At 43.4% G+C, this 130,121-nt stretch overlaps 1 protein-coding gene across 2 annotated transcripts; it reads right to left on the reverse strand.

Annotated features, from left to right (window-relative positions):
- Positions 1-462: 462 nt before the first annotated feature.
- On the reverse strand, positions 463-88,131 carry LOC138266549 (cytochrome P450 2J2-like). Of its 2 annotated transcripts, XM_069215402.1 has the most exons (9): positions 87,826-88,131; positions 65,854-66,016; positions 42,847-42,996; positions 27,698-27,858; positions 17,591-17,764; positions 17,295-17,436; positions 10,301-10,488; positions 7,733-7,874; positions 463-946 (listed from the first exon to the last, which is right to left on the reverse strand). In XM_069215402.1, the coding sequence occupies exons 1-9, from the start codon at positions 87,994-87,996 to the stop codon at positions 738-740; spliced, it is 1,500 nt and encodes a 499-aa protein (XP_069071503.1). In that variant the 5' UTR covers positions 87,997-88,131; the 3' UTR covers positions 463-737. The 2 variants fall into 2 exon arrangements, with proteins under 2 accessions (XP_069071503.1, XP_069071504.1); XM_069215403.1 differs by lacking the exon at positions 42,847-42,996.
- Between the last annotated feature and the right edge of the window lie 41,990 nt (positions 88,132-130,121).

The following is a 130,121-nucleotide window of genomic DNA, read 5'->3' on the forward strand; positions in this document are numbered from 1 at the left end:
GCCAAACTTTCAAACCGTTACTAAATTGACAGGAACCGCTGTGACTGCGGTTCCTGCGAATGTAAGAGGTGTTCACTGGGGTGTCAGAAATCCCTAAATGTGGAGTGCTGTTACTCCACCAGGGCAAGGGAGTATTGTACTCCGTCGTACTGACAGAATAACAACCATACTCTGAAGTCTTAATCAACCCCATTGTTTCTGGAAGTATTAATCTGGCATGCAAATTTCCATAATGACTTTAAATACCAATGACATATTTAATTAATAGCAAGAGGGTGGATTTCAATTCCATTTGTTGAATGATCCTGGAAAAAGTAGTACCGTGTATTTGACAGGGTAAACAAATATATATATTCACATCCCCCCCCTGCTCTAAGCGCAGTTAGTCGACTAATTAGGCATGGACAGTTGCTATACACATTGAGTCAATAAAAGAGAGAAGGATTTTTTTATTTTTGTCTTGATACACATGTCTTCTCAAACATTGCATTGATCTGTTACAAAGGAAAAATGTCCTCTCACTCCATGTGCGTTTGTGAATAAGCATGTTTGGCTGGCTTTGTTCATTTCCAGTACAGCTTTTTAGGGGTACAAAAACATGGGATTATCCAAAAACTAGAATTTTTTCGATGAAATGTGTGTTGAGTTACTCATGGGAATGTTATGTTGTCTGGTTGGAAGAGTCTGTTAGGAGTGATGAAAACTACATTGTTTTCTAAATTCTTTGTGTGCCTAATTTACCACATTACATTTGGTGATCTCTTCATCTTGCGTGGAATGGCACAGATCTTATATGGATGAGGCTGCAACGTGGCCAGCAAAATAAAGTCACACCTCGCTTCCTTCACCCCCTCAGGAAGCCGGAAGGTGAAGGCATGGAGGAGGCTGGTGAAGATGATGAAAAACTCGATTTTGGCCATCTGCTCCCCCAAACACATGCGTTGTCCTGTCAAAGTGAGAAGAGGGACAGGGGTATGAATTTTACTAAACTTTACAGGGATGGCAAAGATATAATTGATTAAGTACATAGGATAGCTGGCATATTGCGGGTGTGGCCAACAGGAAGGGAAAAACAGTTTACAGATATGAGTGAATTTTACAAAAGCAATAGTGATCAATTCATCATTCATGAAAAGAGCCTGATGGCAACATCCATGACAAATGATCAGTTTAATGTTTGTGTCTTACACAAGGGGAAATCTCTATCACCATTCTACTCCTTTTCCTCCAATCTGTACTCTTCTTTGGCATGCAGTGCCATGTCAGTGCCAGAGCCACTGCTCTCCTGTCACCCTTGACCAGTTCACCCACAGCCTTCACTGCTGGGCTTTTTTCTTGGAAACCCAATTTCAATTTTTGCTCTCTTTAACAGAAATGGGCTAGTGTCTCACTCTCATACTTCAGAGGGTAACATATCCGTATTGGCATTAAGCGACAAAGGGCCAAATGTACGAAATTCCATTTTTGCATTTCCTAAATAGTGAATCGCAAATTAAGAAATGCAAAGCAAGGGTGCCTACGGGTCTACGGCCCCATCAATGTAGCCCCCCAAAAAGTGGTTCACATGTAAAGCGTACAAATGCCCTAGGGGCTTGTGCGTGCCACATGGCACTTTAAAAAATGCATTTTATGTGCATTTTTAAAAACTGCACATTGTTACCATCGACTTGGAGTCGATGGTAATAGTATTCCCTAAATGCCAATATTGCATTTAGGAAATGCTTTGTACATGTGCTTAGGAAATCCCTACTTGGGATTTCCTATTCAGGGAATCACAAAATGCGATTTCTACTGGGAAGAAATTGCATTTTGCGATTCCCTATCTGCCTTTGTATATAAGGAAAGCCAGTATTGCATTTCTTGCCGGCCCGAAATTGCGATTCGGTTAGTTGAGAAATGCATTTTCCTTTTGTACATCTGGTCCAAAATGCTCTTTTGTGTTGGAATCTTTTTACTTTTCCACTCAGCACCTGCATCCCATTAATCTGCCATTGGTGCTGCTATTTTTTGTGTATGTGAAATGATATTGCAAATTTAGTAAATCTGTGTAAACACTTTTCTTGGGAGTCCGTGGGAGTCAGTGGTTCTGGCCATTATTCTGTGAGGACAGCGTCACCTACTACTCAAGTGCCAGGATCACCAACACTATGGGCCACAAATGGATAGCCAAATTACTCCCATATTGCTCCTTTAACTCCATGAGTAGCAAATACTCCTTATTTACTACTTCTGGTGATTTGAGTGCAATAATGGAATGAACAGGAATGAACATTATATTCGATTGTGTCCGGACTGGGGTAGATGCAGACTTTGTGAAGTGCAGAGAAGGTGGTGGACATTGTAGACTCGCTGTAGTCCTCATCATGGAAATATTAGGTGCAGTTCTTCAACCTCAGATAAAAAACGTTTATATTGGCCGTAGCACCAGGCCTGCTGCGCTGCAGCAATCTAGGTTCTTCTTGGCAAATCAGACCAATGAGGCAACCCTTATGTCAATTCTAAGTCAATTTGGCATTGTACAGCCAGGTATGGACTCCATTCCATGCCAGGTAGTGAAGCTCGACTTTTCCTACGACGGTCATTACAGTAAGGATTGTAACGACAGGATGTATCCTCAGTACTCAAGAAAGACAACAACCAGGAAGGCAGTAAACATTTTGATGAGATTCTTGTGAATTCAGGGTGCAGTATTAGCCTTAGGATTCCTACATTTGCTTCTAAAAGAGGACAGTCTCTGATGAGCTCAATAGGTCCAAGTACCTAAATAGGGTGATAAGGACCTTCACTTCAGAACTCCACACCGAACACACACACACACACACACACACTGAGGTAAACTTAGACCAAACGTCTAACTTTACTATTAGTAAAGTTAGACTTTAGGTCTAAACGTAGACATCTAGTATAAGTTTGCCTTTGTGGATCAGGCCCTTAGTTGATAGAACGTGTGCTGGACCACATTCCGCTCTTTCCCCTCTATTTTTGACTTATCTTCCTAGACAACAATAAGAAACAAAAAAGTGGAGGCAACTAAGTTTCATTGAGCAAAGTTGACCTCTGTACTTACAATGGAAGTTCGTCCCAGGAGCCACAATCGGAATTGGGTGCCAAAAACAAAGGACGTCAAAGCTGTCACATCCACCATGTACAACGGACAACCTCTATAGAATAATACTATCTGGTTAAGCCATGCATATATTGTGTCCCAAATGAGAACCAACACTCTTACACTTGGTCGAGCTCAAGCGTAGTACACATCTACACACACCATGTACAAAGAGAAAGGCAAGGACCCAGTTATGTGGCATTGGAAGGAAACACTCACGGGACAACTTCCACATCAGTGGTGGGCATTCCAAGGTCTCCTTACTGAGCTACTAAAGTTATTTTGATAATAATTACATTAAAATGTTTTTACAAGTCCCAGCTTATGAAGTTCCACAACTCACATTTGATAAGCTGATGAGGATTGTTCAGTGCTTGTCTATGAGGGGCTGATTCATGGCAGATTTTCAGGATATTCAGATGAGATAGGTTTACATACATTGAACTTAAATAAAATCATTAACATACTCTGGCGAGATCCTGAAAATCTGTCATGGAAAGGCTTCCTCGTCAACCACTGTTGGTTAACCATGCTGTAGACAAACTCTCCTGTGACCTTAACTACCATATTGCATCAAACTGTAATGTACCATTGCCCAGGAATACCAAAAAAAAACAGATCTATAGGTAAAAAGAAACATTTGCATGCCCAGTGCATGGTTGTATAAGCAGCTGCTGTTCGTGTCTCAAGGTGGTGTCTCAAGGTGGAGCACCTTTTATTAGACTAAAACATTCACTCCAGCCCCCTCCAAAACCATCTCAAGACCAGTGTAAAAAGGGAGACCTGCCTGTTTGCTAGAAACCCGTGGTAAGAGCGTGATCCATTTACATCTTGACAAAGATCAGATGCTGGAAGACCTGCATCCAAGTGCCTCGACAGACTGGGGATGCTCCAGAGACAACAGCATACCCCTGCTAGCTTTCCAGAAGAAACAATACTGAGCATTATGTTATATGGGTCAATGAAAGGCTCCATTTCCTTCATTTACAGAGAAAGTTTAGCCCATTCTATTCCTGATGACCCCCATGCCACTGGAGTGACTGACGTCATTTCTCTTCTTGTCCTCTTAAGTCTTGAGGAATCTTGACTCCGATCCCTGGATTTGGGACAAGTTCCATCATCTAAAGGATATCTAATACCTTCTTAGCCTTATGGTTCGAGGGTTTTTCCTGGTTACGGTTAGGTATCCCAGTCACTAGTCAAAATCCTTAGGGCCCCCGCTATTGGAAAATATCTACCATGGCAGATAGATCCTGAGGCACACGTGCCCAATTATATCAACACCTAAAGGGTATATAAAATGCCCCTGCCAAGTATCCCTAGCAGCCACTAGGCTTGGCCTCAAGTTACCATGAGCACGAGTTGCCTAACGGCCCGCAAACCCCACTTAAAGCTAGACTGGAATACCTAAGAAAAATTGTACTTACCTGGAATGTTTGGCATGTCTGTTCCTTGCATAGTGGGGACATTTGGCACCTTTGGGTATCGTTTTTAGTTTGGTAGCAAGCCACCAGGTTCATTCCTAAGAACATTACTTAGTATCAAAGCAACAGTGTCATAAAATTTGGTCTTTCATCTGCCTCTAAAAAGGACTTTTGCTAACAAGGGAGAGTTTGGTCAAAAGTAGTTTGACTCCAGGGTAAATGACATTGTGTGTTACAATTAATTCCCAGTCACCTCTGACAGCCCAGGGATCCTCGGAAAAGGCATCTCAAGTACAAAATGTAATTAGGAATTGATGAAGTATGTTGAACCTGTTCATACAGAACCTTGGTACCCTTCTATAGACTGAATCCTGTACAGAGAGGCTGAAAGAAAATGTGGATCGAATTTGTATTTCATGGTAGCATCACAAAACCGTGAATGATGCCCGTCCTGGATCTTTGAATCTGCTATATTGTAAGGAGCATACCACTACTTACTCCAGGGTAGCAGGCCACCATATTTATCTGTTTAGCTTCAAAACTAGTACCTCCTTGCAGAAGCCCATTGAATGTTGCTGTCATTAATGGGTGGAGTGCAAATTGATCACCTTTTTCAATTGAACGACCAAGCCTTTCCTAAATATGTGCTGTTCCATGTGTGGTTCAGAAGTAAGTACACCTCCTAGACACTGGAGCAGCGAACACGGATTTAAATGTTTCCATATAGTAATTGTTAGACGTTTGAGTTTATGCAGGGTAATCCCCAATCTTTTTGCCTCCTGCTTCCTATTTTATCTGACCTGTTGCTGTTGGCATTTCAACTCTGAGCACTTTACCACTGCTAACCAGTGCTAAAGTGCATATGCTCTCTGTGTATATTGTATGGCTGATTGGTCTATCCATGATTGGCATATTTGATTTACTAGTAAGTCCCTAGTAAAGTTCACTAGAGGTGCCCAGGGTCTGTAAATCAAATGCTACTAGTGGGCCTGCAGCACTAGTTGTGCCATCCACATTAGTAGCTCTGTAATCATGTCTCAGACCTGCCACTGCAGTGTCTGTGTGTGCAGTTTTAAACTGTAAATTCGACTTGGCAAGTGTACCCACTTGCCAGGCCTAAACCTTCCATTTTCTTACATTCAAGACACCCCTTAAGCAGGCCCTAGGTAGCCCCAAGGGCAGGGTGCAGTGTATGGTTAAGGTAGGACATATAGTAATGTGTTTTATATGTCCTAACAGTGAAATATTACTAAATTTGTTTTTCACTGTTGCATGGCCTGTCCCTCTCATAGGTTAACATGGGGGCTACCTTTAAATCTGATTAAAGTATAGATTCCCTTTGGGAGCGGATGAACATGTGGAGTTTGGGGTCACTGAGCTCACAATTTAAAAATCTATCTTTTAGTAAAGTTGATTTTAAGATTGTGTGTTTGAAAATTCCACTTTTAGAAAGTGAGCATTTTCTTGCTTATACCATTTCTGTGACTCTGCCTGTTTGTGGATTCCCTGTCTGGGTCAGTTTGACAGTTGGGCTGGTTGCACCTCACACTATACAGTATAGTATAGTACAGTAAAGGGAGCTGGGGTGTAGCCTGCATATCCTGATGAGCCATCTGTGCTAGGAGGGAGGGGTGGAGTGGTCACTCACACCTGAAAGGGCTGTGCCTGCCCTCACACAATGCAGTTTTCAACCCCCTGGTGAGTGTCTGGGGCCTGGGCAAGGCAGGAATTCACATTCAAGAGAGACTTTGCTTTGAAGTAGGCCTACTTCAAAGGATAAATTGGGTATAAGAAGGGCACCCAAAACCGCAGACTTCAGAACACTTCCGGAAACCAAGAGGAACCTCTGTCTGGAGAAGAGCTGAAGAGCTGAGGAAGAAGAGCTGCCCTGCCTGTGACTGTGCTTTGTGGAGCTATCCAGCAGTTGCTGCTTCTGCCAGAGTAAGAGGGCAAAGACAGGAATTTGTGTGCCTTCCATCTTGTGAAGATCTCCAAGGGCTTGATTTAGAGCGTGCCTCCTGTTGTTTGAATTCTCAGGGACAGCAAAGACTTGTCTCTGCCACCACCCGGAGTCTCTGGAGAGACTGCTACTCTGCCCTGTGGTGCCTATCCAGTTCCTGTGATCCTGAAAGGAGAAGCTGGCAGCCTAAGAGGAAGAAATCCATGCACAGAACGCCATTCGGGGAAAAGATTTAGGCGACTCAGATCCATGGCTGGAAAATCGACACACCACCGGCTTCGCAGATGAAAATCAACACTCACCTGTAACGCAACCGAAGAATTGACGCACAGAGCTGGAGAAACGACGCACAGTATCGCTGACGGAGGCTGGAGAGATCGCAACCCGCACTGCGTGGTTTTTGGATCATTGTGCAGCTGGATTTCTAACGCAAACACCGCTGGGCATGTAAAAACAACGCAAGGCCTGCCCGGACCCGAGAGTGCGGACTGGATCGATGCATCGCTCTCCTGCAGAGAGAAGAAATGACACGCCTGACCCGACGAAAGGGGAAACGACGTAAGGTCTCTCTTGTGAGTGAAATCGACACATCGCAAGCTTTTTTTGATGCACACTCACCCGTGCAGGGTTATCTTGGACGCACCCAAGGTACATTTTCACGCTAACAGTGTTAGTGTGTGTTTAAAACTACATGAAGACTCTTTTTGCTTTTAATTGATAACTTGACTTGTGTATTGTGGATTTTTGTCATTTTGGTCTCGTTTTGTTTAGATAAATATTCTCTATTTTTCCAAACCTGTGTTGTGTCATTTTGTAGTGTTTTCATTAAGTTACTGTGTGTGTTGGTACAAATACTTTACACCTAGCACTCTGAAGTTAAACCTACTGCTTGTGCCAAGCTACCAAGGGGGTAAGCAGGGGTTAGCTGAGGGTGAGTCTCTTTTACCCTGACTAGAGTGAGGGTCCTTTCTTGGACATGGGGTAACCTGACTGCCAACCAAGGACCCCATTTCTAACAGTAATACTGAAGATATAAAGTTTTTTACCATTAAATGAGATGAAAGACTTCATAGGTATCTAGCCACCCTAGTGTAAAATACCTTAATGAAAAGAAATGCATGGTAGGCGCAAGACATGACAACGTGAAAATGCCTACAGTGCTACACAAAACGTGTCTTTAATTGTATGAGCTTTTGGTTCTACAAAGTTATAATCCCATAGAAATGAAAGAAGATATATTACCTGCAGAGAAGGGTAAGAACGCTTCCCTGTTGATGAAATTTCCTTCATGGTCCAGGAAGTGGCACGGGTTAAACTCCTGGGGTGTCTCCCAGCATTCAGGGTCATACAGGACTGAGGAAAGATTTGGTAAAATGATGGTACCCTGCAATGAATTATGGTGATCAGTCAGGTGGAACAGGAGTGACAGAGCCCAGAATTTAGATCTGCATCTCATTCATCCACACTCGGATGGAAAGAACATGTCACATCTAGGTTGAAGAACATACCAAAATGCTTCACTGTGGTCCCAGGTAGCAAGAACCTCTTCAGACAAGAGTGAGACAAAAGGAATGCAGACTATGAGGATATTATGAGGTGTGTATGATTTTCAGAACAAGAAGGTGGGGGGGCTCCAGTTTTAGGCTAACACAAAAACAAACAGTTCACCATACGTGAAGCCACGCATAAAGGTCTCTACAATAATAACCAAAGTAAAATGACTTCATCAACTTGTGTTCATAAACTAAGCAACTGTGGTTAGTGCTGGCCAAATCTGGTTCATAGCATGATGCCCAAGATCAGCTATTATAGTCTGAAGGTGTAGAGCAGTGGAGATACTGGCAGTAGAGGCCCTGTGAGGTTTCAATGAACCCCTTGTAGGACTTGATTGGTATAGCTTAAAAATTACCATTGCAGTCTTGTGTGAATCACAATACCCCAAAAATAACATCATAAACATGTTGGTTTAGTATCACTGCTGTGAGGGTCAATAGAGTGAGGGTAATCATGGCCTCATTAAAAATATCGTAGAAGCAGATAGATTGTGTGTGTTTTAATTATTAATGGGAACATCCCTTACTAAATTAAAGCATAACACGCTTTAGCAAAGGAACCAGGTATCTCCTTCAAATGGCGACTACTCAGCTATTAGCTTTCCCAATGACTGTTTAGCTTGACAAAAACGCCCCCAAAACCCCTAACATGGTTTCCAAAGTATTACTGTGCAAGCACATGAATGTGCACACATTGAGGACCACTTTGGAATGTTTTTCTTGTACAAACATTCCAAGATGGCGATCTTTCTGCAAACACGTGAAAGGCCTGATTGGAATAGGTTTTCTAATACAGTAAAAACATTCCAAGATGGCCACTAATGTGCGTGACACACCGATAGCTACTTTTCAGTTTTCTTCAAAGTTTAATATACAGTTTTAGGATGACTGACAGCCATTTTAGAGGGGTACAAAAGTGTGTATGAGTTACTGTGTAAAGCAGTTGCAGCAAGAAGGCTGGTAGCAGTGTGCAGCTGTCGGCCCTCACAGAAAAAGAAATATATACATAATGTACCATCAAAGAGTAAAGGAGGAGAGGGGAACCAACAAATAAAAAACTTAAACAGTACATTTAACAAGCAGAGGAACATGGGAATGCATGAATAGGTGAGAGAGAAAGAGAGAGAGACCCCATGTGCTCTGGTAGTGTGGTAAAAGAAAAACATGAAAAAGTAGTTCCTAAATGTCAGGGTTGCATGGATACAACTCAACCTATCACAAGTATGAGAAAGAAACAGAACCATAATTTATTAAAATTAATGTATCATAATATTAATAAACTGTCATGAAGGGTTCAGCCTGGTGTCTTGAAATTACTGTAATCCTCATTCTGTCATTACTGTACTGTAATCCTCATTCTCTGGCATTCCCTAAAATGTTTAACATCTCCACATGAGAGATAGGATCCTGATTCTCTTCAGGACTAGTGACTAAAAGACTTGGGGGAACTTAGAGATGAAGCTTGGAGATGGGAAAGACTCTCTAAGTCAGATTACACAGGAAGCAGAGACATTGAATTACAATTCATTATCCCCTGAAAGTGAGTTATATCATTGTTGTGAGGCTCCATTTCAAATGCATGCCTGAATTTCGGTTACTTTAACAATTAAAGTTTGTGCTACAAAGCGGGATTAGAGAAGAATAAATCTTACCTCTCTACCCTTTTTGATGGCTCTGAGGTAAACTCCCTATCTATATCTCAGCCTCCAGAAACAATGAGATTAAAACAACAGCTCAACAGAAAAAACAGGTAAAGGGTGGAAACATCAAGCACCAAAAATGACAAAACATTCCCATTCCAGAGAGTAAGTGAGCTAAAGTCTCAGGAAAACTTTCCCCAGTTGTACATTTTGAGTGTAGAATCCTACTTCTTTCTTTTAAAAATATAAGAAAAGTGTTTTTCAGTCAAATATTCTATTCTGTGTAAATTGTGGCTGACTGTTTGGCAAATAAAAAATGATGAGAAATATTGCTTCTTATAGGCATGTTTTGCTAAAATTGTGTTTCAATAAAAAAAAACATGTATTTTAAAAAATGAGTTTCCAGACCACTGACATGCACAGTGATGTTCAACCTTTTACGACTATCAGCTAGAATTCAACAATGGAGAAATATAATCAGGCCATCTTCATTTGAACAGATGACAAACAATATTTACAAAGAAAAACAAATACTGCAGCAGATGTTGTCTAAGTGTATGTGGGGCAGGGTAAACCATGATTTGGAAAAAAAGAGACATGAGTGAAATTGGTTTTACCTTTTTGATAGGAAAACCCTGAAGCACTGTGTCCTTCAAACATAAACGAGGAAGTCCCACAGAGACAATGTTACCGTAACGAAGGATTTCGTGAATCACTGCATTGGTGTATGGCAGTTTCTTTCGGTCTTCATACTTGATCTCCTGAGAGGGGCCAATAATAGTATCTAGTTCCTGCTGGACCTTACCTAGGAGGGAGAAGATGCATGTGTATTTGGAAATGATGATGGGTCATAACTTACTACCGTGCCTAGTATTTCATATACCACGCTCCTTCGACATGGAGTCTGCTTCATTCTTCCAATCCTCATGGAAGTGGGACACCCCAAGGCCATGAGTATTAAAACGATTATTTGATTCCTTAATAATTTCTGTTACATTACCTGTTTCCTACCCGATTAGTCTATTTACATATCCTCCATATTTCCCTTTAATCTCTTAATGATCCTCTGTCTTCATCACTTTGAACTAGTCTAATTTCTAATGTCTTCTAGTTCTCAGACTATCAATTCATTTTTCATTCTGTTTTCACTCTGCACAATCTCAGACACTTGTATTTTTCCCGATCAAGCATACTCTCTTACACTTTTCCTTCTGTATTTCTGTATAGTCTTATCAAGAGTGTATTGTCAAAACTGCCTTGTCCCTATTGAAATTCATCTGTGCTTCCATTTTCCTAACTTTTTTCCCCCACTAAAGCTGTCATTATGAATTCCATGTCAAAAGTGATGCAGTAGCCCAACATCCAATTACCAATATTGCAGGTAGGTAAGTATTAGGTGCATTATTTCCGTAACATTAGAGGTTTTCCTCTCAAGTAATAATAACTCTATGTATCAGTATTAGTGCACCAATTTTCTCATGATTTCCTCTCATTCCACTGCCTTTTCATAGGCAAACTGAGGTCTAGTCATAAAAGGAAATTTATATGTAAGTAAATCTACATGTGTAAAATGACTCTTTGTAGTGACTTTACTATTCACCATTCACCATTCACCATTTGAGAGTGTAATATTACTACAGAGTATATTTACTACAAAGTAAATACATATATGTCTGCGTATACGTAGGCGGAAAGAGCTCACCCTATTGCTAAAGTATGGGGGAAATGTAAAAAGTGAATTAAGCATAAGACAATTAGTAAACCTATTTGTATATTTAAATGTTTTAATGTAAATTAGTGTGTATATTTATTTTAAATGTGGAACAAAATGTAAAAACTGCAACAGCACTATAACTCAATTAAAAACATGTATTACTTTAAATATATATAAAATTAAATAGTTTTTTTAAGTTTCATTGAACAAAATCTCACATAAAGTCAAATGCTTATATTTATTATGTATTGAAATGAAAAAGTTATGTATGGAATTAATTTAAAGTAATACATTATTTAAAAAAATAAAGATATATATGTGTGTTTATATATATATTTATATATATATATACATAATATATAATATTTATTTAAAAATATACACACACATATATCTTTATGTTTTTAAATAATGTATCACTTTAACTCATATATATATGTTAAATATGCATGTTAAAAAGTCAAAAGGTTAATTTATTTGAACAATTTTTCCCACCGGATTACATTTTGAGTCTCTGCCTCCATTATTTTCTAAGGGAAGGTGTTGCAGTACTATTGGTTGGCCACTTGTGGTGCTGGACTCACTTCAGGCCCCTGCTGAAGCATTTACTACAGTTTTGGGTCCTTTCTGGCTGATGTAACTTTGAAAGTGCAGTTTGTGAATAGCAGTGGGCTTACTCTTTTGTGGTAGGTGTCTGTCCCTCCCCCCTAATCCCTTCTTTGCTCTCCCTAAATCTCTCTTACTCCTCCCTTAGCGCTTCCTATTTAATATAAGTATTCCCCATTTTCCAGCTCCTCCCCCGGTCACTCCTACATTTACTACTAAGTACACTACATGTGTGTGGATCTCCCTGTAGAAAATAATGGAGAGATGGAGTTTTACCTTTAGTTTTCTAAATTGCATTTTATTGTTAATAAGTAATACTGATGTAGAACTATTTTACATATTTACAAAATGTAGTTGGTGAATAAGTCCCATTGTGTCTAGCCATAAACCAACACTCATAATCACAATTTATAGGCCTCATTCTCCCTAAACCTTTGTTTAATCTAGCCATTTGTATCCTTTTTTACATTTTATTTCTACCTTCTCTCTTTGTGTGTGACTTCTTACCACTCACTGACACGCAGTGACACAATTTTCTATGCTTTTGTCAGTCCTATTCCTTCCCAAATATTAATTCTTCTGTTTTATGTCTCCCTCCATTTGTCTATCTCCACTTTAATTCTATTTGTTAATTTTACTTTCATTCCATCTTTTCGGGTTACTTTGACATTTATAAACCACTTGGTCTTCACCTCATGGTATGTGATGGAACCAAAAGTCTTTGAAGGCACTTTTACACCATATTACTCATGGTTTACGATGTTATCAGTACCTCCCAATGGCAATATTGCACCACATCACACAGTTACCTTTGATGTATCCTCTGTGCATTGGTATAAAGAACCTTATATATACCAGGGAACCTTGCATTGCATAGTCTCCGTGAAAAATAAATATCATCATAAGGAACTGCCCCACACCTCTCTGAAGAGCTTTAACATCTCCATGGCTAATAGGACTAGGTAGCAAAGAGGTCATAATTATGCAGCAAGCCTATATTAATTATGTGCTGAAAAGGTAAGTAATTCAGCACATTTTCTAGCAGTTTTATTATTTACATCTGTTGAAAGTAGAAAGAATATTTATGTGATCTCTGCAAATTATGAGATAAATTGTGTGGCAAATGCAGTAAGTCTAAAATTATGTGATAAGAGCTACAGGCACAGAATCGTTGTTCTTTGTTCACCAATTTATTGATGAAAGGAAAACAAAACTTGAACATTTTAACTGCAATCAGTGCCCATTGATAGTTGCATTTCGAAGAAAATAGTGGGTAATGTGTAATAAGGGCTTATCTTGCTAACTCTGGTTTCTAGTGATGTTTAAAACTACTCTGCTTTGAGCTTTGGAATTAAGAAAGTCATCAGAACCACCATATGCAGTATTGGACCATGTTGTATAGATTACACAGTTGGTTATAAAGGCTGTGCAGTTATGATTAGGTCAGATTTCCATTTCTAAACAGATTTTCTGTTTTCTTAATAGCTTTGGTGCCATTCGATGGATCTGCACAAAATGTCTGGGAAAAAAGGTTCATCCATTAGGTTTGGCACAGCAAGTTTTATACAGATCTTCAAGCAGCAGGCTAAACATACAAGGGTGGGTCAAAAAATTACATTTCCTATTGTAATTCTCCTATGAAACTTTGCTCTCCAAAACATAAAAAAACACTGAACGGGATTACACCAAGCTTGATCTGTAGGTTTCAAGAAATTTGTATTTTAAAAAATGGTGGGCTAGAAAAGGTTAAATTATAGCGACCTCCGCAGACCGAAAACAAAAGAAATATTCAAATCTGAGTGGACGAGGAAGCTTTTACTCCCATAATCCATTTCAACCTCTGATTAACTGTTTATCGGTACAGGAAAAGTTTGAGAACACTTTTACAAGATGCACAGACTCAGCCCATGCATCCTAAAAAACAAAACATGAAATGAGCCATGAGGTGTCAGGAGATGTCTCCTATTTTCCTAATTTTTTAAAATAAATTTTGGGAGGGGAGACAATTTTACCAGAGGTTTCTTAGTACATGGGGCTGTATTTTTTGCCCCTAGCAGAGTCCCCCATGATCTGTAAACCCAAAATGAACACAAACCTCATGAATGGTCCCCGTCAATTAAGCACAAGCATCATGAATCGTGACCATAAACCCATGGCAAGCTTCATGGGCCTATCCTGGTCTTCTTTGTGAATTCTGTGATTTGGAAATCAGTTCCACTGAGTTCACAGAAGGTCCAATACAGGTCCCCGAGCCAGTAAAGGTTTATCAATCCTAATGTAGAATCTGATAAGTTATGTTCAGAATCAATTGAAAGTAATACATCATTTTGAAAACTAATAACATTGCAATTACTTGTAAATAGGGTTATTAAAATATTTAAACTATTTAAATCATTAAATTAAAAAAGGCATATGCATCAGGGATTAGTCAACTCTCCTGTGCACCGCATTTGGCTTAGATCGTATGCAGCGGATCTTAGCTGCCTACTGCAATTTGGGCTTATGTCCCTGGGGTTAGCGTTGGTTGTAAGATTTTTACAAATGTTTAATAAAGCCTCAGAAATGTAATCTAAAAAAACAGAGTAGGTGCTACTATGGTTTCAAAATCTGAAACCACTGAAACGTACCAGTATTGCTAGGTAAATTAGCCATAACTCACACTCATCATTGATGACATCACACATGATACTGTTATTACCATTAGTCCTAACACCCTAAAAACTAAAAGAAAGAACTAAATACCTGCATACCTCAGGTGGTATACAGTCGGAGCAGACTGTCTGTGGAGGGGTGGGTGTAGCGCCTGAGCTCTGGTCAGGCCTTGTGATCAACAACTGATGTGCACAGTTGAAGTCTCTGTGCAGCAATGTTTGGCTGTTGCAAAAGATTGATTGCTGGCATAGCCATTGGGCTTAAGGCCTGGCGTGGCAGAGGTTGACCTCTTACAAGCATTTCAGTGTAGTCAAGATTTAAATGCTGTGAGGATTCTACCATCCTGCCAGCAAAAGGTGCTCAGAAAAGCTCTTTGTAGCTCTGCCTTTAGACCTTTTTATATCAGAACATTATGCTGACATTACACACTTAGCTCCACATATCATTGCAGTCCTGGTTTCCACACAATCATACTGATGCTGTATGGTTCGCATAGTTCCTCCTGTCATCAGACCTTGCCTAGATCATGTCCTGGAGCTCTGTTCGCTATCATGGTTCTTGATTACTACCAAAACACTGACCCTTACACACATGTTTTCTGGACTTACCTCTCCCTCAGCTTCGATCCACACTCCATCCCTGATTTCCTCGTCTCCAGTTTTGGACGTTCTGGCTTTTTGAGCCTTCCCCGCTCCAAGTTCCAGTGCAGCTTTCCTTCCATTGGTGGAGCCAGAACTTCATAGACTCTTTTCTAATTACTTTTGGCTGGCTCTCTTTCTGCACCTGTGCTCCTCCCCTGAACTTCAAGCTTTTTCTTTCCTTTGCATTCAGTGCTCTATTTTCTTGTATCTGCCTTTACTGCTGAGTATTCTAGTAAGACTTGCTGATGTGTTTGACAGTCTGTTCATAGTTTTTGTGTGCTTTTCAATTTCACTGTTTCTTAATTTCCTAATCCTGTTTTTGTTTGCATGCAGGATCCTTGTATTGTATTCCTATGTTTCTGGTTTTCTCTGCATGCTTCCAGTCATGCCCTTTTTTACCATTTCTATGGTTCTACTTTTGTGTGCATGCTTCTAGCCCTGTCCCTATTTCTGTGAAGATCCCTTGTCTTGTAATCTAGTAATCCTTGTTCTGTCTGCAAACTTTCAATCCAGACTTTATTTGTGTCCAGATTCATTGTCCTCTATTTCAGTGTTGCTTGATCTGCATACTTCCAGTCTGCTTTTCGGAACCCTTTTTCGGTATCGTTCATTTTACCATTCCATCTAGGAACCCATCTGCCTTTACTTATCCCTGTTTCTAAATTTGTGGTTCTGTTGCTCCGTTGCCATGTTCATCTCTTTATGTTTAAACCTTAGCTATTGTTACCAGAGGGTGCCAATGTGTTTTAAGGCTTCTTCAAGGCTCATTCAGTACTCTTTTGAGACTCTGTGAGAACAACGGCTCCTTGACTTAGGGCCAAAATACTAGTTTGGCCAAACTCACAGGGAGTACGCCATCACCACTGCAGTGGCGTTCCCCCCGAGCGTATTAGAATGATCCCACCAGGCTGCTCAGCAGGAACAGTGCTACGATATTGGTTGCAAATTCCATAAGGGAGCCGAGGCCAATACCGTAGCACAAAGCACCCTCGGAATGTGCACTGCCTGCAAAGCAGAGAGTGCGCATTCTGACCGTGCTGTGAAGGGGGGCCCCCGGCACTGGCTTTCTGCCAGCACTCTCAAGACAGGGACCCCGTCATGAGAAGGCTACCTGAAAGCTGAGTTGTAATCAGCCAGGCTGTGCTGAATTCTGCACTGCCCTGTCTGAGTACCACTCAGTCCACCGTTTGCCCATCAGGAACCACATGCCTAACAGAGACAGCAGTCTCCTGATGAGTCCATCCACCAGGGTTGTAATTTGGCTGTCGGACCGCCTGGAGTGTGATGGTCTGACAGTCACCACAAGTGTGACAGACCTCGGACCGCCACACTCATAATCGGGCACTAAGTATGTGATCTTTTCCATTCCACACTGATCATTTTCCACAGAACATACAAACTTTCAAGTACTGCCTATTGTTCATTTTTCATGTATTTTCCTATTGCCTTCCAGTTGCTTATTATATTGTATTTTTGTTGTCTTTCTAGTTTTGTCCTTTGCAGAAATTACCAAGTTCATGTCCAGTGTTTCAATCGAAGTCCTTTCCAACCTGCACCAGTATTCGGCTTAAGGCCTGTTCTTCTCCTTCCAAGTTTCCAGATAGTCCCTTGTGGGTGCTTGGGCTCAGGGCCCAGCTGTGGGCAGTGAGTTGAGTAAATGGTATGACTTACTGCTTAGCCCCGTTGGTTACGGGTGCTGTCAGAGTATTGGTATCATTTCATGATACCATAAGTGATGTCATCAATGATGGCATTTGAAATATCTCAAGAAATTTTATATGCAAGGTCATAAGCAGTAAATGACAGACTGGCAATGTATGCAGACAAATGTATACCCATACTTGCATCCTTCTCTCATTTTTTCTCTCTGTCAGTCTTGCATTCTCATTCATTTTTTTCTCTGTCAGTCTTCCTCCTCACTCATCTCTTATCTCTCTAAATTTCTGCCTTAGTCTTAGTTCCATGCCTTTCATTTGTTAGCCTCTTGGACATTCTTACCCTGGATGATTGGATGAACCACCATGTATAGCAATGCCCATCGCAGGGCAGTGGTGGTGGTTTCGGTCCCAGTAATGAAAAGGTCAGCCACCATCTGTACCATGTTGTCTTCTGTATAAGTAGAACTGGGGTCATCTCTGGTCTAAGGGTCATTCATTCAAAGATACGGTTAATATATTGATGTTTTATTATTCAATAGGAGCAAAATTGACTGCAGTAGTAAGAAACAAGAATAAATGCATCAATCGGCAGAGGCAGACAACATTGTAGAGAAAGACTTATTTAGTGCAACATACCTTTGATATTTGATCCAGATAGAAAGCAATAAAATCTTGGAGACTTTCTTCTGGGCTTTGTCTGTGAGTCTTGACCTCCCTCATGATGAAACTAAGAAGCATGTCATAGTGCTGGAAGACCTTGTTGAGGGGTCCTGGGAGAAGTCTCATCAGTTGTGGAAAAAGGTCATACATCTGAGGGGAAAACCCATGTTTTATAAGAAGATGAGGGGAACTAGGGAAAAATCAAACTACTCACTAAATCAGTGAGGAATCTTCTGAACATCCGATATGAGGAGCTTCAATAGCAGCTAAGAAACTTCACTCTCAAACGCTCCAGATCAAAGTCTTTTAGGGACAAGCAGGAATGCATTGGCATTGTCCATCACATAAACCTAAGATGTATCAAGTGGAACTGCTGCAGTCATATTGGGCACCAGGCAATGAAGGGACAGCCTTTAAAACAATGTTCAAGTGCAGCACCACTTATCTTGCACTCCTCAGCGCACCCCTACCTCCATCATGTGTGCGAGTATCTAAGATTCGGCACACCATGGCAATTGTTATGGAACTAGCGTCAACATTTTTTATGCTACTTCATAGCTTTGCAGGATAAGCGTCATAAATGTTGATGCTAATCCTGCAAAGCCCATTGAGGCCCATTGTAAACAATGGTGTGCCTCATTTGAACGCCTGCTCTGAGCAGGAATTAAAAGTGTTGAAAAAAATGACGCAAAGAAATCTTTTAGATTTCTATGTTCCATTTTTTCACCCCTCCCCTTTGCATACATTATGCCTGGCGCATTCATAAATTTGTAAATTTCACGCAGCGATTTTGGCCTTGGTGGGCCACATTTGCATAGAAAATTAAGCTAATGTGGCGCAAGGAGGCGCTAGGGGCTCTTAAATCTGCCCCAGTGTGCTTGTCTGATACTGTACTAGCTAACTTATCTGCGGGCGTATCCTGCCCAATGCCACTACTGCTGACCAAACATATTTAAACCCTACACCTCAATCTGAAGTCCACCTAAGAACAGTAAGAGATTAAGAGGAACCGGTGTTAGGTTTTAAGTGCAATAGTACGTGTGCCATTCATGGAGAATCCGTAGAAAGAGAAAGGGGTTTTGGGTCTGCAACATTCAGCAATTGACGTTTTTGTTCCCTGAACCTTTAACATTTTTGTTAACCGCATCTTGGATCAGCCTACAAGAGTATTTTTGTCTCACAGTTTTCAATTCGCTAATTGTATTTGTCCTTCTACCTCTACTAGACTAGTTGAGGGATTATCTGAAAATGAGACCTTGTTTTTGTCACTTCATTTCATCAGGGCACACATGCATTCACTAAACAAAACAATCCCCTACAATTATAACTTTTATGCACTGCAGCAGGCATTTTATTTGCTTTCTCCAATTAGTCCACGTTATTGTCAGCTATCATTGAAAGAAGGCTTCCTCCTACTGAGAACAACATATTCGGCTATTCCCTGCAAGAAAGTGAAACACTCTTACAAAGTGCCACATAGTGTGTGTTTTCATTCTATAAATAACAATAATTTTTAATGATATGCCTAACAGTGTTTGCCATAATCGTTTACTTTATTTAGCGTTTTATTAAAATATAAGGTTACTAATAACAGTCGTATATATAGTTTCTACCCGCTATAGATTTGATAAAAATCTACTATACAGTCTGTCCTGATATTCATATGGTGCCCAGTCATTCTTCATTTACAGAAAAACTGGATAAGACAAAAACCATTCATGTGCACACAAAAACCATCAAGCAAAGCCAATTGGTCTTGGTTTAATGTGCTAATGAATGCAGCAGACACACAATAAAGCCTGGAGGGAACAGAGAGGGCTATAGCTGTAAAGTAGGCCCTCATGTAGTTCAATGTAAGCACAGAGTGGATACACCTAAATAGCCAGTAGCATTAGGTTACAGATGAATATTGCACTGGGCTGAGTCAACAGTGACTGACAGTCCAAGTCAATGGCTGAGAAAGGCTGGCCAAAGAAAGCCAAGAATTAAAAGAGGCAGACACAAGGCCCATCCAATATTATTGTCAGTAATAAAATTGTTTGACAGCTGCACTGACAAAAACAAATAATGTAAACTCACATGCAGCCATCTTAAAAAAAATTATGTTTGAAATAATTTAATTGAATGTTATGATATACTGAGTGATAATACAAAAAAGACCCCCAAAAAGGTGCAGATTGAAATTGCATAACATTAATAATATGACGGAAGTACCTGTATTTGTAAACACTGCTATGTGCTGCAATACATCAAATTTCAAAAAGAAATATATACATATATATATATATGACTAAAGAAGAGCTACTAAGTTACCATTTTGAATCTCTTAAATCGAGATCTAGTTTTAAAACAGCTTATGAAAACTATTTATAAATGCAATGCTATGTAATCATCAATCAGTTTCCGAAAGGAGTGATAATTAGATAAATTAGGAATAACACCACGTCTAGTAAAAATGATCCATGTCCGCCATGAGTGAACTGATAATGTTGAAGCATCTTTCCAACTATTAGTAATTAATTTTAAAATAGCAGATATAAGAAAGTCTAGCAATTTATTTAAATCAGACTTTTTTGTTGAAAGTGAGATAGATTTACAAATCAACATTTCATAAGGAAGATTATCTGACATTTTAAATATTTTAGTAATGATATACCAAACTTCTTTCCAAAACTTAAACATGGCCTTGCATTCATAAGAGAACCAGAAGTAAGATTGCAATGCCAGCAATTAGGGGAAGTTGAAAGATTTGCATTAAACACCTGTAAACAGTTAAATAGTATAAAAGAGTTAGGGGCTCATTCCAAATTTGATGGTCTTTTGCTTAGACCGCCGAAGTCGCGGGTGCCAGAGGACCACCATATTCCTAGTACTGAAGGATTTCTGCCACAATTTGGGCAGAAATCCTCCAGTAGTTGTGCTAGCGGTCACTGGTGCAGAGCAGTTCCACCGCCGGCCCTGCCCCACCAAAAGGACTCCGCCAGCCGTATTTCGACCTGTAATAAGGCCTGGTGGTGTCCTGATGATAAGGCGAGGCTGGTGGTGGGAGAGCCGGGTCCCATCCCCTCAGGGAGGAGCACGTCGTCGGACGAGGTAAGTGTCCTCCCTAAGGTCAGGGGTGTGGGGTGTGTGAATGGCTGTGTGGGGTTATGTGTATGCATGTCATGAATGTGGCGGTGGGAGGGGAGTGTTTGTGCGTGCGTGTGTGATGGTGATGCGTGTGTGTCCGGGTGAATGTGAGGGTTTTGTGAGTGTGTGTGTCAGGGTGTGCGTTTCTGTGGGTGCGTGTGTGTATGTGGGGGGCGGAGTTAAGTACAGGGATCAGGGGCAGGGGAGTCACTACTGGGAGTGGGGGGGTGGGGGAGTCATCTACCAGCAACAGAAATTCAAATTCCTGTTGCCGGTACCTTTCTGCCAGCAATTTTGTGGCAGTGCTAGTGCCACGGAATCCCTTGCGGAAAGGGGACTCGGAAAACCAGTGGCAGTATTGGGTGGCCCGCTGGGTCAGAGATGCTTGTCTCCAGCCAGGTGGTTCCAACTGCCCTGGCGGCAGGAATGGGGCAATGGCAGTTTGGCACAGTCCAAACCGCCACACTTGTTATATGGTAGTGTGCACCGCCACCCTGGTGGCGGTCAAAAGACCGTTGCCGGCATGGCGGTTCAGTTCCGGCCATCGTCGGAATGACCCCCTTATTTTAATCCAAAGAAACAGGAAGTCATCACAAGATATTACTTAACCATATTTTTTTCCATATATCTTGAGAATGAGAAAAGTTAAGCTCACTATTTCAAAATGTTGAAAGAAAGTTAATATTATCTCATGTAACATTGTTCCATTTTCAATATTATTTAGAACCAGCATGTGGAGATGCAGCTACTGTTTGAATATAAATTTGTAGATCAAAGATGTCATTTAGCGGTAAGTTATTAGAAAATGAATCAAGAATAGTATTACATAAAAGTTCATATTTGAAACTTTCTGAAGCAGGAAGTTGAAATTGTTGTTGTAATTCATTAAAGGATAAACAGAAATGATTATGACATATGTCTTTTAAGTATATAATACCAGCCATCATCCAAGATTTCCCAAATATTTCTGTGCGAACAAGTTTGATTAAAGGGTTATACAATAGTGACATACTGGAGGTGAGTGAAATCGTGGACTGAAAAAGAGAATTTAAGGGCCAGATGTATCAACCCATTATGCATTTGCAAATGGTGTGAATCGGTAAATGTGACCATTTGTGAATGCAAAATAGCCTTTCCAGATGTATGAAAGGCATAAGAAGTCCAATTTTTGAGAATCACAATTGTTTGCGATTTCCTAAAATTGTGACTCCAAATAGAGAATCACAATCTGTTATTCCCTCAATAGGAAATCACAAATAGGTAATTCCTTTCAGCGATTCCCTAAGTACATGTAGCAAGCATTTCCTTAATGCAAAATGAGCAATTAGGAAATGCTACTACCATCAACTCTAAGTCAATGGTAACCATGTGCAATCTTTAAAAATGCACCAAAAAAGCATTTTTTAAAGAGCCATGTAGCGCACACATGTCCCCAGGGCATGTGTGAGCTTTACATGTTTACATCCTTTGTTTTGGGGAGTATAAAGGGAGGCTTTAGGCCCCTAGGTACCCTTGGTTTTTCATTATCTAATTTGCAGTTTCCTATCAGGAAATCACAAATCAGGAAATGCAAAACCATTCGCACCTACGGACGCCATAGGAACAAGTGGAGTCCCATTTCCTAATAGCGATATTCTAATTGCTATTGTGACTCTGTAGGAATCGCTATTAGGGAATCACCATTTTCTTACATACCATTTTGCATTTCCCAAAAAGAGATTTCTTGAAATTCACTATTTAGAAATTGCAAAGTGGAACTTTGATACATCTGGCCATAAGTCTTGCAACATTAGTTTAGTGAACTTGAGAATGGTAGATGATTTGAGAAAGATGTTGGAGTTGTATATGGTTAGCAGCCCTGTTAAAAGGGAAGGGTGATACCAATTTTTTTCCTATAAGAAGCCATTACGGTGATTCATTAGAGTCTGTAAGACTAAACCAAACAGACCCTTCTTTTAAAATGAACGCTTTATGGTATTTCATAAAATCAGGTAAATCAAAACCACCATTAATGTTCAGAACTTTACATTTTTTTAAACTAATACAAGGGATTTTGTTCTTCCAAATAAAATTAGAAATGAATTCATCTATAGATTTATAGAACTTAAAAGAAAGCCAAGTCGCAATCATTGAAAGAAGGTAAAAGATTTTAGGAGCAAGAACCATTTTTATAGCATCAGTTTTGCCCAGTAAGATAAATGTAATGAGGACTACTGAAGAAGTGTATCTTTAATATGTTTAATGGTGTCATCACAATTGAATGTGATTGATTGTTTAATAGAGTTAGAAAAAAGAATACCAAGATATTTAAATTTGGATTTTTGCATATCATATTTTTGTTAGGAAGCATATCTGTGGTACTTTGAATATTTAGAGGGAAAAAATATGTTTGATAGTGTTTAAAGTCTAGCCTGAAACCTGAGAGTATGTTTGAATTAGATTTAACAGAGGAGGAATAGAAGATTACGGTTTGCTAATATAGAGCAACACATCATCAGGAAATGCTGAAGTTTTAATAGCAAAATCTTTGATACACAGCCCTTCAATTTCATTGTAATTTCTAATAGCAGAGAGGAGGGGTTCAATAGCCAGGATAAAAAGTAATGGGGAATAGGGACATCCCGGTCTGGTGCCTCTCTAAAGATCAAATTTCAAGAAATTTGGCCATTAATAAAGAGTCGGGCATAAGGACCTGAATATAATGCTGAAACCATGTGAATAACTGAACAGCCAAAATTAAATACCAGTAAAGTACGAAATAAATACAACCAATGGACCTCATCAAAAGCTTTTTCAGCATCTAGTGTGAGGACTCCAGAAGGATAAGAAAATGATGGACTAGCTTGATTTATATGGAATAATAACCTAGTATTGTTCACACAGTATCTACGTTTCATAAATCTAGCTTGATGAACATGAATAATATTGTCCGAAATAGAAGATAGTTTAGTTTCTAACATTTTTGCATAAATCTTACAAACCTGATTGATTAAAGATATTGGACAATAGTTTGTTTCTTTAGTAGGAACTTTATTGGGTATTGGGAAAACAATAACTAATTCTTTAGTGAAAGATCCAGAGGTTGCTCCAGTCTTCCGAAACTGAGTAATTATTTTAAATAGATGCAGCAGAAGAAATATTCTAAAATTCAGCTGGGATACCATTGGGTCTGGGGGATTTATATAATTTAAGTGATTTAATGACTGAAACAATCTCTTCAAGGGAAATCAGTAAATCCAGTACTTTTAAATCATGAAGAAATTTTAGGTAAACCATCAAAACGGTATCAATGCTAAGAAGATCCATGGAAGGAGGGTTGCTGTATAATGTTGAACAATCCAAAAACTCATTAACAATTTATTTGTGTGTGACAGCAATTTTCCAATTAGAGCCGTGAATTACATTAATTTGATTTTTAATTATTGTGTATGAAGATCATTTTCTAAAAGCCTACCTCATCTATTAGCATTGAAACAGAATTTAACTTTGTTATTAGGAATCTGAATTCCAGCCCTATATTTAAGTGGGAACTTAATTCATAACAAGATATAGAGGTGTTCATACTTAGCAATTTTCTGGTCTAGTTCTTTAAGTTTAGAATTAAGTACTGATTATCATGAGCCATAGTAGATATGAATGTCACCTCTGATATATGCTTTGAATGCATACCAATGATTTATAACTGAGGTAGAATCTTCTTTATTAAAAGTAAAATAGTCATGTATAACAGATAATAGTTTTGGTTTATCTTTTTTCATTCAAGGCAATATTAACATTCATACACCATCTATGTTGTGATTGCTCAGTAGAGTCAAGTTGTAAAACAAAAGAAATAAGCGCAAGATCCAAAATATCAATATTATGAATAAAAGGGTCAGAGGCAAAATTAAATAATTGATGGAATATTATAAAATAATCTAGTTGGGAGTACCAATAATGAGGATTCAAGAAAAAGGTCAGATTCTTACCTGTATCGTGTTACAGGTGCCAAATATCAACTAGTTTAATAGACTTAAAAAATATTTAAGAGGTTAAAAATCTTTAGGAGGGTGATTTTTAGTTAAAGATGTTTAGTCCAACAAAGGATCACAAATTAGATGAAAATCTCCTCCAATAATGAGTGGAACATTGCCTAATTTGAGTACTTCTGATGTAAAGAAGGATCAACATTGTGGATCATCTTTTGTCAGGCCATAAACATTAATTAAAAGTAAAACATTATTATCAGCTTTAATTTTGACTATAAGATAACAACCTTCTGCATCAGAATATTTATTTAGTATTTGAATATGAAGTTTTTGGGCAACCAAAATAGCAACTCCATTTTTTATTAAACTCAGGTGAAGAATTAATATTACCTGACCATTTCCTATTCATATATTGTAAAATTGTAACATCTATATGAGTCTCTTGGAGTAAAGAAATATCTGATTTATGTCTAGCCAAAAAAACAGTTCACTTGTTTTACAGGGTGTCTTAAACCTATTAGATTAAAAGAAACAATTTTAATTGTATTAGCGTTAGCCATATTGATAAAAGAGAGATATCAGTATAAAATGGAAGAGGAAAGTCTAAAAAGTAGGTCAAATAATGTATAAAACAAAGATAAAAAGGAAATACATACACAAAAATAGATAAGACAACACAAATTGACAGAGTCACAAACATGCTTGCACATTATGGCCAGCAGAGACAATGCCCTAATGATGAAAATCATAAAATAGGCAAGCTAAGTGAAGATATTACAAAAACGTAACATTCAAGCATCATTCTCATTAACATCCATGAACAGAAATGCATGTAGATCTTCAGGACGCTGACATGACTTGGAAAAACTATCTTGCCCAATTCTTATAGTGGATGGATTGAAGAGGATATATGTATATCCAGAGATCTCCTATCAAAGTGCTGTAAATTCTTTGTGAATATTAATAGTTTCCTTTGCAAAGTCTTGATGTATAAAAATGTTATTGCCATTAACAAATAAAGGTGGAATCTCTCTTGCCGCCTTCCTTATCATTACCAAATGATACTAACACAATATTTTAAAAATCCTTTATGGCCTCATTACGACATTAGTGGTCGGACCATCCGACTGCCAATGCTGTGATGAGGTCGCCACTGTCATACTGGTGATACCCCCGCACCCCAATTACAATGTTTCCGCTGGGCTGAAAGGCAGGAATATTGTAATAGAGCATTCCCGCCAGTCAGTCCGGTGGGAACAGTGCTACGATATAGGGCTTGGCTCTCTTAAGGAAGCCAAGCCCTGTACTATACTACAGAGAGGGCTGACCAGCACCCTCGTAATGCACACTGTCTACAAATCAGACATTGTGCATTTTGATGGTGCTGGGCAGGGGGGGCCCAGCCATGCCATGGGCATGGGCAGTGCAGGGGCCTCCCTGTGGCCCCCATCACACCCTTACTGCCAAACTTTCCATAGCAATCAGACCGCCATAGAAAGGCTGGCGGTGAGGGGAGTTGTAATCAGCCAGGCGGCGCTGAGTACAACTCAGACTGCAGTCATGCTGTCAAGAACCACGTTCCCGGCAGAGATAATGGTCCCTGCCGGTCTCACCACCAAGGTTGTAATGTAGTGTTCGGACCACCAGAGTTGCAACTGCCTGACCATCACTGGAGTGTGGCAATGAGCACTTAACATGGTTTGGTGTGGCTTGGATTACAGTGGGTAGGAATTCTTTGTGCCTTATCAATTTCAAAAATTTCTGTGAATTTTAAGTGAAGAAGACCAGGTAGTAAGTTTTGCAGTTAAAGTCTACAGTTATTGCTTCAACATCCTTTGGCGAGTTAAAAGTGTGGAAATTATACTGCCTGTTGCAGTAATAGATTTAGGGCCTGATTCTAACTTTGGAGGACGGTGTTAAACCGTCCCAAAAGTGGCGGATATACCACCTACCGTATTACGAGTTCCATAGGATATAATGGACTCGTAATACGGTAGGTGGTATATCCGCCACTTTTGGGACGGTTTAACACCGTCCTCCAAAGTTAGAATCAGGCCCTTAGTCTTGGAATAACCTTTGCAGTGATGAGTACAATACTATCAATTTTTTATTTATTATCTTGAATTTTTATTGAGTTATCAAAATCTTTCATTGAAAGACTTGCATATCCTTACAAATATTGTTAATTTCTGTTGCAATGTTATCTGTGCGTTGCACGTATAGCTTGCAATTGTTCCAATAAAGTTAATAATGATGGCTCATTAGTATCCACCATTTTTTACTTGACCGGGGGAGGAGAGGTAGTTTGTTTGCGTTTGTTGGTCATAACATGTATATTCTTTCCTTCCATAGTAATAAAGTATTGAATGTTAGGCAAGAAATTAAGGCAACATTTTAAACTCTATTTTCGTCTGTTGAAATTGGAGTAGATTTCCTTAGAAAACGTCTTTAGATCTAGCAGTGTGTTACACATTTGATGCTGTGTTTCTTGTGATGCTTTAAAGACCCACCTCTTTTCTCCATCACAGTAAGAGCCAGGAGTCCTTCCATTCGGCATTCAGACTAGCAAAAGGGTGCCGTGTATGGGTTACAGCTGGGCTCTACAAATGGTTTAGTATAGTATGTTCCATGTGTTTTGCAGAGGAATTGGTGTTGACAGAGTGTTGAAGTTCGTCCAGAAGGGGCGTTATGTTGAGTAGATAATTCCTATCCTTGGACATTCTTTAATAAACGCACTCCATGTTATATTTTCTTGTTGAACAATCTTTATTTAATACTTGCCTTGTGCCAAGTATGACCATAATGGGCAGCCGGTCTTCAGACCTATATGAGAACTGTCACATAAACTGTACTTCTTTTGTGTCATTTTGAGAAAACAATGTGTTTGGTTCGCTCTAGATAAATAGTCTGGGTTGAATTATATGAGCAAGAAGAATGGATCACAGGGGCAAAAGAATAGAATTTTTGGAAAGAATGAGGTTCTTACCCTTCCAGAGAAGGTGCCTGGAGCACCGATGGTGAGATCAATGGCTTTCAACAGCTGCTGGAAGATGGGGTCCTCGACATGGAATCGACGGCCAAAAACTACACAAGAAATCACATTGCAGACAGTGTGGACGAGGCACCGTGAGGGGTCAATGGGATTTCCTGATTAGGAAAGAGAAATGAGTCATATTAAAAAGAGAAGTGGGTAATGCAAACCTGAACCATGGCCCAAACTGCAGGTCAGATATTAAAAGGCAAAGTGAATAGGCATCTTGAATTCAATGGGAGAGAACAAATTCACTGATTACCATCTATAATGAACTGATATGCAGTGCTCAGCACCTTGGCTTACATACTTATTTATGATATTAGCTTAGACAAGAGGACTTAAATGAGTATGCCTGCCACATGAGCGCTCAACACCAACACAAGGTAAAGGGCTTTTCATAAAAAATGCAAGTAAAGGGTTTGCATATTTAATTGACTACATCAATAAGAAGGGAATCATATCTTCCTGAAATCACTAATACTATCCAATAATGCTCCACCTAAATCTGTCTCCAAAACTTGAGCTGTCTGCTATTCTCTATGACATAAGAGAATTTATTTTAATGTCTTCACCTCTTTATTTATTCTTCGTGCTTTGCCTCTGTTTTGTGTTGAGTTTAACCCTTTGCCTGCCAAGGACGTAATGGTTACGTCCGGTGTAACCATTACGTCCTAGTAGAGGCCCGGAGGGGGCAGAAGCACTACACACCAGGGATTTTTGTATTTTTTTATTTAAATTGATAAGGGGAGCGACCCTTTAGGCAAGGGTTGCTCCTCAGGGAGCAATTTGTTTATTAGGCCTTTTCTGCCCTCCCGGGGGCAAAATGGCCTATATCAATTAGGCCGATCTGCCCCCGCAGAAGCCACTAGACACCAGGGATTTTTTTTTGTTTACATTGACCAGGGGGGCAATCCCTTAGGCAAGGGTCGCTCCCCTGGGGGGAATTGTTTTTAGGCTATTTCTGCCCACTTGACACCAGGGATTTTTTGTGACAATTTAAAAAAGGGGAGCAACCCCTTAGGCAAGGGTCGCTCCCCTAGGGGCCAAATTTATTTTAGCCCATTTCTGCTATTTTAATTAGGCCGATCTGCCCCCAAGGTAGGCAGAAAGCAGTAGGCACCAGGGATTTTAAAAAAAAGTGTTTTACAGATTGGGAGCGACCCCTTAGGCGAGTGTTGCTCCCCTGGCGGTACAAATTTATTTTAGACCATTTCTGCCCCCTTGGGGGGCAGATCGGCCTATTTTTAGAAGGCTCATCTGCCCCACGGGGGCAGAAATTCCACCAGACACCAGGGAATATTTTTTTTCAAAAAAAGATGGTGGGGGTATGGCCATACCCCCACCCCCAATAAATGGGGTTAAAGTTGTTCTGCCCATTGGTGGGCAGATGGGGCAATTACCCCCGATCCACCCCCCAGGGGGGCAGAAAGCCTACTTGATGCCAGGGAATTAAAAAAAATAGTGGGGTTGTGACTACCAACCAGTATGGGCATGGTTATGTTCCCAAACTAAAGGGGGTAACAGTCTTTCAGCTCTCCCCCCACACACTAAAAGATCTTATCCCAACACCAAGCAAGAGGACATTTGATTATTTTGGTTTTACATCTGGGCCATGAGAACTTGTCTAACTCTCAAAGTCGTCCCACTTGGAATGATGAGGGCTGCACTTTTTGGACTTTGGGACGCTGCCATGTCACACATTTTCCCCATATTTTTGTGATGGAGCCTTCCGAAATCTGCAGGAATCCACAAAATTCCTACCACCTAGCATTGTCGCATCTATACTGATAAAAATTCTGCCCCACTTGCCTAAAAACATTTTTTTTCTAAACTGCCCTTTTGGTCCCGCCTTGGTTCCCCCTCATTTTTTAAGTGTTTTTGGCTCTTCCCTGTCACAGGCACTTGGCCCACCTACACAAGTGAGATATCCTTTTTATCAGAAGACTGAGGGGAACGTTGGGTGGTAGGAATTTTATGCTGCTGCAGTGATCCTACACAGAAATGTGGGAAAAATGAGATTTTTTTTAGCTAAATTTGAGGTTTGCTGAGGTAAGAAAACACTGGAGGATCCACGCCAGTCACACCTCCCTGGACTCCCTCGGGTGTCTAGTTTTCAGAAATGTCTGGGTTTGGTAGGTTTCCCTAGATGGCTGCTGAGCCCAGGACCAAAAATGCAGGTGTCCGTCCCCCCTGCCCCATCACCCCCACAAAAACAGGTAGTTTTGTATTTGATAATTTTGATGTGTCCATGTAGTGTTTTGGGGGCATTTCCTGTCGTGGGAGAGTACCACAAGTTAACCCATCCTGGGTTCTCCTAGGTGTCTAGTTTTCAGAAATGTCCAGGTTTGCTAAGTTTTTCTAGGTGCCGGATGAGCTAGAGGCCAAAATCCACAGCTAGGCACTTTGCAAAAAAATAGGTCTATTTTCTTTGGAAAAATGTGATGTGTCCATGCTGTGTTTTGGGGAATTTCCTGTCACGGGGACTTGGCCTACCCTCACAAGTGAGGTAACATTTTTATCGGGAGACTTAGGGGAATGCTGGGTGGAAGGAAATTTGTGGCTCCTCTCAGATTCAAGAACTTTCTATCACCGAAATGTGAGGAAAAAGTGTTTTTTTGCCAAGTGTTAAGGTTTGCAAAGGATACTGGGTAAGAGAACCTGGTGAGAGCCCAACAAGTCACCCCATCCTGGATTCCCTTAGGTGTCTAGTTTTCACAAATGCACAGGTTTGGTAGGTTTACCTAGGTGCCGGCTTAGCTAGAGACCAAAATCCACAGCTAGGCACTTTCCAAAAAACACGTCAGATTTCAATGTAAAAATGTGATGTGTCCATGTTGTGTTTCCTGTTGCGGGCATTAGGGCTACTGTTATAATGTGTTGTGCCTTTATGAATAGAACCTTTGAGTGTTGTGATGGGAACAGGGACATTCTACCTCAGATGGTTGTAAGGAGCTGGCTGAGGTAGAGGTCAAATCTATTTCCTGAGCTTAATAAACCTTATATGTACTAATATCAGCGTCAGTACGTCCTTCACAACATAATTTTGGCGACGAGGATGGGGCCAGCTTCTATCGTGAAGGAGCGGTGTGACCTTTACCACGAGGAAATTCGTGTTGGGCAACTGGCAAGCGGTGAAGACTGTGTAAACGCAATAAGGCCAGGGAGTTCACAGGATCTGATGCTGCTGACTGACAAAGATCAAGAGGGATGTGCTGCCGACTGAAGGTGAATGCTGCTAAACTGCAGTCATGGTAACAGCGACAGAGACAGTGACATAGTGGTTCTTAGCATACTATGCACTGGATGCTGTTTTGGATTGCGGCTCAAAGTGGATATTTCACGGTAATTCAAAGTTTATCACAGCGCGAGCCTTTGAATTTGAATTGCTTTCAGTTACAGGCGCGTGTAGCGCAAACGTAAACACGGGTAGAATTCGATCGCAGGGTCAACGCGCGTAGCACAAAGTAAGCAGCTCATTACCTTTCAACTCTGTTGAGGGATCTGTTCTGCTATTGGAGCTTTGTGCTAGAATAAGGAACAGTTTCCGGGTACACCGTCATTGATTAGAGGAAAAGGCCTAAAGCAAACTGGGACTGGCTGTCATCAGACATACCGGAACTAATATTCAGAAGAGGAAACGCTTTTGTGTCCACGCTTGTTGTTTGTTTCTTTTCAGTGCACTACAGGAGCGGGCAGGATACAGTGGCCATCATCAGACATACAGGAACTGATGCTGAGACGATAAAAATGATGAAAAAGCTTTTGTGTGCACGCTGAAGTCTGAGAAGTAAATTGTTTTGTTTTTGTGTACTGCAGGAGAGAACAGGATACAGTGGTTTGGTGGGACAGTGAGCTGTTTTTCATCTAGGAAACATTGTGTTGTATTCACATAGTAGGGTTGCAGTTGGGGGGGAACATATTTGTGTTTTTTTTGTTGTTGTTTCTCTTTTCAGGATTCTAATATTTTATTGCACAAACCGTTGACACCATGGATTTACATGCCATTGCACCACCACCTCCATTCTTATCTCAACCAGGTGAGCCGTCAACGGAGTGGGAGGAATGGATGGACATATTTGATAATTATCTGGAGGCGGTTGATGGTCATAATTGTTCTCATGGTCGGAAAAAAGCAATTTTACTGAATGCTTTGGGAAAGGAAGGGCAACATATTTTTAAGTACCTACCTGCATTACCCATTCAGGAAGGCCAACCTGATGTAGATGTTTATACCGAAGCTCGGAAGAAATTGGAAATTTGATTTGCAAAGGGTCGGAATATAGTAATAAGGCATCATAAATTCTGTACCCAGCCACAATGGTCAGGAGAGTCAATTGATGATTTTGTTACTAGACTGAGAGAATTATCGTTAAAATGTCAGTTTGGTTCTATGACTGAGGAGATGATACATGACCAGCTAATTGTACAGTGCAGCAGTCGCAAAATTCAAGAGAGATTGTGGGCTGTGAAGAATCCTACTCTAAGAGATGCCATTGAGATTGCTAAAATAATAGAGGAATCTGAATACTGTATGAGGGAGATGGATAAGAGGGAAGAAAAAAATAGTGTGACGGTTGTTGATTGGCATGCAGATAGAGAGAGTGTTATTAGTAAATGTGGGACAAGTGTGAACAAAGGGAGCAAAAGTGATCAGTATGTGAGGGTAACCAATAGGATGTGTAACAACTGTGGCAGCTATAATCATAGTACGGAAGCGAGAAACTGCTTCGCAAGAGGAAAAGACTGTAGAAAGTGTGGTCAGAAAGGACATTTTGCAAGGATTTGTCGGGGTATAGCAAAAACAAAAGTGGCAGTGTTGGCAGAAGAATCAAATTATTTTTTATGTGCAGGTAGAGTGTTGATGGTAGGGCATCAGGTGAACAGAAGACAAAGACCAACAGCTGAATTTATCATAAGGGGGAAAGGGATTGATCTTATGGTTGATTCCGGGTCTTTGTATACTATCATACCAAAAGAATTGTTTACGACCAACTGGCCAGATGTCAGGTTATTGCCAAAAGATATCAACCCGGGTGGCTGCAAGGGTGAGGAAATTGAAATAATAGGTTACATGGTTGCTGACATCAATTTTGGAAAAAGGAAGGTAAAGGGAAAAGTATATGTTGCAGAGGCAGGTCCACCGATTCTGGGGTGGGTCCATCAATATGATCTACATATTGTAATAAATCCATGTGCTCAAAATCCTGTTATGGTAGTACAGGAAGTGACGACAGAGGATATTATTAGAAGTGCAGATAAGGTGTTTCATGATGAGATGGGAGAGCTCAAGGGTTCCTCGCACAAAATCAAGTTTAAACAAGGGACGATAACAATTCACCACAGAGTTAGAAGGATACCAATTATGGTTAGAGAGGAGGTCAACAAATTGTTGTAAGAGATGTTGAAGAGTGGTGTAATCGAACCGATAGAGACCTCATATTGGATATCTCCAGTAGTTATTACTCATAAGGCTGATAACAAGTTGAGATTTTGTGTGGACTTAAAAAGTCTTAATCAATGTGTTGTCGCGGACAGATTTCCACTCCCCAACATAAATGAGCTCTTGACTTTGCTGAGGGGTGGGAAATGTTTTACGAAGTTGGATTTGAAACCTGCATATCACCAAATCAAGTTACATGAGGATTCCAAACCTCTAACAGCGTTTATAATCATGGAGGGTATGTTTCAATTTACCAGAATGCCTTTTGGGGTAGGTTCTGCTGCCGATGTTTTCCAGAGAGTAATGACAGATGTCTTACGGGACTTAAAAATGTAATTTATTTCCAGGATGATATTTTGCTTTTTGGAGACACAGTGGAGAACCAAAATTTAATTTTGAAACAGGTGTTGGACAGGATTTCAAACGCTGGGTTGACATTGAGGAAAGAGAAATGTGTGTTTTTAGCCAGAGAGATTGAATATCTTGGTCATACTCTGTCAGCGGAAGGTATCAAACCTAAGAAGAACTTGTTAGATGCCATTAAGCTGGCTCAACCACCTCAGGACAAGGATCAACTGAGATCCTTTTTAGGACTAATTGAATATTATTCAAAATTCTTGAAGAACTTTGCCTCTAAAACGGAGAATCCCAGAGCATTGTTGAAGAAAGGGGTAAGATTCTTGTGGCCCAGTATACAACAAAGGTGTTTTGAGGATATTAAGGAGGAAGTGTGTGATGCTGGCATATTAACCTCTTTTGATACAGGAAGGAGATCTGTGATTACTGTGGATGCGAGTGCAAGTGGCATAGGAGCAGTGCTCGCGCAAATTCATTCAACTGGGGAGAAAACAGTTGCATTTGCTTTGCTTTCCTTGACAAATACTGAGCGCAATTATTCAGTCATTGAGAGAGAAGCTTTGGCTGCTCCATGGGGTATGGAGTACTTTAGAGTTTACATATGGGGTACTCAGGTGACGTTGCGTTCTGACCACAAACCTTTGATGAAGATATTGTCTTCCGGTGGGGCTGACAAGGGTTCAGCAAGACTAGCTCGGTTAGCGGCAAAGTTGCAAGAATATAATTATGTTTTGGAATACATACCGGGTTGGAAGAATGTTCAGGCAGACTGCCTATCACGCCTACCTTTAGATTGGAAGTCAGTTGACAAAGAGGCTGTATTAAGGTATGAGAGTGAAGGAGCAGTTGCAAGTGTTGGTGATGTGGTTCACTGGACGTTGGGGGCTGTGAGTAAAGAAGAGTGGGAAGATGCCATGTCACATGACGAAGTGTTGAAAGGGGTATAAAAGATGATCTTGGAAGGAGGAAGGAGAGAGAGTATGTTACCTGTAACTCTTAGGACATTTGGGAAGGTTTTGGATGAATTGTCTATTTTGGGTGATAAGGTTTTGGTACAGGGAGAGGTTGATACCACGGTGAGTATCAGGAAAAAGTTATTTGAAATTGCTCATGAAGGCCATCTAGGACAGACTATGGGGGTCATTCTGACCCTGGCGGCCGGTGGCCGCCAGGGCCACCGACCACCGGAGCACCGCCAACAGGCTGGCGGTGCTCCCGAGGGCATTCTGACCGCGGCGGTTCAGCCGCGGTCAGAAAGGGTAAACCGGCGGTCTCCCGCCGGTTTACCACTGCCCTTCAGAATCCTCCATGGCTGCGGAGCGCGCTCCGCAGCCATGGGGATTCTGACACCCCCTACCGCCATCCTGTTCCTGGCGGGAGACAGGATGGCGGTAGGGGGTGCCGCGGGGCCCCTGGGGGCCCCTGCAGTGCCCATGCCCATGGCATGGGCACTGCAGGGGCCCCCGTAAGAGGGCCCCGCAAAGTATTTCAGTGTCTGCTAAGCAGACACTGAAATACGCGACGGGTGCAACTGCACCCGTCGCACCCCTGCAACTACGCCGGCTCAATTCTGAGCCGGCGTCCTCGTTGCAGGGGCATTTCCTCTGGGCCGGCGGGCGCTCTTTTGGAGAGCGCCCGCCGGCCCAGAGGAAATGTCTGAATGGCCGCCGCGGTCTTTTGACCGCGGTGCGGTCATTCAGCGGCGGTACCTTGGCGGACGGCCTCCGCCGTCCGCCAAGGTCAAAATGACCCCCTATGTCTAAGAAACATCTTAGAGCTGAGTTTTGGTGGCCAGGAATGGACGATGGCGTAGTAAACTGGGTGGAAAGGTGTTCCGAGTGCATTGAAAGTGAGAAAAGGTTGAAGGTGGGAAAGCAAACGTTGTGTGGGACTATACGGGATCCAGGTAGAGCATGGCACACAGTCTGTGGTGACTTTATTGGTCCAATTGCAGGTGTGAATTACAATCAGAGATTTGCTTTTGTCTTCGTTGATGTCAATACCAAGTGGTTGGTTGTGAAGTTTATGGCGGAAGCGACGACTGCATCCACAATAAAGATCCTGTCTGAAATCTTTTGTGAGGAGGGATATCCAGTCTGTCTCGTCACTGACAATGGTACTCAACTTACGTCGCATCGGATGAGACAATGTTTAAGCGAGTGTGGAGTGAAACATTCATGCACTTCTCTTTACAATCCCCAGGGGGATGGTGCTGTCGAGAGAGCTAACAGAATGATTAAGGGAGCCATTCAACTGGCTTTGGCAAATAGGCTATGTGTGAGAAAAGTTGTGAGTGATTTAGTGTGGGCGTGTCGGACTACGGAGAACAACACACTGTTGGCTTCACCTTTTGAGTTGATGCGTGGTTGAAAGCCTAGTACTAAGTTGACACCGTTTTGGGTGAAAGCTTTGGTGGAAGGAAATGGGAGGGAACAGGAATGTCAAGTGGAGATAGGGAAACACAATAATAAGATTGTGCCTGGTGATTGGGTAAAAGTAAAGTCTGGACGAAATACTGGAGGGTTACATAAGTTTAGAGTAAGAAGTTGGTAAATGGCACGTTGTATTAAAAAATGGCAAAAGATGGAACTTTAGAAGGATAGCCAGATTTGGTACACAGGGCTCTAAGTCAGGTTTACAGAAGGATGGATATAATGAGTTTGTGATGATTGAGGATGAAGGGGTGGTCTCAGACTTTCAGAGTTCTGACAAAGATGTAGTGCCAGCTTCTCAAACATCTGAGGTTGAGCTCGCTCAACCCATTCCTGGTGTTACTCAAAGTTAGGATGAAGGTGTGGTTTCAGCCTCTCAGAGTCCTAGAAAGGAGGTAGTGTCAGCCTCTCATACGTCTGAGGTTGAGACCGCTCGACCCATTTCAGCCTCTCATATGTCTGAGGTTGAGACCACTTGACCCATTTCAAGGGCTACTCAAGGTCTGGATGATGGTTGCTTTTCAGCAAGGGGGCAGAGACAAAGATTTCCTCCCTTGTATCTATGTGATTACAAGGGATAGTTATGTTTAAAAAAAAACCTATGTGAAATTCTAATCTAACTTTGGTTATATTTATTGTAATGTGTTGTGCCTGTATGATTAGAACCTTTGAGTGCCCGTATATTATAGTATAAGAGCAGGAGGATATGTTATAATGTGTTGTGCCTTTATGAATAGAACCTTTGAGTATTGTTATGGGAACAGGGCCGTTCTAACTCAGATGGTTGTAAGGAGCTGGCTGAGGTAGAGGTCACATCTATTTCCTGAGCTTAATAAACCTCATATGTACTAATATCAGCGTCAGTAAGTCCCTCACAACAGCTACCAACACAAGTGAGGTACCATTTTTATTGGGAGACTTGGGGGGACGACACAGAATAGCAGAACAACTGTTATTGCCCCTTGTCTTTCTCTACATTTCCTTCCAAATGTAAGACGCTGTATACAAAATAATCAAATGTCCTCGTGTTGCTGTGTTGGGATAAGATCTTTTAGTGTGTGAGGGGAGAGCTGAAAGACTGTTGGTAGCCACCACCCCACTATTTTTTTTAATTCCCTGGCATCAAGTAGGCTTTATGCCCCCCTGCTCCCCCCCCCCCCCCAGGGAGTGGATCGGGGGTAATTGCCCCATCTGCCCACCAGTGGGCAGAACAACTTTGTATAAAAAAGACATCCATTTGAGGAATGCCCTGTAATTCACATGCTGGTATGGAGACCCCGGAATTCAGAGATGTGCAAATAACCATTGCTTCTCAACACCTTATCTTGTGCCCATTTTGGAATATACAAAGGTTTTCTTGATACCTATTTTTCACTCTTTATATTTCACCAAATGAATTGCTGTATACCCAGTACACAATGAAAACCCATTGCTTCTGTATTAGCTCTGGGTACCTAGAGTTCTTGATGAACCTACAAGTCCTATATATTCAGACAATCAGAAGAGTTCAGCAGATGTAAGAGCATATTGCTTTAAAAAATCTGACATCGCAGGAAACAGTTACAGAGTAAAACGTGGAGAAAAATAGCTGGGTTTTTTCACCTCAATTTCAATATTTTTTTATTTCAGCTGTTATTTTCTGTTGGAAAACCTTGGAGGATCTACACAAATGACCCCTTGCTGAATTCAGAATTGTGTCTACTTTTTAAAAATGTTTAGCTGTCCGGGATCCAGCATTGGTTTCACACCCATTTCTGTCACTAACTGGAGGGAGGCTAAAATCACAAATTTTTTTAAAAATGGGGTATGTCCCAGTAAAATGCCAAAATTGTGTTGAAAAATGTGGTTTTCTGATTCAAGTCTGCCTGTTCCTGAAAGCTGGAGAGACAGTGATTTTAGCACAGCAAACCCTTTGTAAATGCCTTTTTTCAAGAACAAAACAGAAGCCTTCTTCTGCAGCCCTTTTTCCCATTTTTGTTGTATCTTGGCAAATTTCTTGGGTCTCCTCCATGGGAACCCACAAACTCTTGGTACTGCTAGAATCCCTAGGATGTTGGAAAAAAGGACTCAAATTTGGCGTGGGTAGCTTATGTGGACAAAAAGCTATGAGGGCCTAAGTGCGAACTGCCCCAAATAGCCAAAAAAAGGCCTGCCACCTGACGGGGAAAAGGCCTGGCAGCGAAGGGGTTAATTAATGGCAAGCATGACGAGTTCAGCTTTCACAAGTTTCCTGAAGTGCATATAGATGGGTTCAGATCTCAGATTCAGGCTCAAAACATCCCAGAGTTTAGGTCCTTGTGTGTCCAATGACTTTCCACCTTGTTTTAACCTCTTTAATGGCCGTTTGTTGATCTGAAGAGTGGACATGGGGTAAAGGGTTCCTGTAGGATTTTGGTGAAGTGCCAATTTCTATAGTTATATTGGGCATTTGCATTAGACAGGACATTAGACCCTGTGTTTTATTTTAGCATCAATGGAGAATTGTTTCAGTGCTCAGGGCAGGTATGATGTTGTTCTACTTAAGAAATGTGAGGCCTGGTTGTGAAGCCTTGCAATGAGATTTTTGAAAGGCCAGAGTTGGCAATGCTACATTAGTCTAGATGTACTAGGTTTAATGAGGGCTCGTGTGCTCAGACTAATAATGCTTTCAACTGCTAGACTATGTGGTGGATATGGAGGAGTGAGGGATTTTCTAATAGGAAGAGAGTTGCATATTTACAACCTTTGCCACATAGTTGATCAGTGAAGCAAAAGAGTGGTGATAGACTCTGCATTTCTGGTGACTGAGTTCTCTAGATTTGAATAAGTATGTGTAGACTATGCTCACCTTACGTATGGATATAGAACGTGGTTACGCCTCTTGCAGGTCTTGCTTTTTGCACATAATCTGCACTTTACAATCAAGCATGAGATTTTGCATGAGCGTGGGGTGAGTTCTTATGTCAGCGGGGGTCTTTCATTGATTTTAGTTGTTCATTTGCACTGTCGCCACTTCTTGGGCTGCTGTCTCTCGGTCCCCTTGTGCCAATACACCGTTTTCCCAGAAGCCATTTTCCACCCTCTCTGCCATAATAGAGCCGCCATTTTTGGTGACTGCACTCCAGTGTTGTCAAACAAGTATGTGCAGACTGTCCCATCCTATTGAGGGATGGCTGAGGCGCATTTGCACCTGCTGCAAGACTTGCTTTTGCACATTATTTGCACTTTACTACCAAGCATGAGTAATTAAAAGATTGGAGGGTGACTTCTTACAATAGCACAGATTTTTTATTTGATTTTAGTTGTTCGTCTGCTTGTGCAGAGACACCGTTTTCCTGGCAGCCATTTTCCACTCTATGTGCCATAATAGAGCCACCACTTTTGGGGAGTTTACACTCTAACGTTGTCAAACAATTAAGTGCAGACAGTCCCTGCCTTAGACAAGCCCTTCTGCACCAGCCCACACTGTGAATGTAGGCTGGACCCAGCCTAGCATGCTGGCCTTTCCGATCCCCAGGACCATGATGTGTGTAGTTGTGATCTTACTTTTTCCTTAAGGAACTCCTCAGTGAGTTTTATCATACCTTTCGGCCCTAATGACTCATGCCTCCGAATTCATCCTCCCCTAAAATTACATCGAGACCACCTCTTCCAGTCTGACACAATCACACACAATTCATCAGTGTACTAATCAGTCATTTGGTTATACAGGTAGATATTAGTTAATTGCATTTATCTCCACTTGCTTTCTTATGATGAGGGTCTTATGGAGAGCCATACAGTTCATCCCTAAAGCCATCATGCTGTTACTGATTCAGTCCCAGATTATTAGCAAACTCGACTATGGACTATTTCAATGCACTATGGGGGTCATTCTGACCCCGGCGGGCGGCGGGAGCCGTCCGCCTCGAGGGAACCGCCGAATGACCGCACCGCGGTCAAAAGTCCGCGGCGGCCATTCTGGCTTTCCCGCTGGGCCGGCGGGCCGGCGGGCAACCACCAGAAGGCCGCCCGCCGGCCCAGCAGGAAACCCCCTTCAACAATGAAGCCGGCTCCGAATGGAGCCGGCGGAGTTGTAGGGGTGCGACGGGTGCAGGGGCACCCGTCGCAATTTTCAGTGTCTGCTTTTCAGACACTGAAAATCTTTATGGGGCCCTGTTAGGGGGCCCCTGCACTGCCCATGCCAGTGGCATGGGCAGTGCAGGGGCCCCCAGGGGCCCCACGACACCCGTTCCCGCCATCCTGTTCCTGGCGGTAAAAACCGCCAGGAACAGGATGGCGGGAAGGGGGTCGGAATCCCCATGGCGGCGCTGCAAGCAGCGGCGCCATGGAGGATTCCTTGGGCCAGGGGTAAACCGGCGGGAAACCGCCGGTTCCCCTTTTCTGACCGCGGCTTTACCGCCGCGGTCAGAATGGCCCAGGAAGCACCGCCAGCCTGTTGGCAGTGCTTCCGCGGTCCCCGGCCCTGGCGGTCATGGACCGCCAGGGTCGGAATGACCCCCTATATGTTGATCTCCCCTCCTTTTTGTTTCACAAGCTTCAGTTTATCCAAAATGCTGCAGTCAGGTTGGTACTTGACATCCCTAAACATGCCAGAATTTCAGCAGTTTTTCAGTCTTAGCTGCCTTTTGATTCACATCAGATGTAGTTTTAAAGCACTCTGGGCATGATTTAGGAAACGTTAGCGCCGCCTTGGTGTCATTTTTTGATGCAAAATCAACGTAAACTTACTAAATATAATTATATTTTGTAAGTTTGCGCTGAATTTGCGTCAAAAAAGGTGGCGCTAACTTTTCATAAACTAAGCCCCTTGTTTCTGTCATACGGCTATCTATTCACCTTCAAAATATTAGTTAAATGTGTCAGATGTTCACCACACACTTGCCCCCAGATTGTTTTATTCTTCAAACTCTCATCTGGTCAATCCCAGGTTCGAAAGATCACAACTAGGAAGAGGTTCCTTCTCAATGATCACCGCTCATGAATGGTATTCCCTCCCTTATGCTATTCTTGCTGAGCCAAATCTCTGATTTTGTAAACTCCTAAAATCTAATCTCTTCCATCAAAAACTTCAGATTCACCACACTCGTATTCTCCACCTACTTTAATTTTTACTTATTCTTCCTTTCTTACACAGCACCATGAAACCTACAGGTATTTGCGTGATTCAGAAAATCAAATCAAATCAGAGTTAAAATAAATTCTAAGGTTCCTTACTTTAGATGAGGTGGTTGTCATTCCTTCAAGGCTTCAAGGCCTGTTAAACAAGTAGGTAATTGGATTCAGTGACTCTGGTTACTAGGATCTCGGTCTGGGTGCCATTCTTACAAGTAGCTTTCATTAATCCAATGGAACGCAGGTCCAAGTAATAGAATTATCTGATTAGATGTGGATTTTGTGTCATCAGTGTGCATTTGGAAGATTACAGTAATGCTCAAGGAGTTGAGCCAGGGGAGTATGTATGTGCTAAAGATAAGTTATGAGAGGAATGGTGATTGGAGAATGCCAAAAGGCACAGGGTATATGAATGATTCAAGTGATCTGATCATCTTTCTTTGGCTGTAAGTGGTGAGCTGCTCAAATAAGATTGTATGGTCTGCAGGTATGTAGGCAACAGACTGGAAAAGGGTTTTAGATGACACAGATATATTTTAAGCTCACTATGGGCCTGATTACAACTTTGGAGGAGGTGTTAATCCGTCCCAAATGTGACAGATATACCACCAGCCGTATTACGAGTTCCATAGGATATAATGGACTCGTAATACGGCTGGTGGTATATCCGTCACTTTACCGTCACTTTTGGGACGGATTAACACCTCCTCCAAAGTTGTAATCAGGCCCTATGTGTCAGAAGCGGGTTGGAGGGTGAACGAGCATAAAGGGGCTTCAGGTCCCCAAAGATGGTGTTAGAAGTTAATTGCCACTGGGGTCCTTTCTACTATGGCTCTGCAAACTGGGTCAAGTACACTCCTTTTCTCATTTACCCTCAAAATAGCAAGGATGAGCAGTCTAAGGCATCTCAGGGAGATAGAGTCAGGGTAGAGACTCAGCAGCCATTAATCACACATTAGATACAATAATTTAATGCACAGTTCACTGCCTACTTTCCTAGAAAAATTTAAGTCTTTTAATCACAACAGAAATGTATATGGTACACCTGGAGTAAGCAGCTCTGCAGGGATGGAAAGAGCATCCTTTAGAGAATGGACACATGGACGTAATCACGATAAAAGCTTGTGTGCAGGCTCATTATGCTGCAGCAGAACAGCTTCCTAGCATTCTGTGACCAGTAGGCCAGTCTGCAGCAAATGAATCTTCAACACTTGTGGGAATAGCAATGTTCCATAAAGTGCCCCCCCCCATCTCTGTTAGCCAAAGATTACAGTCAATGTCCCCCAGGCGTATGGAATTCCCCGATGTGGTGTGCACCTGGGATTATCAAGTGTAGTTGTGGTGGTGGGCAGGACATGGGGGTCTTTCATGCTTACTGGGGCTCATGTGAGCAACCTCACCACCTTCTCTCCACAGTCAGCCCTCAGGCTCCACAAAGCTACCTCCACAGCAGGCTGCTGCTGCATGTGCACTGGTGCAGTCCCTGAGGAGCAAGAAAGGTATACTCAGCACAGGACGTCTGTGTCTTTCTCCATGGCAGTCTCTGGATCTGGCAGTCTTCACTTCGCAGTTGACACTGGAAAGTCAGACTGGTAAGTAGTGTCATCTGAGGCTTCAGGCAAGGTCATTCATTGGCGGGTAAGAAAGGTATGGATGAAAGTCAAACATGATAGAAAAGCAGGTCTAAAGTTCTGACATCTACAATGGATCCATGTGTCTAGCAGCCACTCTTTATGCGCTTAAATAACCTCAGTCTTCCTAGCGCTATCATTCTGCACCTTTCTCTCTGGTGAGTGTCTCCAGCAGGTGCTGTGCTTCGTCTTGGATCCGGTGCTCCAGACCTTTCTTCCCAAGTCCCAAGTTTCGGAAGGTCATTAGATCAAAACGTCTCTGCTGCTGCCAGGTGTGCCCAGATGTAAGGATGACTCCTGAATCAAACAGAAAGGAACAGCCATCCCAAATGATCACTTCAATAAAACACAAATACACAGTGCTCTGTCAAAGCTTGCTTAGAGAAGGAACCAGCAGAAAGCATTTTAGATGTTAAAGAGCTAAAACCTAGACACCTTAAGGGTTTAAGCTGTTTGGGTCAAACCTTTCATGGGGAAACATACATGTAATTGTTCTACATTCATGTTGACTCGTAATTCATTGCTGTGTGACCTACGTCACACAATTTGCACTTTATGCTTCTAACAATACTATACATCATCTAGTATGTGGATAAATATGACATTGATCTTAGCTCTAGTGACCTTAGTAAGTAAGTAAAAGACTTATAGAGCGCGTAAATGCCTGAAGGCATCTTGGCGCTAGCATCTGATGATTAGCCCAATGTAAACACCTCGCGAGAAAGATGTTGTGCGAAGAGCCAAGTTTTCAGCTGTTTCCTAAATTGTCGTAAATCAGGTGGGTGTGAGAAAGTATCCTCTTTATAGCATGTTTACCCTCATTTTGGCCTGTTTGTCAGTGTTTGTAAGTGTGTTTTAACTGTGTCCCTGTGATCCTGCTAGCCAGGACCCCAGTGCTCATAGTTTGTGGCCTCCTTGTCAGTCTGTTTCACTGTTTTTTTCGTATGCTTAACTGTGTCATTGGAGTCTTGCTAACCAGAACTCCAGTGCTTATGCTTTCTCTGGTTCCAGATTTGTACTTACATACTGGTAACCCAGTCTTTCACTCCAAATTGGCATACTGGACCCCTCTTATAAGTCCCTAGTATATGGTACATAGGTACTCAGGGCATTTGGGTTCCAGGGGATCCTTATGGGTTGCAGCATTTCTTTTGCTACCGATAGGAGCCCATACAAAGGCTTCTACAGGACTGCCATTGCAGCCTGTGTAAAATAGTGCATGCACTTTTTCACAGCCATTTTCACTGCACCAGGTCACTTATAAGTCACCTATATGTCAGGCCTACAGACCCTGAAGGCTGGGTGCAAAGTACCTGTGTGTGAGGGCATCCCTACACTAGCAGAGGTGCCCCCACGTACGAGAACACAATTTTAAGTGTGCACTGTACATAGGTCAATACCTATGCACAGCTTCACAATGGTAACTCCGAATATGGCCATGTAAGGTGTCTAACAACTGGGAATAATACCCCAATACTGATTCCAGTATTGGTTGCACAATCCAATGCACTCTGGGGGCTCCACAGTGGACCCCCAGTACTGCCAAACCAGCCTTCTGAGGTTTTCACTGCAGCCACAGCTGCTGCCATCTCACAGACAGGCTTCTGCCCTGCTGGGTCTTGAGTAGCTCATTCCCAGGAAGGCAGAACAATGAATTTCCTTTAGGAGAGGGGTGTTACACCCTCTCCCTTTGGAAATAGGTGTCACAGGCATGGGAGGGATATCCTCCCAGAGCCTCTGGAAATGCTTTCCGGGCACAGATGGTTCCCTCCTTGCATAATCCAGTCTACACGGTTCAGGAGCCCTGAGTCCCTGCTCTGGCATGAAACTGGACAAAGGAAAGGCCCCCCCTGTCCATCACCATCCCAGGGGTGGTGCCCAGAGCTCCTCCAGAGTGTCCCTGGGTTTTGCCATCTTGGATTCCAAGGTGGTGGGGCACTCTGGGAGTATCTGAGTGGCCAGTGCCAGCAGGTGATGTCAGACACCCCTTCTAATAGGTGCTTACCTGGTTAGGTGATCGATACCCAGCTCAGGGCTATTTAGGGCCTCTCCTCTGGGTGTTCCTCCACATCTTTTACTTTATCTTCTACTGACAGATCAACCTCTCACTGCTCCAGGAACTCTACAAAACTGCAACAAAGAAGCTAAGATGACTTCTGCAACATTGTATCATCAGCTCCTGCCAGCAACTGCAACAGTTTCCAGGACTTACATCCTCTGAGGACTGTCTGTCGTTGGCCTGCACCAGAAGAACTGAAGGAATCTCCAGTGGTGTGACGGAGTCCCTTCCCTGCTTCAGCAGGCACCTCTCTGTAGCGACGACCGGTGGCTTGAGTCCCCTCTCCAGATGACAGGCGTAGATCCAGCAGCACGGGTGGTGGACTAACGTGACTCCGACAGTCCCAACTTCCAGCTGCCCAAATTTGGTGGAGGTAAGAGCTTGCCTCTCCACGCAAGACAGTACCCCCGTGCACCACGTGACTTGCAGTTGCCAAGGCCTGTGTGCGACCTTCCAAGAATTTCTTTGTGCACAACACAGCTTAGGACCCCAGCACTCCATCCTGTGACGCACAGCTTCCTGAATGGTTCTCCGGCGGCATGGGAATCCTTTGTGTTGTGCTGCATGGGTGTCTATTTGCACCACCTATGTCCCCGTGCTGTGGGACTTATGTGCATGCTGCCTGGTCTTCTGAGGGCTCTTTGAGTTGCTGTGAGCTCCCTCTGTCTCACCCTCCTGGGTAGAGGCTACCAGGTCCCTCCTGGTCCCAGGCAGGGCCATTTTCCACTAACCAAGAGCTTTGCGTGTGCCAAGGCTTGTTGGCGGAATTCAGTGACGCAAACCAGACTGCATTCATCCATCCAGCATAGGACATCTCCTGCACCAACCAGGAACCCACATCTGTCTTGTTTGGTGTAATAATGACTTTGTCTTCTCACCAGTGGTTCTTCTTTTGCACCTTCTTCTGAGTTAGCAGGGGCTCCTGTACTCCCTGGACTCTTCAGTGCTTCTTGGACTTGGTCTCCTTCTTCCACAGGTCTTCAGGTCCAGGAATCCATTGTTGGTGTCTTGCAGTCTCTTCTAGTACTTGCATTATCTTCTATCACAACTTCTAGTGTGTTTTAGGAAACTTGCTGTGTTTTACTCCTTTTTTCCTGGGCTCTGGTGTGGGGTACATTACTTACATTTGGTTTATTATTACGCTCCAATCGCTCCTCTACACACTACACTTGCTTAGGTGGGAGACTGATTTTCGCATTCCACTATTTTAGTACATGCTTTGTGTTCCCCAGGCCCATGCAATCCATTGTGATTTTCACTATTTGCACTGTTTTCCTACTGTGCACTTACCTGTTTTTGGTTACTAGTGTTTATATTATGTAATTTACTTACTTCCTAAAGGAGTATAGTCTCAAAAGTATTTTGGCATTGTGTGACTAAAATAAAGTAACTTTATTTTTGTAACAATGAGTATTGTCTTTCATGTGTGTAAGTACTGTGTGACTACAATGGTATTGCAAGAGCTATGCATGTCTCCTAGTTCAGCCTTGGCTGCTCTGCATACAGCTACCTCTAGACAGCCTGGCTTTTAGACGCTGACTACATTTCACTAATAATGGATAACCGGACCTCGTATAAGGTGTAAGTACCATTGGTACCCACTACATACCAGGCCAGCCTCCTACAGTGAGGCTTTGAGATTAAAGGTCAACGATTTCCACAATTTACATGTGAAAAAGAGAAACATCTACCACCCCAATGGGCCTTACTAATTCTAGGGGGGGGCACCATTTTAGCTGCGGTAGATCGAAGCAAGCGCTTGAAAGTGTACCATTAAAAAAGGTATTTCTGAAATGTTTGGGACAACATTGTGAAGGGCTTTGTGTGCCATTGTCAGAGTCACCAGATACTCGGGGTCTGTGCACGTTCCCAACACGTCCACCACTGAACAGCTCCAAGTCTCTGATAGATAAATCACAGAGACTGAGAGAGTTCAAGAGGGGAAGAGGGGATTAGGAAGGGAACAGCTGGGAAGGAGACCTGTAGTAAGAAAAAGGTTAGAAAATTATGAAAATTATATCTCCTGAAATCAATATTAGACTATGATTTAAAGCCTAGTCACTCAGAAAACATGAACAATCTAAGAGTTAAGTTTGAAATTACTAAGTTTCAAGATGGCCGGATACCTGTAAAGGAATCAAGATGAATTAAATGAAAACTTTCTTATTCAAGTACTTTCCTTTACATGAGAATCAGAAAAAACATTCTGACTAAATTTTAAACCAGTCATATAAATCTGGTTTTGAGAATGTATACTAGGACCATACAATATTGCATCTAGAAACTCTGGCCTTCTGTGTACTCTTAAAATGTTTCAACACAAATTGCGCATATTGCAGATATATATATATATATATATATATTTATAGTAAACACAATAAAAGGATTGTGCACCATGAATAACACAATATGGATTCAGGAAACAAATCACATAACTTGTCAACTCGAATATTACATAATAAATCTCTTAGAATAGTGGCATGCAATAAACAACATGAAATAAACTCGAGGAGAGAATCGTGCGTCTTGCCGATTCGAGTGTCACCATGTAAAATACCAAGAAATGGTAGCACGCAATGAATATCAAAGTCAAATCATCATTAATCGAATCGCGCATCTTGCCGATTCGTAAAACACGATGTAAATGTCAAGAAATAACAGCTCACAATAAATAACAAGATCAAAGTACAATGAAATGAATCACGCTTCTTTTGCCGATTCTTAAGCCACCATGCCAATGTCAAGAAATAGTAGCATGCATTGAATAACAAAGTCAAACCTTAATGAAACAAATTGCGCGTCTTGCCTATTTGTAAACTACCATATAAATGTCAAGAAATGGTAGCGCGCAAGTAATCTGTTACTCATTTGAGAATTAAACCAAGAATATGAAAATTCTCAATAATGCTGTCGGAACAGTCCAACCACCGTCTTACCGCCTGGAACAATGATCACCAATGAAGGATGAAGGGCAGAAGACTGGAAGATCCAAATAGGCCACCGGGACAGGAGCTCAGGAAGAAGCTGCTGCTCTGCACCGGGACCTCTGAATAGTGAGCACTGGGAGTTGGGCTGGCTCTCTTTTATAGAGTCTTGGCCCAGCCCAGAACCACGCCCAGGCATGTTGCAGGGAAAGTCTCTGGAAGGCCCTGGAAAGGGGCCACACCCTAACACACTCTGAAAACCTGCAGCAATACATTGCAAAGGAACAGTATTTGTAAGCATATTAAAAATATGTTTTCAGGATTGAACTCTGCAATGCAAAAGGTTAAACCACAATATATCAGCACAATGCATAAATTACGTTGTTTTGAGAGTGCTGGGTTTTTGCATTTTTGTCGCCAATAGAGCGCGTACTGCTCTGGTGTTGACAGTACTCCCCTCTCCCAGACGCGCTCTAGGACGTGGTTTGCTTGGATTAAGACGATGAAAGCGTCTCACAAGTACTGGAGCATGAACATCAGATGCGGAAACCCATGAGTTACTTTCAGGACCATAACCTTTCCATGAGATTAAGTACCATAGATTACGCCCTCTCAGTTTAGAATCCAACACTTTCTTGACTTCGTATTCTTCTTCCCCTTGTACTAGAACAGGAGCTGGATGAGGATGGACCTTTTGGACTGCCTTTTTCAAGATGAATCCGTAAGGATCTGGGCAATTGTAGTTTATAGGTCACTGGATTGATTTGCTGAAGGACAGTATAAGGACCTGTGAATTTGGGGTTAAACATGTGCTTCTTCTTGAAGTCTATATGTTTTGTGGAAAGCCACAATTTGTTACCTGGTTGATATTTGCGGTCCCTCACAATGCTTCTTGTCATAATGCCTTTTATATTTTTGTTTGGCTTTTTTTAAATGCTGTTCAATCAGTTTCTGGGTTTGATGTAAATGCTGAATGGTTTCTGACACAGCTGGAGTAAGAGAACTTTCTTGAGGAATTGTGATGGGCAAGGTGTCAGGATGATAGCCAAATAAACCAAAAAAGGGTGTAACGCCAATAGAAGTGTGGAATGAGTTATTATAAGCTAACTCAGCTAACCAGAACATAGATGTCCAAGAATGAAGTGCCTTTTCAGCGTAGGCACGTAGGTATTGTTTCAAAGTCTGATTTAGTCTCTCCGTTTGACCATCTGTTTGAGGATGGTGACTAGTAGATAGCGTAGATGTCACTTGGAGTGTTTTACACCATGTCTTCCAGAAATTGGAGGAAAATTGTGACCCCCGATCGGAGAGGATAACCTTTGGCAGACCATGATAACGAACCACTCTGTTCAGTAAAGTAGTTGCCAATTCACTAGAAGTGGGCAATTTTTTACAGGCGATGAAATTTCCATATTTCGTGAGACCATCTACTACCACCAGAATTACTGAATGCTGTTGAACCACTGGCAGACCGGTAATAAAGCCTAAAGAAATGTGCTCCCATGGACGACTTGGGGTTGGAAGTGGATGTAACAACCCTTTTGGTTTTGAATGACTTGTTTTAATGCGAGCACAAACTTCACAGTTGTTTACCATTGCTTTTATATCTTTTGTTAGGGTAGGCCACCAAAAATAGCGTTGGATCAGTTCAAGGGTTTTAGGAGTACCTGGGTGACCTGCCGTAGGTATAACATGTAACCAATGAAACACTATCTTGCGAAGTTTGGTAGTGGGTACAAACAAACGAGCGTCATGAAAAGGTAAACCTTGCTTGATTTACCTTTTGGGATCTGCTTGGACCCATGTTTCAACAGTGTAAGAGTTGCGAATTTCTTCAAAGAAATCTTCAGTTTTTATGATACATAGAACCTTGTCAGGAGCAATGATAGCTCTGGAGGCTTGAAATGCAGCAACGTGGTAGACTTTTGACGGGACAAGGCGTCAGCCTTGCGATTATCTTTACCAGACGGGAAGGTTACTACAAAATCAAATTCAGCAAAAAAAAGCATCCAGCGTAATTGCCGAGGGGTCAAAAGTCTGGCGGAACTCATGAATTGAAGATTACAATGATCAGTATATACTGTGACAGTGTATTTGGCACCCAACAAATGATGTCTCCATTCTTTAAAGGCGTCACGAATCGCCAGAAGCTCTTTTTCAGCAATGACATAGTTCTGTTCGGCTTCATTCAACTTCCGAGACATATAAGCTACAGGATGAAGTTGACCAGTGTCTTTATTTCGTTGTGATAAGACGGCTCCTATTGCTACATCTGAAGCATGAGCTTCCACTATGAAAGGTTGATTCGCATCAGGATGAGTCAAGACTGGGGCAGTGGAGAAAGCTTCCTTCAAAGTTGAGAAGGCTTGATCAGCTTCTGGGGACCATACAAACTTTTCTTTCTTTCTTAGTAGCTTAGTGATTGGAGCCACTGTCTGGGAGAAATGATTTATGAACCTCCGGTAAAAATTTGCAAACCCCAGGAAACATTGTACATCACGAACAGTCTTTGGGGTGGGCCAATCGGATATGGCTTTTACTTTCTTTTCTGCCATCACCATACCTTGAGGTGTAAGAATAACCCCTAAAAACTCTACTGTGGTAACATGAAACTCACACTTGGTTAGTTTGCAATATAAATGGTGTTTTCGAAGGGCTGCAAGAATTTTCTTGACATGTTGGACATGTTCGTTTTCATTGTCTGAGTAGATCAAAATGTCATCGATGTAGACTATGGCAAATATGTTGAGGTACTCTCTAAGAACGTCATTCAAGAAAAATTGAAATGCTGCTAGAGCATTACACAGACCAAAAGGCATGACGGTGTATTCAAAAAGGCCATATCTTGTCTTGAACGCTGTTTTCCATTTGTCACCCTCTCTCCTTCTGACCAAATGATAAGCACCTCGAAGGTCAAGCTTCGTGTAGATTTTTGCTCTCTGTACTTGTTGTACTTGTTCCAATAAGACCGGAATTAGGGGTAAAGGATATTTATTTATTTATTCTTGATGGTGACTTTGTTCAAATCCCTATAGTCTATGCAAGTTCAAAGTTCTCCATTAGTTTTTAGAACAAAAAACAAAGGCGAAGCTGCAGGAGACTTAGAGGGGCGAATGAAGCCATTCTCCAAAAATTAATTTAGGTATTTTCGTAAATGTTGATTTTCATGTTCTGACAGGGCATATACACGATGGTTGGGAAGTATCGCACCGGGGGCTAGATCAATTTGACAGTCATAAGATCTATGAGGAGGTAGAGTCTCTGCTCCTTTCTCATCAAATACATCTTTGTAAGATGAATACTGTTTGGGCAGCTGAATTTCTTTCTCTGCGGCAGTAGCTATGTAAGAGTTGCAAACTTTTGGTACTTGAATCTTTTGGAGACATTGCTCGTTACATAGCTCAGATGAGAACACGATTTTTCGTTCTGCCCAATTGATCTCCGGATTGTGATGAGTTAACCAAGGCAAGCCGAGGATAATCCCATATTGGGGAGCATGGATCACATCGAGGATGATTTTCTCTTTATGCTTCTTTCTTTGATTCTTATCTTCACAGATCATCGACAAGGGGATAGTCTGAAGAGTTACCGGACCTCCAGTCAAGAGTTTTCCATCGACTGCCTGGATGATTTCCGGGGTCTTCTTTTCAATACATTGGATCCCCCATGCAGGAACCAGCAGAAAGCATTTTAGATGTTAAAGAGCTAAAACCTAGACACCTTAAGGGTTTAAGCTGTTTGGGTCAAACCTTTCATGGGAAAACATACATGTAATTGTTCTACATTCATGTTGACTCGTAATTCATTGCTGTGTGACCTATGTCACACAATTTGCACTTTATGCTTCTAACAATACTATACATCATCTAGTATGTGGATAAATATGACATTGATCTTAGCTCTAGTGACCTTAGTAAGTAAGTAAAAGACTTATAGAGCGCGTAAATGCCTGAAGGCATCTTGGCGCTAGCATCTGATGATTAGCCCAATGTAAACACCTCGCGAGAAAGATGTTGTGCGAAGAGCCAAGTTTTCAGCTGTTTCCTAAATTGTCGTAAATCAGGTGGGTGTGAGAAAGTATCCTCTTTATAGCATGTTTACCCTCATTTTGGCCTGTTTGTCAGTGTTTGTAAGTGTGTTTTAACTGTGTCCCTGTGATCCTGCTAGCCAGGACCCCAGTGCTCATAGTTTGTGGCCTCCTTGTCAGTCTGTTTCACTGTTTTTTTCGTATGCTTAACTGTGTCATTGGAGTCTTGCTAACCAGAACTCCAGTGCTTATGCTTTCTCTGGTTCCAGATTTGTACTTACATACTGGTAACCCAGTCTTTCACTCCAAATTGGCATACTGGACCCCTCTTATAAGTCCCTAGTATATGGTACATAGGTACTCAGGGCATTGGGGTTCCAGGGGATCCTTATGGGTTGCAGCATTTCTTTTGCTACCGATAGGAGCCCATACAAAGGCTTCTACAGGACTGCCATTGCAGCCTGTGTAAAATAGTGCATGCACTTTTTCACAGCCATTTTCACTGCACCAGGTCACTTATAAGTCACCTATATGTCAGGCCTACAGACCCTGAAGGCTGGGTGCAAAGTACCTGTGTGTGAGGGCATCCCTACACTAGCAGAGGTGCCCCCACGTACGAGAACACAATTTTAAGTGTGCACTGTACATAGGTCAATACCTATGCACAGCTTCACAATGGTAACTCCGAATATGGCCATGTAAGGTGTCTAACAACTGGGAATAATACCCCAATACTGATTCCAGTATTGGTTGCACAATCCAATGCACTCTGGGGGCTCCACAGTGGACCCCCAGTACTGCCAAACCAGCCTTCTGAGGTTTTCACTGCAGCCACAGCTGCTGCCATCTCACAGACAGGCTTCTGCCCTGCTGGGTCTTGAGCAGCTCATTCCCAGGAAGGCAGAACAATGAATTTCCTTTAGGAGAGGGGTGTTACACCCTCTCCCTTTGGAAATAGGTGTCACAGGCATGGGAGGGATATCCTCCCAGAGCCTCTGGAAATGCTTTCCGGGCACAGATGGTTCCCTCCTTGCATAATCCAGTCTACACGGTTCAGGAGCCCTGAGTCCCTGCTCTGGCATGAAACTGGACAAAGGAAAGGCCCCCCCTGTCCATCACCATCCCAGGGGTGGTGCCCAGAGCTCCTCCAGAGTGTCCCTGGGTTTTGCCATCTTGGATTCCAAGGTGGTGGGGCACTCTGGGAGTATCTGAGTGGCCAGTGCCAGCAGGTGATGTCAGACACCCCTTCTAATAGGTGCTTACCTGGTTAGGTGATCGATACCCAGCTCAGGGCTATTTAGGGCCTCTCCTCTGGGTGTTCCTCCACATCTTTTACTTTATCTTCTACTGACAGATCAACCTCTCACTGCTCCAGGAACTCTACAAAACTGCAACAAAGAAGCTAAGATGACTTCTGCAACATTGTATCATCAGCTCCTGCCAGCAACTGCAACAGTTTCCAGGACTTACATCCTCTGAGGACTGTCTGTCGTTGGCCTGCACCAGAAGAACTGAAGGAATCTCCAGTGGTGTGACGGAGTCCCTTCCCTGCTTCAGCAGGCACCTCTCTGTAGCGACGACCGGTGGCTTGAGTCCCCTCTCCAGATGACAGGCGTAGATCCAGCAGCACGGGTGGTGGACTAACGTGACTCCGACAGTCCCAACTTCCAGCTGCCCAAATTTGGTGGAGGTAAGAGCTTGCCTCTCCACGCAAGACAGTACCCCCGTGCACCACGTGACTTGCAGTTGCCAAGGCCTGTGTGCGACCTTCCAAGAATTTCTTTGTGCACAACACAGCTTAGGACCCCAGCACTCCATCCTGTGACGCACAGCTTCCTGAATGGTTCTCCGGCGGCATGGGAATCCTTTGTGTTGTGCTGCATGGGTGTCTATTTGCACCACCTATGTCCCCGTGCTGTGGGACTTATGTGCATGCTGCCTGGTCTTCTGAGGGCTCTTTGAGTTGCTGTGAGCTCCCTCTGTCTCACCCTCCTGGGTAGAGGCTACCAGGTCCCTCCTGGTCCCAGGCAGGGCCATTTTCCACTAACCAAGAGCTTTGCGTGTGCCAAGGCTTGTTGGCGGAATTCAGTGACGCAAACCAGACTGCATTCATCCATCCAGCATAGGACATCTCCTGCACCAACCAGGAACCCACATCTGTCTTGTTTGGTGTAATAATGACTTTGTCTTCTCACCAGTGGTTCTTCTTTTGCACCTTCTTCTGAGTTAGCAGGGGCTCCTGTACTCCCTGGACTCTTCAGTGCTTCTTGGACTTGGTCTCCTTCTTCCACAGGTCTTCAGGTCCAGGAATCCATTGTTGGTGTCTTGCAGTCTCTTCTAGTACTTGCATTATCTTCTATCACAACTTCTAGTGTGTTTTAGGAAACTTGCTGTGTTTTACTCCTTTTTTCCTGGGCTCTGGTGTGGGGTACATTACTTACATTTGGTTTATTATTACGCTCCAATCGCTCCTCTACACACTACACTTGCTTAGGTGGGAGACTGATTTTCGCATTCCACTATTTTAGTACATGCTTTGTGTTCCCCAGGCCCATGCAATCCATTGTGATTTTCACTATTTGCACTGTTTTCCTACTGTGCACTTACCTGTTTTTGGTTACTAGTGTTTATATTATGTAATTTACTTACTTCCTAAAGGAGTATAGTCTCAAAAGTATTTTGGCATTGTGTGACTAAAATAAAGTAACTTTATTTTTGTAACAATGAGTATTGTCTTTCATGTGTGTAAGTACTGTGTGACTACAATGGTATTGCAAGAGCTATGCATGTCTCCTAGTTCAGCCTTGGCTGCTCTGCATACAGCTACCTCTAGACAGCCTGGCTTTTAGACGCTGACTACATTTCACTAATAATGGATAACCGGACCTCGTATAAGGTGTAAGTACCATTGGTACCCACTACATACCAGGCCAGCCTCCTACAGTGAGGCTTTGAGATTAAAGGTCAACGATTTCCACAATTTACATGTGAAAAAGAGAAACATCTACCACCCCAATGGGCCTTACTAATTCTAGGGGGGGGCACCATTTTAGCTGCGGTAGATCGAAGCAAGCGCTTGAAAGTGTACCATTAAAAAAGGTATTTCTGAAATGTTTGGGACAACATTGTGAAGGGCTTTGTGTGCCATTGTCAGAGTCACCAGATACTCGGGGTCTGTGCACGTTCCCAACACGTCCACCACTGAACAGCTCCAAGTCTCTGATAGATAAATCACAGAGACTGAGAGAGTTCAAGAGGGGAAGAGGGGATTAGGAAGGGAACAGCTGGGAAGGAGACCTGTAGTAAGAAAAAGGTTAGAAAATTATGAAAATTATATCTCCTGAAATCAATATTAGACTATGATTTAAAGCCTAGTCACTCAGAAAACATGAACAATCTAAGAGTTAAGTTTGAAATTACTAAGTTTCAAGATGGCCGGATACCTGTAAAGGAATCAAGATGAATTAAATGAAAACTTTCTTATTCAAGTACTTTCCTTTACATGAGAATCAGAAAAAACATTCTGACTAAATTTTAAACCAGTCATATAAATCTGGTTTTGAGAATGTATACTAGGACCATACAATATTGCATCTAGAAACTCTGGCCTTCTGTGTACTCTTAAAATGTTTCAACACAAATTGCGCATATTGCAGATATATATATATATATATATATATTTATAGTAAACACAATAAAAGGATTGTGCACCATGAATAACACAATATGGATTCAGGAAACAAATCACATAACTTGTCAACTCGAATATTACATAATAAATCTCTTAGAATAGTGGCATGCAATAAACAACATGAAATAAACTCGAGGAGAGAATCGTGCGTCTTGCCGATTCGAGTGTCACCATGTAAAATACCAAGAAATGGTAGCACGCAATGAATATCAAAGTCAAATCATCATTAATCGAATCGCGCATCTTGCCGATTCGTAAAACACGATGTAAATGTCAAGAAATAACAGCTCACAATAAATAACAAGATCAAAGTACAATGAAATGAATCACGCTTCTTTTGCCGATTCTTAAGCCACCATGCCAATGTCAAGAAATAGTAGCATGCATTGAATAACAAAGTCAAACCTTAATGAAACAAATTGCGCGTCTTGCCTATTTGTAAACTACCATATAAATGTCAAGAAATGGTAGCGCGCAAGTAATCTGTTACTCATTTGAGAATTAAACCAAGAATATGAAAATTCTCAATAATGCTGTCGGAACAGTCCAACCACCGTCTTACCGCCTGGAACAATGATCACCAATGAAGGATGAAGGGCAGAAGACTGGAAGATCCAAATAGGCCACCGGGACAGGAGCTCAGGAAGAAGCTGCTGCTCTGCACGGGACCTCTGAATAGTGAGCACTGGGAGTTGGGCTGGCTCTCTTTTATAGAGTCTTGGCCCAGCCCAGAACCACGCCCAGGCATGTTGCAGGGAAAGTCTCTGGAAGGCCCTGGAAAGGGGCCACACCCTAACACACTCTGAAAACCTGCAGCAATACATTGCAAAGGAACAGTATTTGTAAGCATATTAAAAATATGTTTTCAGGATTGAACTCTGCAATGCAAAAGGTTAAACCACAATATATCAGCACAATGCATAAATTACGTTGTTTTGAGAGTGCTGGGTTTTTGCATTTTTGTCGCCAATAGAGCGCGTACTGCTCTGGTGTTGACAGTACTCCCCTCTCCCAGACGCGCTCTAGGACGTGGTTTGCTTGGATTAAGACGATGAAAGCGTCTCACAAGTACTGGAGCATGAACATCAGATGCGGAAACCCATGAGTTACTTTCAGGACCATAACCTTTCCATGAGATTAAGTACCATAGATTACGCCCTCTCAGTTTAGAATCCAACACTTTCTTGACTTCGTATTCTTCTTCCCCTTGTACTAGAACAGGAGCTGGATGAGGATGGACCTTTTGGACTGCCTTTTTCAAGATGAATCCGTAAGGATCTGGGCAATTGTAGTTTATAGGTCACTGGATTGATTTGCTGAAGGACAGTATAAGGACCTGTGAATTTGGGGTTAAACATGTGCTTCTTCTTGAAGTCTATATGTTTTGTGGAAAGCCACAATTTGTTACCTGGTTGATATTTGCGGTCCCTCACAATGCTTCTTGTCATAATGCCTTTTATATTTTTGTTTGGCTTTTTTTAAATGCTGTTCAATCAGTTTCTGGGTTTGATGTAAATGCTGAATGGTTTCTGACACAGCTGGAGTAAGAGAACTTTCTTGAGGAATTGTGATGGGCAAGGTGTCAGGATGATAGCCAAATAAACCAAAAAAGGGTGTAACGCCAATAGAAGTGTGGAATGAGTTATTATAAGCTAACTCAGCTAACCAGAACATAGATGTCCAAGAATGAAGTGCCTTTTCAGCGTAGGCACGTAGGTATTGTTTCAAAGTCTGATTTAGTCTCTCCGTTTGACCATCTGTTTGAGGATGGTGACTAGTAGATAGCGTAGATGTCACTTGGAGTGTTTTACACCATGTCTTCCAGAAATTGGAGGAAAATTGTGACCCCCGATCGGAGAGGATAACCTTTGGCAGACCATGATAACGAACCACTCTGTTCAGTAAAGTAGTTGCCAATTCACTAGAAGTGGGCAATTTTTTACAGGCGATGAAATTTCCATATTTCGTGAGACCATCTACTACCACCAGAATTACTGAATGCTGTTGAACCACTGGCAGACCGGTAATAAAGCCTAAAGAAATGTGCTCCCATGGACGACTTGGGGTTGGAAGTGGATGTAACAACCCTTTTGGTTTTGAATGACTTGTTTTAATGCGAGCACAAACTTCACAGTTGTTTACCATTGCTTTTATATCTTTTGTTAGGGTAGGCCACCAAAAATAGCGTTGGATCAGTTCAAGGGTTTTAGGAGTACCTGGGTGACCTGCCGTAGGTATAACATGTAACCAATGAAACACTATCTTGCGAAGTTTGGTAGTGGGTACAAACAAACGAGCGTCATGAAAAGGTAAACCTTGCTTGATTTACCTTTTGGGATCTGCTTGGACCCATGTTTCAACAGTGTAAGAGTTGCGAATTTCTTCAAAGAAATCTTCAGTTTTTATGATACATAGAACCTTGTCAGGAGCAATGATAGCTCTGGAGGCTTGAAATGCAGCAACGTGGTAGACTTTTGACGGGACAAGGCGTCAGCCTTGCGATTATCTTTACCAGACGGGAAGGTTACTACAAAATCAAATTCAGCAAAAAAAAGCATCCAGCGTAATTGCCGAGGGGTCAAAAGTCTGGCGGAACTCATGAATTGAAGATTACAATGATCAGTATATACTGTGACAGTGTATTTGGCACCCAACAAATGATGTCTCCATTCTTTAAAGGCGTCACGAATCGCCAGAAGCTCTTTTTCAGCAATGACATAGTTCTGTTCGGCTTCATTCAACTTCCGAGACATATAAGCTACAGGATGAAGTTGACCAGTGTCTTTATTTCGTTGTGATAAGACGGCTCCTATTGCTACATCTGAAGCATCAGCTTCCACTATGAAAGGTTGATTCGCATCAGGATGAGTCAAGACTGGGGCAGTGGAGAAAGCTTCCTTCAAAGTTGAGAAGGCTTGATCAGCTTCTGGGGACCATACAAACTTTTCTTTCTTTCTTAGTAGCTTAGTGATTGGAGCCACTGTCTGGGAGAAATGATTTATGAACCTCCGGTAAAAATTTGCAAACCCCAGGAAACATTGTACATCACGAACAGTCTTTGGGGTGGGCCAATCGGATATGGCTTTTACTTTCTTTTCTGCCATCACCATACCTTGAGGTGTAAGAATAACCCCTAAAAACTCTACTGTGGTAACATGAAACTCACACTTGGTTAGTTTGCAATATAAATGGTGTTTTCGAAGGGCTGCAAGAATTTTCTTGACATGTTGGACATGTTCGTTTTCATTGTCTGAGTAGATCAAAATGTCATCGATGTAGACTATGGCAAATATGTTGAGGTACTCTCTAAGAACGTCATTCAAGAAAAATTGAAATGCTGCTAGAGCATTACACAGACCAAAAGGCATGACGGTGTATTCAAAAAGGCCATATCTTGTCTTGAACGCTGTTTTCCATTTGTCACCCTCTCTCCTTCTGACCAAATGATAAGCACCTCGAAGGTCAAGCTTCGTGTAGATTTTTGCTCTCTGTACTTGTTCCAATAAGACCGGAATTAGGGGTAAAGGATATTTATTCTTGATGGTGACTTTGTTCAAATCCCTATAGTCTATGCAAGTTCAAAGTTCTCCATTAGTTTTTAGAACAAAAAACAAAGGCGAAGCTGCAGGAGACTTAGAGGGGCGAATGAAGCCATTCTCCAAAAATTAATTTAGGTATTTTCGTAAATGTTGATTTTCATGTTCTGACAGGGCATATACACGACGGTTGGGAAGTATCGCACCGGGGGCTAGATCAATTTGACAGTCATAAGATCTATGAGGAGGTAGAGTCTCTGCTCCTTTCTCATCAAATACATCTTTGTAAGATGAATACTGTTTGGGCAGCTGAATTTCTTTCTCTGCGGCAGTAGCTATGTAAGAGTTGCAAACTTTTGGTACTTGAATCTTTTGGAGACATTGCTCGTTACATAGCTCAGATGAGAACACGATTTTTCGTTCTGCCCAATTGATCTCCGGATTGTGATGAGTTAACCAAGGCAAGCCGAGGATAATCCCATATTGGGGAGCATGGATCACATCGAGGATGATTTTCTCTTTATGCTTCTTTCTTTGATTCTTATCTTCACAGATCATCGACAAGGGGATAGTCTGAAGAGTTACCGGACCTCCAGTCAAGAGTTTTCCATCGACTGCCTGGATGATTTCCGGGGTCTTCTTTTCAATACATTGGATCCCCCATGCATGAACCAATTGGACATCAACAAAGTTCCCAGTAGCCCCAGAATCGACTAGAGCTTTTTTTAAATAGATCTTTTTCTTGACCTGAACTCTTATTTCCAGTTTAAGATGTCTAGATTGTGAAGGGTCCACGGTGACACCCAAGAGCAACCCTTCTCTGCATCTTGGGTGTTTTCGATTTCCAACTCGACTGGTGCATTGGCTGCGACCTTCTGAACTGGACCTTGCTTGTTCTTTGGTTTGATTGGACAATCTTTTGCAAAATGAGCTTTTCGCCCACAATAAAGACATTGTCCATTTTTTCTGCGTAGGTCCTTTTCATCTTTGGTCAAAGGTCTTCTGATGGTTCCAATTTCCATCGGTTCCGGCGTTCTTTCTTTCGGAGTTCTTGAGTCCCTGTTATCATGAACGCGTCATGAATATTTTTCAATCTTTTTGCGCGTTCCTTTACGTTCTGCTAAACGATGATCAAGTCTCAAGACAAGATTTATTAATTCTTGACAGTCTGTAGGTTGTGGGTCGATTTGCGCTAAGATGTCTTTTAGTTCCTCTTTGAGTCCCTTGTAAAACAAGACCGCTTGTTTTTCTTCAGGCCAGGATGTCTCGGCAACCAGCCGGTTAAAGTTGGCTAAATACGACACTAGGTCTTGATTCCCTTGGTGTAAATCTAATAATTCACGATCTGGTGACTGTGTTACAGTTCTACGATCAAAAACTCTCTCAAATTCACGAACAAAATTTCTCCAGTTGTACAACAAGGGACTATTTTTATGCACAAGAGGAATTGCCCAAGTAGCTGCATCCCCAGACTGATATGATAACAAGAAAGCTACTTTGGACTGGGCATCGGGGAAAGTATTTGGTCTGCATGTGAAGTGTAGTTCCACTTGAACCAGGAAAGATTGCGCTTTCAAAGGGTCACTGAGAAACGTTCTGGGGGAGCTAAAGGAATTGCAGCAGGAACATTTAGGGAAATCGGATTACTTCCAGAAGCCTGAGAAGAAGTACCTGGCCAAGACACACCTGTGGGACTTTGTTCCTTTTTCTCTACCTTATCTTGCAACTGACTCACTCTCTCTGCTAAGCTAGTTGTCAATTCTTTGGATGATACCACCCCTGCTTGGAGCTGTTTGACTTACTCATCTAGCGTGGCCATGCTGAGAATATACACAAGCCAGGGGGATAATAATTTGTGGGCACACTATTCTGTCAGAGTCACCAGATCCTCGGGGTCTGTGCACGTTCCCAACACGGCCACCACTGAACAGCTCCAAAACTCTGATAGATAAATCACAGAGACTGAGAGAGTTCAAGAGGGGAAGAGGAGATTAGGAAGGGAACAGCTGGGAAGGAGACCTGTAGTAAGAAAAAGGTTAGAACACACGATATGAAAATTATATCTCCTGAAATCAATACTAGACTATGATTCTAAGCATAGTCACTCTGAAAACATGAACAATCTAAGAGTTAAGTTTAAAATGACTAAGTTTCAAGATGTCCGGATACCTGTAAGGGAATGAAGATGAATTAAATGAAAACTTTCTTATTCAAGTACTTTCCTTTACATGAGAATCAGAAAAAACATTCTGACTAAATTTTAAACCAGTCATATAAATCCGGTTTTGAGAATGTATACTAGGACCATACAATATTGCATCTAGAAACTCTGGCCCTCTGTGTACTCTTAAAATGTTTCAACACAAATTGCGCATATTGCAGATATATATATATATATAGTAAACACCATAAAAGGATTGTGCACCATGAATAACACAATATGGATTCAGGAAACAAATCACATTACTTGTCAACTCGAATATTACATAATAAGTATCTTGGAATAGTGGCATACAATAAACAACATGAAATAAACTCGAGGAGAGAATCGTCCGTCTTGCCGATTCGAGTGTCACCATGTAAAATACCAAGAAATAGTGGCACGCAATGAATATCAAAGTCAAATCATCATTAATCGAATCGCGCGTCTTGCCGATTCATAAAACACGATGTAAATGTCAAGAAATAACAGCTCACAATAAATAACAAGATCAAAGTACAATGAGATGAATCGCGCTTCTTTTTCCGATTATTAAGCCACCATGTAAATGTCAAGAAATGGTAGCGCGCAATGAACAACAAAGTTAAATCCTCATGAAACGAGTTGCGCGTCTTACCAATTCGTAAAACATCATGTAAATGTCAAGAAATAGTAGCGCGCAATGGACAACAATGTTTAAACAACATAAAACGAATTGTGCGTCTTGGCGATTCTTAAGCCACCATGCCAATGTCAAGAAGTGGTAGCACGCAATGAATAACAAAGTCAAACCTTTATGAAACAAATCGCGCATCTTGCCTATTTGTAAACTACCATATAAATGTCAAGAAATGGTAGCGCGCAAGTAATCTGTTACTCATTTAAGAATTAAACCAAGAATATGAAAATTCTCAATTACGGTGTTGGAACAGTCCAACCACCGTCTTACCGCCTGGAACAATGATTACCAATGAAGGATGAAGGGCAGAAGACTGGAAAATCCAAATAGGCCGCCGGGACAGGAGCTCAGGAAGAAGCTGCTGCTCTGCACCGGGACCTCTGAATAGTGAGCACTGGGAGTTGGGCTGGCTCTCTTTTATAGAGTCTTGGCCCAGCCCAGAACCACGTCCAGGCATGTTGCAGGGAAAGTCTCTGGAAGGCCCTGGAAAGGGGCCTCACCCTAACACACTCTGAAAACCTGCAGCAATACATTGCAAAGGAACAGTATTTGTAAGCATATTAAAAATAAGTTTTCAGGATTGAACTCTGCAATGCAAAAGGTTAAACCACAACATATCAGCACAATGCATAAATTACGTTGTTTGGAGAGTCTGGAGTTTACTCAACAGACGTTGTTTGAATGCCCACATAAAGAGCATTGCAGTTGTCAATCCTAGTGATGACTAGGGCAATGACAGCTGATTTTTGGAGCTCTGCAGGGATGAAAAGAAAGATCTTCTTATAAATTCTCAACAAGAAGGAGCAGGATGGAGTGACCTGATTTTTTTGGTCAGGAAAAAAATAGTTTTTTATCACCTCAGTTCTTAAGTTTTTTTACTGGAGAGGAAAACAGGCCAAGATTTTGTGGCCACCAAGAGGCAGTACAGAAGGCTATGTCATTGCCTTAGAAGTACCTAAGTCTTATCTGAGTTTAATTTGAGGCAATTATCCTTCATACAGAAAAAATTTGCTCCATACAGTTGTTGAACTATTTGGCCACCTCTTTGACATCACACAAGACTGAGATTACAACCTGTTTGTCATCAGCATGGGAAATCACAGGCAGTCCACAGGAGCGGATCAGGTTCATCACTAGAGTAGCATAAATATTGAAGAGAGTGGGGCTTAATGAAGATCCCTGGGGGATCACAGGGAAGAGAGAAAGGCTGTGATATAAAGTCGCCTAGAAACCACTTGCTCTCTATCAGTTAAGAATGAGCTTAAAAGGGAAAGGGCAGAGTCTCTGATGCCAATGGACTCCAGCCGGTCGATTGACAGCGAGTGGTTGACGCTATTGAATGCAGTCGATAAGTCTAAAACAATCAGAACCGCCTTTCCAATCTTGTCAACTATGGACTTGATCTCTTCCAGAGCAGCCACTAGGGCTGATTCACTACAATAGTTAGACCTAAAGCCATACTGAAAGCAGTCTAGGGCAGTGGTTCCCAACCTTTTGACTTCTGTGGAACCCCACCTTATCATTACTGGAACCTGGAGACCCCCACTAATTCATTATTGGAATCTGGGGTCCCCCACTGAGTCATTATTGAAAGCTGGGGAACTAATCTGGTAATATTATTTAATTTTCTAAGGAGTTGCGGACCCCCTGAGGAGGCTTTGCGGACCCCCAAGGGTCCCTGGACCGCAGGTTGGGAACCACTGGTCTAGGAGACGGTGTTTGTCATGAAAAGCATGAAATCAGCATTCATGGCCTTTTCAGGAATCTTGGCCAGGAAAGAAGACATGAGATGGGCCGATCTACCCATTTTTAGTTTGCATGCAGCATTAATTTGACACCTACAGTCAACTCTCTTACAAGCTTGTCATTGTTTTCACCAACCCACAACCATTTCAATACTGTCACTTTCACTTACTCTGCATGACATGTGACTTACAATATACTGAAAAAAACAAATGATTCTGCCCTCAGCTAGCTTTTGCAACTGACTTTGTGTGCCTACACACAAGAACTTCACAACCCAAATGTAACTTTAAAAAGGGCCGGCTATTGTTTTCACAAATGCTAGATAAAAAATTTAAGTGATCTACTTTTCCAATGTTCTATATTTTATGTTTTGTTCCCCAATCTCACTATTTTATTTTAAGGAATTTAGGCCCATATGTATTAAAGCATTTTCCCCATAGAACCTGGAAAACTGGTAAAACCCTTTTTATTCATTTCTCCCTTAGAGACACATGTAGTAGCTTTAGGTTCACAAAAAGCGGTTGAAATCTGCACACCAACTTTTCAGAATTCAAACTGCTTTTGCACACCGACCTATGCACAAACAGGCATTTCGGGCTGGACTGTTCCTATGGGGAACAGTGTCAAGACTGATTTGCATATGGCTGAGTCTAAACTGGAATGGCATGTCAAGCAAAAAAACTGATGGATTAAACCCAGATCTGTGACTGGGGGTGAATGTTTGATTTGTTCTGCATTCTGTCCATCATCTGTTGTTTTTGCATTAACCGGGTGGGTGAGTCATAGGGGAAAATGGAGATTGTGTGTGATAGAATGGCGCTACTCAGTTTAGAATCAGAAAACTGACGCTAAGCGCCATTCTATCTACACACAGCCCCCATAGACATGACTCCTGTCTTAGAGAAGACAAAAGTCATGCCCTCCAGCCCAATGGCCATGCCCAGTGGACAAATGTCCCCTGGTCATGGCCATTGGGCACAGTGGCATGTAGGGGGGCCTAAGTTAGGCCCCCTTATTGCACTTTGAAATAAAAAAGGTGTCCTCCAGGTGTGGGTATGGGTGGATGGGGGTAGGGAAGGGCACCTCTGGGCTTTTTCCATGGTTTCTGATCATGGAAAAAGGCCCACAGGTCCCCTGACGCCTGCCCATACCCAGGCGTTAAATAATGGTGACAAGCAGGCTTAGCTTCATTATTTAAGGCCCTCCTCCTCCCATGCATGAATTCAGCACAGGAAGGAAAATATGGTGCTAGGGACATTGCATGGGGTTTTTGCCCAGGAGCACCTACCTTGCATCTCACTGACACAAGGTAGTTTTCCGCAAGCAAAAACCAACGCAAACTCCATAACTTTAGCACTAGACGTGTGTAGCGCCAAAGTATAAATATGGAGTTAGGTTTGCGCTGAATAAGTGTAAAAAGAATTACGCTAATTTGGTGCAAACAGAGTATAAATGTGGGTCTTAATGTCAGGTTGCAGTTTTCATCCTCCAGTGATCGCAATTTTCATCCTCCAGCAACTAGCTACAACCACGGGGATTGCCGCATGCAAGGGACAACAGACCATCACCCCTAGGATTGCTTTCCAAAATGGATATCTTTTTTGTATGGAAGCCCAAGCTCCTTAAAAAACTGGAGGAATATAGAAAAAAAAGGTGTTCATTTGGGAAAAACATTAGTAAGAGCAGTCAGTTGTCCTGTGGGAACCATAGAGTGCAGAAATTCACAGAAAAAACAAAGGTTAAAGCGAAGCTATAGTTAGGTATGGTAATAATATTTTACTTTACATTATGCAATACACACATTCAATGAGAAAAACGAAGGTTAAAGTAGCATTATAGTTAGGTGAAAATATCAGTTAAAGCCTAAGATTTCAAACTAAAAAACTACTGAAATTCACCATTTACAGTTAGCTGAAGTAGCTTTAACATCACTTTAACTTTTGTTTTATCCAATGGATATATATATATATATATATATGATATAGCTAGAGGGAGAGAGAGAGAGAGAGAGCAGAGAGCACTTATGGTGCACTGCACAGCCTGATTGTCTTGCAGTAGGTTCTACACCTGGTCCCTTTACATTACTCATGTTTTTCAGTACATACATGTGACATGACAGCTGTAACTCTAAAGTTGAAATCTCTGGTAGTTTGCAGACCTGGAAACCCACACGTCTGTCACCTTTTTACCATATAGACAAGAACACAATGTGGAGGTAAATAAGGATTGCAATCGTAAAATGTAACACAGAATTGTCACAAGCATATGAGCACACTGACTCTTAATCAGTACCTTTTTCACCCATCAGATCCATGAAGAAAGGAGACACTGGCCGCCCGGACAACTCTTCTGAGTGAGAGACTAGGGCGTTTCGCACAGCATCATATCCATTCAGCACAACAAACGGCATGTGCCCCACCCACAGTGTGTACACGTTTCCATAAGTCTTAGCCAACTGCAATCAGAAAAAATAAGTTATTAGGAATATAAATCTTTTAGAAGGAAACTTGAACATTCCTTTGTCTTATCACACAACTCCATATAATCAGGGACAAAGTACCCCCATCCTTGTCTTATGTTATATCCTGTGGAGCTTGTAATACAGCGGACGGGATATCCATCTGCCAAGGTCTAAATCAGGTCCTTAGTGATTTTCCCAGAGTCACAGGATGTTGAGCCGACACCAAGACTCAAACCTGGTTCCCCGGCTCCAAAGTCAGCAGCTCTGTCCGTTACGTTCGATCCTCTAACATCTTACTCTATTAGCATTAAAGAGGTTTCCTAGCAGCTTTCTGCATACAGATTGCAAAGTAGGGCATGTGCACAGTATGTGCTAAAAAGATTCTTCCGACCCCTGACACAGCCTGCATGAGGGCGAGCTTGGTTCTGGGGTCCATGGTGGTGAGACATCCTTCGTTCGTGGCAGGCCGAATCTTAGCAGTAAGAATATGGATTTGTAAAAACCTTTGATAGTTCTAAAAAGATAGCTCTGTGGAGTTAACGATTTGTATGTGTTGATGCACAGCCACAAAAACGTACGCTTCTGAAAGCATTCCTTATCTTGCACCCACAATAATAGCTTTTTTTGTTTATTCATTGTGAGTTTAAATCATTGTGGGGTAAGTGTGCTTCCCGAACATGTAGCGAGTCCAACTCTTCTAAGGCCTCACTTCTCACATGAGCCCAACAGTTTGTTTGACCTATCCTGAATCTCTTTCCAAGTTAGCTCTTTTAGTGTATTCGTGGCCCATCTTAAACATGACAGGTCCTTGGGAGGCGTGCTTTGCAGGACTACCCTTTGCTTTGTAGCCTGAACTCTAAGCAAATGTGTGCAGGTGACGTATTCTGTGGGAGATGGGAAATGAGGTAGAAGGCTTTGCTGTGGCCTTGTTTAGAAGTAGGCTTAGCTTTCTCAAAAAGGCTACTGATCCATAGGATAGCGCAGGGATCAGTTTTGCTCTAATTGCTGCCAGCATTGGTTTCCAAGTTGGCATGGGGAATTTACTGTGCAGTTTGATGAGTGAAGTAAGGCAAGGCTTTAGTGTATTTAGATGGAGCCTGGAAGAATGGTGCTCATGCAGCCAAACCCCAAGATATTTGTAGCTGGAACTCTTTTCTACTGGTGAAACTTTGGGCAGCCATCTTGAGGTCAGGCGGTCCAGATAGTAGAGAAAAAGCACAATAAGACAGCCATATCAGTGTTAGGGCAGTTGTCACTATATCCAAATGTCCATTGAGGGCGCTGGTCTGTTCCCCAGGGAACAAAATCACTTGCATTGCTGCTAAGATGGCCTGTGAGATAGTGCCACCCCCCTCCCACCCTGCGAGTGAACGGGGTACGCATCCTGTGACAAGAAGCGCAGTAGAATGACCTCTGAACATTGCTCTGCCTCTTTTCCCATTATCAGTTTGGCCCTCTAGCACTTCTGGACCAATACTCTGATATGAGCGGACAGTTCCAAGGTATTTGGGGAATAGTTCTTGTCCGGTCACTTCCTGTCACACAGGCTTCTGATCTCATCTGATCTATAACATGTAAAGTCCAGAGTGTGCGGTGCTACCTATGCAGGAGAGTGTACACTGCATCCCTGTCAATGTGGTTGTTAGTTCTTAGAATGGGTTCTCCCCACATTTCGGCAATTGGTGGCATTTAAACTTGCACTCTTCTTTTTGTGCACTGAGTAGCTGTGATGCTGTAAGTGATTACAAAAATGTCTTGTGTTGTCCAAATTCCCTGGTTGCCCATGCTTTAATGGAAGGCATAGAAATCAGTGGTGTACTGGAACCTCTTTGTTTCACGGACAGGCTCTGTTCATGTCCTCAAAGGACAAACATGCCCACTATAAACACGTCTCTCAGTCAGAATTTTTTTATTCTACCCGGCCTCAAAAATCGCTCTCCAAAGGGTTGGTGAAGAATCTGCATTTCTAAAGGGGGTGAATGGCGGGGGATGTGACATGTGCCCCTTCTTCAAATACACTCCATGCCAGACTTTTACCCATGACCTGTGAAAGGAAGTGAATCTGGCCTCAATGAGGTTTTGGGATCTATGGTACTCCCCCCAGTATGTGGGTGGCAAGGTTCTGGTTGATAACGCACCAGGTGTCCATCTCATCCTGAAGCCACTCTATCAACTAGCAGAGCTGGGAAACCTGAAAATGCCACAGATAGAGGATCACAGCCCACCCTGTCTCATGTGTTTGGCACATTGTGTCAAGTTTATCCTTGTTCCTTTCCCACCAACATAAGTCTGGGATGGAATATATCCAAGTTTTTCAGTAAGATGGTCATTTTGAGAGCTGCAATGTGACCTTAAAAAACATCACCCATATTGCAGCATCATCCCTTACATTCTGTAACAAGGACTCAAGTACCATAGTGAACAGGCGGAGGGGCATTAGACACCCTGTCCTAGTACTTCTATGGATTGCTATGGTCTCTGAGAGGGCACCATTTACCTTGACCCCTGCCGTGGAGTTTTAGTATTTGGTCAAAACCCAACCAATGCTCTGTGGCCCAAACTTGAATGTTCAGAAAGTCCTGCTCTCACTTCCATGCCTACACCATCAAATGCTTTTCAATACCCAATAATAACAAGATCAAATCTTCCCTCCTCGTCTGGCAATGTCAATAATGTATAAAGCTGTCCTTGTATTATCACTTCTGGACACCCATAGGTAAAACCTGTCTGATCCACATTTAGTAGAGTGTGGAGTACTGGGTTTAGTCTGTTAGCTAATATTTTAGTAACAATTGTTTCATTAAGGTTGAGTAGTGATAAGAGACGCAGGATGTTGGCTTCTAGTTGGTCTTCAGGGACTAATGAGCTAGTAGCCTCCTCTACTGAAAGGGTTACAACTTGGGTCTCTCCAAAACTGTTAGTAGAAGGTGGCGGAGAAGCCATTTGGGCACAGTGCTTTAGGTATTTCTAGGTCCTTGATCGCCAACAAGAGTTTTTCTTTTATGACTGGCATTTCGGTAGCCGTTTTATCCTCCTCTCCCAGGGTGGAGATGTTAGTGGAATTTAGATAAGCCTCTCTTGTTTGAGAACTTGTTTTTGCCTACTTCATGTACAGTGCTCGAACGGAGGAGAAGCATTGTCTTTCTCCCCTTCTCTTTGGTAAGGTACATGCAATACTGTGGTGGCTGCTAATTTGACCATGCGGGCGAGGGCAAGCGGGCCACACACGCACGCACGTAAATACTCACACACACTCATCTACATGCACAGTCAATCACACCCATACATTCACAAGCACATACACAAGCATACGCACCCATTCACTCACTAATACACATATATTCATACATGCACGCATGGACCAAACATTAGAAACAAAGACAAACTTAAAGGCTGCAGTGGTGATGTCAGGTAGCTAATGGAAAGCCTCTAAAGTTCCTGGAGGGTTGGGACTGCTGCCCTATCTCATAGGCTGGCCTTGGGTAAGCCAATGAGTGGAGGCAGCAGTCCCTTACTCATTACAGAGCAAGATGGGGTCAATGAGAGTTGCAGATCCCACCCTACTTTGTGACGAGGTGTCACTGATAGAAACTTGGTCCAGGGCACTTCAGGGCTTGAAACTGAAGTATCCATGTCCAACTCTAGCAGTGACGTGTCTCGTGGTTATGAGGGGGAGGATCTCCAAGCGCTTTGCCAGGCTGAGAAGATTCATGCTCACAGTGCTGTGAAATCAGGCTAGCAAAGTTCAGCTCAGACAGCCAAGTGTGTGGGCACTTAGTGCAAGTATGGTGCCTGGCTGCCTGACCTAAACAAGAAGTGTGCCGGTCAGGCACAGCTTTGATCAGCATGACAAACACTCTTCATGTTTGCAAGAAGGTGGGGTGGGGTGGGTGCGAGTCCCTCCGTCCTTAAGGATGAGATGCCCATGATGTTATGGTTATCTTTAACTTTCTGCTAAGACTCCAAGCCTGAAATGCTCATGATTTCTTAGCTACTATCTTAGCTTATTATTGCCCTCCTGACAGTACCATCGTAGTGTAGCAAGGATAAAGTTAGCCTTTTCTAGGACCTCTGGTTTAATTTGGCCCTTTAATGCTGTTAGCTGTCACCATACTGCCCCAGAGAGATCCTAGTTGTTTTGATTATCCAGTGTCTGTGTTTGTTGCATGAGTGTGGTGCACCAGGGCTTCCCTCTTTGTTAAGTCAGACTGCTTCCTTAATAAGAGTGCCTTGAATAAATGCTATTAATTAACCCCATACTGCTCTCTTCCCCACATCCACTGTGTCACTGTTTTGTAACAATGAAGAAAGTTAACTATCGCCTGAAAGAAAAAGTTTTGAAATGCAAATTTCATTGATGCTGATGGAGGTATTTAGTGATAGACCAGCACTGTATGTGCTTGCTTGATGATTACCGGTTGTGCTGATTAGGCTGAGGACCTGATTAAGAGTTTGGTAGACAGAGGAGCCTGTCCAACAAACTGACAGTCTGACAGTCTATTTAGAGTTGGACGGATCATCATGTTTATGACAGTGGTGTAACACAAAATGATGGAGCTCCCCCTGCACAATATGATGAGGGGCCCCAGACTCTCTCATATCTCTCATAGGAATCTGAAGAAACCCCTCAAAAGGATCCTCTCCTTTCTCACTGGTCGCACCAAGAGAATCCGCCTCCCACCTTTTACCTCGGAGCCCGAGATCATCACACGTGGCATTCCGCAGGGGTCCTCAGTAAGCCCCAACCCCTTCAACATGTACATGATGCCAGTGGTCGAGATTGCATGCTTTCACAGAGTCAACATCATCTCATACGCCGATGACACCCAGCTCATACTCCCCCTCTCAGAGGACCATGCCACCCCCAGAGCTAACTTTAGCAGTGTCATGAACCACGTCAAGGAATGGAGATCCAACTGCCTGAAGCTGAACACGGGCAAGACAGACGTTATTATTTTCAGAAACAAAACCTCCCCCTGGGACGACACCTGGTGGCCCTCCACACTCTGTTAACCCTGACTGACATTGCCCGTAACCTCAGCATCATCATCGACAGTAAACTCTCTTTCAAGCAACTGATAAATGCAGTGGCCTCCTCCTGCTTCCAAGTCCTCCGCATGCTACAGAAGATTTTCAGATGTATCTCCATTAAAGCCAAAAAAACAGTAACCCAAGCCCTTATCACCAACAGACTGGACTACGGAAACACCATATATGCCCAACTCCTCCACCACCTTCAAACCATCCAGCACGCAGCAGCAAGACTCGTTCTTGACCTCCCTAGGCGAACCTGCATCACCCCCCTCCTAAGAAGTCTTCACTGGCTGCCCGTGCACATGAGGTGCAAATTCAAGGTTCTCACCCTTGCGTACAAAGCCCTCCACAGCATCAGACCCAGTCTTATAAATCACAGACCCTCCTTCTACCAGCCCACCAGAGAACTCCTTTCAACCTCCCTCTCCCTCACACAAGTCCTGCGTGCTCAACACAGCTGCTGTGTTGGTCCTTCCTTCTCCTACCTTGCCACCCAGTTCTGGAACAACCTCCCCCTCCACCTGCGTATCATTCACACCCAACTCGACTTCAGGAAGGAGCTCAAGACATGGCTCTTCGATGTGAGGCTATCAGCTCGCAGCAACATCCCTCAGCACTTGTATAACCCTGAGGTAAAAAGCCACGCTTTACAGATACTGAATGATTGATTGATGTCACACAGCTATTCATTGGTCTTGGGCTGACTGGGGGCCTCCTGAATGACTGGGGACCCTCTGAATGTTTGGGGGTCCCTGCACCGCAGGGGCTATACAGGCCTACCTTATGCCCCTGGTTTCTGTTAGCAGTGCCCTGTTGACTATGCCATTGGGAGCCCTACACCGATGGCCCGACAAAGATGGATCCTCAGTGTACGTACATTGGACCATTCACCCTATTTTAAATGGATAGTCTAATGTATTTTATTTTTTCTGTTGAGGACCCTAGTGGAAACCAAGGCAGTTCCGAATAGAAAAAGTAGAAAAATGACCCCATTTAGGAAATACTTTGTACATCAGAATAGGAATCGCAAATCAGTAATCCCTAATTGCGATTTTTTATATTGGGGATCGCAAATTGTGTTTTCTACAGGGTAGAAATCGTAATATGCAATTTCCTAAAGGCCTTTGTACATCAAAAAAGACCGGCTTGCATTTCTTAATTGCCCGAAATACGATTCAAACCGTTAAAAAAATGCACAAGGGCTTTGTACGTCTGGCCCAAGGTGTTGGCATGTAAGCTCTAAGGGAGCTTTCTCAACCCTCTTACAGAGAGGAACCTGGGCCCCACTTGGAATCTTCCTTTTGCCGCTCACAGTGTTCCCCTTGGCAAGAGAAACGCCTGGTAAGGTACAATTGGGAGACTTTAAGACTAGCAAAGCAGTCATACGATTATCCACCAGTATTGAAAGGGAGTCTGTGCCTGCTGTCCCTGCATGGGAGCTCTATTTCTCGCAGGGATAAGCTCCTGTGCTGCTGGAAGCCAGAAAACAATGGTATCCGTGTCTTAAAACTGGGCAATGCCTGGCAGGCCAGGGCCGGAAGGGATTACCTCTATTCCCTGAGTTGTGGGTCTGTGTCCTCAGTTGGCCGAAGACGCTGGCTCGCGCTGTTTGTTTATGTTCTTTCACCAAACACGGATCTCGATATTATGGCTCCCAGGACAGAATTTAAGGAGTCTGGCAGTTAATAGGAACAACAGTGACAATCCAAATAGTGTTTTTGTAAAGTGAAAAGGTTTCCTTAAGCTTCGCTATTACACACAGGAAAGGTAAAACAGGGCCTATAGCAGAGCAAACACACGTGAGCAAGCAAATGCACACAGACCACACACGAATGAGACTAGAATAGTGTGGCGCAATATCCTATGACAACGTGTCCTAAGTATTGTTACAAATATGTCACCTTGTTGGAACTACTTATAGAAACTCACACCTAGTGGGGCAATATTTTTGTATTTTGTGATATTAGGTCCACAAAATGTATGAAATACGATTTATTTGTTTTTAACTACCTGACACACACTAAACACACAGCGAATGTATACTGGGTGAAATAGCTATCAGCTGATAGATCATTAGGTATCTGAAAACGTATCTTTTCAAAGCAATAGTGTTGCATTTACCCACACCAAGCCACAGTCACCACCAAATGCTTGCAGGCATCGTGCAACAGGCTGATTTTGCTGGAATAAGGAGAAATGCAATGCAATAAGGGACAGTATTAAAGTGGCTGATAAGCTGTACGCCATCATAAATGTGCCACACTAGAACCGGTCACACTTCCAGTGTTTGATTTTACACCTGCACTATAGAGGAAATAATCAAGTGCCTGCGGAAAACTAAGGCCCAAATTTAAGAAGGCCTGGCGCCACATTAGCTTAATTTTTTTTACGCTAATGCGGTGTTAGGCTTGCACAATCACCGCGCCATATTTACAAAGTGGTGCAATGCGTGCATTGCGCAACGTTGTAACTCTTTGTGCCACATTATGCATGGGCCATGCATAATGTATGCAAAGAAGGCAATCTGGTGCAAGGAGGCCCTCTCAAAAATGGTGCAATTAAATCTACAAGATTTAATTGCACCATTTTTGGCATCATTTTTAATGCCTGCTGAAAGCAGGCGTTAAAAGGACGCACCCATTGTAATCAATGCTCCACTAGCATCAACATTTTTTATGCTAGTGGAGCAAAGCGCCACAATAGAGTCAAAACTTTTAATGCTATTGTTTCTAATACCACCATAGTGCACCGTATGGCGTTAGGGTAGCACAGGGGGAGGCGCAAGAAAAGTGGTGCTGCATTGGATATAGAGTCACTTTTCTTAAATTCGGCCCTAAGATTATTCAATTAGTATTAGAACATTGGAAGTTGGCAGCTCCATTGAAAACAATGGAGTGCTGCGGGCTTTTACTGGCCGGTAAAAGCCCGCAGCGCCAACATTCCAATGGGCTTTGTTCACAGCAGCAGCTGTGAACAAAGCCTCATGGAGATCGAGGGGATTCTAATCCCCTCGGGCTCCGTGAGCAATTTGTTTTTTTTAAGAGAACATTCTGCCCTGAGTGGCAGAATGTTCTAATAGCCTTAGAACCCGCCATAGCGGGCTCTACCGGCTATCAAAGGCCCTTTCCCTTGTTAAATGCCCTCGCCTTCGGCTCGGGCATTTAACTCGGGAGCGGGCCTTTAATAGCCGGTAGAGCCCGCTACGGCGGGTTCTAAGGCTATAGTCAGCTCCTGGATAAGTAATTCCCACATTGGTGAAACCATACGTGGTTCCTAGGAGGAGGGGGATTCTCCTCGTCTCCTTTACCAATAATGACAACAGTTCACTATTAGAAAGACCCTATATAAACGTACACAAGCCCATTACTCATAGAGCCACTGGAGACCTCCCTGTCCTGGCTGGCTTCTGGGGAATCTTTAGTGTTGACTATAGATTCACATGGATGAATCTAACAATCACATGTTCATCAGTCATGGTTTAACCCCTTCCTTGTGACTGAAATTACCCTCCATGATGTCACTGAAAACATCCTGGTTCGGATCATAATACAGTTTTGACTGGCGCTAGATCATGTCCTTGGTGGTGAGTGATTATCCAGTAGAAAACAAAAAAGTAGTTTGTATGTTATATTATCGTAGGATTTTTGTTGTAGGAACGAGACTGCTGGACTTTGGCGGCTACACCCCGAGCGAGGGGGACTGAGTTTAAGCCCACACCGTATGACAGCTATCAGCCTAACCCTTTCGGCTAGCTAGCAGCTCCTCACCAGTACCCAAAAGTAAAGGTGATTTGTGGCAGCCAATCGCAGGACACTCTAAGAGTTCTCAGGGAAGTTGTGGTGGAACAGATCTTACCCCTTTCTCTGCAAAGATAAACACACGCAGGACTTGGTTCAATATGTTTTATTGAAGCAACTGCAGTCTTTGTAAAAAAATCCATGAATTGCGTTATCAGGATAATGAAACACAATACTATTATTGCGGTGACTATGAAAGTGAAACAAAAGATACGTCCCACCATACTGTCACAATATTGATTGTAAAATCCCTACCTGCACTACTAAGATGCTATATGAGAGTGAATCTGCCAGTCTAGTCTCTAGGAAACTCATCCCCCATACCTGTGCTATAGGTAGAGAAGAGGTCTGTTGATGAACTTGAAGTCTTCCCAAATGGATGAAGAGAAGACGCAGAGTTTCAGCAGAAATTGCAACAACAGTGTGGAGCATGAGAGGGCAAGCTGGCTGGAATGTCCCCTCTAAAGTGTTAGGGGCAGTGTGGTGCTTTATAATAAAACATCTTTTGTTCTGACTTGACAAATTTTCTATGTAGAGTACACAATGTACTGTTTGGACCGGCAATACCCAGTAAACTATTGTGTTCAGCATTGGGTTGAGCACAGGATGAAAATGTTGTGTAAAGAAATGAATAACAAGTTCTGCATGGAATGGCAGCTGATAAAAACATAAAATAACTTCACAAAATGAAGCTTTGCAAAAATAATCAAAGGAATAAAAGTGAAATGTAATTAGGTGAGAGGGCACAGGCCTTAGGCCTAAAGCTAAAATAATGTGCCTGGGTAAAAGCTAAGCTAACCTCACAACAATATATAAGTTCACATGTAAACAAGCACTGTCTGAAATTCAGTAGTCTTCCAGTTAGGGATGCTGCAAAGCCTTTCACAATAGAATATGTATTTCCACCTGCACCTGGGTTCAGCTGATTGCACGACAATTTCATATACTAGCAGTGATGCGAGGTCTTAGACCTGGCATACTGGGGATGGTTTCTCCCTCATGTAGTGCCTTCAGACTTCCTGGTTTTGCTGGCTACATGTTTGCTGGCCTTAGGGCTCTAAGCACTTTACCACTGCTAAAGTGCTTGTGCTCACTTCTTATAACATGGTAACATTGTCTCATACACAATTGGCATACTTAATTTACTTGTAAGTCCTAAGTAAAGTGGCACTATATGTACCAGGGCCTTTAAATTGACTACTAGTAGTGGGCCCGTAGCACTGATTGTGTCATCAACTTAAGTAGCACTTTAAACATGTCTCAAGCCTGCAACTGCAACGCACAAGTGCAGTTTGACTGCCATGTGGACTTGGCAAAATAAACCTTTTGCTAAGCCCAAACCTTCTTTTTCAGTACGTATAACTCACCCCTAGGGTAAGCCCTGGACAGCCCCATGAGCAGGGCAGAGTGTATTTAAAAAGTTGTTAGTGAGAAATTCCTAAATAATTTTTTCACTAATGCAAGGCATTCCTCACCCATTGGATAACATTGGATGTATCTTATTACATTCTATATGTGTACTTTTAAAAATGGGAACAGGTAACCTCTTAATGTTTGGTGTCTCTGGAATCACAATTTAAAATCCTAACTTATGGTGAAGTTAGATTTTAGGTTGTAATTCTGAAAATGCCACATTTAGAAAGTAGCATTTTCTTGCATTAGCCATTTGGTGCCTGCAGCCTGTCTCTGGGTCACATGACCTAGCAGTCGGGTTTTGTGTATTCCTCCTAGACAACCACACACAATGAGGAGATTAGGTGTGACTGGGTGGGCTACCGCTGGCAGGATGAGAGGGAGGAGCTGGGCCTCACATACACATGAACTAGCTGTGTCCTGTTCCCACCCAAAGGGCTGCATAAACCCCTGTGGTTAGTCTGGAGCCAGAGCCAGGACCTGTGGATATTCTAGTAGGAAGAGGGACTGCTCTGCTGCTACAAGGACTGACACTCTGCTGGACTGCTGTTTTAAAGAAACTGCTGCCCTGCTGCCGACAACAACTTAATCTTGATCCCAGGACCCCAAAGTGACTCTAAGGGATGCTCTGTTGGCCTCCTGAACTGAGCCTCAAGTGTATAAAAGGCTTCTCAAACATGTCCTGGACACAGCTGCAGTGAATTCCTCAACCCCAAGTCATGCTTTGCAGGTCCTGGATCCTTGGTGTGGCTTAGGGGCTCTTTAATCAAGCTTTTGGGCTGTTCGTGACTGCAAAAGGGCCCATTAGCCCCAAGACTTCACCACTCACACTGAAAATCAGAGCAAGCCATGGCCAGCCCATCTCTTTGCACTGCAGCATCGACCACTCATGGGTGACCATAAACATAAAAACACCAGCATGCTCGTCCGCAACACTTGGCCTCTGTGCACCACAGCTACAACGGCCTGTGACGTTCACCTTGCAACCCTCTCCAAAGCGACTGGGACTCTTGGAACAAAACCTGGGAAGGTAAACCTTCAGCTAGACTAATCTGGGACTGTATCCAACCTGTGCTCTATCTAATTCGGCCTGAAGTTTTGACTTTGTACCAGTCAATCAGTACCAGATATATGCAATAGGTGCTTTGTGCTTTTAGGTGTTATGTTACACATAATTATTTAAAATTTTACAAGTCCAGTTCTACTGATTGGATTTTTGTTGTTTAGGTCTTGTTTTATTTATGGAATGCTGCTTCATGTTTCTAACCTGATGTGAGATACTTTTTTGTGTGGTGTTGTCAGTGTTTTACTGTTTGAAGCGTTGCACAAGTACTTTATACACTGCCTCTCGATTATGTCTGCCTGCTGTGTGCCAAGCCACTAGGGGGATGAACACAGGTTAATTTGGGGTTTGCTTGTGCCTTACTTACCCTGACAAGGCTTGGGGTTGCTGCTTGACAAGGGCTCAAACCGCAGACAACCAGTAATCCAATTTCGCACATAGGTGATCGGCTCACAGTGTGTTATTCTTACGTCTGACGCATGCCACTTGGCAGGGCTGTTGCCATTCCACCCTACCATCTACCGACAGCAGGGTCCTCGGAACTCTGATCAGAAAGCCCACTTCCTATCTAAGTGTTGATTAAACCTCTAGATTAGTGACCTTCTGTTTCAGGTGTTTTGAAGCACTGTCAAGATATTTTCTCTCCTTGCTCAAAAGGGTGCCATTTCTAAAACATTTTCCATGGTCTTTGTTGCTTGGTTTACGTGGCAAGAAAGTGTTGTTCAAAGTGTCACACATTTGGTTGTCAAATATCACTCATACGTATACTGAAACCTTGAAAATGTCACAGAAAGGCAATCTGAAATCTTGGCAGTTATGCTCCTGTTCCATCTCTCTATGTCTATATTTCTATATTTATCCCTCCATCTGTCTATCTCTCTATCTACCTTTGCAACTCTATTTGTCTGTCTCTCTTTGCCATTATGTCTATCTGTTTGCCCAATCCTGTCTGTGCAAGCCTCTGTCTGTCTGTGCAAGCCTCTGTCTGTCAGTCTATGCAAGTCCCACCTGTCTGTGTAAGCCTCTGTCTGTTTGTCTGTGCTAGCCTCTATGAGGCCTGTGCACGGCTCTGTGTCTTCCTGTGCAAGCCTCCATGTCTGTCTGCCTTTCTTTCTGTACGAGCAAGCCTTTCTGTATGTCTGTCTTAGCCTCTCGGTCTGTGCAGGCCTCTATCTATCTGTGTGCCTTTGCAAGTATCTGTCTGCAAAAGCCTCTCTAACTGTCTCTGAAAACTTCTCTGTCTGTGTGTCTGTGCAAGTCTCTCTGTCTGTCTTTATGTGCAAGTCTATCTGTTGGCTAACTTTCTGTCTGTCCCTACAAGCTTCTCTGTCTGTCTGTGGAAGCCTCCGTCTATCTGTTCACACCTCTCTGTTTGTAAGAAAGCTTTACAAAAATATTACAAAAAAGTATTAGCAATTGCATTAGACTGACAGCCAAAGGTAAACTAATTGGCTTTTAAGGTTTGGTGTTAGCTAAGACCTTTGATTTTTCTACAGTTATTTGAATAACATAGTTACTGATAGGGGTTTTCGGCCAGACATCAAACATTACCCTGTTGTGTCATTAAAATGTTTCCAGCTACTGCAGTATGCATTAAGGAGCAGTGGGTTAGCACATTTAAGCCACTGGTTAATTCAATTTGATTTACAGCATGTGTCGTTTCACAAGGGAGCATACAAAAAAGTTAGATGGAATGCTTGAATTAGTAACAGCCAGTGGTAATTACTTGGGGCCACATCTCATTCCATCATTATTCTGCACAATATCACCTCAGCTTGGGCCTAGTCATGTGCAAATTAGCCTTGATCCTGCTCCAGTGGGAATAGTCCAAACTACTAGGCCAGGCCCTCCCTTTAAACGAAACACAAGCGACCCAGGAGTGATTTCGCCTTAATCAGGGCTCAGCAGCCAAGTATAGCTTTTACAAGGAACGAATACACACACAAAGTAGTCCTCTTTGGCATGAGGCAATACTATGTTAATTTGTGCTTTTTTTAAACCAAAAAATATTTTTGGCTTTAGCCAATGATTTTTTTTTAAACTGATTGCTTGGCTGCTTTCCTAACAATAAGTGTTTTCGCAAACTATGACAGAATAAAACAAGAATTGCCAAATCCAAAGGGCTGGAGGCCTAGGCCAGACCTATTGGCTTTGCAAATGCTTGTTTTAAAATGTGCTCTATGGTGCATTATGATGTAATCCTATTAAATATAATGATAAATTGTGTTGACTTACGTTAGCATTCATTCACTCCAGAAAATAAATGACGGGCACTCTCAGGGTTAGAAATGCATCAGGGTTTTAACCCAAACAAACAAATGGGTTTCGGCTGCGTGCCTTTCTCAATATTCAAGATTCAGTGATGCAAGCAGCAGCCCTGCCATGTTTCTCAGGTCCACACATGATGTGCTGCTCCATTCTGGCATTTTTCTCTGGATTCTGGGCTTATAGTCTTGTTTTTTCCCATTATAAAACAGGACTACAACTCCCACAATGCAAGAAAAATAACAACACATAGTTATGGGAAACTTGGCAGCTATGAAGCAGTTACTTTTGGGCATTACGTATAATGTCATTGGAGGACCAGGTATCGACATAAACAGAGGACTTCAGATCTTGGTGCAAACTGTTTCGCTACATGACAGCCATCTCATAAGATCTTTCATTACTTCATTTTTCAAGGTAGTTTTCTCTGGTAACTGTTGAAATACTTTCCACATTCAATTAGCATACATGCAGCTGTCTCTTGGTAAGGGATGCAGTGGGGTAAGACTCCGGAAGGCTTGAATGTTGGGCAGGTTTAGCTGCAGAGCAGGCAGGCAGGCAGAGCATCTAAAGGGCCTTGACTAAGTTCATGCAAGGAATGAATTGAGCAGCATTCCAGCTTCACACTCTGAATACAATTCAGCAACAAAGGATCCATGGAGGATCAAGCCTAGAAAATGATCTGAAAGCTGATGGGTAGCTTCTTTTCATTTCCATGAAGATGGGCAGTTGGCAAAGCCAAATGGCCAATTGCTGGCTACTACATTCCACAGCAAAGTGTTAGTCAAGTTTCCCTCCCTTAAAGATCAGTGTAGGATATCAGGCACATCTGCCTATGTACAAGGGTTTGAAGAGAACCATTGAGGCCTTCTCTGGTGGGAAGCTATGTGGATTCCTTCAAGGGGGCCACAAATAGAGAGCAGTGAGAAGAGAAGAAATGGGTATTTCTCTGTGTGCAGCACTCATCCCCCATATTGCAAATTAATTTGGCTTAGTCCAGTGGGTCATGGTGGCATACCTGTAAGCCAACACATAAACACCTGGTAATACCCATACCAGGTAGCATTACCACCCCATTACCAGTAATTATATATGGGTTTTGGGAATAGAGGTGGAATAACATGCAACACTCAGTATTATCACTGGGTAAATTACTGCATGTCTGTTTCATTTTTCCAGTATCTTCTAGGTTCACTTGTTCCACCTACATTTGGCTTTTAGCAGTGGGGATACATGACTAGAAAAACAGGGGGTGGTCTTGGGTGCAGAACTCAGTCCAGAAACATAGCTGACGAGTTCCCCAGGTCCATGCATGACTAGGTAGGCCAGCCTAATCTTTTTCTTAGAATTCTGAGATTTGTAGCTTGGGTTTCATATTGGGCTAACTAAGGCTAAAACTCACTGAAGTATATGACAAGCATTGGTAATGCGAATAGCAGGGGCATAACTTCAGGGGGGTGTTTGGGGTGGTTCACCTTTCTAATAAATGTATTTCCTGATAAATAGTTGGGTACAAGTTCTTTCAGTCGGTATGTTGAGGACTCTATCGGATTTCTCCAGGATTGTTTACACACAGACAAAAACGCATGACACACTCTGTCCTCTCTCGCTGTTTGGAAATACTACAAAAATGTTGCCTATTTCACAAAATAGTGTTTTCTCTCACTTAGTGCCCTACCAATCCACATTCCTCTATGTTTCCAATGCACTCTAAGCCCTTCTGGTGCGCCCTGTTTTTTATATAACGTATTCCAACATTATGTGTCAGCGTGATTGTTGGGAAATATGAAGCTCACCCTCCCAGTCAAACAGAGCAATCTACGCCTCTAGCGCATAGATCTTGTTTATGAAAGCCCTGTCAAGCAAGAACTAAAAGTCCTTGTACTTAATGACTGCCTTCTCACATCTGTGCTGGTGCCAGAGAAAAATATGTTTTTTAGAAATTATCTACTTACCTAAGACACTTTTTAATAGCAATACAATGACCTGTGCGCCCTTGAAAGTTCCATCCCAAGCAGCTGGATAAATAAACAAAATGATCACAGCTGAGTGAAGGGCGATCGCTTTTTTGGTGGAACCACACATGGTCTGCCACACCTAATCATTTACTCCTAGCTCCAAACATGTGGGCAGAGCCAAAGGCTGTCTCTCCTGGAGGTTCTCACATAATTGTCTGGAAAGCTGCACTGCCAAGCCAGACCATAAAAAAAGGACTGGTATAACTAGTCAGGTATGATCCTGGGAAAACTTGGCAGGGATGTAGCAAAGCATGCAGAGTTACCAATTTAACCCTCAAGGTTCAACGCATCCATTCGTTGCCAACCAACAACGCCCAGGCTGCGTAAATTAATCATTTCACAGGGACCTGGGAGCTATGAAAGCCCCCTAGTAAATGCAAGAGTTGCTTCTTTGCTTGGCACTCTGGGACTTGCAGTTCTGTTAATATACTAGGCTGAACAAGACTAAGGGCCAGATGAATCATCACGGCCCTTTGCGAATCGGAAATAGCGATTTTTAAGAAATCGCTATTTCCGACTTGCAAAGTGCCATGTATCACATTTGCGATTCGGTAATAGTGATTTCTTAAAAATCGCAAATGCTATTACCGAATCGCAAATTGCGATACCAGCCCCATTCGCAGCTAATTAGCTGCAAATTATTTGCATTTCCAAAATTGCGATTTCTGAACAAGAAATCGCAATTTTGGAAATGCAAATAGGCAGGGTGCTGGGGGCCTAAGGCCCCATCTGCTGCACCCCAGATATGTTTTGGGGGACATGTAAGGTGCACACATGTCAAAAGGGCAAGTGTGCTTTACATGTTCAATTTAAAAATGCATTTTAAATGCATTTTTAAATTTTGCACCAGGTTACCACCTGGTTTCATTCCATGGTATTTTGCATGAGCAAAATGCCATTCTGCCAAAAATCGCAATTTGCCTTTTTTTGCAGCATCGCCTTGCAATGTGGATTTTGCGAATCACAAATTGCGACTCACAAAATCCAGGTCGCAACGCAAAAAAATGCAATTTTAGCGATTTCTTATTTGTGGTCTGCGAATGCCTTTCATGCATCGCAGCCCACTTTTTTGCACTTGCAAACGGCCGAATCTTGCGATTCGCATCGTTTGCGAATGCAAAATATATTTTTTCATACATCTGGCCCTAAAAGTCTCAATGGAAAGGAAAAACCTGCAATGGATCATCTACTTACGATGGACCTGGGACGCTAGAGAGCTCCGCAGATTGATCATTACAAGCCACGTGAATACATAGTGTAATGTATTTTGGTTTCCTATACAGTCGTCTAATGCTCTGCGAGAGCTGACAGTGAATCCACACTTATTCTTTCATTGAAGGTCTGAATTATTGCAATAACAAGGTCCAACCTGTGGGGGGCGATATCAGTCGTGGAGCCCAGCCAAAGGGAGGATTAGATGCTTAAATACTGAGTCCGGCAAATCAAAATAATCTTAAATCTAATCCTAAAAACTATTTGTGAAATTCCTGGGTTATAGTTGTTAAAGGAAAAAAGGCAGAGATGTGAATGAAGCGAAAAGAGAGGGAAGAAAGTGCGATATGGAGGTAGAATGAGAGAGCAAGGGAGAGGGAGACAGCGCAAGAAAGAAACGATAAAAGAGAGCAATGACGGGAAAAGAGAGAGTGGCAGTGTGAGAGAGAAAGAGAGAGGGAGAGCACCATTGAGAGAAGCAGAAAACATGACAGTCGGAGGTACAGCGGAAAGAGAGCGAGACAAAGTGAGTGAAAGAGAGAGCAGCAGAGAATAAGAGAGGAGAGAGCAACAGAGGGAGGGATGAAGAGTGTTGCTGGAGTTTACAAATGCTTATCCGACTGAGGTTCGCAGGCAGACCTGATCACATGCCTACCGGAAGGCATTTAAGAGTCTGTCACAGCAAAAGGGCCGAGGGTGAAGCTGCTGTAGGTGCACATGAGTGAAAGAGGACATTAGGGTGAAGCAATAGAATGTGCGCATGAAGGAAGGAGGGTCTCACTGTGAAGTTATAGAATATGCACATGAATGAGGGAGGATCTCAGGGTGAAGTTATAGAATATGCACATGAATGAAGGAGGAGCTCAGGGTGAAGTTACAGAAGGTGCACATGAATGAGTGAGGGCCTCATAATGAAGTTATAGACTGTGCACGTGAATGATGGAGGGACCCAAGATGAAGTTATAGAATGTGCATATGAATAAGGGAGGATCTCAGAGTGAAGTTATAGAACATGCTCGTGCATGAGGGAAGGCCGCAGGGTGAAGTTATAGACTGTGCACATGAATGATGGAGGGCCCCAAGATAAAGTTATAGAAAGTGCAAGTGAATGAGGGAGGATCTCAAGGTCAAGTTATAGGGTGTGCACATGAATGAGGGAGGGCCTCATAACAACGTTATAGACTATGCACATGAATGATGGAGGGCATCAGCATGAAGTTATAGAAAGTGCATATGAAAAAGGGAGGATCTCAAAGTGAAGTTATAGAACTTGCGTGTGCATGAGGGAAGGCCTCAGGGTGAAGTTATAGACTGTGCACATGAATGATGGAGGGCATCAGGATGAAGTTATAGAAAGTGCACATGAATAAGGGAGGATCTCAGAGTGAAGTTATAGAACTTGCTTGTGCATGAGGGAAGGCCTTTGGGTGAAGTTATAGACTGTGCACATGAATGATGGAGGGCCTCAAGATAAAGTTATAGAAAGTGCAAGTGAATGAGGGAGGATCTCAAGGTCAAGTTATAGGGTGTGCACATGAATGAGGGAGGGCCTCATAACAACGTTATAGACTATGCACATGAATGATGGAGGACATCAGCATGAAGTTATAGAAAGTGCATATGAAAAAGGGAGGATCTCAGAGTGAAGTTATAGAACTTGCTTGTGCATGAGGGAAGGCCTCAGGGTGAAGTTATAGACTGTGCACATGAATGATGGAGGGCATCAGGATGAAGTTATAGAAAGTGCACATGAATAAGGGAGGATCTCAGAGTGAAGTTATAGAACTTGCTTGTGCATGAGGGAAGGCCTTTGGGTGAAGTTATAGACTGTGCACATGAATGATGGAGGGCCTCAAGATGTAGTTATAGAATGTGCACACGAATGAGGGAGGCTCTCAGGGTGAAGTTATAGAGTGTGCTCATGAATGAGGAAAGTCTTCGGGGTGAAGTTATAGAGTGTGCTCATGAACGAGGAAAGGCTTTGGGGTGAAGTTATAGACTGTGCACATGAATGAGGAAGGATCTCAGAGTGAAGTTATAGAATGTGCACATGAAGGAGGGAGGGCCTCAAGATGAAGTTATAGAATGTGCACATGAATGAGGGAGGCTCTCAGGGTGAAGTTATAGGGTGTGCTCATGAATGAGGAAAGGCTTCGGGGTGAAGTTATAGACTGGGCACATGAATGAGGAAGGATCTCAGAGTGAAGTTATAGAATGTGCACATGAAGGAGGGAGGTTCTTCAGGGTGAAGTGATAGATTGTACACATGAGTGAAGGAGGATCTCAGGGTGAAGTTATAGAATGTGCACAAGTGAAGTAGGACCTGAGGCTGAAGTTATAGAATGTGCACGAGTGAAGGAGGATCTGAGGTTGAAGTTATAGAATGTGCACATAAAGATCGGAGGATTTTGGGGTGAAATTATAGAATGTGGACATGAGTGATGGAGGATCCCGGGGTGAAGGTGTAGAATGTGCACATGAATGTGGGTGGATCTCAGGGTGTAGTTACAGAATGTGCACATGAATGAGGGAGGATCTCAGGGTGAAGTTATAGAATGTGCACATGAATTAGGGAGAATCTCAGTGTGAAAATATAGAAGGCAGACATGAGTGAGGGAGGATCTCAGGGTGGACTTATAGAATGTGCACATGAATGAATGAGAGTCTCAGGGTGAAGTTATAGAATATGCACCTGAATGAGGGAGGGCTTCAGAGTGAAGTCATAGAATGTGCAGATGAACAAGGGAGGATCTCAGGATGAATTTATAGATGTGAACATGAATGAGGGAGGCTCTCAAAGTGAAGTTATAGAATGTTTTCCTCAGTCAGGGTCTGTTTATGAAGCTTTCCAACCTAAACCAGAATGTAAGTAAAACTGAATATCCACTTCCAGGAGTTGCTTATTCTGTTCTTGCATGAGGGTCTAAGAGTGCAGTTGCTCAATGTCTACCCAAAGAAGTTACAAAGTCTGTGCCCGCATGAAGGTGAGGTCGGAGTTAGAAAACGTCTTCAAGATGGAGTTAGGCAACTGTACCTGCACGAGAGTCTAGGAGTGGTGTAACACAAATCTTCCCGTTGGAGTTGTACTGACTGCCTGCATGAGGGTCTGATGGTGGTGTACCTGCATGAGAGACTGAGCATGGATTTATACCATGTCTTCCAGATGGAAATACAGAGTTTGCAACTTCATGAGGGTCTGTGAGTAGAGTACCTATATGAGGGTCTCAGGTTGAGTTGAATAATATCTGACCAATGGAGATACACAATAGGTGCCTGCATGAAGGTCACAGTGCAGCCTTACATAACATCAACCTGATGAAGTAACTGATTCTGTACATGCATGAGTATGCATGTGGATGAAGCAACACAACACCTACCTGATGGAGTTACACAATCTATCCCGGCATGAAAGTCGACATAGGAGTAACACAGAGTTTTCCATCAGGAGTTAAACACTTGGTACTTGCGTGAAGGTTTGAGAGTGCAGTGAAAGAACGTCTACCCAATGGAGTTACACTGTCTACACCAGCATGAGGGTCGGAGGGTGGATTTGGGCAACATCTACCTGATGGAGTTACACAAACTTGCACCTGCATGAGGGTGGACCTGGACAACCTTTCCCGATGGCATTAAACAACCTACTGGCATGAGGGTGGAGTTTGACTAAATCGCCCTGCCGAAATTCCAGTCTGGACCTGCATGAGGGTCTGAGGGTGACAATGGACAATGTCTACCCGATGGATCTATAGATGGATTTAAACAAGCAGTACCTGCATAAGGGGCTGAGTAGCAGTGAACAATGTCTGTCTAATGGAGTTACACAGTATATATGTGCATTTGGGTATGGGTGGTGAGTCACTCTACATCTACCCAATAGAGTTCCACAATCTGCATTTGCATGAGTCTCAGAGAGAGAAATATTTACTTTAGAGTCTGAGGATGAGTTACACATTTTCTACACGATGGAATTATACAATCTGTGTATGTATAAGGGGCTGATGGTAGATTACCAAGGTTTAATAGCTGCAGGAAGGTCTGAGGGTGAGGTAAATGACAAAACAAGATGGAGTTACACGTTTGAGGGTGGCAATACACAATGTCTACCTGATGAAGTTACACAGTCTGTATCTGCGGGGTCGTCCGAGGTGGAGTACCTGCATTTGTGTCTGAGGGTGTAGTTACACTACATCTACCCAATGGAGTTTCACAATCTGCACTTGCTTGAGCCTCTGAGAGTGGAGTACCTACTTTAGAGTACGAGGGTGAGTTACATGTTGTCTATATGATGGAATTACACAATAAGTGTATGCGTAAGGGTCGTGGGTAGATTACCAAGGTGGAATACCTGCATGAGAGTTGGAGGGAGAAGTAAACGACTAAACCAAGATAGAGTTACATAACTGAGGGTGGCATTACACAATGTCTACTTGATGGAGTTACAAAGTGTGTACCTGCAGGGGGAGGTATGGGGACCTGAGGGCAAAGCACCTGTAGAGCCTGCATAAGTGCCTGAGGATTGAGCATCCACTTGAACGTCTATGGATGGATACATACAAGGTGTATCCAATGGAGTCACAGAATCTATATCTGCTTGAGAGAGTGAGTATCAAAGCACCTGCACTAGGGTCTGAGGGTGAAGTCAAACAACGCCTCTCCGATGGACCTGTAGAGCCTGCATAAGTGCCAGAGGATGGAGCATCCGCTTGAGGGTCTAAGGATGGATTCATACAAGGTGTATCCAATGGAGTCACAGAATCTATATCTGCTTGAGGGAGTATCAAAGCACCTTCACTAGAGTCTCAGGGTGAAGTCAGACGACACCTCTACGATGGACCAGTAGAGGCTGCATAGGTGCCTGAGGATAAAGTGTCTATGGATGGACTCATACAAGGTGCATCCAATGTAGTCACAGAATCTATATGTGCTCGAGGGAGTATGAGGGTACCTGCATGATCTCCTGAGGGTGGGTTTGCACAACATCCAGAGTTACACAGTCTTTACCTGCATGAGCCTCCCGTAGTGCAGCTGAAAGTTGAGGGTCCACAGGTTGCCGATAAGCGGGAGGGGGGGCGGCCCCGGAGGTAGTCGGCAGCTTTGACACTTCAGTTTTACAAACTGGAAGATTAGAACAAACGCTGCCAGGATTAATAAACCTTCACAAGGTCCCAACATGTCGCCTGCTTTCTGCTCCAGAGGAAAATCTTCTGGGTTCCGTAGGATGTTAAAACCACTTGTTTTTCCTTATTTTGGTTGAACAATATCAGCTTCGCTTCCATCTGTCTCCTTCCCACCGTCTCTCTGCGCCCTCTCCCAGTTTCTCACCTCTTCCCTCCCACTCTAATTCTCTGTTTTTCCCTTCACCTTCTTTGCTCTCAATTTAATAGTGCTTTATTGGCACGCCTGATTGTGTTACAAGTGAATCCACAGTTATAAAGATTTCCCTCTTTAAGAAGGCTTATGTTTTGTTTGTTGAGTTTCTGGTGCTCTTACAAGCTAACCACTGTTCTGTTCCTTATTTTTCAGCTCGGCATTTTGCCCAGCATCATGTGAAACGGGCTAGGCACATTTGCCCCACATCCTTCTCCGGTGGTTAATTTGTTTTGCTTGAAGTAAAATTCAATGAACATACTTTGTCTCCATTGACAAAAAGGAACATTAATGTTTGTGAAGGTAAAAGAGCAACGGTTGCTGCTGCAAGAAACTAATATAGGGAAATGACACACACAATAAGTAGGGCCAGATTGACAAAAAGAGGCGCTATATTAAATGCTGCGGCACTTTTCTTGCGGCCCTTGCGTCTCCTTACCGCCACCAGGTGTGCACCATATTTAAAATATGACGCGGCATGGCACAGGGTAGGGGGCAATAGCGCCAGAATTTCTGATGCTATTGATGTATTTTTTTTGCGCTAAACCCTGAACAGTACACAGAGTCCATTGAAAACAATGGCACCCCCCTTTTAACGTCCACTCTGAACAGGCATTAAAAATAGTGAAAAAAAGTGATGCAAAACAATCTTTTAGATTTCTTTGTGCCGTTTTTTCCCCCCGTAACGGGCGAACGCCCCCCCCTTGCATACATTATGCCTGCCGCAGGCTTAATATAGCACAAGGGATTTACAAAGTGGCTCAATGCATGCTTTGTGCCACTATGTAAATATTGTGCAGTGATTTTGGCCTCGTTGGGCCACATTAGCATAAAATAAATTACGCTAATGTGGCACAAGGAGGCGCTTGCGGCTTTTAAATATGAGCCATAATATGTTAGTAGGTAGCACCTTGACGCAAATTAGCACAGTCCCCAAAACATCTTTGAGAAACTGATGTTCTTGCAGTTATACTCTTCGATGTCAAGTTCGGTGGGTCGTCCTATCTGTCTGGGTTCTACATGTAATATTGTTGACAGATGCGGTCTCTGCTTTTCTGATCTGCTTTTTGACTGTGTTCTTTTTCAATATCCATTCTGTGGCCCCTGGTACTGTATTTGGTCATTAACTGTCTATGTTTGGTTTATTTAGGTCAGGGCGGAACTATCAGAGTTTCACTGCATGGAATTCCTCAGAGTTACAGAAAAACTCCACAACATTCCGCGGAGTTCCGCGAGTGGGCAGAATTGCAAACGTAGCGCTGCTAGTGCTGATTTTTAGTACTGGGAGCTTCGTCATTGCTGTAAAATCAGCAGCCTCGAATGTGCTGCTCCTTTTTGCCACTCAAGTAGATTTCCCACTCGATCAGCAGCTTTCTCAACACGAACGGTCGTGACCTGCCGCGACTGCCCGCATTGTAAAATCTCGCCGGGAGGTATTCTAGCACCTGAAAATCACACTGGGGACATAAAGTCTCACTCGCGCTCACAAGCTTAATGATTTTGTCAGAATTCCGGTGCTGATGAACAGGAAGGCTATTTGGTCTTAATTCCACTTCCTATCTCTTTCATCCATCACTGTATACTCCCTGTCCTGTTTTCTCCCTCTGACGTGTTCTTAAATTCATCGCTGCTTTCCCCATCTGTCTCTGTTTACTTTTCTTTCTCTTCCTCTGGCAATAAATGTAGTGATGAAAAATAAACACCGGTGCCAAAAATAAATCCCAGTAGGCCCCACCTGCACGCATAGGCTAAAATAAAGCATTGGTTGTCTTAGTCTCTGATATATGGCCATCAGCTTCCTGTGCAAGGCGGTTAATTTCCACATTGTGTTGTGTTTTTGTGGCTGCAACATCTAAGATGTACCTGAAACTCTGCACTCACTCTTCTAGAACATGTACTTAGTTCTGGTTCTGCTCGACAGGTGTTATTGGGTATGAGTCTGTGGATCTTGGGTACTTCTCTACAGAAAAGCAGCTGCATGTTTCTGGGGTGCTGATGTACCATTTGCTTTGGGACTGGGTGTAGGCAGACCCCAGATTATACTGAAGAATGAGAAATTGGTTTAATAACTCCCTTTAACAGTCACATCTGAGTTACATAAGGTTGGACAGAGGAGCTCTGCCTTCATGGACCAGTGGATTTTCTTGTAGGCCTTTCATGGTTTAAATGAAGATCCCTGAGTAGATGCACTTGCCTGTGCCTTTCAGATCTTCCCTTATTCTCCCCTTGTTTCACAGACTTGATGCTCAAGTTATTTACTGTCACACTGCATTCTGCCGGAAATGCATACTTTTGAGTTTGCATCTCTCTCGCTCGCCCACTCTCTCTCCCACCCCTTTTAATCGAGTTTATTTCAATTCAATATTACTTAGATGTTTTGGGCACTACCTGGACTGAGATGAATTCTCTGGTGCCATTTTGGCTAGGTTTGTGCGATACAAATACCACAACCTTACTGCGTTTTCTAGCATATTTGAAGATGCAGGTCTTTTGTTACTCTTTTAGATAAGTTAGTAGAAGACTAACCAATACTAATGGTTTGTTGTTTCTTCGTGTTTATATCAGCCTAAGATAAAGTCTAACTTATTTTCAATGAGGACTCTATCACATCATTGACATACCCAGATGTGATCTCCTTTCCACCCATACTAGATCATCCATACTGGATCTAGATCGCTAGTACGTGAACACTGGTCCTGTATTTGGGTAGGTTGGCTTCTGGTCCCACGCTGAATGCTATGATGAGATTTGTAGGGGTGTCAGAGACTAAATAGCATGTCATACCTCTGCCTTTGACTTGCATTAGCGGTGCATTTTGTTTTTGTTTTGGTCTCCAATGTTTGGATCGCGTGTACTTTCCATTTTGGTGCGCCTGTGGATTTTAATTCCAGTCATTCATTGGTTGTTGTATGTGTTGCAAACATCCCTAAAACTGTTCCACGTGAAGTCTTTGACAGTGATAGTTGCATAGCTGGTGGTCTCTTTCAGAGTTAATTGTGTGTTATTTAGTGCATTTGTGGTTCATTTTTGCAAGTCTCTTTTATTTTCCTTTATTCTGTGCTGGGCTCTACCTTGTTTTCTATTTTAGTCTTTTGACGTCTGTGTAGCTGGAGGTTTTTTTCATGTGTTTTCTTGATGTTTTATTGTTTCATAAGTGGTTTGGATTTCTTGGGGTCTAGTATGTAAACATTTGGTTGCAGTTATCATATAGTTATGCTCTTCTTGTTGTTGACATTACTGTAAGGGATATCTTGGGTCACATTGCCAGTCAGATTGCTCTTGCTCTTGCATGGTGTTTGGTCTCTCTTCTCCTCCCTCAATGTGGTCTGATTGCCACATGTGGACTGAAGATGTTCTCACTTTGGGTATTTTTTTAACATTAGTAAACAGAAACCATTCATTCCATCACTTTGTGCCAAGAGAGCACGTGTGTACAATAATATGTAGTAACTCCCTTGTTGGAAAATTGTCCTTTCTGTAGGGTCATCCACAAAGTTTTTCCTTCATCCTCCTATTTTTTCTGACTCTAGGACACTGATTGTGCCACCCCCATAAGTAGTCCTTTAACAATGCTTCAGGCCTGCCATTGCAGAACGTGTAAGTGTAGTTTTTCACTGCCAAATCAACCTGGCAGAGTAACCTTTTTGCCAGGCCCACACCTTCCTTTTATACATATGTCACATGTAAGAAATGGAGCTCCTGGTTGGCAAGGGTATGTACCTAAGCCAGGCAGTAACTACCACTCAAGTCAAGGCAAGGGAGCTACACACCTAAAATAACTCCTGCTCACCCCCTTGGTAACTTTGGCCAGAGCGGTCAGGCTTATGTGTAAAGCATTTGCACAGCACACACAACCTAGTGACACAATAAATACACCACCAAAGAGACTTCACAACAAGTTATGTACAAATAAACTGTATTGCTTAAGAGTAATAGACCAAAACAACATGGGGATGTGTGAGCCGGGGGGAGGAAAGCCCACACAGCTTCCTCGTTGGCGGGGAGACCTCTCCCGATCTCCCCATATACAGCGTTTTGTGGGTGGCAGCTGGCGAACATGCAGCACGGCCACCACCAAAGCAGTGCAGCTCTTCTGGGAGCAGATTCTCCCACTGGAGGGACTGCAGCTCCGAAAGGTAGCACAGCAGCCATGTTTCTGCCACAGAGTCAATTTTACCCTGGCTCTCCTCGAGCCCAAGGGGCGGGCTGTGGCAGACTCGTCAGCCGGTCTCCTTCATGGTGTCTCCGGCAGAGAGCAGACTCCTTTCCTTTGTTGGCTCGGGCAGCGGCAATGAGTGTCCTCCGAAGTGGATGCCTGCTTAAGTCGTGGGCATACCAGAGGAGTGAGTCTGCACTCCTCTCAAATCCGACCAGCTGTCATTGCCGTGCTCTTTTGTCTTGTTTCCCGGATGGGGGAGGAGAGACAGCGCGACCCCCAGGGTTGCAGCGCAGAACTCAGACACACAGCCAGGGACAGGGAAGCTCACCACGCGCTTCCTGCAGGTTGAGGGCAATGCTTCGGAAAAAGATCATACTGCTCACCTCATGCTTGGAAACTGAAAACAGGAGGGAAGGGGGCACCCCACCCAGCCTCCGAGAACAACTGTAGAACATCAGGCGGGAGAAAGCAGCAGACCAGAACACCAGGGTCCTTGCAGGTAAAGCGGCAATCCTTTTTGTGGCTCAGCAGGCCACAGGTTAGCACAACAACAAGTCAGTCCAATGGCGTTTCTTTGCAGCATCACAGCCCCCTGCAGCAGCATCTGTTCCAAGACCATGCAATTCCAAAAACATGGGGAACAACCTCTGTACTTAGACTCAAAATGTCTTTTGATCTCAGGAGCCACTTCAAAGAACCTTTAGAAGGGCGCAAAACTCCCTTCCAACCTCAGCCCAGGCTCCAGACATCAGTGGGGAGTCAATGAGCCCTTTGTGTCAAGGCAGGACACAGCCTTTACAGATGCAGGTGCGCCCAGCCTCCCACTCTCCCAGCCCAGGAAGACCACTCAGTATGCAGATGCAGATGCAACCCTGTTACACCTGTGTGATGGCTGCATGGAAACCAAGCACAAAGCCCAGCTGTCACTCTACCCCAGACATGGACTGCAGTCAGGCCGCAAAGCACAAGTGTCATAAGCACAGAGAAATGCCCATTTTCTAAACGTGGCATTTCTACAATGGTTATAAAAAATCCGCCAACACCAGTAAGCATGATTTCTCACTACCATTCTAAGCATACCAAACATGCCCACGCTACCCCTCATAGATTAGAAATTACCACTTAGGCATACATAAGGGCATTATCAATGCAAACCTATGAGAGAGGCAGCACTCACAGCAGTGAGGAACCAAATAGGCTGTTTGTCACTACCAGGATAGGCCACACAATAAGGCACTTGTCCTACCTTTTACCTACACAGCACCCTCCCCATATGGCTACCAAGGGCCTATATTAGGGGAGACCATCATGAAGTAAAAGGGGAGTTTCAGGACTGGCAAGTACATTTAGATGCCAAGCCAATGTGGCAGTAAACTGTGCATGCAGGCCCTGCAGTGGCCGGCCTCAGACAGGTTTGAGAAGCTACTTCTGTGGGTGGTGCAAGCTGCACTTCAGGGCCGCTAGTATCATTTAATTTACAGGCCCTGGGTATAAGGGTTACCACTGTGTAGGGGACTTTCAGGTAAATTAAATGTGACAATGATGTGTAAGCCAATCATACCAAGTTTAGAGGGGAGAGCACATGCAGTTTAGCACTGGTCATAGTGATAAAGTGCCCATAGACCTACATCCTACAAAATGAGGGTCAGAAAAATAGGAGGAAGGCAAAATGTTTATGAATGGCCCCTCATCCAGTCCACCATCACCCCTAAGGTAGGCCCTGGACAACCCAGAGCGCGGGGTGCAATGAGTTTAAAGGCAGGACATGTAGTTTTAAGTTTAACATGTCCTGGTAGTGAAAAACTCCAAAATATTTTTCACTACAGCAAGGCCTAGCTCTCCCATAGGATAACACTTGGATTACCTTATTACATTTTATAAGTGTAATTCGCAATCTAGAAGAGATAAACTTTTCGAGTTTGGTGTCTCTGGAATCACAATTTAAAATCTCAACTTATGGTGAAGTCTGATTTTAAATTGGAATTCTCAGAATGCCACCTTGGCATTTTCTTACTTTAGCCATTTTGGTGTCTGCTATCTGTCTTTGAGCACTTGTCTGAGGTGGATGACATCTGGGCTTTGTGCATTCCCTCTAGACAATCACACAAGCCTATCTGCTCTGTGTCAAGCTACCAGAAGATGAGCACAGGTTAATATAGGGTTTACCTGACACTTACCCTGACTAGGATTATGGTTCCTGCTTGACCAGGGCTCATACTCCAGTCAACCACAAAACCAATTTCTAGCACCCTGTAAGCCTTCATTGCAAGTTAAGGGCTACACTCTGATGCCTCTGCAAGCATGTTTACACAGGGATCAGAATTACGAATTCTATGATAATTATTACGCCATCACAGTTTCCGTGTGACAAAATTCCGCAAGTCCATGGGAAAAGACCTGGAAAAAGGCAAAACATGCAGAATTTGGCTTCTACAAAACTGAACCCTCAAGTTATGCCTCATTTTCCTGTTAAAAGGATTTGAGATTTTACCAAATGGGTAGGGGGTATTTCACACATGGGTAGAAGAAATACCCCAGCAACACAAAAGGATTGGGTGAGTGTCTACATTGTTCAGCACTCCGTCCATCATACTTTTGTGTTGCTAGGAGGAAATACTCCACCTGCGTAGTCAAATTTACCACATTTTATACCTCACCCTATTTCAAGAAACTTGAAATGAGGGCCTATCAGTTCATTTTTCTAGCCTCTACAGGCTGTGTTTCATTTTTGTGTCTAGTGCTCTCATCTCCTTTGTGTTTGCCTCGCTATGTCTTATTTATTCTTCTTTTGATTTCTTTGCAGCCCTACTGTTACCTGGCTTAGGCCTCAAAGTTGACTTTTCAATGCACTTAAATTGAATGTCTAATAATCTAATGTATTACCTCCCTTGTTTTTGCTGTGGAAGTTTTGAGTTGTGCAAACTTTACTAATGCTGTGCGTAAATATAAAGATGGTTAATAGTAATAGGTCACAAATGGGGTGGTAAATTAAAGATGTCATGGCGGTTTGAAGTACGGTTGGTGAAATAAAGAGGAATTTGATGAAATAAAGATGAATTGAGTACTGATATAAGCATGTTTACTAATATGTACATGTTCACACCATGTGCAAAGTGTGGGAGGTGCTGTTCAGGATTTCTGGTGATTGGTCATTCACCAGAGTCGGGAGAGACCGACTTTGCGCCCGTGTCCTAGTTATGAAATAATGGTATCAGGAGGCAGATTAGGGACACCCTGACTCCTTGACACGTGTGAGTGAAATACAGACCCAAAATAAAAAATATAAAATTGGGCCTGGGGTAGCGCTGTGCTCCCACAAGACCCAGGGCAGGCCTTCCTTGAAGTTCTGCAGTGCTCCCACCATGGTACTCTGCGGGAGCCACCATTCAAGCCTTCACCCTACCCTGCCACATTACCATGAAAGCTTTACCAGTGGTAGCTTGAAGCTATCGCAGTACCATGGAGTGAAGCTTGTGTAGCAGATACAGTGCAAGTACAGCGATACCTTCAAAAAATGTAAACAATATAAACAAAATGCAACGGTATGGGTGCTCTGCATGGCCGCGATCAGCTGTGGATTGGCTATTCCTAGCAAACTAGTCCGACCCCTTTTGTGAATGATCAAACCTGTGAGCAGCAGAGGCTGTAACTGGATAGGGCCTTTGGACAACCTCCTGCTGTGCACAGTCAAAGGCCTTGTGCAGCAGGGGAGTTAGGGCAGCACTGGATATGATAAAAAAAACCTGGGAATTGAATTAAATAAAACAAAGATTAAAGTGATGGTATAATTTGGTATGGTAATAAGATCTTCCCTTACTAAAAGGAGAAAAAAAACAACAGAAACTCACGGAAAGAAATCAAAGGTTAAAGAAGCACATTATAGTTAGGCATAGTAATACAATTGTTGTGTTTGTTTTATTAAAAAAAACTATAAATTCAATGAACAAAGCAAAGGTGGAAGTGAAGTTATTGTTAAATGTAGGAATAAGATGAAGCCTAACATTTAAACAACAAATAAACATTTAAATTGAACAGTTATTTTTTTACCCGTTAGGATCTCAAGGCGCTGGGGGTGGGGGGAAAGTGTAGTGTTTACCCATCATGCACTGCTTGTGACCTTACATATTAAAACACTTAGGACTCATGAAAACGATTTTCTTGAGGGTCTTTTTTATCACTTTTATAAACTTTAGGAGAAGCCATTGTGGTAGGTTGTCATAGCACCTGAGATGATCCTGAAAAAAACATATTTTTTGCATTTATTGCAGAACGTCAAGAACATCTTCAATCTAGCATCTTCCTCATCTTCTACTGCTTGAAGTACTTGTGGAGAAAAAGTTTTGTCCTCCACTTCCACATGTGTCAGTTTTTGCTCTTCTTCTCACGAGTAATTGTTCAGGTGCTTAGCTAGTAGATGGTTGATCATGCCACTTGCACTAACTGAGAACATCAGCTTGAAGCATATATCAACTTCCGGGTCTTTCTTCTGCATTTCTGGATTGTGTGAAACATGTTCACACTATACATACTTGTCCATATTGATCTTCACCAAAAGCCCTGAAAATTGTCGCCACTAATACCCCATCATCAATCTGATGTATGTCGGCATTAGACTGTCCCCTAATGGATCCTGCTACTTCTTAGCTTTGTCCAATCTGTTCTGATGACATCTTGGTCGCAGCAGAACTCTCCATCTCTGACTTTCAAGGGACAAGTTGAAATGGTGTCCTCCAATGGGTTTTTTTCTACAGGCTGTGCACTTGTTTTGTGGATAGTGTAGAGTGGTAAACAATCAGGAAAGCTCTTTCTATTCTTTTTTTATTTTTCAGGATTTGAGTTCGTTAGACACTTCTCTAATAAAACAATTCTAGGAAATTGTGTCTCTTTTTCTAGTTGTGCAGCTCACATAAGATCGGAGAGCGAAGGCTTCCTCCTTGTGAAACCAAAAATGAGTACTGTGAAGTCTGTAACTCTGTTTCATTGTTTGAGGACAGGGATATATTAAGTCCCACTTAAAACTCACACCCAAAGTGTCTCATCAAAAAATGTCCATCAGTATAGACTTGTTGTAGTCCCGGTGTTTGGAATCGAACCAGGGTACAAGGTGTGCCTTATCCACCAGTTTCTATTTCTTAGGAGCTGCAGGGGATCAATGAATTCTTGTAGACCTCTGAAGAAGAATGTATAGTTCCGCATTCAAATAGCTCTTGGTCCTCTACCACATAATATAAAACCCCTTACTGTAGAAGAACTCTGCCGAAAATGATAGTCGTGTTTTTAGGTTTCCCCTGCATAGCACTTGTGATGTGCTTGTAAAATCTATTGTATTCAATAATAAAGGGGCTTATATCCCGCCTCCACTTCTTATTCGTCCGTGTGCTTGTCCCTTTACTTTTCTTTCATTTTTATTGGTTGTAGCTTTGGTGTGCTTCTATGATTAGTATCGGGTGGCCCAATTATTGATTCCCATTCGCTGTGTGCTGGGGTCAGACTCCTTTTAACTTATGTTTGCGTACTTTTGCCCATACATTTGAAGAATCCTTTGTGTTCCATTTATTTATCCAAAACTTTCTTTATTTCATTTGGCCTTTATTAAGCTTTCCCTGGCTGCACGCATTTGTTTGTGTGCTGGGATTGGATTCCTTTTAACTTATGTTTACGTACTTTTGGCCATACATTTGAAGAATTCTTTCTGTTCCATTTCTTTATCCAACACTTTCATTAATTCATTTGCCCCTTATTTACCTTTCCCTGGCTGCACACATTTGCTTGCGTGCTGGTTTGCCCGGGTCGCTTCTTTGCCCTCCCAACCACTAAAGCCCATATTTATACTTTTTTAGCACCGCATTTGCGTCATTTTTTTATGCAAAACCGGCACAAACTTGCAAAATACAATTGTATTTTGTAAGTTTGCGCCGTTTTTGCGTCAAAAAGCGGCGCAGATGCGACGATAAAAAAGTATAAATATGGCCCACCGTCCCGCTACCCCTCCCACCATCCATACTTGTTTTTAACACTTCCCCCGCTGGTTGTGATGATTGGCAGACATCCTTTCGTGGAGATTGCTGGGGGAAAACAGTCTCAGAACCTATTTAGTTTGACTACGGGGAAGTTTGTTTGCAGGGTGTTATTTGCTACTCGAATATGTTATCTTCTGCTTTTTCAATGACATCAGCATTCTTAGTGGCATCAATATAAAACAGGGTGTTTTCCCACTATAAACCCTACCGCTTATTCGTCAATATACTGGTTTAGATATGTGGGATATTGTGGTAGCTTTTCGGAGGCCCAGTTTAATTTGTCAGCCAACTTTAAACTCGTTTCCACCCAACCTAAACAAACTTTTCACAGAAGGGGCCTTGTTCAGGTCATGCTTGAAAACAGAGTACTTTTTGGCAGGATTAGCTGCACACATATGTTTCTTCGGTAAATGTGCTGGTGTTTTGAGAGCCAACCATGATCGTGAATAATGGAAACTGCTGGTTCGGATAGCCATTTCCTTCTATTAAAAAGTAGCAGATTTCCTCATATTTACAATGCGGCGTTCAGCTGGAGATTACTACAGTGATGGTGTTGCACCGCATGAAACGCAAAACAACATTGCCCTACGTATTAGAGCTGTGTAGGCCCATTTTAAAGTCTATGTTTCTTTGGGGTTAAATTCACTTGGGAGGGTGATCTCGTCAAATGTAGTGCCCTACCTATGCTCCATGGTTTTCTAAGCTCTTTATGGAGTGTTTGCTGTGTTTGTTGTTGAGCTCTAGTGGCTGATCTGTGATTGCCCTGGGCAGCACCTTTTCCTTAGGGATGCTCCGAAGCTGGAAGAAAGCAATAGGTGAAGTTGAATGAAAGTCACCATAATACGATGGATATTCGATGACGTCACAAACTCATTTGTCTACCAGAGCGTTATCCTCCCATAACACTCAGGTGCGTGATGTGTACACAAAGTGCCTATTCAATCCTTGGCATCCAACAGCACAGTCACAAGTATGTAAATATTGTGCCACTAGTGTTGGGGAATTTGTGAGTGCATGTGCATGCTTGTGGGTGTTTGTGTAATGTGGCTGCGTCCTTGTGTAGAATATGACTGCCCGTCGGTGTACACATGTATGCATAGGGTGTACTTTCTTTGTAGTTTTTCTTGAGTGTGAAGCATCATGTTTATGTGTGTGAGTGTTTTTTATTTTGTTTACAGAGATAGTGTGTGTGTTTTGTATATAAAAGTATGCAGTTTCATTTGCATAAAATGTGTCCGAATGCTTGCATTTGCAAAGTATGTCAGACAGCAAGACATTGGGAAGTTGAGAAATCGTGGGATTGTATTTCCAGTGATTGGTTACAATATGTCATTTTATTTTCCATACGATTAAAAAGATATGTGTGATAGGTGCATTTTTGGTGCATACATGGTTTTATCAATCGTTTTGTAACATGGAACATAGTGGTGCTAGCTGCTGTACAACACGGTTTAAAGTTTAAACAAAAAAAGCGCTATGACGTGGTCAGTGCCGGTTGTGTTTGAGCACTTTTTATAAACTTTAAGCCATGCTGCACAGCAGCTCCTACTGCTGTGCAACATGTCTAAAACAAAAACAAAACCAGTTGATTTTACAGAGGCGAAACCTATTGGCTTTACCAATGCTTGTTGCTCTTTTTCAATGGTTGAAGACACAAAGAATACGGAAATGCCTTAACCAAGGATTCAAGATGACCAGCAGAATCCATTGTTTGGAAATGTACAATTCCAGCTGGTTAGGACAAGACACCTTTAAGTATGAGGTATGTAATTTGTGAAACAAGAAACCGGACAGTGGTAGTCAGAGAAGTGCATCTTCGTGACACCTTGGATGTATAAGCACATCAATGGCTAGAAAAGGAAGAGGGATGAAGAAGAGGCAATGCTACCTATTTTATTTGTGAAACGCAGCATCCCTTCTGGAGAGAGGTTGCCAGAAGAAGTCCTGCAGAAGGTGCAATACGATAATGAACCCTGTTTTGGGACTGACAGCTTGCATTGCTTGGCATGTGGGAAAAATCAACTCTTGTAGATAGCAAACTGAGAGTGCGCAAAACATATGCAAGACCTAGTTCTAATCCCATTCTTCCATAGTTAGTTTTGTTTTCTTTTCCCTAAAAAGTTAAAACAGGGACGAACAAAAAGGCTATCTATAGAACTCAATTTGTGTTGTTTGTTATGTATGTGAGTGAGACCACATGAGAGTCAGTGTAAGTGATGGGCACAAGGAGAGATGGGTGAGTGAATCAGTGCATACCAGAGGTTCAGCGACAGAGTGTGAAAATGAGTGACAAAGAGCAGACATCCTCTATGCATGTCCTTCAGACATACACAGTGGGGGACGTGCCAGGAACTGGACCCAAACCCCCAAAGGTGACCAAATTACAACGCGCATGGTCTGCGACCATGTGCTCTGGGGCTTGCCTTGCAAAGCCCTGAACCCAACCCGAAGATGACGGCCAACACCCTTTGGCTGTTCACAGTGGGGTCTGTCCCCAGGGCCTGCATCCAAAACATCATGGGTGACCAACCCCCATTTGGCCTTTATCCAGGTTTCCTTTTCGCTTTGTGGTTACTTATTTGGAAACCTGAATCCAAGGCAAACAAGGCTTGAGTACCAAATACCCACAGCAAGCTTCACTGGCTCATTTCTTGGTGAAACTTGCCTTGTTCGCATAGCAGGCCATGAACTTGGTCTGGAACCACTGTACCTTTCTGAGGAGCTACGAACCTCTGTGTGGACTTTGATTGCCTGGACCACAGTTCGGTTAGCCATTTAGTGGTACTGTAGATCATGGCTGCCATTATGTCAATTTCACAGATCCACGGCTCCTTAAAAGGTACTTAAGATCCTGTGACTCCTTGAAACTTATTTTTGAAACATTTTAAGGGACGACCCTTTCAGAGTCCCCTTACTTAGCCTAGGGTGGTCCGGGGTGCCCACCTTCCTCCTGACTGAGTGTGCCCACACTGCCCCTTACATGGATTTTTTCTTCAGGACGTCAGGAATTTTGCCTCATATCCTAAGTTGGCAGCCTCACGAGAGCTTATTCTCTTGATGCGTTCAATCAGGTAGGCCCTGCGGTTCCAAATACGAAATCATGGATCAAAAAGGACAACAGGGGAAAACGCTCCCTTGCTCAATAGCATTTCGTTATCTGGTTTTCTGATGGACTTACAGAGGATTTGTAGATGTCACATTGCCAAGTGCCAAATGCTTGTATCTCAAAAATAAATTACATCACGTACACCAGACCAACAAAAGCAAAGAAAAGCGTAAAGTTCTGCTTTCATTCAAAGTCTGATGTAAATTTGTTCAGTGGTTTGGACTGTACCTATCAGCAAAATTTCTAGGGGGGTTTAATTGTAAAAGCATAGCTCTTTTCAGTCTCCTTCAATTTTTGTTTTTTTTACAATGCACAGATCTGCAGACGGGGACAAAAGTTAGGTAGTGGCAAGAGACATTTTGTAACAGACATATATTCACCACTGTGTAGTTATTTTTAAGTCAGTTTCTATTGTAAGAGTATTTTTTATTCTGCTAATAACTTGAGCCTCATTTGACGAGTCTTTACATAACTTTAAAAAAAAATGTGTCTATCCACATTAGCTCCTTCCTGTAAAGTATTGGGTGTTCCATCAAGCAGGTGCCCAGAAAAAGAGGTTGTGGATGTGGCGAAAAATGTTTTTCCACAATTTCCAAAGGCAAATCTAGATAACTGTACAGAAAAAACAGCTGGACAGAATTGCACCAAATTTGACAGAAAGCTAGATCTTTACCCAGAAAAGCTTTTTTGTGATTTGGTGTAGATCTGGTTAGCCGTTTTTGAGAAATTAAGATTAAAAAACTAGGGATATCTGAACCGTTGGTCCTGCTGAACAGCAACTTGAAAAATAGAGCAATCTGATTTGTCATGAGTGCTTTTTTTCCTATCACCCATTTAAGACACAGAGGTCCTGCAGGACTAAGGACTCCGATTGGCTGGCCGAAACAACAATAAAAATGATGCAGTCGCCATTACAGTGAAAATGAAATTACCAAAAGCAAAAGGGGGGTAAATTAGGTGTTCCCTGCCCCCTGGTTGGGAGTCCTCTGTGCCTAAAATTTAAAAAAAGAATTAAAGCTCCAGGCCGTGGTACTCTCACAGGACCTTTTGACAGCTCCCACATAAGTTGTGCGGGACCCAGTGAGGCCCTGTGTGGTCCTACTGGACCAAAAAAATGAAGAAAAGGAAAATATAGAATGTGGCATATGCACCCACTTGGCAGTTCCGAGGGGGGCGGTTGGCCATCTGTGGAGGGTTGGCCGCAGGGCTAGACCAGAGGATAGGTACTGCAAACAATCCCACGCTGCGTATTACCAAAGGTGGTTGGCTGTAGACGTATGGTTATAAGATGTTACTTCATGTTAAAAAAGCAGAGAAATTCACTGAAAATTCCAAAGGTTAAAGTGGAGTTATGCTATAGCCACTGTCTGCTTATAGTTAAGTCAGAGTTTCCATAGGAAGAATGTTTTGTTTTTTTTTAATCCACAAACCATGGCGTTGTTTGGCATATTCATGTAACTTTCTGAAAAAAAAAGTTCATCCAGTTCAGCTCCTTCCTGAGAGTTTTTGGGGCGATCCGTCAAGCGAGCACTAATATTGGAGAGATGATACTCCTACCCCCTTATGGCTGTTTCTAAAAAAAAATGGAGGACTTGGGGAATGGATCCCTGAGTCCTGTAATGGAGGCTGTAGTAAATAACCATCTTTGGCATGATGTTCCCCCAATTATTGAACTGTGCATTTTGCTGGACTTGTAACTCTATGTACATTACCCATGCTTAACAGGAATAAAGCTCCTGTACTCCCCCTTTAAACATGATTAAATTGGCATATCCCTGAATGACCCATTTAACTTGCCTACAAGTCCGTAGGATATAGTTACCTGGAAGTTAATTGATCCTTGTGGACTGCAGCTCCTATGGAGCCATCCACAAATTTGGTCTGTAAAACATAGCCCGAGACCTACCATGTGTAGTCTGTCTGCAGCAGCCTAGACTCTGCCATGAAACCTGTCAAAAAGACCCTTTCTGACACATGAGAAAACCTGCTATCACACCTAGGTAGCCTATGTTATCCACAAGATAGGGTGCTTGATATTTAAAGGTGGAACATGTGTAAAATTGAAGCCCTTTTAAAAGTTAAAGTACAAACTATAGAGTTTAATCTTTCATTTTGATAGGATATTCAAAGTCTAGTTTCATATCAATTAAAATCTAATCCATTGGTGATTTCACATTTCTTTTTAAATATGTAGCAAAATTAACTTTTAGAAAGTTGTTCTTTCCCTGCCTCTTATGTTTTTTGGTGATTTAGCAACAGGCTGTGGTGGACACCAATAACATGAGGACTTCAGTTGCGGAAGGGAGAAGTAGGGTAAGGAAGATGTCTGGTAAGTAACTGAGGATTGATAGCTGAACCATTAACCAAGCCCGACAATATAATTACAGACACAAGTCACCATATTTAAAGCAGGTAACAGGGCAAATTGGCGCAGATCACGTGACCTCAGACCCAAATCGCCAGACGTCAGGGACAGGCAGATTGTTGGAGTAGGATGCTGGGCCCCGTGCGGAAGAAGGTTGTCCGAGGGCACTGGTAGATAACTGGAGTAGGGCAGAGGCCTGCAATCATCGTCCAGGACAAATGGCAGGCCAGGGCGTTGGAGTTCAGTATAAAGGCAGGTCGTCACAGTTCAGGCAGCAGTTAGGAAATCAAAGTTCATGGCAGTGGTAGGAGATCTGACCAGAGATCAAGCAGAGACAAGTGATTTGAGCTCGAGAGACAGGTCAGTAGAGTTTAAGTATGTGGTAACCACATGGGCATAGGAAGGGTGGGGGACACAGGATTTATGCCCCCATATTTTGGAGCGGGGATGGACACAGGGTAAAAAGTGTGGGGGGGCAACTTTCAGTCCCTCCTCTGCCCTAACCTGCCTGCGCTTTCAAGGTCAAGCTTCATATTGACAAAGAGGACGGCCACAGTGGCACCCCAACCAATGGATGGAGGCTTTGAATGCCAGGTTAGAGATTATTGTTGGAGTGTACCCATGTCAACAACTTCTGCTTTTAAACAGAGACAGGGATTCAGTCCATGTTTAAACTTTATTCATTATCCAGTGCATAAAATGCATGGTGACTGTAAAATGAATGACGTTTAAACTAATCTGTGGGAAATGCATTGTTCTCTGGGGGGATGAACTCAGTTGTTTAGTTTGATTACTTTGGATATATATTTGTATGACTGGTTGGTGCAATGTGGACTAGTGACTTGTGTGTTTATAAACATGTTTGGGCTAAATCTAGTAGACAAAGCACTTTCAACATGTAAGTCAGTTTAAAAAATGTATAGCAGTCTGCACACAGTATATGACGGATTGGCTCAAAATGTGCAGAGAGGCTCATGTTTAAATTTACTAACACTTCACCAGGTTTTCATCACAAAAGTGATGTAAACCTGGAGCAAATTGTTGTGCTTGGATTTACTTTCTAACACAGCGCCTGATATGCATTGGAAAGTTGCCTAATGTAATGCAGAGTACAGCAACACTATTTCCTTGTTTCGTAGGACCCACAGCACTGCAGTTATGCTGGGGCTGATTCTGATGAATATGCCCAGGGAATGCTCTCATGGACGAGTGGCACTGTTGAGAAACCTGACCAAATTTTAATGCAGTGCCTTTTACAATTTACTTTTATAAACAAGGAAAAAGCTGGAACCAGATTTCAAATCTTGAAGGGTCACATTTATGTAGAAATTGGTTTGTGACTTCCTAATTGAAACTTGTGACTTGCAATTAGGAAGTTGCAAACTGCAATCAATCAATCAGAAATTTGTAACGTGCACTACTCACCTGTGAGGGTCTCCAGGCACTGAGATGGGGGGGAGGGAGGGAGGGTGGTTGCTGCTACTGCTCGAACAGCTAGGTCTTGAGAAGTTTCTTGAAGGTAAGGAGGTCTTTGGTCTGATGCAGGTGGCTTGGAAGAGTGTTCCACGTCTTGGCCGCAAGGTGCGAAAATGATCTGCCGCCGGTTGTAGTTCTAAGGATGCGTGGGACGGTTGCGAGGGCGAGGTCGGTAGAGTGGAGATCCCGGGTCGGGGTGTAGAAGGAGAGCCGTCTGTTGAGGTATTCTGGTCCGGTGTTGTGCAATGCTTTGTGAGTGTGGGTGAGGAGTTTGAAGGTGATTCTCTTGTTGACTAGAAGCCAGTGCAGGTCTCTCAGATGGCCTGTGATGTTGCAGTGGCGGGGGATGTCCAGGATGACGTGTGCGGAGGCGTTCTGGATGTGTTGCAGCCTCTTCTGTAGTTTGGCCGTGGTTCCTGCGTAGAGGGCATTGTCGTAGTCCAGTTTGCTGCTTACGAGGGCTTGGGTGACTGTTCTTCTGGTTTCGGTGGGGATCCATTTGTGGATATTTCAGAGCATACGGAGGTTGTTGAAGCAGGAGGAGGAGATTGCGTTGACTTGCTGGGTTATGGATAATGAGGAATCCAAGATGAATCCTAGGTTGCGTGCATGGTCGGTGGGAGTAGTCCCATGCAAAGGGAGTGGAGCTGAAGATGAGGACTTCCGTCTTGTTGGAATTGAGTTTGAGGCAGCTGTTCTTCATCCATTCGGCGATGGTCTTCATTACTTCATGGAGGTTGGTCTTGGCGGTGTCCTTGGTGAGGGAGAGGATCAGCTGGGTGTCGTCGGCATATGAGATGATGTTGAGGTTGTGGGATCGGGCGGTGTTAGCGAGCGGGGCAATGTAGACGAAGAGGGTCGGGCTGAGGGACGAACCCTTGGGTACGGCGCAGATGATTTCGGTGGGGTCCAAGCAGAATGGGGGAGGTGGACTCTCTGGGTTCTGCCGGTGAGAAAGGAGGTGACCCAGTCCAGGGTTCTGTCGGGGATTCCTGAATTGCTGAGGTGTGAGCATAGGGTGTGGTTGCAGACGGTGTTGAACGCGGCCGAGAAGTCCAGGAGGATGAGGGCTGCGGTTTCGCCATTGTCCAGTATGGTTCTGATGTCAGTGGGGGCAATGAGGGCAGTTTCGGTACTGTGACTCAGACACTGCTTGTGATTACCAATGGGTCGCAAATGGACCTGCCTCATCAATATTCATGAGGTACATAGCAATTTGCGACCCATTGGGAACAGCCTGATATCACAGGGATGGCAGCCTACTGAGGTCAGTAGACCACCATGTCTGTGATTGCTTTTTAAATAATGCAATTTTTGGTCCGTGAGACCACTGCCTCCTCTTAAAAAATGTCAGCGCCCACAATCACAAAGGGCAAGGAGTGCCTAGGGGACCCAGTCCCGTTTGTGAATGGGTTACCGCCTCCTTCACGGAATTGGCAAAATATGAATATTTTGCCACCCCATTCCAGTCGCAAAAAAATTCATACATGCCCCTGTGACTCGCTATTAGGAAGGGACGTCCTTAAAATGTTACTGAATCACAAAATAGGGTTAGGACATGTCTAAAGGCTATTTAGCAGTCACAAACGGCCAGATTGGCCGTTTGCAACCTCTAAAACCTTTTCTACATTTAGCCCTCAGTTTTTCGGCAAAACATACATACAGGACCTGATCTAGTGGCTGTGCAGTGCTATCTGCTAACCCCAGTGAATTATTAACTGAAGGAGGTCTGGTCAGGGTTTTTCAATAGCACTGCATCCAAACGCTCTCATTCTGTGCAGTTCAGGGCATAAAGGCTGAAAGAGATTATGAAGCCTCATCTAGCGGTCTGGGGTAGTAGGTGGATACTGTATGATGGATACTGCTTTTATTATTGGTGTCTTATTGCCTGAGATACTCTTAAATTTGAATAATGATTTCTACAACTAACTCTCCAAGGGTAGCAACAGTGTGCACTCAAGGTTTAGTCAAGGAAATAGAGAGATGGTGGCATCCTTACACCCTTATACATGATCACACTGAGTAAAATTAAATGTGTGATTACAGCTTTGTCTATTAAAGAGACTGATGTATTACTGTAGATATGGTTGATATGGACTGAAACCACGAACATGGGCTCAGAGATACAAGCAAGCACACAAAGGCATAAAGGACACATACCATAAAGGCGCATGTTAAAAGCTACTAAGATGTTCAAGCTCATCAGAAATTAATGGAGGGAGGCTGAAAGTCAATTCAATATGAATTGTTGAAGGTCAGAGTCTCCAGTCTCAAGTATGACAACACGCAAAGCTTGCTTGCACCCCGAAGCACTGTGAGCTTCGGTTACAGGCAGCTCCCCGGCTCCTGGTGGATGTAGAGTCCTGCTGGACACGTTCTAGTGTTTATGCCAGCCACTCGGGTGAGGGCTGGTCTTCCATGCACACCCCACACCCGCCCAACACCGGCGTCACCAGTCAGGTGACCCTGCCAATAGAAGGGGCCGGGCACACGTGCCGTGGCCAGTTCCTACTACCAAGCTACTGTGTCTACGTCTCTTAGGGCCATATGTAGGAACACATTTTCCCATAAGGACAGAATGGGTAAAACCCTTTGCTACATCTGGCCCTTATTTCCGTAGCCCCCAACACGACAGTGTACACGCTGCTTCCCTTCTCACAATCAGTATTTCATTGTGCACTGCAGAGATATCATATAGAACAGGGACTTGTAGGTCATGGGTCGCTGCCAGCCCTCTGTATGAAGCACCAGTCCTTCTCAGTGAACTTTGCCAACCTCTGTCTTGCCAGTGCATCCATTTTCATTTAGCTCGTTTCTTTCCACGCAGTGCTCAGCGCTCAGAAGCGCTAGAAAATAAGAGGAAAAGCTCAAGGTCGCAACCTTTATTTGTTTACATTTTGGTCAGCGGGATGGACCACGTGGGGTGAGTCGCATCCCTTTTCAGTGCGTCCCGGGGCTCTGGCAGCGGGAGCAATAAACCAGCCGGGGAACTGTTTTTAATTTAAGAATAACTATTGGCTGGTTTTGCACCGTTTTTCTTCTGGGGATAACTCTGGGGCTTTTCCTCTCATTCAATTATTGCTTAAGACTATTGTAACCCAGCTGAACCCGTTATCACACACAACTGCACACAAGTAAAGGTTCCGCCGATGCCAGAACTAGGAGGTTGACATGGTTTCAACATGGACGGGCATTCGTCCCACGTCATCGATTTGAGGAAGGCTTGTCTGCACAAGGCAGTATTCCCAGGTGGACCTGAGAGGCAATGAATCGCAGTCTCTGTCTATCTTTTAGTGGCTGAGGGTAGTTTGATACAGTGCTTAATTTGTGCTTGTTGATTCCGGTGCTGAGCACCGGTACTTATTTGTGAGGGCCGGGGCTTACTCTTCTGCCTCAAGCGTTTGCTGCGAGCAAAAGACACATATGAAACAGACGGAAGAAGGAAAAACTCAAAAGCATCATAAAGGGAGAAAGTAGAAAGTTGCAGGATGAGCTGAAGGGGCAGGGAGTGACGGTAAATGGATTGAAGAGACCCGAGGTGGCTTCAGGATTAAGCTGCCTCAGTATTCAGTGCTGGCAGATTTAGTTACAGAAGCCTGGTGTTTAAGAGAAGAGCTTTGAGCACCAGCACCTCTTTATTTACAAATTAAGCACTGGTTTGAGAGTCGCGGGCGGACTTCAGATCTCTGGTGGTTGTGTGTGGGGAAACAGGAAGGAGAATAGTTTCTGTTGTGAGCATGGCACCGAAGCGCAGTAGTCTTTATACATGGTTTGTGTATTATTTGCTTTGATCGCTTCAAATTCTGGAATGGTCGACTTGGCCTTTCATGCTCATGACACCGGTAAAGTGAGTACCGATTTCAGTAGAGTGTTAACAACTGTGTCTTAAACTGTTCTGTCCTTTGGACACAATCCTTATGTAAATAAAAGGCAATTATTACATTATTATTTTAGCAGTGGAGGGTGGTGACATTTGGAGCTCATGACAGAAATCAGGCCACTGAGCGCGTGCACTGCATACATCAGGGCTCTAATCACAGGAAGCAATGTCTTCAGCTGATTTAAGGTGGTGGCTGCGCCCTTTCTGTCTCTGTTTCCCGCCATTATGAGTGCAGCTGGTGGTTGACTCGGTTTGAGCGCACATTGGAGGATGCTTGAGTTTAGAGCATTTCTTCGGTGACTGCTGAGTGCTAGTGTGTGCAGTTGTTGCCCAACAGTTAGGTGCATCTGTGAGTACAGGGAAAGCAATGTGTCTTTGAACTGGCTGGAGAGTCTTGGAAAGTTATAAGATTTAATTTGAATGAATGGATGCTTGGGAAGGTGCCTGGCATTTGTCCAAAACTGCAATCTCTTGATTATTTTAAGGCCAAGTGCTCTGTAAAGTGCTGGTTTTATTGCTGGGAAGTCATAGATTGTGAGTTGGAATGTGTTTCTCCCTGATGATTGTTGCCCGCTGGAGTGTGTAGAGTGAAAATAGAGGAAGGAAAAGCTGTCCTGAATTTTAGATAGTAACAACAATCACGTCTGGAGCAATTACATTTTTTTGTGAGGTTTTAATTTTTAATTGGCAATTATAAAAGCCAAATTGTATTGTTTCAAAAGTGAATGCCACCAACCAATCTTCAAGACCAGATATCCATGTTTCAAGGGCTGTGTAGCATTGTGCATGTGTACTTTCATTCTACACACTCCAGCAGGGATACATTCCAGCGCCACATTTATGACTCAACAGAAATAATGAAATCCATTTGTTCTTTGCAGGAGCATATCTGCTCTCAATGGCAAGTTTTGCACTATGGTGATCTGACAGTCAAAGTGTTTATTTATAGCTGGCAAGCCTTTAGATTGCTCATGTGACATTTCCATAGTTTCAGAGTACTTCTGTCCACTACCATAACTGTTGCATGTATTTAATGCAGTAAAATATGGCTCAGTTTTTGAAGTGTTTAAATATTTCAACACTACACAATCACAATTGCTTTATAAACCTTCTTCCTTTTTCAAATTTGCTTAGAAATGTACAATTTGCCACTGTTTTCTTCAAAATTTTCTCTGGGGAAGAACTCCCCCAAACATCCTTTCTGCTGGCCGGGCTTGTGCACTTCGCATGCTTGCGATTTAACACTTATACCCAAATTTTAAGCCCCTCTACTTTCAAATGTCACCAGCCGCCACCGACAATATGCGCTGAATATTAAAGATAGGACGGACAGTGAATAAATCATGTCTCAGTTCAGAGTCATGGCTGCCATGTGACTTCAGTGACCCTCCCAGGATGCTGTGCGTCTCCACGTGTAAGGCTGGGCAGAGTGCCACAGCAGTATCCAGAGTGGGGAAGGGGCAGTGCTTAATTTGTGCTTGTTGTGTCCAGTGCGGAGCACCGGCACTTATTTCTGAGGGCCGGCGCTTAGTTTTCTGACTCAAGCATTTACTGCGAGCAAAAGACATGTGAGAAAGAGGGAGGGAGAGAAAAACGAAAAAGCGTCACAAAGGGGAAAAGCAGTAAGCTGCAGGAAAGCTGAAAGGGCAGCGAGTGGCTGTGAAAGGATTGAAGAGGCCCGAGGTGGCTTCAGGATTATGCTGCCTCAGTATTATGCGCTCGCACTTTTAAGAGGAGGGCTTTGAGCACCGGCACCTTTCTATTTACAAATTAAGCACTGGGAAGCGGTAAGCAGCCCTGCAAGACAGGGGTCTGCACCTTTAAGCACACAGATACGACAGGCAGGACTGCAGAGGAGGTGTGACACACAACCCAGGCCACCTGGGGCCTCCTGAGGAGAGGGCGGACCTAGAGAAGACGACAACAACAGAGAGACAGGCAGCTCTGGACGAGTGCAGGGTGGTGAGAGCAGAGAAAAGAGCCCGAGGAGCAAGGAAAAGAGAATAAAAGAGGAGAGGAAATGTGTGCTGGAGCAGGGTGAGGGAGATACAAGGCAGTTGTGTTTAATATAAAGTATTATTAAATTGTTGTTCATTTCTCGTTTGATCGTACCTGGGGACGCTGTTTTCCGAACAAATGTTCATCAGTACCAATAATGGCTTCGTGGGACAAGGGGATTCAAATGGCATTGCAGATGAAGGGCCAAAGAGACAAATAAATGGATGGATGGATAATAGGCATATGAATGAGGAGAAGAGCAAAGAGATAGGTGGGTAGAGAGAAAGATAGATGGGGAGAAGTGTGCTGAGGGCTTAATAGATGAACGAATTGATGAACAAAGGAAAGGAGGAAAGCTGGATGGATGAAGAGAAGGAAGAAGAGAACCATGCATGGATGGTTGGAAACTTTGATGTGTGGCTTGTTTGCTTTTATGCTAGTGCAGCCGCAACTGATGGCCTGATAACTACGCTATGGTAAGTATTTTAGCATCCAGTGGCTGAGGAGGGTTGGTTTAAAAGCCCCTTTCTGAATATGTGCTGTATGATATGCTGCATGTTGTGTGTTGTAATGTGTTGTTTTTATGGGTGACAAAAGGTTATATGACAACTAAAAACCCAAGCACTAGAAATTAAGACACTCGGTATACTGGGGGTCAACATTCCTCGGAAATACATTCTGGAAATGAGGACTGAAATTATTTGCATATGATAAAATCTTGTTAAATATTACAAGAGATACAGGAGATACAGGGTCTGGTTATGAGTTGGTCATCATCTGCCGACCCCCTGATTATGCACGGTCAGGATTACGAATTAAAAGGTATTTAACGCTTCCAATAATTATCGGATGCAGTAAATCCCTTAAATTTCGTTAAACTTCATGAGTTCAAACCTGCTGAAATTTAACAGGGGAAATGTGTACAGTATTTACCTTACCATGCAGTTTTTGGATGGTTAAACACCAACACCTACATGTTATTCCCCACTAACTCATAATAGGTGCTATTAATTGCACTCCATAAATAATGAACCCCAGGGTATTGGGGTTCTGGGTGTGGTAAATAGCTCCTTTACTTGTAATCAGGCCCCAGTATTTAAAGGTAAAGAAGGGACATGGATTTTTTCTTTTTTCCGCAATAATCCCCAATCTGAAGAACTGTGATCTATAGTGGTTTTCCTGCAAGATTGAAGCAAGATGGCGACACTGAGACCTCCTGAGACTATGGGAAATGACATGATGTTTGATAGCAACTCATTGCTCCTTAAACTGAATAAGTGTCAAAGAGAAATAATGACCCCAAGAACAAAGGATCTAGTACGATGTGGCTGGCACAATATGACTACGGATGGGTTAACCTGCCAAAATTTAACAGGGGAAATGTGTACGGTATTTACGATACCATGCAGACTTTGGTGTGCTAAACACCAAAACCCGCTTGTTATTGCCCACCAGCTCATAATAGGTGCTATTTACAGATGGTTTAGGCTTGGGAGGTAGGTATGTGAGGTTGGTATAGGAAGTTCTGTACGGCAGGATAGGCATGGGTGGTAGGTTATAAATGGTACGAGGCATGGTTTATTAGTCATGATATGTAAAGTAGGTTACCATGCCAGGAATGTTAAGTGGGTATGGTAGGTATGGTCTACAGGTTGCTATGTAGGATAGGTATGATATGGTAGGTAAGTAGTTTAATATGTTTGGTAGGTGTCATAGGTATGGTATGGTATGATAGGTAAGTAGTTTCAGTGACATAGGTTTGGTAGGTGTGTAAGGTATGGTATGGTATGGTAGGTAAGTAGTTTAACCGGTTCTGTGCCTTGGACGAGATGATCTCGTCCAAGGCTACAGTTCCCCTGTGCCTTGGACGAGATCATCTCGTCCTAGGCACAGGGGAACTTGGGGGCACGCTAGCGCGCCCCCCCCGTGCACCCCCCTGCCCCCCCCAGGCGGGGATGGAAGGGGAAGACCTTCCCCTTCCACCCCCGCCCCTCCCCACGGCAATCCGATGACACGCGCTGACGTCATCTAGTGTTGCCGGCGCGCTGGAAGCCATTTGCTTCCAGCGCGTCTTCGGAGTAGGACCTCTAAGGTGAGTCCTCTCCGTTTTTGGGGGGCGGGGGGGGTTGAGAAAACAGACACGGTGGGAAAGGAAAGGGTTTTTCCTTTCCCCCTGTGTCTGTTTTCTCAAGATTCCTGCTCCACGATCGCGGGCAGGGATCTCCACTAGCCACCAGGGATTTTCTTTTTGGCTAAATTTGGGGGCGACCCCTTGGGCAAGGGTCGCCCCCCCCGGGGGCAATTTTTATTTGTATTTCGCCCCCCCCCCCCCCCGGGGGCAGATCCGCCTTTTTTTCGGCGGATCTGCCCCCAGGGGGGGGCGAAAACCACTAGACACCAGGGATATCTTTGTTTATGTGTGTTTTTGGGGGCGACCCCTTGGGCAAGGGTCGCCCCCCCGGGGGCAATTTTTATTTGTATTTCACCCCCCCTGGGGGCAGAGCCGCCGAATTTTCGGCGGATCTGCCACCAGGGGGGGGCGAAAACCACTAGACACCAGGGATATGTTTGTTTATGTGTGTTTTTAGGGGCGACCCCTTGGGCAAGGGTCGCCCCCCCCCGGGGGCAATTTGTATTTGCATTTCGCCCCCCCCGGGGGCAGATCCGCCGATTTTTCGGCGGATCTGCCCCCAGGGGGGGGCGAAAACCACTAGACACCAGGGATATGTTTGTTTATGTGTGTTTTTGGGGGCGACCCCTTGGGCAAGGGTCGCCCCCCCGGGGGCACTTTTTATTTGTATTTTGCCCCCCCCTGGGGGCAGATCAGCCGATTTTTGGGCTGATCTGCCCTCGGGGGGGGGCGAAAACCACTAGACACCAGGGATTTTGTTTTTATTGTTTATTTTGGGGGCAACTCCTTGGGCAAGGGTCGCTCCCCTGGGGAGCTTTTTTTTTTCTGTTTCGGCCCCCCCTGATGGCAGACCAGCCATTTTTTGGACGATCTGGCCCGGGGGGGGGGGTGGAAGCACACTAGGTGCCAGGGATTGTGTTTGGTGTGTGTTTGGGTGCACCCCTTGGGCAATGGTCGCCCCCCTAAGGTGGGGAAAATTTGTATTGCCCATCTCTGCCCGTAATTTTGTAGGGCCATCTGCCCCCAAGGAGGGCAGAGACCACCAATACGGCAGGGATTTTTTTGTTTTGTGTTGTGCTTGGGGTCAGATTGGCCAATTTTTTACGCCCATCTACCCCCGAGGGAGGCAGGATCCACTTAGGTACCAGGGACAACTTCTAAGTTCTTGGTGGTGGGGTGTTTGTCAACTGGCAAAGTATTTGTATTTGTGATTATAACAATTTATTTCTTCTTTTTCTTCTAGTTCAACGCTTTTGCTTCCTTTGCTGTGGATCTTTGCGGTTTTGGCAGTAGTTGTCCTGTGGTTTGCATAGTTGCATGTTTTAGGTAAGTGAACGCAATTTACTCCAAAGGAGTATTGTTGACATGTTTGTAGGTGGTGTACTAAATGCAGTATTGTGTGTTTGACATTGTCCTTAGATTTGAGCACAGTGGTGTTTGTGTTGTCATATGTCTAAATTGCTTTTTTCTTTTTTCTTTTTAGTAGGATATCATTGGTGATTGCTGTCTGTGCAGAGTAGTTGCTTGGTGAGTAGCTATTTCAGGCAACTGTGTGGTATAGTTTTTTGTAGTACATAACTCTTTGTGATAAAGCTACACTTTGTTTATTACTTATTTTAGTGCTAGTTGTTGTTGGCAATCCATTTGTTGTTAGGATCATGGCTAGCCGCAAAGTGACCGCTCAGCAGGTTGTTCGCATGCTCTTTGAGTTGTCTTCAGACCATGATTACGACACTGACTCTGCATCTGAGGCAGAGGAGGAAGCAGGAGATTCTGGAAGTGAGTTTTCTGTCCGAGAGTATTCTTCTGATGAGGAAGCTACTCTCAGTGCAGATGAAGGGCCTGTGTTAGAGGAGGACATTGATGTGCCAAGAGTGCAGCAGCCTGGGGCTGCAGGGTTTCCCATTGGAAGACCTGACACCTGGATTGCCCCAAACATGGAGCAGCCACAGTTACCTGCATTTACTGGTCTCCCAGGGTGTAGAGTTAATACGGAAAACTTTCTGCCTGTCCATTTCTTTCACTTGTTTATGGACGATGTATTTTTGGAAGAGATTGTGGAGCAGACAAATGTGTATGCAGAGCAATATTTGCGGGACAAGGCTGCCAGACTTAAGCCTCAGTCTAGAGCTACTCATTGGGTTCCCACATATCTGGAAGAGATGAAAAGGTTTTTAGGTTTGTCTTTTTTGATGGGGTTGATCAGGAAGCCGTCACTGGCTTCTTATTGGTCTACTAGTCCCTTGATGGCAACTGCTATATTTCCTGCAACTATGACACGTAATCGGTATTTGCTTCTTCTTCGTATGCTGCATTTTCTAGACAATGCTTTAGCCTTGCCACGAGATCACCCTGATTGTGACCGCCTTTTTAAGATTAGGCCTGTCCTTGATCATTTTGTGGATCGTTTTTCAGAGGTCTATGTCCCAGGCAAAGAGATAAGTGTGGACGAGTCTTTGGTCCTTTTCAAGGGGCGTTTAGTTTTTAAGCAGTACATTCCTAGTAAGAGGGCACGGTATGGGATTAAATTGTATCTGCTGTCAGAAAGCAGTACGGGATATGTGTATAATTTCCGGGTCTACACTGGTAGGGATTCCAGTATTGACCCTCCTGGTTGTCCGGCCACTTTTGGAGTTAGCGAAAAAATTGTGTGGGAACTTGCTAGACGGCTGTTTAACAAAGGTCACCATTTGTACGTAGATAATTTCTACACTGGAGTGCAGTTGTTCAAGGAGTTGTTTAGAGTGGACACTGTTGCTTGTGGCACAATCCGTTCTAACCGGAAAGGCTATCCAAGGGAGCTTGTCTGTAAAAAACTTGAGAGGGGACAGTGCAGTGCCTTGCGGAATAATGAGCTGCTAGCTCTGAAATTTTCAGACAAGAGGGATGTGTACATGCTATCGACCATCCATGATGAGAGTACTTCCCCTGTGGCTGTTTGGGGTCAGGTTGCGGAAGTGCGCAAACCTGCGTGCATTTTGGACTACAATAGGCACATGGGTGGTGTTGAGTAGGTGTGGAGTAGATCAGAGGTTAGAACCTTACACTGCTCTTCGTAAGTCATATGTGTGGTATAAAAAGTTGGCCCAACATTTATTTCATTTGGCAACTTTTAATGCCTTTATTGTATACAAGGATTGTTCACCCGAGTCAAATGTTAAATTTCAGGAGTCGGTGATAGAAAGCCTTATTGTGGTGGAACCGTCAAGAGTTCCTAGAGTAGAAGTGGTGGAGGATGTGGCTAGATTGAAAGATCGGCACTTTCCAGATCACATTCCTCCCACTCCCAAAAAAGACATGCCCACAAAGAAATGTAGAGTATGTGCCCGGAGATCAATCCGGAGGGAGAGCCGGATGTACTGCCCCAAATGCCCTTCAAAGCCTGGGCTGTGTGTGCCCAGCTGTTTTAGAAGTTACCACACAAGGAAAAACTTTTGGGAAATACCGTGAGCATAAGCTGTCTGTTTTATATTTTCATATGTTTCACGGTTGGCATCTGTTGTGTATTTAGTTAGAGCTTTTGTGTTTGTAGTTTTGTGCTTATTTTATAATTAGTAGTTTCTTTGTTGTTTATAAATAAAAAAAAGTGATTGCGGTGTCCGTGGGGTGGCGCTTGGCTGGCGGTGTGCGTGGGGTGGCGCTTGGCTGGCGGTGTGCGTGGGGTGGCGCTTGGCTGGCGGTGTGCGTGGGGTGGTGCTTGGCTGGCGGTGCCAGCCAAACGGCAGTCCACACTCCCATCAGCTGGTGTGATTCTTGTATCAGGCATGTGGGCGTATGTAAGTGATGGGCCCTTGAGTGGCGCGGTCTGTCGATGTGAGTGTTGTAATGTGCTGGGCCCGTGGCTGGCGGTGTGAATGGTCTTGTGCGTGTCATGTATGAAAGGTGTGTGAATGGACTGTAAAGCGGTTGGTGCCTTGTCGCGGCTTTACAGCTCACGAGCTGTGAGTCATTGGTTCACTTTTTTGCCTTTCACTTATTAGCAGTGCATTTCATTTTTGTGAAATCTCTTGTTAATAAAATTTGATCCACTGAACCATCACTCACCCTCGTGCCAAATCCAACCAGTATGTGTTGTAAAAAATGACAAAACCTGCTCCGCTGTAATCAGGCGTCGCAGCACACCTGTGACACGCTAGGTGCCTCGGGTGGCACCCCGATGATGAAGCATGCCACCAACTTGGTTGGTGGGTGAGGGGTCTTCTTCACATAACCTAAGTGTGTTTCTTTTCACAATTTTAGTGTTTGGCACATCATGGATGTATGTGCACACATCAAAGTGATATATATTCCAAAAATACCTGTGTTTGGGGGGGAGGGCCCACCTATGTTTTTGTTCCTGGGTGCGGCCTTCATGTAGGGAAACCTACAAAACCCAGAAACTTTTTAAAACTAGGCACCCCAAGGAGTCCAGGGAGGTGTGGCTTGCGTGGCTCCCCTAACATTTTCTTACCCAGACTCCTCTGTAAACCTCAAAATGTGCATAAAAAAGCATATTTTCCTGATTTTTCTTAGTAGGATCACCGCTCCAGCACAAAATTCCTACTCACCCAGTTTTCCCCTCAGTCTCCCAAGTAAAATGACACCTCACTTATGTGGGTCCCCAAAGCAGAGTCCGTCTCAAGATGTATAAAAGAATATGCCCTTATAAACTTGCTGTGCTATCCCTTCTATCCCTTCAGGTTTTGGGCCTTATTCTGTTGCAGGCACCTGGCCCACCCACACAAGTGAGGTATATTTTTTATCGGGAGACTTGGGGGAACGCTGGGTGGAAGGAAATTTGTGGCTCCTCTCAGATTCCAGAACTTTCTCCCACAGAAATGTGAGGAACATGAGTTTTTTTAGCCACATTTTGAGGTTTGCAAAGGATTCTGGGTAACAGAACCTGGTCCGAGCCCCGCAAGTCACCCCATCTTGGATTCTCCTAGGTCTCTAGTTTTCAGAAATGCACAGGTTTGGTAGGTTTCCCTAGGTGCCAGCTGAGCTACAGGCCAAAATCCACAGGTAGGCAATGTTTTCTTTCAAAAAATGGGATGTGTCCACGTTGCGTTTTGGGGCGTTTCCTGTCGCGGGCGCAAGGCCTACCCACGCAAGTGAGGTATCATTTTTATCGGGAGACTTGGGGGAACGCTGGGTGGAAGGAAATTTGTGGCTCCTCTCAGATGCCAGAACTTTCTGCCACAGAAATGTGAGGAACATGTGTTTTTTTAGCCAAATTTTGAGGTTTGCAAAGGATTCTGGGTAACAGAACCTGGTCCGAGCCCCCGCAAGACACCCCTCCTTGGATTCCCCTAGGTCTCTAGTTTTCAGAAATGCACAGGTTTGGTAGGTTTCCCTAGGTGCCGGCTGAGCTAGAGGCCAAAATCTACAGGTAGGCACTTCGCAAAAAACATCTCTGTTTTCTTCCAAAATTTTGGATGTGTCCACGTTGCGCTTTGGGGTGTTTCCTGTCGCGGGTGCTAGGCCTACCCACGCAAGTGAGGTATCATTTTTATCGAGAGACTTGGGGGAACGCTGGGTGGAAGGAAATTTGTGGCTCCTCTCAGATTTCAGAACTTTCTGCCACAGAAATGTGAGGAACATGTGTTTTTTTAGCCAAATTTTGAGGTTTGCAAAGGATTCTGGGTAACAGAACCTGGTCCGAGCCCCGCAAGTCACCCCATCTTGGATTCCCCTAGGTCTCTAGTTTTCAGAAATGCACAGGTTTGGTAGGTTTCCCTAGGTGCCGGCTGAGCTAGAGGCCAAAATCTACAGGTAGGCACTTCGCAAAAAACACCTCTGTTTTCTTCCAAAATTTTGGATGTGTCCACGTTGCGCTTTGGGGTGTTTCCTGTCGCGGGCGCTAGGCCTACCCACGCAAGTGAGGTATCATTTTTATCGGGAGACTTGGGGGAACGCTGGGTGGGAGGAAATTTGTGGCTCCTCTCAGATGCCAGAACTTTCTGCCACAGAAATGTGAGGAACATGTGTTTTTTTAGCCAAATTTTGAGGTTTGCAAAGGATTCTGGGTAACAGAACCTGGTCCAAGCCCCGCAAGTCACCCCTCCATGGATTTCCCTAGGTCTCTAGTTTTCAGAAATGCACAGGTTTGGTAGGTTTCCCTAGGTGCCGGCTGAGCTAGAGGCCAAAATCTACAGGTAGGCACTTCGCAAAAAACACCTCTGTTTTCTTCCAAAATTTTGGATGTGTCCACCTTGCGCTTTGGGGTGTTTCCTGTCGCGGGCGCTAGGCCTACCCACGCAAGTGAGGTATCATTTTTATCGGGAGACTTGGGGAAACGCTGGGTGGAAGGAAATTTGTGGCTCCTCTCAGATTCTAGAACTTTCTGCCACAGAAATGTGAGGAACATGTGTTTTTTCAGCCAAATTTTGAGGTTTGCAAAGGATTCTGGGTAACAGAACCTGGTCCGAGCCCCGCAAGTCACCCCATCTTGGATTCCCCTAGGTCTCTAGTTTTCAGAAATGCACAGGTTTGGTAGGTTTCCCTAGGTGCCGGCTGAGCTAGAGGCCAAAATCTACAGGTAGGCACTTCGCAAAAAACACCTCTGTTTTCATCCAAAATTTTGGATGTGTCCACGTTGCGCTTTGGGGTGTTTCCTGTCGCGGGCGCTAGGCCTACCCACGCAAGTGAGGTATCATTTTTATCGGGAGACTTGGGGGAACGCTGGGTGGAAGGAAATTTGTGGCTCCTCTCAGATTACAGAACTTTCTGCCACAGAAATGTGAGGAACATGTGTTTTTTTAGCCAAATTTTGAGGTTTGCAAAGGATTCTGGGTAACAGAACCTGGTCCGAGCCCCGCAAGTCACCCCTCCTTGGATTCCCCTAGGTCTCTAGTTTTCAGAAATGCACAGGTTTGGTAGGTTTCCTTAGGTGCCGGCTGAGCTAGAGGCCAAAATCTACAGGTAGGCACTTCGCAAAAAACACCTCTGTTTTCTTCCAAAATTTTGGATGTGTCCACGTTGCGCTTTGGGGTGGTTCCTGTCGCGGGCGCTAGGCCTACCCACGCAAGTGAGGTATCATTTTTATCGGGAGACTTGGGGGAACGCTGGGTGGAAGGAAATTTGTGGCTCCTCTCAGATTCCAGAACTTTCTGCCACAGAAATTTGAGGAACATGTGTTTTTGTAGCCAGATTTTGAGGTTTGCAAAGGATTCTGGGTAACAGAACCTGGTCCGAGCCCCGCAAGTCACCCCATCTTAGATTCCCCTAGGTCTCTAGTTTTCAGAAATGCACAGGTTTGGTAGGTTTCCCTAGGTGCCGGCTGAGCTAGAGGCCAAAATCTACAGGTAGGCACTTTGCAAAAAACACCTCTGTTTTCTTCCAAAATTTTGGATGTGTCCACGTTGCGCTTTGGGGTGTTTCCTGTCGCGGGCCATAGGCCTACCCACGCAAGTGAGGTATCATTTTTATCGGGAGACTTGGGGGAACGCTGGGTGGAAGGAAATTTGTGGCTCCTCTCAGATTCCAGAACTTTCTGCCACAGAAATGTGAGGAACATGTGTTTTTTTAGCCAAATTTTGAGGTTTGCAAAGGATTCTGGGTAACAGAACCTGGTCCGAGCCCCGCAAGTCACCCCATCTTGGATTCCCCTAGGTCTCTAGTTTTCAGAAATGCACAGGTTTGGTAGGTTTCCCTAGGTGCCGGCTGAGCTAGAGGCCAAAATCTACAGGTAAGCACTTCGCAAAAAACACCTCTGTTTTCTTCCAAAATTTTGGATGTGTCCACGTTGCGCTTTGGGGTCTTTCCTGTCGCGGGCGCTAGGCCTAACCACGCAAGTGAGGTATCATTTTTATCGGGAGACTTGGGGGAACGCTGGGTGCAAGGAAATTTGTGGCTCCTCTCAGATGCCAGAACTTTCTGCCACAGAAATGTGAGGAACATGTGTTTTTTTAGCCAAATTTTGGGGTTTGCAAAGGATTCTGGGTAACAGAACCTGGTCCGAGCCCCGCAAGTCACCCCTCCTTGGATTCCCCTAGGTCTCTAGTTTTCAGAAATGCACAGGTTTGGTAGGTTACCCTAGGTGCCGGCTGAGCTAGAGCCCAAAATCTACAGGTAGGCACTTCGCAAAAAACACCTCTGTTTTCTTCCAAAATTTTGGATGTGTCCACGTTGCGCTTTGGGGTGTTTCCTGTCGCGGGCGCTAGGCCTACCCACGCAAGTGAGGTATCATTTTTATCGGGAGACTTGGGGGAACGCTGGGTGGAAGGAAATTTGTGGCTCCTCTCAGATTACAGAACTTTCTGCCACAGAAATGTGAGGGTCATGTGCTTTTTTAGCCAAATTTTGAGGTTTGCAAAGGATTCTGGGTAACAGAACCTGGTCCGAGCCCCGCAAGTCACCCCATCTTGGATTCCCCTAGGTCTCTAGTTTTCAGAAATGCACAGGTTTGGTAGGTTTCCCTAGGTGCCGGCTGAGCTAGAGGCCAAAATCTACAGGTAGGCACTTCGCAAAAAACACCTCTGTTTTCTTTTAAAAAAATGGGATGTGTCCACGTTGCGTTTTGGGGCGTTTCCTGTCGCGAGCGCTAGGCCTACCCACACAAGTGAGGTATCATTTTTATCGGGAGACTTGGGGGAACATAGATTAGCAAAACAAGTGCTATTGCCCCTTGTCTTTCTCTACATTTTTTCCTTCCAAATATAGGAGAGTGTGTAAAAAAGACATATATTTGAGAAATTCCCTATAATTCACATGCTAGTATGGTCACTCCGGAATTCAGAGATGTGCAAATAACCACTGCTCCTCAGCACCTTATCTTGTGCCCTTTTTGGAAATGCAAAGGTTTTCTTGATAGCAATTTTTTACTCTTTATATTTCAGCAAATGAATTGCTGTATACCCGGTATAGAATGAAAACGCACTGCAGGGTGCAGCTCATTTATTGGCTCTGGGTTCCTCGGGTTCTTGATGAACCTACAAGCCCTATATATCCCCGCAACCAGAGGAGTCCAGCAGACGTAACGGTATATTGCTTTCCATAATCTGACATTGCAGGGAAAAATTACAGAGTAAAACGTAGAGAAAAATTGATGGTTTTTTCACCTCAATTTCAATATATTTCTTTTTCAGCTGTTATTTTCTGTAGGAAACCCTTGTAGGATCTACACAAATGACCCCTTGCTGAATTCAGAATTTTGTCTACTTTTCAGAAATTGTTAGGTTTCTGGGATCCAGCATTGGTTTCATGCCCATTCCTGTCACTGACTGGAAGGAGGCTGAAAGCACAAAAAATTGCAAAAATGGGGTATGCCCCAGTAAAATGCCAAAATTGTGTTGAAAAATTGGGTTTTCTGATTCAAGTCTGCCTGTTCCTGAAAGCTAGGAAGCTGCTGAGTTTAGCACTGCAAACCCTTTGTTGATGCCATTTTCAGGGGGAAATCCACAAGCCTTCTTCTGCAGCCACTTTTTCCAATTTCTTTGAAAAAAACAAAATGTTCACTGTATTTTGGCCAATTTCTTGGCCTCCTTCAAGGGAACCCACAAAGTCTGGGTACCTCTAGAATCCCTAGGATGTTGGAAAAAAAGGACGCAAATTTGGCTTGGTTAGCTTATGTGGACAAAAGGTTATGAGGGCCTAAGCGCGAACTGCCCCAAATAGGCAAAAAAAAGGCCTGGCACAGAAGGGGGAAAAGGCCTGGCAGCGAAGGGGTTAAGTATAATATGTTTGGTAGGTGTGATAGGTATGGTATGGTAGGTAAGTAGTTTAAGTATAATATGTTTGGTAGGTGTGATAGGTATGGTAAGGTATGGTAGGTAAGTAGTTTAAGTATAATATGTTTGGTAGGTGTGATAGGTAAGGTATGGTATGGTAGGTAAGTCGTTTTAGTGACAGGTTTGGTAGGTGTGATAGGTATGGTATGGTAGGTAAGTAGTTTAAGTATAATATGTTTGGTAGGTGTGATAGGTATGGTATGGTATGGTATGGTATGGTAGGGTAGGTAAGTAGTTTTAGTGACATAGGTTTGGTAGGTGTGATAGGTATGGTATGGTATGGTATGGTAGGTAAGTAGTTTAAGTATAATATGTTTGTTAGGTGTGATAGGTATGGTATGGTATGGTATGGTATGGTAGGTAAGTAGTTTTAGTGACATAGGTTTGGTAGGTGTGATAGGTATGGTATGGTATGGTATGGTAGGTAAGTAGTTTTAGTGACATAGGTTTGGTAGGTGTGATAGGTATGGTATGGTATGTTCGGTAAGTAGTTTTAGTGACATAGGTTTGGTAGGTGTGATAGGTATGGGATGTTAGAATTCGTAGAGAATCTTTGTTAGGTGTGTTATGTGGAAAATACAGTTTGGTTGTGCTTAAGTCAAAGTATAGCAGGTAGGTCTAGTAGATGTTGTATGTTGGGTTAGGCATGGTAAGGCATAATGTAATTTATGTCTGATATTTCAATGTTTGTGCAGAAGCTTTCAAATGACAACAGTGGTGCTGAGAAGCAAAAACATGTACTGTTGTAAATCCAACAGCATGTTATCATGACAGCAAAGTAAACGGACTGATTGCTCATGGGTGAGGAGTGGACAGCACCCTGCCCTTATTTTACGATAGCATTCTACATGCAAACTGCAAGCAGTAAAGACATAAATCAGCAATTAAAATGTGTGGTGGCAGCAAAGTAAATGGATCAAAGGACTGAGACTGGACCTCAGATTCAACCTGTGCATTGGCTCGAACCTGCAGTTTAATAGAAGGACTACTTGATATAACCATCCTCAAAAGGGACTGACCCAAAGCCCCTCTCTGTCTATACTTCTTTATGATCCTTTTTAATGTACTGATGACAACAGAGTGCTCAAGCTGTCTGCAGCATGATGTAAAAACAAACCTCATCGTAAAAGCAAACAACTTCCATGCTGTGAGCCTTCAATTACAGTTACTTCTCAATGTTCACCTTGCCATGCCTCATGGGGAACCCCTCGCAGTTTTTGTTAAGTGCACACAGCAGTTTCATTGTCATCCATACTTGTAGCCAAAGAGCAACATTAAGCTGCTGCTCTCACACAAGGACCTGAAGTGGAAACTAAAAGCAGCCCAAGCTGTTTTTTCATGATAAACCTCAAATCTGCAGCAAGTGAGCTGCACTTTAAAAGAATCTGGCCATCCCCAGGAGGAGCTGGGGGGGATCTCTTCCTTACCCAGTAGTGTTTCTAATAGATCCAATGCAATATATTCACGGAAACAGTTGGGGAAACTATGTGCTGCTCCCTTGAGGCTGGGTGAGCTGAGAATCCTGTAGGCCACCCAGCTTTGGACACAGCTTCCTCCCCTCTGTGCAGTCCAAGCTCTTCACTCTTGCCCTTTAAGGTCATTCCAGCCTGCCTATATCTGAGAACATGGTTAGTGATCAAGTAGTCCTCGCGGTGTGCTCTATCTCAGTACCACCAATATGAGCAATGCTGTTTGTCCTTATTCCATAAATTACATTTCTGGAGGGATACCCCATTTTCAATATGATCATAATATTGTCATAGCTATGCATGAAGAATAAACTGCTATTAGTTGTTTCAGTAGTAAGAATAGTATTTAGTAAAACATTCTATTAGTATATGTTCACATAGCAGAGAACCCCCACAGGTGTGTTGACCAGTGATAATGCATGGAATGTGCATTTGTACAATATTGTGTGATACACAGGCTGGAATTTATGTGAGAAACATTGTAGGATGGGTGTTGTTAGAAATGGGGTCTCTGGTTGACAGAGGTATACACCCTTGTCCAAGTAGGAACCACAATCCTAAACAGAGTAAGTCACACACAAGCCAAATTATCCTGTGCCCACCCTCTGGTAGCTTGGCAACGAGCAGTCAGCCTTAACTTAGAAGGTAATGTGTAAAGTATTTGTGCAATAAATCGTACAGTAACACAGTGAAAACACAACAAAAAAACACCACACAGGTTTAGACAGATAATATTTATCTGTATAAAATAAGGTAAAAATGACAAAGATCCAATAAGAAAAAGTTGAAATATCACGTTTAAAAGATTTAAGAGTCTTAATCCTTAGAAATAAACAATTGTCTCTTGGTTACACACAGTACCTGGTATGCATCAAAAATAACAATGCACAGAGGAGGAGATGTATGGAAAAATAAGGTGGTGCATCGAATTCTCTGACACAGGACAGACAATGCGTTGTTTCTTTCCACACTGCAAGTGGTTACAGTCATTTTTCGACATGCAATCTTGGTTTCTCACTGCAATGCAAGGTATTTTGATGCCCAGGGATGATTCAGGGAAAAATCCTTGATACACTGGAAGAAGGCACAGGGGCTGCTGTCGATCCAGCAGGCGATTGGTTGAATTTTTCATCACAAAGCAGGTGCATCGTCGAATTTCCACTCAGAAAGTCAGGCTGCATCATTCCGGTTGGCTGTGCGGCGATTTCTCAGTCACAATGTAGGCTTCGCATCGATTTCGGTGGGCGGTCAGCAATTTTCGATGCACAAGGAGTTTCCTGAAGAGATTAAGGCCCTCATTATGACATTGGCGGTAAATACTGAATACCGCCGTGGTGACTGCGCAAACATACCACTGCTGAGGCGAACATCCGTCTGCCAGATTATGACACATACACACAAAACCAACAGAAAACAGCCACAACCACAAACCCCCAGACCCACTGAACGTGATTAACTGTTGGAACTACCACCCATACCGTTATGCCACCAAAACAACATCCTCCAAATAACCCACAAATCACCACAGTGAACATTCAACTGCAGCAAACCATTTGCAGTTCCCACGGGCAAGGCAGGAATGGCCACCCAAATACAAAACAAGACAAGATTGGCCAGAACAAAAAAAAAAAACCTGACACAATTACACACAACCCACACACCCACCAACGGCACTATAAAACACCCCTCCACAACACCGACAAACCTTTGCAAACACAAGCAGACCGCCACAACTTGCAACGCCAATCCCAGAGACAACTGCACACACATATCACAAATATCCATTCATTCCTCACGCACCACACCCCACAAACCCCGCCACATCACACATCACCCTCTGCTCAACACACACACCACACAACACCCATGTCCCCAAAAAGGCACCCCGATTCACTGATAAGGAGTTGTGGGTCATGATGGAGGAAAAAGTCAGGGAAGAGCCACAGCTGTTTGGAGAACAGGTACAGCAGATCTCCATTGCCAGGAAGATGGAGCTATGGTGGAGAATCGTGGACAGGGTGAACGCCGTGGGATAACATCCACAAACAAGAGCAACATAAGGAAGAGGTGGAACGATCTATGGGGGAAGGTGTGTTCCATTGCAGTAAAGCATCAGCTTGCCATCAGGAGGACTGGTGGTGGACCCCACCTCCTCCCCGACAGCTGACAGCATGTGAGGAGCAAGTCTACATCCTGAGGAACTCACTGGAGTAGCCTGAGGACTGGACACTGGTTAGACACCATTTACATCCTATCATCCCCCCATACCTGCTTGCCATCTCACCCCCTCACCCTGACTCCCTTCACCTCACTCCATCTCACACAGTGCTCCACCCCAATTACCACACCTAAATGTCATCCCTGCATGCCATACACACTGCAAGCACATCCCTTCCAGCTCTGCATGCACACCCACCACCAATGCATGCACAGCATGTAAAACTACCAATCCCACAATCCATTACCACACACTACCAAAGGTGGGAGGACAACACCAATATCATTGGGAAAGGTAGAAATGCAGAATATGTCACAGACAAGTACCCTACCACATCACTTACATCCCCACAGGTGCTCGAGCCAATGTCAGATACAAGAAGTTGCCACAGCTACCCAGTCCCCCACCAGAAGATGCCCCCAGTGATGACAGCAACTCAGGAGCTCTGGATCTCGATAATCTCCCTGGTCCATCTGGGATCACTGGTCAGTTGGCTACCCCATCCCACAGCCAGTCAACTACAGAGCCACCCCTCTGAACACCACAGCAGCCAGCTAACGCCCCCCAGACCTCTGACTCCAGAACACGTCAATCAGTATTCTGCCCACCTGTACAGGGACCCGAGTCCACACCACACAGGCAAGACAATGAGGGTCTTGGTGTCAGTGGGAGTGGGCACGCCATTCAGGGGACACAGGCACAGGGGGGCAGGGACAGTCGGAGGACAACTGTGTGCCAACGGGAGGACAGGCCCTGGGAATCGACTGCCCAGGAGGCACTCACAAATGTCCTGGGGCATACCAACAATCCCAGGACAGGATGGTTCAGGTACTCAGTATCATGCGGGAGAACCAGCGGCTGCACAGGGGACACCACCAGAAGGTCATGCAACAATTGCAGGCCTTGAATACCACCATGGCCTCCATTGCAGGGCTCCTGGGTGACATGGCCAACACAGCACACCAGTGAGTCCCTACCACTAGCTAGTGTACTGACCAGCCCTCCACTTCTGCTGCAGCTAGTGGACAAGAGGCCCTGCCACAGGACCCACAGGCCCCCGGCACCCGTTCCCCTGCAGAAGGTGAACCACCCCGCAAACATTCCCTGCAACCCAGACAGACACCAGAGACAGTTGCCAAGACCAAGACCACCGCCAGGAAATGAGCCCCTCCAGAATGCCCCCCTTGTGTTCCACTGTGTCACCTTGTCCACTTTGAACTGCCATTGCTCCTCTTCCTATGGTCCCTTGGACACTGGACCTGTGTTACAAACAGACTGGCCCACTACACTGGACTTTTCCCACTCTCTGAGCACATCCTACCCTGTCACATGCATGTTTGCCTTAAACTCTATTATTGCATTAGTGCAAACTACCAACAACTAATTTACATCACAAGCTTTCCTCCTCTGAAAGCAATAGCCCTGCAGCCCACTGATTTGTAATCTCCTCTAGCTCATCCGTTAATCCCACCAAACAGCTGCATGGGCGCTCAAAATACCCACTAACGAACACAACTAACTCCTAATAATTGAATCCACCACAAAGAAAAAGGAGTGAAGGCATGCAATGGTTTGCTTGGGCACACAAGACTAATCCCAATAATAATCAATAACCAATAATACTAGACTAACATCTGACACCAGGTTCCAGAACAGCCTGCTGCCCTCCGTAAAGTGCTTCAACGCCTCATTAGGGACAGAAAGTGCTATATAAATCGAGGTACAATTTAAATTATTTTATTTTAATACGCTTTTAATTTGAATAATGTGAAGTAAAATTAAATTTTCTTAGTCCCAAATTAATAATATTTTTTTTAATTCAATCACATTTATACTATACATAAAAAAAATAGACATATTAAAAATAAGGATGAACTTGGTACATTCCCTCATACTTTTCCTAAGGAAGAGCTTCAACCGGTGGTGGACATCTCCCCCAACAGCAGTGACCTTACACATGTAAATTCTGTTGCAGGAGGCTACAACCCCTCATTTCAGGGGTTGAACACATCCAAGCCTTCACCCAGGTGTAAGTCTTCACTCGGAAATGGGGAATAGCAATACAGTGGAGAGTTACACATAGGTGTAAACAAGATTAAATATATTTACCTTTGTGAATCGAACCAATGTTGGATGTGAGTGTTGTATCATGGTGGATCCATAGCTGACAGTGTGAATCGCTGAATACATAGGGTGACCCGATGGGCCATCATGTTGCAGTGATTGTCACAAGTTCCAAGACAGCACCTTTTTGACTCTGTCTTTGAATGCTCACTGATCAAGAAGTGTTTGTGAATACGGATTGGAGGGCAAGGTACTTCCAGGAAGTACTTCAAGGAAGTATGTGAATTCCTGGAACTAGAGTGAGTGGTCTGAGAACTGCCTCACTCAGTTTGTTGCTGCAGTGGAGCACCACGGGTTGAGCCAAGGGTCACACTACTGGGGGTACAGCAGCAGTTTTGGAAGCTGGCAGACTCAGTTCCACCTGACGAGGGGGACAGTATAACCTGTGTTGCCTGTAGAGACTGGTCCTCTAAGGATCCACCCCCGGAAGTACAGCATCAGTGGAGCTGAACTTCTACTGGTGGTTAACCTAGCACAGGCCTTACGCCTGAGAGTGAGTAGCAGACACAAGGTCCTCTTGCTGGCCCAGCTATTAACTTACATACACAAACTCAGAATTGTTGGTGACCCCCACGGAGTCACCTTGCAAGCAGTGGTGCTCCAGACCTCAGTGCCTGCGCTTGAATTGTGGTGAAATGGTTGGCCTGTCAAGCAACACCTTTGGGTTGACCCACAGAACCCCATCCCAAAGCCCTACCCTGAGCAGAGTCTGGAAATCACCTGCTTATGTAAAGCAGAGGCCCCAATCCTTCTGGCATGCCCACGGGCTGGGGAACAGAAATGACAGTCTATGCAGGCCAATCCATAAGCCATCATCCTTAGGACGAGCTACAAGGGCATATCCAAAACCAATCCATCGGGTGCTTTCACTGTGTCAGTGAGGGCGACTTAAAGACGCTTTCCTCTAGTTTTTTTCCATCTCGTAAGGGCAGGAACAAGAAGGCAGATTATATAAACCTAATCTACTTTACTCTGATCTCCCTTCCTTTTACCTACATTTTTTTGCCAGTCTCTCTCCTATAAATGATCCTTCCTTGAACCCTGGTGTCTTACTGCAGGTGTACAAGAGACATTAGGGGAAGGGGTATTTTTTATAAAGCCTCATCATGAGAGAAACTGGCCTAAACAGGAGAGGTAGGCTTGGTTTGAACGTTTTGCTGATTTGGCAACAAGCTGCGGGTGGGGTAGACCCTCCTAAAATGAGGACTACAGTGGTAGAAGAGAGATCCAGGGTAAGGAAATTGACTGGTAAGGAATCTGAGTCTTGCAGAGACATG

The sequence above is a fragment of the Pleurodeles waltl genome, chromosome 11 (genome assembly GCF_031143425.1).
Source record: "Pleurodeles waltl isolate 20211129_DDA chromosome 11, aPleWal1.hap1.20221129, whole genome shotgun sequence".
NCBI classification, from domain to species: Eukaryota; Metazoa; Chordata; class Amphibia; order Caudata; family Salamandridae; genus Pleurodeles; species Pleurodeles waltl.

Bases quoted from the DNA above. Each gene is read 5' to 3' on its own strand.
- LOC138266549 (XM_069215402.1), bottom strand. From the start codon at position 87,996: ATGTTGGGACCTTGTGAAGGTTTATTAATCCTGGCAGCGTTTGTTCTA. The intron at 27,859-42,846 runs GTGCAGAATGAT...TTTCCTAATCAG, and splicing joins GACACTCACCAGAGAGAAAG to GAAATCCCATTGACCCCTCA. The intron at 7,875-10,300 runs GTAAAACCAATT...AATTCATTGCAG, and splicing joins AGGGTTTTCCTATCAAAAAG to GGTACCATCATTTTACCAAA.